A 144179-nucleotide genomic window follows, 5' to 3' on the forward strand; every position below is an offset into this window, starting at 1 on the left:
AATATTTCACAATTCAATGTTCTGCTCATAGCAGAATATGTTCTATATATTGTTAAATAGATATTCCTATATTTGTTAACATGCGTGATTCGGCTTTTTGGGTGTATTGGGTTATCGTGTAAGTGAAAACGTTTTACTTTCAACTTATAATACAAGCACTACCGATGCACGCAAAAAGCTTATTTCTAGCGAGAGATGGACTGTTACCTACTCACATTCCTGTCTACAACACTTCTCAAGACTGGCCCCTATTTAGTAAAACTCTCGCCCCAAAATGACTTTCCCCTTGTTTTCAAACTTTCAAGCGCTCCTTACCATCATATAAAAAAAAATATTAATAAACTTTGGGTTTCAAAATAAATCTATTTAAACATAACTGCTGCAGTTACAAATGGTTGTAAAAATTTCTCTAGTTTACCTTTGCTCAGAAATGGCAGACATATGGTACATGCTAATTGCCGCTGTGCAGCACACATCTGAAATACGCGGCATTGAAGGGATTAATCAGTTACCTGTTAAGGGTAAAATGTATTGTAGTGCAGTGATTAATTTCACTGGACTCGGGTTTAGCTTGGTTCCCCAGCATGCTAGATGTAAGTATATAAGCTCATTTAAAGGAAGCAAAAATATACTAATGAATTTTGTTAGTAATTATTATTATTTTTTTTAATTATTGTATTCATTTGTATATTCATTTTGTGTCTAGTAAATATATACTATGGCCCCAATGTAACAAGGGTGGATAAGAAGGAAAAAAGTACTGGCGCTAAAAGCTAGGGATAAAGCAGTAAGAATAAAAAATGTCTATGACAGAAGCTAATAGAAGCTTATAGAAACTAGTATAATATGCACTGTGATTGTATTATCTTAATGGTTAAACTATAAACTAAGGATGAGCTCGAAAAAAAGCAGATTACAATAGTTACAAATTTAATACAGGCACGAGAACAAATGCAATAGATAATCCAGAAATGTTAGATCTGGATTATAATAGTAGTATTAATATTAAATGACAAGCCAAGAAAAAACAACAAATGCAATATTAATCCAGAAATGTTAAGATCTGGATATTAGTATAGAAATATACGTCTAGATTTAGAGTTTTGTCGGTAAAAACTTGCGGGGCTAATGCTCCTTTTTTTTTTTGCACCCTTAAGCCAACGCTGGTATTACGAGTTTTCTGAATGGCTGCGTTAGCCTCAGAAAAGTGAGCGTTGAGCCAAATTTAGCTCCACTTCTACCCTCAATACCAGCGTTGCTTACGGTAGCGGTAAGCTGGAAAAACGTGCTTGTGCACGATTTCCCCATAGGAAACAATGGGGCTGAGCTGGCTGAAAAGAAACCTAACACCTGCAAAAAAGCAGCGTTCAGCTCCTAACGCAGTCCCATTGTTTCCTATGGGAAAATACCTTCTAAGTCTACACCTAACACCCTAACATGAACCCCAAGTCTAAACACCCCTAACCTTACACTTATTAACCCCTAATCTGCCGCCCCCGCTATTTCTGACACCTGCATTATACTATTAACCCCTAATCTGCCACTCCGGACACTGCCGCCACCTACATTATCCCTATGAACCCCTAATCTGCTGTCCCTATATATAAATATCAATACATATCTACATAGTTCTAATTGTCTAGAAGGGAAGAGTGGAATAAAGTGCTTATAAATCTCATACGGGACTTATGAGTGTATCCCCATATATCTTAGTAATGTTTATTCAATCATAAAGGGAGTGACATCCAACTCTGAATTGAGTCCTAGTGGGTATATTGCTCCCATCCTATATATTAATTCAGCTTCTTTTTTAAATAGTTTTGTCTCAAATTTTCCTCCTCTCCAATCCTTCTTCACTTTCACTACCCCCCAAAATGTGAAGTCGTTAAACCTATTATTGTGTGTCTCCCTAAAATGTTTGTAGAGATGGGTATCCTTATTTCCTTTTTCAATTTGACATATGTGCTCTCTTATCCTTTCTCTAAGCGTTCTTATGGTTTCGCCTATGTACTGTTTATTGCAGCTGCATTGAATCAGATATACAACTCCCTTGTCTGTGCATCTTATTGTGTCTTTTATCAAAAAGTTGTCACCTGTTTGTTGAGAGGAGAATTTTTTGGTTTTGGAGCTATAGTGACACGATCTACAGCCAGGGCCGTCTTTAATACTGACTGGGCCCTGGGCAAACATTTCCTTGCCCCCCCCCCCCCCCCCCGCCCATGCAATTTCGCTCTCCACCCCAACACCCCAAAAAACAACTAAATCATTTTTTTTTTTTTTTTTTTTTTTAAATGATTAGCCCAGCAGTGGATCATCCACTGTTGGGCTAATCATTTTCAAAAAAATATGAAATAAATTGCAATATGTGAAACTGGACCTAAGCAGAAAATATTTACTAATTAATTAAATGTTGGTTTTTAATTTATTTATATATTTGTTTAAGTACATAAATATTTAATGCAATGCATGGCATTGCATAGTAAAAATCAGTGTCGGACCTAATGTCTACAGGATCCTGGTACAAGAATGTTGGGCCCCCCTAAAAGCATCTCACCAGTTTTGGGATATTCACTATATATTTATTGTTTAGACAGCCACTGTACAGCAAAATTACCACTTTCATGAATACCACGGGAATGCTACCAAACTCCCCTAACCCATATACACACACACACTCCAGAGCATACACATATACATGTACACACAAACACTCCAATATATAATCCAATATTAAAAATACAATGTATGTGTGCCTCAAGACGGAAGAGAGCAGTGTCTGCAGCTGCTCAGATGTTCAAATCCTTACGTGCCTGCCGCTCCAGCTTTCTGCTGCATGCGCCTACAGTATGCCCTACCCTGAATAATCCCCACCACCAGAGCAGTTACCTGGTAGCAGTGGTAACCCCAGAAGAACCTTTTCTTATACAGTATGATTGGTTGGATGCCGAGTTAGGGCTTAGCATTCAGTGCTGCACAGTGCACACCTAAAACAGCACATGGCACTAGCTTGGCATGTCACATGATCCCAGCTCAGTCTGGCACAGTTTCCCACAAATAAATATAAGCAGAGAACGTTTGCCTGTGACAGTATTAGGACTGACATCAGCAGTCTGGCATGAACAAAAAAAAATAAAAAATAAAAATTATTTTTTATTTTTTTAGGACTCTTGGGCCCCATAACAAAGACTGGGCCCTGGGCAGCTGCCCCTTTTGCCCTGTGTTAAAGATGGTCCTGTCTACAGCAATGGCATGGGTAGAAACCATTAACTTCATTGCCAAGCAGGTCTCTTTGTATAAGGTTTGGTCTTGTCCCTTTAAATTCGCTTCGTGCTAAAATACTCTTTAGATTTTTTTATTTCCTATATGCAAATTGTGGCCTTATGGACAGTTTGTCCCCTATAATGGGGTCTTCCCTTACTATATGCCAGTGTTTGTTAATTATTTTTTCTATTTTCTTATGGTCGCCATTGTAGTTAGTTATGAATGGTACTATGAAGTCCTTTTATTTGTTATTTATAGGATCTATAGTCTTTTGTTTATATTGTAACATGTTATTTCTTTCTATCTTCTTCACTTTTTCATAGTCATTCATAATAATCTTCTCATCATATCCCTTATCAGAAAATATTTTACTTAATATCCTAGCTTGTTCTTCATAGTCAACAAGGAATTAGGCTTTTGGTATATTTTCTTTCCACCTTGCCAGGTCGCAGCTGTTGGCATAAATGAAATTATTGGAATCAACTTTCTTAAAGAAGGTTTTAGTTTTATAGTTGTTAGATTCAATGTAGATATCTAGATCAAAAAAGGATATTTTCTCTTTACTTAATTCATATGTAAATTTCAGTCCTCTATCGTTCTTATTTATTAACTCAAACAATGCCAATAGTGTGGCCTCACTTCCTTTCCAGATAATCAATATATCATCAATATATCTTCTATAGGACACCAGATCTTGCACCAAGCTACATGAATCAAGGAAAGCTGTCTCCCAGTGGCCCATTAAAAGGTTGTTAGGTATAAAACATTTGCTATCTAATATAAACTCCTTTTGTTCTTTGTCTATATCTGGATCTTGTTCCAGGTATTTAGATAATGCTTCAATGCCTAGAGTATGTTTGCTATTTGTGTAGAGAGAGGTGATGTCGCATGTTGCAAGAATAATCTCCCCTTCTAATGTTATGTCTTCTAGATTCTGTAGGACTTTCCAGATAATCAATATATCATCAATATATCTTCTATAGGATACCAGATCTTGCACCAAGCTACATGAATCAAGGAAAGCTGTCTCCCAGTGGCCCATAAAAAGGTTGTTAAGTATAAAACATTTGCTATCTAATATAAACTCCTTTTGTTCTTTGTCTTTATCTGGATCTTGTTCCAGGTATTTAGATAATGCTTCAATGCCTAGAGTATGTTTGCTATTTGTGTAGAGAGAGGTGATGTCGCATGTTGCAAGAATAATTTCCCCTTCTAATGTTATGTCTTCTAGATTCTGTAGGACATGTGTTGAATATTTTAAAAAAGATGGGAGTTTTCTCACATATCTATCTATATATTGTGATAAATTTGATGTAACAGAATCAATACCCGATATGATTGGGCATCCAGGTGGGCTATTTAAATCTTTGTGTGTTTTGGGAAGGAATTAAAATACTGGTGTTCTCAGGAATTCTGGATTAATATAATTAAATTCCTTAGTGTTCAAAATACCTTTATTTTTAGCTTTCTTTTGATGACTACGCAATAAGATTACATCTGCTCTGGTTGGATCTCTTTTGAGTTCTTTATAAGTAGTCACATCACTGAGTAATCTATCAGCTTCTTTAATATAGTATTCCTTATTCATTACTACTACTCCTCCCACTTTATCGGCCAGCTTAATCACTATTTTTTCATTCTCTTTCAGTCTTTTTAATGCTTCATTTTCAGACTTGTTAAGATTGTTTGGGATTCTTTTTTTATGATCCTATTTTTCTATGGCCTAGATTTAGAGTTCTGCGTTAGCCGTCAAAAGCAGCGTTAAGTGGTCCTAATGCTGCTTTTTACCGCCCGCTGGTATTTAGAGTCAGCCAGGAAAGGGTCTACCGCTCACTTCCTTACCGCAACTCCAGGCTACCGCAGATCCCCTTACGTCAATTGCGTATCCTATCTTTTCTATGGGATTTGCCTAATGCTGGTATTTGGAGTCTTGGAAGAAGTGAGCGGTAGACCCTCTACCGACAAGACTCCTACCACCAAAAAAAGTCAGTAGTTAAGAGCTTTATGGGCTAAAACCGGAATATAAAGCTCCTAACTACTGTGCTATAAAGTACACTAACACCCATAAACTACCTATGTACCCCTAAACTGAGTCCCCCCCCACATCGCCAACCCTCTAATAAAAATTTTTAACCCCTAATCTGCCGACCGGACACCGCCGCCACCTACATTATTCCTATGAACCCTTAATCTGCTGCCCCTAACATCGCAGACACCTAAATTATATGTATTACCCCCTAATCTGCCCCCCCCAACATCGCTGCTACCTAACTACACTTATTAACCCCTAATCTGCCGAACGGACCTCGCCACCACTATAATAAATATATTAACCCCTAAACCGCCGCACTCCCGCCTCACAAACACTATAGTAAATTGTATTAACCCCTAATCTGCCCTCCCTAACATCGCCGCCACCTACCTTCAATTATTAACCCCTAATCTCCCGACCCCAACGTCGCCGCTACTATAATAAAGTTATTAACCCCTAAACCTAAGTCTAACCCTAACCCTAACACCCCCCTAACATAAATATAATTTAAATTAAACAAAATAATATTCCTATAATTAAATAAATTATTCCTATTTAAAACTAAATACTTACCTAGAAAATAAACCCTAATATAGCTACAATATAACTAATAGTTACATTGAAGCTATTTTAGGATTTATATTTATTTTACAGGCAACTTTGTATTTATTTTAACTAGGTACAATAGCTAATAAATAGTTAATAACTATTTAATAGCTACCTAGTTAAAATAAAGACAAAATTACCTGTAAAATAAATCCTAACCTAAGTTACAAATACACCTAACACTACACTATCATTAAATTAATTAAATAAATTAACTGCAATTAGCAAAACTAAAATACAATTAAATAAACTATTCTATAATACAAAAAAACCCAGTAAATTACAAAAAATAAAAAAAAAATTACAAGAAGTTTAAACTAATTACACCTAATCTAAGCCCCCTAATAAAATAAAAAGCCCCCCAAAATAAAAAAATGCCCTACCTTATTCTAAATTACAAAAGTAATCAGCTCTTTTACCAGCCCTTAAAAGGGCTTTTTGTGGGGCATTGCCCCAAAGTAATCAGCTCTTTTACCTATAAAAAAAAATTCAACCCCCCCCCCAACATTAAAACCCACCACCCACATACCCCTACTCTAACCCACCCAAACCCCCCTTAAAAAACCTATCGCTAACCCCTGAAGATCATCCTACCTTGAGTCGTCTTCACCCAGCCGAGCCGAATTCTTCATCCAAGGTGCACAGAGGAGGTCCTTCATCCGGTAGAAGTCTTCATCCAGGCGGCGTCTTCAATCTTCATCCATCTGGAGTGGAGCCATCTTCAAAGGAGCCGACGCGGAGCCATCCTCTTCAACCGACGACTTCCCGACAAATGAAGGTTCCTTTAAGGGACGTCATCCAAGAATTAAGGTAGGAAAATCCTGATTGGCTGATGCAATCAGCCATTCAGATTGAAGTTCAATCCGATTGGCTGATTGGAACAGCCAATAGAATGTGAGCTCAATCCGATTGGCTGATTGCATCAGCCAATCAGATTGAACACTAATCTGATTGGCTGATTGCATCAGCCAATCAGATTTTTCCTACCTTAATTCCGATTGGCTGATAGAATCCTATCAGCCAATCGGAATTGAAGGGACGCCATCTTGGATGACGTCCCTTAAAGGAACCTTCATTCGTCGGGAAGTCGTCGGTTGAAGAGGATGGCTCCGCGTCGGCTCCTTTGAAGATGGCTCCGCTCCGGATGGATGGATGAAGATTGAAGACGCCGCCTGGATGAAGACTTCTTCCAGATGAAGGACCTCCTCTGCGCACCTTGGATGAAGAATTAGGCTTGGCTGGGTGAAGACGACTCAAGGTAGGATGATCTTCAGGGGGTTAGCGATAGGTTTTTTTAAGGGGGGTTTGGGTGGGTTAGAGTAGGGGTATGTGGGTGGTGGGTTTTAATGTTGGGGGGGTTGTATTTTTTTTTTACAGGCAAAAGAGCTGATTACTTTGGGGCAATGCTGCGCAAAAAGCCCTTTTAAGGGCTGGTAAAAGAGCTGATTACTTTTGTAATTTAGAATAGGGTAGGGCATTTTTTTATTTTGGGGGACTTTTTTATTTTATTAGGGGGCTTAGATTAGGTGTAATTAGTTTAAACTTCTTGTAATTTCTTTCTATTTTTTGTAATTTAGTGTTTGTTTTTTGTATTATAGAATAGTTTATTAAATTGTATTTTAGTTTAGCTAATTGTAGTTAATTTATTTAATTAATATAATGATAGTGTAGTGTTAGGTGTATTTTTAACTTAGGTTAGGATTTATTTTACAAGTAATTTTGTATTTATTTTAACTAGGTAGCTATTAAATAGTTATTAACTATTTATTAGCTATTGTACCTAGTTAAAATAAATACAAAGTTGCCTGTAAAATAAATATAAATCCTAAAATAGCTACAATGTAACTATTAGTTATATTGTAGCTATATTAGATTTTATTTTCTAGGTAAGTATTTAGTTTTAAATAGGAATAATTATTTAATTATAGGAATATTATTTTGTTTAACCCCTTAATGACAACAGCACTTTTCCATTTTCTGTCCGTTTGTGACAAAGGCTATTTTTACATTTGTGAGGTGTTTGTGTTTAGCTGTAATTTTCCTCTTACTCATTTACTGTACCCACACATATTATATACCGTTTTTCTCGCCATTAAATGGACTTTCTAAAGATAGCATTATTTTCATCATATATTCTAATTTACTATAAAAAAAATATAAAATATGAGGAAAAAATTGAAAAAAACACTTTTTTTTACTTTTAGCCCCGAAATCTGTTACACATCTGCAACCACCAAAAAACACCCATGCTAAATAGTTTCTAAATTTTGTCCTGAGTTTAGAAATACCCAATGTTTACATGTTCTTTGTTTTTTTTTGCAAGTTATAGGGCCATAAATACAAGTAACACTTTGCTATTTCCAAACCACTTTTTTTCAAAATTAGTGCTAGTTACATTGGGACACTGATATCTTTCAGGAATCTCTGAATATCCCTTGACATGTATATATTTTTTTTTAGAAGACATCCCAAAGTATTGATCTAGGCCCATTTTGGTATATTTCATGCCACCATTTCACCGCCAAATGCGATCAAATACAAAAAATCGTTCACTTTTTCACAAATTTTTTCACAAACTTTCGTTTTCTCACTGAAATTGTTTACAAACAGCTTGTGCAATTATGGCAAAAATGGTTGTAAATGCTTCTCTGGCATCCCCTTTGTTCAGAAATAGCAGACATATATGGTTTTGGCGTTGCTTTTTGGTAATTAGAAGGCCGCTAAATGCCATTGCGCACATACGTTTATAATGCCCAGCAGTGAAGGGGTTAATTAGGGAGCATGTAGGGAGCTTTTTGGGGTAATTTTAGCTTTAGTGTAGTGTAGTGTAGTAAACAACCAAAGTATTGATCTAGGCACATTTTGGTATATTTCATGCCACCATATTACCGCCAAATACGTTCAAATAAAAAAAAACTTTAAATTTTTCTCAATTTTTGGTTTCTTACTGAAATTATTTACAAACAGCTTGTGCAATTATGGCACAAATGGTTGTAAATGCTTCTCTGGGATCCCCTTTGTTCAGAAATAGCAGACATATATGGCTTTGGTGTTGCTTTTTGGTAATTAGAAGGCCACTAAATTCCGCTGCGCATCACACGTGTATTATGGCTAGCAGTAAAGAGGTTAATTAGGTAGCTTGTAGGGAGCTTGCAGGGTTAATTTTAGCTTTAGTGTAGAGATCAGCCTCCCACCTGTAACATCAGACCCCCTGATCCCTCCCAAACAGCTCTCTTCCCTCCCCCACCCCACAATTGTTCCCGCCATCTTAAGTACTGGCAGAAAGTCTGCCAGTACTAAAATAAAAGGTATATTTGGGATTTTTTTGTTTTTTATAGCATATTTACATATGCTGCTGTATAGAATCCCCCCTTAGCCCCCAACCTCACAGATCCCCATCAAACAGTTCTCTAACCCTCCCCCTCTACCTTAATGGTAGAGGGGGAGTGCTTCCAGCACTCTGTTAGACAACTGACGTACCAGGTACGTCTATTGTCATTAACTGCTTGTTAATGCATGACGTACCTGGTACGTCAGTTGTCATTAAGTGGTTAATTTAAATTATATTTATGTTAGGGGGTGTTAGGGTTAGGGTTAGACTTAGGTTTAGGGGTTAATAACTTTATTATAGTAGCGGCGACGTTGGGGTCGGGAGATTAAGGGTTAATAATTGAAGGTAGGTAGCGGCGATGTTAGGGAGGGCAGATTAGGGGTTAATACAATTTATTATAGTGTTTGCGAGGCAGGAGTGCAGCGGTTTAGGGGTTAATACATTTATTATAGTGTCGGCGATGTCCGGTCAGCAGATTAGGGGTTAATAAGTGTAGTTAGGTAGCGGCGACGTTGGGGGGGCAGATTAGGGGTTAATAAATATAATATAGGTGTCTGCGATGTTAGGGGCAGCAGATTAGGGGTTCATAGCTATAATGTATGTTGAGGCGGTGTCCGGAGCGGCAGATTAGGGGTTAATAGTATAATGCTGGTGTCAGCGATAACGGGGGTGGCAAATTAGGGGTTAATAAGTGTAAGGTTAGGGGTGTTTAGACTCGGGGTTCATGTTAAGGTGTTAGGTGCAGACTTAGAGAGTGTTTCCCCATAGGAAATAATAGGGCTGCGCTAGGATCTGAACGCTGCTTTTTTGCAGGTGTTAGTTTTTTTTCAGGCAGCTCAGCCCCATTGTTTCCTATGGGGATATCATGCACGAGCACGTTTTTTTCCAGCTTACCGCTACCGTAAGCAACGCTGGTATTGAGGGTTGAACTGGAGCTAAATTATGCTCAACGCTCCCTTTTCTGAGCCTAACGCAGCCACTCAGACAACCCTAAATACCAGCGTTGTCTTAAGGGTGCGCTGGGAAAAAAAGCAGCGTTAGTTACGCAGGTCTTTACCAACAAAACTCTAAATCTTGGCATAAGTCTCTTAGAACTAGCTTCTCAAATAGTTCCACATTTTTCCCTTTCACTTTGGCTATAATTCGGTATGTACGAATCTTGATGTCTGTGTTCCATAAGTGCTATGTGCAGGTATACTATATTCAATGGGGTCTTTTAAAAAATATCTTTCAAGAGTCAATTTCCTCACGAACTGTTGAACATTAATAAGAGTCTCGAATTTATTCATTTTGGACGTGGGTGCGAATGATAATCCTAATCCCAGCACCCTTGTCTCTTCCTCATTAAGTGTGTGGCTGCTAAAATGGAAAACTCCATTGTGCGATGTTCCTACCACATTTCCCTCCACTCTCTCGGTTTCTTTGGGTTTTCTGCTCCTTCCTCCTCTCTTTCCTCTAAGGTTCTTTTTCTTAAATTCATTAGGGGTGCTAACAGTATTCTCTCTGTTATCTCCCTCTTAAAGGGACACTGAACCCAATTTTTTCTTTCATGATTCAGATAGAGCATGACATTTTAAGCAACTTTCTAATTTACTCCTATTATCAATTTTTCTTTGTTCTCTTGCTATCTTTATTTTAAAGCAGGAATGTAAATCTTAGCAGCCAGCCCATTTTAGGTTCAGCACCATGGATAGCGCTTGCTTATTGGAGGCTTACATTTAGCCACCAATAAGCAAGCATAACCTAGATTCTCAACCAAAAATGGGCCTGCTCCTATGCATCACATTCCTGCTTTTTAAATAAAGATAGCAAGAGAACAAATACAAATTGATAAAAGGAGTAAATTAGAAAGTTGCTTAAAAATGCATGCTCTGATACTGCTACTCGAACTTTTAGTGCCATAACATTGCACTAAAAAAAGCTGCTCCGGGGGGCGGAGTCATCTACAGAGCTGGTAGGACGTGTTTTTGTGCAGCTCCCGGGCCCAAGATCCTAATTTAGGGGTCTTTTCACACTCTGCAACAAACTATTTGTACCTAGCATCTATGTGGATAGAGCTACGAGCTGGTGTTATGTATTTATGAACTTTTGGGGGCCCGGAGAGTCTGCACCAGTTACCCGTCACTGTTTCACTCCGCAGAGCTGGAAGAGAGAGCCGCCATTTTGAGGATACTACACTCCGTTTGCAGGCTTCTGAGAAAACTGCATGCCTATTTCTCCTTGGGGTTTTAGACTCAGCCTGCACTATGGAGACTCCGCTTTATTTCTTGGAGGTAATGAGGCGCTTGCTGCAAAAACACCATGCCAGTTTGATCGACAAGCTGTACGCAGCTCCTAACAGAAATAGCGCCATTCAGTTCCAACAGCTGCCTGACCTCGCTGAGCCTATCTTACAGGGGGCTTTTCAGAATGCTATTACTGAGGCTGTCGACCCACCCCAAGAAGCTGCGGCAAACCCAGACTCTCCCGACACAGATCTAAGACCGGAGAAGACACTGGTTCTTCGGAGATGGTCAGTGGAAGGTAAATACCGGGTGCTACAGGGGAATCTTATATCGCTTTATAGCAGCACACTACTAACTATTGATATCAGCACCATAAGCATGCAGGTGCGTTTGCCCGTGGCTTTCCAGCTTATCAGCGAAGATATGCCTCTCAACATAAAGCACCAGCTTTCCCCTCTCTTCAGTAACCCGCTGGTTCCCACTGCTAATCAAAAGGGAATAGGTTAAACATTGGAAATGCAAGGGACTCTCTGTTTTTTCTACCTCCCTCATACCGGACTTTGTGTTTATCATGGGATGGGTTGAACATGGACCCCTGCTGAATTTTCAATAAACTTGGCAGCTCTATTAGGCACCTTTCTCTCTCTCTGACTGCCTGATAAGTTTGGACTCCCACTGAGATCTGCCCCAGGATATGGACACGCTACTTTCTTTAACAATGAATGGTTATGGTTGGCACAGCAGGTTTATATGCCAGCTCTCCTATGATATAAATGGTTTTCAAGAGTTAATGTTTGTCTATATATATTACAGTAGCTCTGTTGACTGCCCTATTAGGTTAATTGCTATGCCTAGACCCCCTGCCGCCACATTTTGCCCATACCTTGGTTATAACAAGGTCTCTTTTATTTGTGGTGATCATTATGGCTGTTTTTGGGCGCTTAACCTACCCACTTGTATGATTGTTTATTATTTTAAGTCCTTTATCATGTTTTAGACAGGTTTATACTATAAATATGCACCAATCTAGCTAAATGTTGTGTGGTGATGAGGGACGGGCTGTGAGCACAGATGTGAATGGGGTACTTAAGGTCTTGCAATATATCATTTGAAAAGATAATATGTGTGCAATGTTATTGATAAATGAGCTTTACTAGGGCAAGAGTGATTAAGCTGCATTACCATAATCATAACTTTTAGATGTGGTCTTGTTATTGATGTGTTAAATATTAGTTTTTATCATGCCCCGTCTACAACACATAGGTATCATATGACGGCGGTTAGTTAGGATCCAGCTGACCGCCTATTGATTCTACAAACATATTTATGCTTACACTTCGCACACCATATAAAGCTGGTTGGCCCTGAGGAGTGAAACAAAACGTGCTATGTTGTCCTCTTCCATTGTGTATGCCCCTAAGGCTTGGGTGTCGGCGGCCGAGACCCCTAAGCCCCTTCATTTATATTCTCATGGATAACATAGACAGTATATATGGAAAATGGCGATTCTAAACGTTATCTTAAGGAATAGCCACCCTGATAAACATAACTCACCATTTGTTTTGTTTGAACCTTTATGCCAAACTCTACCTTACTAGCCTTAATAACTAACCTGACGGACCCCTATGTTTATACATTTGTTTGTGTATGTTGACCCTGATCATTTATAGTTTCATGACTGTTATACGGGGTTCTTATGTATGAGATCTGCCTTATCTCCCTTAAGCCAGCTCACCATGTTCTGAAAGTTTCACATGCATTATACTCTGTTTATTGTATTCAATTTAATATCTCCCCCCACATAATATAATATACCTCCTACTTTTGGAGGGTTAGCTATGCGGCTCCTCTTGTCTATGCCGCAATCAAATTGTTGTTCCCACATATTTCACCATATTATTTACATATTTTTTCTATCAAATACTATGTCAATTGCTAATTTACTTTACGCTTATGAATCCAGAAGTGACCATTCAAGCTATTCATCTTAATGTATAAAAAGAGGTTCCAGTCTTTTCTATAAGATTATGCACATTCAAAACTGTTTCTTTCTACTTATATAGAAATCGTCAAACTGAAATGTACTTTTTCTACTTGTTTTACGCTATGTTGTTTTATATATGTTGTAACACTTTTGCACAACCTCAATAAAAAACATAAATAAAAAAAAAAAAAAAAAAAAAAAGCTGCTCCGGCAGCTTGTATTGGGACCTGATTTTTTCTGGCAAATATCCACAAAAAAAGCAAATAATGACTCACAACATTGTCCTTTGTATATGAGAAACTTCTACGAACTGAGGCTATGATGTGAGGTTTAGCTGGGGAGCGGTACACTGCTGTTTGAGGACCGAGGCTAATTAACTTTGCTGAGGCATCTTTGCCGCTCCTGTTCCCGCAATATCTATCTAAGTCAAGTGCTCCGGCCGGCTGTAAGCTGTGATGAGCTGCCTGGAGCCTATTTATACTGCCGCATACCTGGATTGAATACCCGCTTCTTATCTGATCTCCCGCATTGATGCTGCAAGACTTACCCTGTTTGGAATGGTGTCGGTGCTTGGTTGTCGGATGAGGCCCTTGGGGTGACTCTGCTTGTCCTGCCCGGAGTCGCTGGGAATCCTCAAGCTTCCCCGCTTGTCGGCCCCTCCCACCGGTGCTGCGCGAGGGGTGCGGGTCGATGCGCCCTGGTGCGCTCCTGAGGTTCTCTGCTGCTTCACTGCTCTGCCGCACGCTCGGCTCTCCTTGTGCATCGACTGGAGGTGAGGATCTCTGTAGTGCCCTGGTGCGCTCCTGTGGCTTCTTGACTGCTCTGCCTCATAGCTCCACGCTTGGGCCCCTTTCCATATTGAACAAGGGGAAAGATTACTCCTACGCTTCCTCCGCTCCTGTGGTTTCCAGGCGGATTTTCTTCACGGCTCCATGATCAGCTCTTCCTCTGCAGCAATATAGCTGTACCTCTGTGCTCTCCCTCTTGAAAAGCGCCCCTCTCCCACCGGTGTTGCGTGAGGGGGGACTGCCCTGGGCCAAGGTGATTGTTGGAACACCTGGGACAAGTCAGGTAACTTTTCTGCATGTTTTCCTACAATATATGATCGGATCTTTACTGACTTGCTGCCCAGTACTCTGAGGAGGGAAAAGAAGAAAATATATATACTACAGGATATAGACTGCCTCATTTTTGTCATAGTTTTCATGTAGTACTATTAATGTCTGCACTATTATAAGAGTTTTATAAGGCTATAAGATTATCCCAAAATGATGAATGCTGACCTTAATCGCTAGGTGTTACTAAATCTAGAATCAACCTCATATTGTGTCTAAATAAAAACAAGTGGTCTGCGGGGCTAACATTTAACCCTCTTTAATAGCAGTCCTATTCTTCCTCCTATTTATTTCTCTCAGAAACAACTTTTTGGATATGTTATTGAGGTTATAAAAACCCTATCTTTTTAGCCTCCCTTTTATGTATTTTTCAGAAATATCTATGCTGATATAGAGGTCTATACCCTTAGGATAGTGCAACTAACACCTCTGGAATTTGTAGGTTTAGAATCGGATATTTATTTACTTTTTTGTACACTAACAACTGGGCATAACTCAAGGGAGTCTTTGCTAATGATGTGTTTTAGATCTTAATAAACCTACACAAACTAAGTAGCTAGAGTACAATAATATTGTCATAACCTACTAATTGGTTCTAGGTTCAAGGTAAATCTACCTGTTAACTATATATTCTCTCTTCTCTTCTGAAGCAGGAGGGGAAAAGGGAAAGGGAAGAGAAAGGGCTGAGAGGAAAAATCCTTCTTGGACTTCAATATTAAAGTAAACATTAACCCTCCTTAGAAGGTTTCGGTAACATTGACTCTCTATATCAAATCTACTCTTCTAAATTTTTCAAAGATTTATCTGGGCACAGGGATAGGCTAATTCAAACTCCCTGTACACAAATAAATATTTGTTAAAGCATAACTCTTTATGAATATCCACTGGTAATATAATTCAATAAAGTGTACATAAAGAGAATTAAAGACGCAAAACTAATTAGAGGATTTTGATACTCTGTAGCGAGGATCTAAAAATGTACCCTTCCTCCTAGGTGTAAACAAGTGGGGTAAAACTCACATATTTTCAATAAAGATTCACTTTTTTCTACCTGTATGGCTGGACCTCTCACATAAATAACTAAGCACCCCCATATAGGCACTTTTTATTTTCCTTTCCACCTTCACGTCACTTTCACCAGTTCACTTTATCCTCACCTCCTAGCTGGAGGATTAATTACCTCCTTAAAACTTCACATCCACCCTTTACTTTTTTGTATTTTTACTTTTTATTCATCTTTTTTTCTTTCTTTCTTTCACGGCAATAACTCTCACTATTGTTTTTTTTTCCAACCCATGGATAAATTTTTACACACTACACACAAGACCCCCTCTCCAGCCATGGCAGCTAGACAAAAGGATAGGAAACCTAGGAACACGCAAGAAACTGTCACTGATATACAACCAAGTATAGCTAATGTATCAGAATTACAAGAAGTAACAAGCATTCAAAATCTTGTTACTAGTATTTCAAATGCTCTGGCCCCTAAATTTGACGCTCTCAAAACTGAACTTAGACAAGATATTTTCCTGTTAACACAGGAAGTTCGGCAGTTTTCTACCAGACTGCAGGAAGCGGAACAAAGGGTATCTGATCTGGAGGACCTAACAATTCTACATGGTTCCAATCTTGAAAATGCAAATACTAATATACAAAAAATTCAAAACAAATTAGAGGATCTAGAGAATAGATCCAGAAGGAACAATGTGAGAATTGTGGGTCTTCCAGAGGAACAACAAAATGAGAACCTTATTCCCTTTATTTCAGAGTTATTACCCAAACTTTTGAAAATACCATCCACACATCAACCTATTTTGGTTGAGAGAGCGCATAGACTTGGCCCCCTTCGTACAGATAATAAAAGCAGAAATAAACCTAGACCGGTTATAGCAAAATTACTGAATTACCAGGACAAAGTAACTTTATTTCAGTATTATCGTAGACAGCAACCAATTACTTTTGAAGGGGCAAAAATCTTATTGTTCCAAGATTTTTCTGTGGATACAGCAACTAAAAGACGGGAGCTTGCTCCCATCTGCTCCAAATTTATAGAAAAAGGCTATCGGGCGATGATAATATACCCCCACAAACTTAAGGTCATAGCACTTGAGAGAACGCACTGGTTTGATGAAGCCAGTCAGGCTGAAAAGTTCTATAAAACACTTGAACCTTTAACTTAATAAATAGAGTACAGGAGTATAACAAACACTGGAAGTTAATAAAAAAAAATGGCTGAAATTCAGGTTCTTACTAGGGTAGACCCGTGCTGTCCAACAGACATGGGTCCTGGGACTCTTTTCCCCCACGTGCGGGGTAAACTAATTTTTTTTTTTTTTTTCCTTCTCTCTCCCTCCCTTGGTCTCTTCTCCCCTTCTCCTTCTCTCTTCCTCTCCTCTTTCTATGTATTAAATGGATCCAATAGAAAAATGTAAAATAGTGTCTTGGAACGTAGGAGGGATTTCTACACCCATTAAACGAAAGGCAATTCTTACACAATTACGTAAATCCCAAACTGATATTGGTTTCATACAAGAAACCCATCTATCTGCTGAAGAATCTTTAAAATTAAAGACTTCCTGGGTTAAAGAAATATACTTTGCTGCTGGTATTAAGAGAAAGAGGGGGGGTAGCAATATTAATAGGTAAAAGGATTGGGGCAGAAGTTGTCAGCTTTGTTGCCGATCCGGGGGGGAGATATGTTCTAATAAAAATAAAAATTGCAAAGAGGCTGTATACGCTTTGTAATGTCTACGGCCCAAATGTGTTCGATGCAGAATTCTGGAATATTCTCCAGTCGAAGCTCCTATCTTATGCAGAAGGCCTTTTGATTGTTGGGGGCGATTTCAACATGGCACCACAATGCCAAAAAAGAGATAACTTAGAATCTAAAATGTATAGAAAAATCAAGACCAACTTAGCTCTATGTGACATTTGGAGGATTCAGAACCCATCTGCTCAGATGTTTACATGCCTTTCGAAGGCTCACAAGACTATGTCTAGAATCGATGTATTCTTGATTGATGAGCGCCTTATATCAACAAGGGTCAAGGCTGAGATAATGCCTATACTCATATCGGATCATGCACCTATCTCTCTCGTGTTACAATTAGCTCATATATTCCCTAACCCAGCTCGTTTCTTTTTTCCATATTATCTTGCATCTGACTCAAAATTTAAAAGTCGGCTTTTAAATACATATAAAGAATATGTACAGTTTAATAGAGAGCATTTGGAAAAACCTGAATTATTCTGGGAGACTGCGAAAGCAGTAATGAGGGGTGAAATCATTGCATACAATGCTGCTCTACTTAAGAAAACTAGATTAAAAGAAAAAGAAGCATGTAAGTTTTTGCTTAATTCCTATAATCAATATTTGCTTAACAAAACTCCCCTTAATTGGGCAAAATATATGAGAGCTAAAAGCGAGAGAGACTCCTTCATCTTATCCCAAGAAACTCAAAAAGAACTGAAAATCCAGGCCAGAATGTATAGATATGGCAACAAATCTGGTAAAATGCTGGATAAATTAATCAAAAATGAAAAAAAACAACCAAGTATAGACAAACTCCAGCATAAAGGGGATTACCTTACTAAACCTGACGATATTCTTGGTGTATTTCATCAATATTATAAGGAGCTCTACACGCTCAAAAGCAATGACACAAAGAAATCTGCTGATTTCTGGAGTGGAATTAAATATCCTACACTAAATCCAGAAGATACTAACAGTCTCAACGCCCCCATCACGGCAGAAGAGATCGGGAAAATAATATCTAACCTATCTTTCAATAAAGCAGCCGGTCCCGATGGTCTCCCTAGCGAGTTCTATAAAATTATGTCTACTGAAGTTACTCCGCATCTCTGTATTCTTTTTAACAGTTTCTATATTGACGGCAAACCCATCCCCCCCTCCTTTTCACATTCCTATACAACATTGATACTCAAAGGAGGTAAAGATCCTTCTTATAAGGAGTCATATAGACCAATTGCTTTACTTAACGGCGATTATAAAATCTTAGCTGCAATTTTGGCATCCAGACTACAAGGGGCTCTCACAAAAATCATTCATACAGATCAATCAGGGTTCCTAAATAATAGGAACTCTGCTGCAAAAATTAGGGAGGTCTTGGTTGTGACAGAGTATTACGAGACAGTATCTGAGAGGGACAGTGGGGGAGAGGGTACACAGGATCTTGCTATCATATCCATTGATGCTGAAAAGGCATTTGATTCTATCACTCATGAGCATATCTATTCTTCTTTAAATCATTTCGGTATCAGGGGTAATTTTTCTGATTTTGTTGCGAATCTTTATACCCAACCTTCCACAAAATTGATAGTAAATAGGAACATCTCCTCTCCTATTTTTTTAGGCAGAGGAACGCGTCAGGGTTGCCCTCTCTCCCCGCTCCTTTTCGATATTGCCATTGAGCCGTTAGCAATTAAAATAAGACAATCTTTGGATGGTATTAAAATTCACAACCATGAAATAAAAACTGGGCTCTATGCAGATGATTTGCTTGTCTATATGACAAATACCAAATTAAACATGCCTAAGCTTTTTCATATAATGGATCACTTTGGTTCCTTTTCAGGTTACAAAGTAAATATGACGAAATCTGAAATATTTTGGCTTAGGAACAATATAAATTCAGTAACAAATATCCCCTTCAGACAGGTTACGGAATCCTTTAAATACTTAGGGATTCATATCCCGGTTAAAAGCACCGATCTCTACAATCTTAACATTCTTCCAGTTCTCAAAACGATTAAAGAAAAACTTAAAGATTGGCAAAATCTGCCATTATCACTATCTGGCCGGATTGCTCTATTTAAAATGGCCCTCTTACCGAAACTACTTTATATTCTTCAGAATACATCATTATTATTACTTGGAAAAGACATCCGCTCATTTAATAGTGCACTTAAAAAATTTCTCTGGCAAGGGAAAAGATCAAAAATTTCTTTCGGAAAACTTTCAGTACCAAAAGAATATGGAGGACTGGCCTTACCTGATATAAGGCTTTACAACCTCTGCTTTCTTGCACGTATAGTCACAGACTGGATTGCATGTAATAACTATGTTTTAAATAACGAACTGGAATCCAGTGTCTCTTATCCTTACTGGCCCTCCGCATTGACTCATCTAGACATTAAAGAAATCCCGACAGAAATTAAAAAGCTTAAAACATTTTACAACCCGCTTAAAGCCTGGCAAAAAATAACCAAGCTCCTTCTAATTAACAGTAAAGCTTCTATCTATCTCTCGATACTAGGAAATCCTAAATTCCAAGCAGGAATTCATTCTGCGGTCTTCAGAAGATGGGACTCTGCTGGTCTAAAGAATGTTTACCAAATAATAGACAAAGAGAGACAATGCATTAAATCATTTCAGGAAATAAACACAGAGTTTAACTTGTCAAACCGAGACTTCTTTGCCTATCTGCAACTTCGACACTTTGCGTTGGAATTAGTCAAAGAAAAAGGCTGGAACTGGAGCATGGGCAAACTTGATGACTGGTTAGTATTAACTAGAAATGCTCATATGTCCATTGCACCATGTTATTATTTCCTGGGTTCAAATAAGGGTCTCCCCGTTTTAACACATCTGGTACTATTCTGGAACACATTAATGGTTCAGTGTAACATAGATCAAAAAACTCTGCAACTTTCAATTAAAAAGGTGGCTCAGAACACACTCTCAGCTACATGGCGAGAGGCTCATGTTAAATTCCTCCATAGGGCATATTTTACCCCCGAGAGAGGCTATAGATCTGGCAACTTAGGATTTAATAAATGCCCCAAATGCTCATACTTCGCAGCGGATTTCCCACACATGATATGGTATTGTCCAAAAATTAAAATTTTCTGGCTTAAAGTGGAATACTGGCTAAGAAATGTACTAAAAATAGCTCCTCTTTCCCTAACTTTCTATCAGACAGTACTCTGTTTAAAGAAAGAACCTGGTAAACAAAATAATGAAAAAATTGTAATCTCCACTATCCTTGCTACCAGATATCTAATCTGCAAAAAATGGAAGAGTCGCTCAATTCCTAGTATCTCTGAAGTGAAAAATTGCATGAAAAAACAATGTATGTTAGAACAAAGAGATATAAACCTAGAAAATGATCAGGACATCAATAGGTTTTTCAATAACTGGGCAAATTTCTTAAAAATATTCTCCCCTACTGAAATAAATCATATAATTTTCCCTTTCAAAAATACAGAAATAGGTTTATTAGGGAACTGGTAGCTATTGGGAGTTGGGCGAGTGAGGGAGACGGGAGGGAAGGATCCTTTACTGTTTCTTTTTCCCCCTTTTTTTTTTTTTTTTTTCTCCTCGCACGTGGGGGAGAAGGTAAAGGGCAGGGGAAAAAAAAAAAAAGCAAATAAAAACCCAAGACATTTTCAGAGATAAATGTATAAGATGTTAAGATGTAACATTATTATGAACTGTATGAAATATAATCTCAAAGTTATATGTTAAGAGGAATTAACATAACAATGCTTAAGTTAAACAAGGTAATAAGATTATATAACGCTGTAATAGCATGCTAGTCTTTAAATGTTTATTTGTCTTATTGTATGTTTTTCTATGTACATGATAACAGATATCTTGTTCCTGTTTTCTGAATTATGTTTTGGTTCATAAATAAAAGATTTAAAAAAAAAAAAAAAAAAAAAAAAAATGCATGCTCTATCTGAATCATGAAAGAAAAAATTCGGGTTTAGTGTCCCTTTAAGGTCTCTGCTGTTGGGGTGTCTCCTAAAAAATGTGCTGAGTGGGTTGCATGATTCTACGGAATACACAGTGTCCATTACGGTACTGCCTGCCCCTAGTTTTGGTGCAAGCCTACGTTGTATGCGAGAACACAGCTGATCCACAGCCAACATATGCATCACGTGTTCTACAAAAGCAAGACCTAACACGGAAGCAAGGAGCGTTCAGTGGCGCGCTTTCCAGGTTGAGGTATCAGCTGCTGGAGAGGACCGACGAGGGAAATCAAAGCCGATGGAGTGGACGGTCGCTTGATTAAACCACAGATCTGAAGCCGACCAGTCTAACCTGGTATTAAGTACATTTGAGCCGCTGCAGCGGACAATTACCCAGATCAGTCTTAGATCTGCTACGAAGCTGCAGCCAATACATCTGATCTGGTGTAAAACATCAGCCTTCCACAAGCGAGATGTTACTACTCTAGACGTAGAGTTAGTAACACACAGGTACATTTGTTATTCTAGCTGAAAACCTTTTGTAGCCTAACCGCTAACAGTTATCTCTGTGAGTGATTCTTTATTTGAGGCACAGTCCTCCTTTCTGGGATATATTATATAAGTTGGCCATTTTATATAGACTGGTAACTGGACGTCCAGGAATTTTAGTAAGGTTGGTATACTCTAATGCTACAAGCATTATATTTTAAGTGAGATATTTAAATGTGATATCCTATGAGATTTACTTTTTAACCTGCTCTTTTAAGATTGACATACAAGATTTGATTTGATTTTCTAACTGCTTATTTATTATATTTCTATACTAATATAGAGATCTTAACATTTCTGGATTAATATTGCATTTGTTGTTTTTTCTTGGCTTGTCATTTAATATTAATACTAATATTATAATCCAGATCTAACATTTCTGGATTATCTATTGCATTTGTTGTTTTTCTCGTGCCTGTATTAAACTTGTAACTATTGTAATCTGCTTTTTTTCGAGCTCATCCTTAGTTTATAGTTTAACCATTAAGATAATACAATCACAGTGCATATTATACTAGTTTCTATAAGCTTCTATTAGCTTCTGTCATAGACATTTTTTATTCTTCCTGCTTTATCCCTAGCTTTTAGCGCCAGTACTTTTTTCCTTCTTCTCCACATTTGTTCTCCGGGGGCCTGTTTGAGGGAGCCCTTTTGTACTAGGCATTAGGGTGGCTCTATAGCACTAGCTCTTCCCACATTCAAAACTTCTAATGTACCAAATATAACAAGGCCCAAGTGGACAAGTTTTTCAGACAATGAACCTGTCCACATGCTGCTGTCAGAATTTAACATTGCATGAACAAACGCTAATGTGGTCATCCTCTGTTTGCACAAGTACACGGCTTGTCCGTCATCCCAGAAGAACAAGTCCAGAAAGTTTGACATTTGCAACCTCTGAGATTATGGACTGGTTAAGAAACAGCGGTTGTAAGACAGTTGCTTCTTAACGTTCAGTTGCAGACTCACATGAGCAAAACTGCACCAAAAAAGACCTGAAACTGCATACACAGCTTGCTAAATAGGAGCCTATAAATATAAAAAAAAAAAATCCCTTTAATTGATCATGATATCCACGTGACTTCCTTCACTCTGCCTTTGTAGCTCATTGCAATATATATATATATATATATATATATATATATATATATATATATATATGTGTGTGTGTGTGTGTGTTTATGTGTTTGTTTGTGCTTGTTGCGTCCTAATTAGTTAATAAATTGCATAATTTTGGTGCATTTGTTAAATAAGCACTACATTTTTCTGATTAACATTCTCAATGTATTATTATTATTATCGGTTATTTGTAGAGCGCCAACAGATTCCCCAGCGCTATTGTATTTTTTCAAAATTAGTGCTAGTTACATTGGGACACTGATATCTTTCAGGAATCTCTGAATATCCCTTGACATGTATATATTTTTTTTTAGAAGACATCCCAAAGTATTGATCTAGGCCCATTTTGGTATATTTCATGCCACCATTTCACCGCCAAATGCGATCAAATACAAAAAATCGTTCACTTTTTCACAAATTTTTTCACAAACTTTCGTTCTCTCACTGAAATTGTTTACAAACAGCTTGTGCAATTATGGCAAAAATGGTTGTAAATGCTTCTCTGGCATCCCCTTTGTTCAGAAATAGCAGACATATATGGTTTTGGCGTTGCTTTTTGGTAATTAGAAGGCCGCTAAATGCCATTGCGCACATACGTTTATAATGCCCAGCAGTGAAGGGGTTAATTAGGGAGCATGTAGGGAGCTTTTTGGGGTAATTTTAGCTTTAGTGTAGTGTAGTAAACAACCAAAGTATTGATCTAGGCACATTTTGGTATATTTCATGCCACCATATTACCGCCAAATACGTTCAAATAAAAAAAAACTTTAAATTTTTCTCAATTTTTGGTTTCTTACTGAAATTATTTACAAACAGCTTGTGCAATTATGGCACAAATGGTTGTAAATGCTTCTCTGGGATCCCCTTTGTTCAGAAATAGCATACATATATGGCTTTGGTGTTGCTTTTTGGTAATTAGAAGGCCACTAAATTCCGCTGCGCATCACACGTGTATTATGGCTAGCAGTAAAGAGGTTAATTAGGTAGCTTGTAGGGAGCTTGCAGGGTTAATTTTAGCTTTAGTGTAGAGATCAGCCTCCCACCTGAAACATCAGACCCCCTGATCCCTCCCAAACAGCTCTCTTCCCTCCCCCACCCCACAATTGTTCCCGCCATCTTAAGTACTGGCAGAAAGTCTGCCAGTACTAAAATAAAAGGTATATTTGAGTTTTATTTTGTTTTTTTTATAGCATATTTACATATGCTGCTGTATAGAATCCCCCCTTAGCCCCCAACCTCACAGATCCCCATCAAACAGTTCTCTAACCCTCCCCCTCTACCTTAATGGGCGCCATCTTGGGTACTGGCAGCTGTCTGCCAGTACCCAGTTTATTAAAAAAATATGCTTTTATTATTTTTTGGCCTTTTTTGCCATTTTCTGTAGTGTAGCTCCCCCCCCCCCCCTCCCAGAACTCTTCGATTGTTTATTACATTAAAATCCCCCCCTTTTCTCCCAATTTTGAATGACATTTTTCTGTAGTGTAGCAGTTCCCACCCGCTCCCGCCCCGTGCACGCGCCCGCCGCATCCGTGCACGTGCACGCGTCCGTGCGCGCCCCCGGACACTGCCGCCTCCGATCCAGCCTCCGATCCCGCCCCCCTCCACATCACAGGCCCTTGGCAGGCCGCCCACCCACCTCCCTGCCTTGCTCCCACCCACCAACGACGCTCCGATGCAGAGAGGGCCACAGAGTAGCTCTCTCTGCATCGGAGGCTTGTAAAGGGGTATTGCAGGATGCCTCCATATCGAAGCATCACTGCAATACCCTTAGAGCTGCTGGAAGCGATCGCAATCGCTTCCAGCACTCTGTTAGACAACTGACGTACCAGGTACGTCTATTGTCATTAACTGCTTGTTAATGCATGACGTACCTGGTACGTCAGTTGTCATTAAGTGGTTAATTTAAATTATATTTATGTTAGGGGGTGTTAGGGTTAGGGTTAGACTTAGGTTTAGGGGTTAATAACTTTATTATAGTAGCGGCGACGTTGGGGTCGGGAGATTAAGGGTTAATCTTGTTGTGTTTTTAATCTGGTCAGTTTGTGCTGTTGTACTGACGGACTGAACCGTATGCTGTTTTTACATAACTCAAATAAAGTTTGGATATATTTTACGCTTGCCGGCTCCTGGGACATTATTTTGCTCTTTTTAATAATTGAAGGTAGGTAGCGGCGATGTTAGGGAGGGCAGATTAGGGGTTAATACAATTTATTATAGTGTTTGCGAGGCAGGAGTGCAGCGGTTTAGGGGTTAATACATTTATTATAGTGTCGGCGATGTCCGGTCAGCAGATTAGGGGTTAATAAGTGTAGTTAGGTAGCGGCAACGTTGGGGGGGGCAGATTAGGGGTTAATAAATATAATATAGGTGTCTGCGATGTTAGGGGCAGCAGATTAGGGGTTCATAGCTATAATGTATGTTGAGGCGGTGTCCGGAGCGGCAGATTAGGGGTTAATAGTATAATGCTGGTGTCAGCGATAACGGGGGTGGCAAATTAGGGGTTAATAAGTGTAAGGTTAGGGGTGTTTAGACTCGGGGTTCATGTTAAGGTGTTAGGTGCAGACTTAGAGAGTGTTTCCCCATAGGAAATAATAGGGCTGCGCTAGGATCTGAACGCTGCTTTTTTGCAGGTGTTAGTTTTTTTTTCAGACAGCTCAGCCCCATTGTTTCCTATGGGGATATCATGCACAAGCACGTTTTTTTCCAGCTTACCGCTACCGTAAGCAACGCTGGTATTGAGGGTTGAACTGGAGCTAAATTATGCTCAACGCTCCCTTTTCTGAGCCTAACGCAGCCACTCAGACAACCCTAAATACCAGCGTTGTCTTAAGGGTGCGCTGGGAAAAAAAGCAGCGTTAGCTACGCAGGTCTTTACCAACAAAACTCTAAATCTAGGCATAAGTCTCTTAGAACTAGCTTCTCAAATAGTTCCACATTTTTCCCTTTCACTTTGGCTATAATTCGGTATGTACGAATCTTGATGTCTGTGTTCCATAAGTGCTATGTGCAGGTATACTATATTCAATGGGGTCTTTTAAAAAATATCTTTCAAGAGTCAATTTCCTCACGAACTGTTGAACATTAATAAGAGTCTCGAATTTATTCATTTTGGACGTGGGTGCGAATGATAATCCTAATCCCAGCACCCTTGTCTCTTCCTCATTAAGTGTGTGGCTGCTAAAATGGAAAACTCCATTGTGCGATGTTCCTACCATATTTCCCTCCACTCTCTCGGTTTCTTTGGGTTTTCTGCTCCTTCCTCCTCTCTTTCCTCTAAGGTTCTTTTTCTTAAATTCATTAGGGGTGCTAACAGTATTCTCTCTGTTATCTCCCTCTTAAAGGGACACTGAACCCAATTTTTTCTTTCATGATTCAGATAGAGCATGACATTTTAAGCAACTTTCTAATTTACTCCTAGTATCAATTTTTCTTTGTTCTCTTGCTATCTTTATTTTAAAGCAGGAATGTAAATCTTAGCAGCCAGCCCATTTTAGGTTCAGCACCATGGATAGCGCTTGCTTATTGGAGGCTTACATTTAGCCACCAATAAGCAAGCATAACCTAGATTCTCAACCAAAAATGGGCCTGCTCCTATGCATCACATTCCTGCTTTTTAAATAAAGATAGCAAGAGAACAAATACAAATTGATAATAGGAGTAAATTAGAAAGTTGCTTAAAAATGCATGCTCTATCTGAATCATGAAAGAAAAAATTCGGGTTTAGTGTCCCTTTAAGGTCTCTGCTGTTGGGGTGTCTCCTAAAAAATGTGCTGAGTGGGTTGCATGATTCTACGGAATACACAGTGTCCATTACGGTACTGCCTGCCCCTAGTTTTGGTGCAAGCCTACGTTGTATGCGAGAACACAGCTGATCCACAGCCAACATATGCATCACGTGTTCTACAAAAGCAAGACCTAACACGGAAGCAAGGAGCGTTCAGTGGCGCGCTTTCCAGGTTGAGGTATCAGCTGCTGGAGAGGACCGACGAGGGAAATCAAAGCCAATGGAGTGGACGGTCGCTTGATTAAACCACAGATCTGAAGCCGACCAGTCTAACCTGGTATTAAGTACATTTGAGCCGCTGCAGCGGACAATTACCCAGATCAGTCTTAGATCTGCTACGAAGCTGCAGCCAATACATCTGATCTGGTGTAAAACATCAGCCTTCCACAAGCGAGATGTTACTACTCTAGACGTAGAGTTAGTAACACACAGGTACATTTGTTATTCTAGCTGAAAACCTTTTGTAGCCTAACCGCTAACAGTTATCTCTGTGAGTGATTCTTTATTTGAGGCACAGTCCTCCTTTCTGGGATATATTATATAAGTTGGCCATTTTATATAGACTGGTAACTGGACGTCCAGGAATTTTAGTAAGGTTGGTATACTCTAATGCTACAACCATTATATTTTAAGTGAGATATTTAAATGTGATATCCTATGAGATTTACTTTTTAACCTGCTCTTTTAAGATTGACATACAAGATTTGATTTGATTTTCTAACTGCTTATTTATTATATTTCTATACTAATATAGAGATCTTAACATTTCTGGATTAATATTGCATTTGTTGTTTTTTCTTGGCTTGTCATTTAATATTAATACTACTATTATAATCCAGATCTAACATTTCTGGATTATCTATTGCATTTGTTGTTTTTCTCGTGCCTGTATTAAACTTGTAACTATTGTAATCTGCTTTTTTTCGAGCTCATCCTTAGTTTATAGTTTAACCATTAAGATAATACAATCACAGTGCATATTATACTAGTTTCTATAAGCTTCTATTAGCTTCTGTCATAGACATTTTTTATTCTTCCTGCTTTATCCCTAGCTTTTAGCGCCAGTACTTTTTTCCTTCTTCTCCACATTTGTTCTCCGGGGGCCTGTTTGAGGGAGCCCTTTTGTACTAGGCATTAGGGTGGCTCTATAGCACTAGCTCTTCCCACATTCAAAACTTCTAATGTACCAAATATAACAAGGCCCAAGTGGACAAGTTTTTCAGACAATGAACCTGTCCACATGCTGCTGTGAGAATTTAACATTGCATGAACAAACGCTAATGTGGTCATCCTCTGTTTGCACAAGTACACGGCTTGTCCGTCATCCCAGAAGAACGAGTCCAGAAAGTTTGACATTTGCAACCTCTGAGATTATGGACTGGTTAAGAAACAGCGGTTGTAAGACAGTTGCTTCTTAACGTTCAGTTGCAGACTCACATGAGCAAAACTGCACCAAAAAAGACCTGAAACTGCATACGCAGCTTGCTAAATAGGAGCCTATACATATTAAAAAAAAAAAAAAAATCCCTTTAATTGATCATGATATCCACGTGACTTCCTTCACTCTGCCTTTGTAGCTCATTGCAATATATATATATATATATATATATATATATATATGTGTGTGTGTGTGTGTTTATGTGTTTGTTTGTGCTTGTTGCGTCCTAATTAGTTAATAAATTGCATAATTTTGGTGCATTTGTTAAATAAGCACTACATTTTTCTGATTAACATTCTCAATGTATTATTATTATTATCGGTTATTTGTAGAGCGCCAACAGATTCCCCAGCGCTATTGTATTTGTAGGTTATTTCTGTCTTTAATCATCTCATTAATCATACAAATAAAAAAGCAAACCTACATTGTCATGTTCAATCCTTCGAATTGTCATTCAAGAAAAGAATATAAAATACATTGCAATATTAATAAAAACAAGTGTCCTGCAGCATTCGGCAGTATGTGAGTCAACTGATTTATGCAATTCTGGTTCTCTGCTAGTTAAATACTGACTGTATTGTTTTCTCAGGCAAAGATAAGAGATTATATTCTTTTCACATGTAGATAGATGCATGGTTTAGGTGAATCACTTTTCCATGTTCATGTCGTACTATTAAGATTTTTTTTTTTTTTTCATGGGACATTATTCAAATGGTTGCCTGAAGCTATAATTTTGTAGCATTTTTAGATTGACAAGAAAATGTGTCTGTCAGATAACACACATATTCCAGCTGTCCTTTAAAAATACACCCAGATCTGCTTCATAGAATTTTATTCATTTATACATTTAAGGAAAACACGTGACTTGATTATTTACTGTTATAATTACATTCAGTTCTAACTATGCATAAATATACTTATTTGGGTAATTTGTGTTATATATAATACCTCTTTGTTGTATTGAAGGCTAGACCATCACATATGATTGCTATTGTATTTTGTATATATATTTTTTTTAATAAAGTATTTTGTTTAGCTGTTAAATTGTAGGGTTTGCAATTCTGCTTGTGGTCACCATTCAGAATGTAAGAAAATGTTTTCTGTTCCGCTCCAAATGGGCTATTCTCTTTGAATTCATACAAAAAATATTATGTTTATTAAATAAAGAGACAGAACATGAATAGTTAAGAAATGTTTTAATTAAATGTAAAAACCATAGACAACATTCAAATTAAATAAAAAAAAGTTATACTTGCATTTAAAAAATCATAAAGGTTGATTTTTTGCAATGGTTGTCTGTCTAGCAAACAGTGATTGCTGCTTGGCCAGACAGACAACTGATGGGTGAAATCATCCTTTATGGATTTTGTGTTAGAATGGTTTTTAGTTTTTTATATTTAATTAAAATATTTATAAACTCTTTAAGCACTATCTTTTTAATTCATAAACTCTTTATATGTGTTGTAAGATACTGCATTTTTAGCTGTAATTATTTTACTATTATTTTTTCCTAATTATCTTCTCTGACAACAATTTTTTATGATAGTGTGCTGGAATGCAACACTTTACTTACCAATGAGTGCATTAATCCCTTGCGCCAAATAGATGCAGGCACTACATTACACAATACTTTACCCAGCATAGTGTGTTGACATAGTACCTACATCCAATAGAGGTCCATGTTGAGGTACCAACTGTCAGCTTAGGCAGCAGAATTTGGAGATTGTGGCAGATTTCGATATGAGGCGAGATCTCTGATTATTACAGAGAATGACACTGCCTGTGTCACTCTCAGTAACGATCTTCCATTGGTGCCGAGTGGGATTGGTTTGAGGTTTGAGGGAAGGAGTGAGGCGGGTGTCTCAGCAAAGGAAAGTGGGGAGCGGAGATCCCTACAATATGGAAAAAATATTAGGCAGGGAGAGGGAGGGATGGGACCCTAGGCTTCAGAAAATTGTTTGGAGGGGTAGGTGGGACCCTACACTACAGAAAAAAGTAATCACTTGGAGGTGGGGAGGGTGAAGTGGATCCCTACACTACAGAAAAAATGTATAAATTGACAGTGACAGTGGCAGTGGGAAGAGGGAGGGTAGAATACCTGTGGGGGATTATGGAGGTGGGAGGGTGAGGAATGATCTCTACACTACAGAAATAAAAAATAATTAAATATATAAACAATAAAGCCAAAAACTTCATTCTGGCCAACTGTCTGGTGACCAGTGGTGGTGGGGAGGAGGGAAGAAAGTTGTTTGTGGTGGAAGGTAATCCCTACACTAGGGATGTACCTGAGGGGAAGGTAATTCCTTCACTACAGCAAAAAATAATTTTACAATCCAATTGATTAAAACCTTTGCTGTTTAAACTAAGTAATAGCAAAAATGCTAACATTTCGGTAGTTCTTTGGGTAAGTTTTTCCCTGAAATTTCCTGTATCAATGGGGTTAATCGCGCTCCCTGCATTATTTATTAAGAGTGGGCATATAGCTCACAAAGCCTTTCATCTTATTCAATGTCTCACATTGGCATATAGCGGATATTTTAGCATTGTAGAAGAAATTAATCATATATGTAGTCTTGTTTAGTTGTACAGGTGGCATCATGGGGCTGGATGACCTAAGTATCTGATTTTTCATTTAATTTGGGTTCATGGTTGGTATAATAGAACTGCAGTAACATGCATCTAGTTTGTAGGCAGTTGACAGTGATTAAAAGGGCTGCAAGGAAATGCACCTGTATCTGAGGTCTCATCTGGGCATATATCTAGTTATATCGTCGCCATTTCTCTTTAATACAAGTATATTCATATTTCTGCCTCTCCATTAAAAAGCTGATACAGTTGGTTCAGATCCTTATGAGAATGTAGGACAATAAAAAACAAAAAAACAAGCAAACAAATGAGTTACACAACATAAGCATACATTAATTAAACAATAAAAACACTTTGATAATTTAAATAATTATTCTAAATATATTTTAATGTGGTGCCACGAAAATAAATCTCATAGTCAACTATAAGCAGCATGTAAAGGGTGAACAAATGAACCTCAATAGTTTCTACAAAACTAAGATCACAACTCGCCATCAATCTAATTTTAGTTAAAAAACAAAACAAAGCAAAAAAACATTTGTTTTGGCCTTCTCATTTGTCACAGAAAATGTATTTAATTTAAACTGATATTTATTTAAGAGCATTATTTGAAAATGGTTTGTTAATGAAAATTCATGAGCCTGTTATTTCCTATAATGAACTTTTTCAGTGCAGCAGAGGAGCAGATGGACAAAAATTCAAATTTAAATAAAGTTAAAGTAGTAGTAAGGGCTACTGCTACAATCCAGCTATGCCACAAAATAAATATTTTTTATTACTTTTTTTTAAAGAGGTCAGGACTGGCCAAAAGCAAAATTGAAGCTTGCATACATATTGGCCTCTATTTATCAAGCCGTCATCTGCAAATATGCTGGAATTCCGCAGCGTATTTGTGGCGAGGCTGATTCACCATAGTTATCAAGCCATACAGGCCGGCAAAAGTAGAATCTAGTGGCGTAACATACGATCCGCCGGACTCAGTCCGACACAGATCGATGGTTACGTCACTCGCATTCTATTGGCTGATCGGAACAATAGAGGTCAATCCTATTGGCTGATTGGATCAGAAAATCGGATTGAACTTAAATCGGATTTTTCCTACCTTAATTCCGATTGGCTGATAGAATCCTATCAGCCAATCAGAATTCAAGGGACGCCATCTTGGATGACGTCATTTAAAGGAACCGTCATTCGTCATTTAGTCGTCGGGATCGATGGATGCTCCGCGTCGGATGTCTTCAAGATGGTGCCGCTCCTCATCAGATGGAAGAAGATAGAAGATGCCGCTTGGCTGAAGACTTCTGCCGCTTGGAGGACCTCTTCTGCTCGGATTCGATGAAGACTTCTGGCCGGATCGGATGAAGACTTCTGCCCGGCTGGGTGAAGACGGCTCAAGGTAGGGTGATCTTCAAGGGGGTAGTTTTAGTTTTTTTTAAGGGGGGTTTGGGTGGGTTTTAGAGTAGGGTTGGGTGTGTGGGTGGTGGGTTTTAATGTTGGTGGGGTTGTATTTCTTTTTTTTTCAGGTAAAAGAGCTGATTACTTTGGGGCAATGCCCCGCAAAAGGCCCTTTAAAGGGCTATTTGTAATTTAGTTTAGGGTAGGGAATTTTATTATTTTTAGGGGGCTTTTTTATTTTATTAGGGGGCTTAGATTAGGTGTAATTAGTTTAAAATTCTTGTAATTTTTTATTTTCTGTAATTTAGTGGGGTTTTTGTACTTTAGTTAATTTTAGTTAATTTTATTTAATTGTAGGTAATTGTATTTAATTAATTTAATTAATTTAATTATAGTATAGTGTTAGGTGTAATTGTAACTTAGGTTAGGATTTATTTTACAGGTAATTTTGTATTTATTTTAGCTAGGTAGCTATTAAATAGTTAATAACTATTTAATAGCTATTGTACCTAGTTATAATAAATACAAAGTTGCCTGTAAAATAAAAATAAACCCTAAGATAGATACAAATGTAACTATTAATTATATTGTAGCTATCTTAGGTTTTATTTTATAGGTAAGTATTTAGTTTTAAATAGGAATAATTTATTTAATAATATTAAATTTATTTAGATGTATTTAAATTATATTTAAGTTAGGGGGGTGTTAGGGTTAGACTTAGGTTTAGGGGTTAATTCATTTAATATAGTGGCGGCGGTGTAGGGGGGGCAGATTAGGGGTTAATAAATGTAATGTAGGTGGCGGTGGTGTAGGGGGGGGGCAGGATAGGGGTTAATAAGTGTAATGTAGGTGGCAGAGGGCTCCGGGTGCAGCGGTAGGGTTTAGGGGTTAAACAATTTATTTAGTTGCGGCGGGGTCTGGGATCGGCAGGATAGGGGTTAATAACTTTATGTAGGTGGCGGCAGATTAGGGGTTAATAAGTATAATGTAGGTGGCGGCGGGGTCCGGGAGTGGCGATTTAGGGTTAATATATTTATTAGAGCTGTGGCGGGGTCCAGGAGCGGCGGTTTAGGGGTTAATATATTTATTAGAGTTGCGGCGGGGTCCGGGGAGCGGCGGTTTAGGGGTTAATATATTTATTAGAGTTGCAGCGGGGTCCGGGAGCGGCGGTTTAGGGGGTAAAACAGTATAGTATAGTGTGGGTGCTTAGTGACAGGCTAGCAAGAAAGCTACTAATAAGCCGATGAGCAGCGAGATCGATGACTGTCAGTTAACAACAGTCCGCTGCTGATCGCACCGTACTTGGTGCGCAGCTTTTTGACAGCTTTCTTGATAAATTTGGTGAACTTATTCAGGTCCGCAGCTGCGATGTTAGGCGAGCTTAAGCGAGCGTATTGGTGCCGGCGGATTCTAGAAAGTAGACAGCTTGATAAATAGAGGCCATTGTCTGATACAGGAATCATTCAACCAACAATAACATTGCTATATCTTATTGAATGGTGTAAATTTGACCTGTTCAAGCCTGTCTAGTTTTGTCTAAATAAAGTATACATTATCTGTGTGACTAGTGCTGCTGATTGGGTCCAATTGGTACTTTAACTATGTGTTTAACCCATGTGCAGGGGTTAAACACATAGAGGTGCACAGTAGCTAGGCTTACTATTTCGTTATCTAATGAATTAGAGCATGTCATTTTTTGATCATAATAGTCATTCAAATACATCTTTTATCAATATTAATATTTGTGAGCATATTCAATTCTGATGTTGAATAAATAAAGATGTTGGATATTTCTGTTCCAGTGATGCTTTTGTGCATGCATAATTCAGTTAGAGAGAAATGGTTATTTCCTGTTCTTTACATGATGCATTTATGAATGCTTAGAAAACATTTATATAAATCAGTGGTTCCCAAACTTTTTCAGCCATTGCCCCCTTGGTTTGATAAATTCCTCAATGCTCCGAACTTTCCCTGATAAAAATATTATTCAGAATAGCAGTACCCAACCTTAAAGATAATGGCTAAATACAATTTAAAAGGGTTACTATTAAACATTTGTTGAAATTGTAAAATAAACTTTTTTTTAATTTAAAATGTATAATTTTGATATTGTGATACTAACTTTTTAAAGTCAGTAGTCATGGTGCAAGAGTCCTATATACCAAATTTAGTAATTACTTCACTATCAAGCCTATCCATTACTTTAACATTATTTTTAAGGGATAACAGTTTCTCATTGTCTGCTTTTATGTCACTTAGCCGTGACCATATTGGAAGATCTGAATTTGATTGCTTTGCTTAGACCAATGAACAGACTGTATTTTACTTACCAAAGTGTTTTGTAGTGCACACCGCATAAGTTTTTTCAGCAGAGAGAATACTGTTATCATCATGGAAAGATGACTGTGTGCAAAACTACTTATACAAATAGACCTTTGCTGTGTTTCCTGCTACTACACAGTAAATTAGAACTCTGCAGTTAATCATAACAACATTTGCCAATGTACAATGCTGGCAAAACAATGCAAACCTTCCATACAAGTGTCTTGTAATTTATCACAGTTAGAAAGAGTGTAAGTTGTTTATAAACCAACTATCATTAAAGGAAAAGCCTTTAAAGCAAAGCGCAGTTGCATTTATTTAGTAAATAACGATAAAGTTTGGAGGGGCCCCACTAGCATCCTCTTTTACTATTTACACACTAGTGCCCCCTAAAATAATCCAAGAACCCCCTTTTTTATCTGTTTCCACTCTCCTTTGTTATCTCACCACCCCCCAGGAGGCAGTACAGACCACTTTTGAAACCACTGATATAAACAAAGACACTTCATGAGTGTCACTCAAACTGTGAAACATATATAAGAAAGGATTTTTTAACACATCGAAAAGTCTGTATATTAGCTAGTATAGACATTGAAAATGTATATTACTGTATATAAAAAATGCAATTTAATATGTCAAGGCAAATTATGAAATGGAATGGGTTAAGTGCATGCCTGTCAGCAATACTTTTCTAGAAAACGTGAGGGTCACAGAATGTAATGGCAGATAAAGCTGACAGAGGAAATTTAAATGGTCAGATGATATGCCAGTGGGAGGGAGATTAATTGACGCCCAGATTGTAAAAAAGGATGCGCTAGATTAATCAAGATGTTTAAGAGAGGCACAGCTTGTGAGAGGGCCAGTACATCTTGATTAGAAAGTTGTAGATCAGTGCTTTCCAAACTGTGTGTCGTGACACATTAGTGTGTTGGCAGCAGTGTGTTGGTGTGTCCCTGCTTCAACACAAATTATTTTGAATTTAAAATATTTTATGGATTCCGACTTTCTGTCTGGCTGCTACGCATATCACGTGGTTGGCACCTAGTGGATCACAGATCATCTTAACATATTGGCGCAGCTGAGTGGGAACTGAAACTATTCCCATTGGCGGCTTTGGCAGCACATTGGCTCCTGACTGCATGTGTAGTCAGTGAGTGGTACAGCAGTGTGTTTGCAGCGCGGGCAGTAGTCAGTCGGACTCACAGATCTCTGAGCGTGGCAACTTATACGCTGAGCTGAAGTTAAAAGTCAAAGTGATTTATTTTTTGCAGCTAGCTCCCAGTAGTTCATTGCTGCTCCTGCTATTGATATATGGATAGGAAGTGGAAGCTTAAGAAATGCTTGATGATGAAATGCGAGTGTCTTTCTCTAATAGTCCACCAAATATTCAGAAACTGTGTTCATCCCATCAACCTCATTCATCCCATTAAAATAGTAAGTAGCTATTGGTGATATTAAACTTTTTTTCTTAATTCTTGCACATACATACTGTGACTTGTAAATACATTTTGTTGTTATATCATTTATGTATGTGTCCGTATCTAAAACAAGTTAGTTTAACCTCCTGTTTGCTAGTACAACTGAATTACTGTGTCGCGAAATGATGTAGGTCTGAAAAGTGTGTCACCAACATGAAAAGTTTGAAAAGCTCTGTTGTAGATGATCAAGAAAGGACAATCTATACTAGGAAGAACCCAGACCTCTAGCAATTGATGATATATATCATCCTTTCTACTGTGACATGTTCACAGTAGGGAAATCCCAATAAGGTTTAAAATGGAATTGCAAAGGTTAGGGCATTAAGGGAGATGAAGTCCACAACATCTGGAGGGTCGATAGTTGCCTACCGCTGGGTTAGGGTGTTGTGACCATGAATCTGTGAAATGACACCACAACTATGCATCTGTGTGCTTAGCAGACACTGATTTAAATGAAGGGCCTCATTGTTAAAGGGACAGTAAACACCTTGTATTTACAATATATTTCTCTTGTGTTACTATAGAATAACATATCAGCCATCTTAACATTTTTAAAACAATTTAATAACCTTTTTCTGCAATTATATATCAATAGCCAAAATCCACCTACCATTTGCCTAATTTAGAGGGGCCAATCTTGACTTTTGTCCACAGACAACAAGGCTAGTCACGGTCATAAAGTTAGTATAGAGTGTATTGTTTTGCCGTTATAAAGAGATCAAGACAATTAGGGAAAGATATATAGCAGATTTAGCCATGAGACATCAGCAGGGTGCAGTTTTTAAGTTCTGTGAATATTAAATTTCTCAATTTTCAAGGCTAAATTACATGAAAAAAGGGGAAAAATAAATAATAAAAGTATACTGCAAAATTGTTTTATTATGTATAACTAAATATTTTATACTAGTTCTAAAGCCCGTGTACACAGGCCATTTTCTGCAGTGCAATGGTCCCACCCACCCGCGCACCCATCCAGTCACGCCCAGCCATGCCCGCTACCCCCGGCCAAGCTTCCACCATGCACTCTCCAGTCCGGTTACGCCCTATCTCACCCGCTTCCGTCCACCCTCTCTTCTGTCTGATCCTCACTGACTGATCCTTCATTGCAGCCAGCTATGTTTGTCCTTGCGCAGTATCTACTGCACATGACAGCTTCGGACAAACATACCTAGCCTTTTATTATATAGGATACAAATCTCAAGGTGTTTACTGTCCCTTTAAGGCAACATCATGTTCGAAATTTATTGAGGTTCACTTAACCTATCTTTTGTAGCTGATCTCCAGTGCCATTTACATCTATAATTGCGTTAAATTGCCCAATGCATAATATATTGTACATCAAACATGAACTCCTAGCAACACAGAAAGCAATAATTACAACCACAGAACTTTTGAAAACGGGTCTGTTAATTTTGTAATTGTTTAATGTTCATGTCACATGAAACCCAAAAATGTTCTTTCATTATTCATATAGAGAACACAATTTTAACATTCCAATTTACTTCTATTATCTAATTTGTTTTACTCTTTAGGTATCCTTTGTTGAAGAATAGCAATATACATGTGAGCCAATAACACAAGGCATATATGTGCAACCACCAAACAACAGCTACTGAGCCTATTTAGATAGGCTTTATAACATTGTTTCTCAACCGCGATCCTCAAGAACCCCCAACAAGCTAGGTTTTCATTATAGTTGAACAATGGCACAGGTGAAATAATCAACTTATGGGTGAGTTCAGGTTAGTAACCATGGTGTTACTGATCAGCTGATTACTTCACCTGTAATCTAGTTCAGCTATAATGAAAACCTGGCCTGTTGGGGGTACTTGAGGACCGCGGTTGAGAAACACTGCTTTACAACAAAGGATAGCAAGAGAATTAAACAAATTAGATAATAGAAGTACATTGAAAAGCTGTTAAAAACTGCATGCTCTGAATCATGAAAGAAAAAAATTGGGTTTCATGTCCCTTTAAAATAATGTCACAGGACAGAATTTGTCTTGGCAATCTCACAGATGAAAGCGTGGCCTGACTGTGAGTGTTTAGGGGTGATATGAAGTGCTGTTGAGCCAGGATCTTTAACGGCACCATAAATATGTAATCATAAATAAAAATGAATTCACCTACTGGAGAACTAACTATACATAGAAACATAGATATTGACGGCAGATAAGAGCCATAGGCCCAGCAAGTCTGCCCGACCTTACCTAACAGTATAAACTTATCTAGTTCGTAGGATAGCCTTATGCTTGTCCCATGCATTTTTAAAGTCCCCCACAGTGTTTGTTGCTACTACCTCTTGAGGAAGTTTATTCCATAAATCAATCACTTTTCCTCAAATTACTCCTGAATCTACTACCCTTTAGCTTGAGCTCATGACCCCTTGTTCTTGAATTTTCCATTTTATGTAAAATACCCACAGCCTCAGTTTTACTAAACCCTTTAATGTACTTGAAAGTTGCTATCATATCACCTCTTTCCCTTCTCTCCTCTAAGCTATACATATTAAGATCATTGAGCCTATCCTGGTAAGTTTTTTTTTTTAGACCATGTACCATTTTGGTAGGCCTCCTTTGCACAGATTCAAGTTTATTAATATCCTTCTGAAGATATGGCCTCCAGAACTGCACACAATACTCAAGATGAGGCCTAACTAATGATCTATAAAGTGGCATAAGAACCTCACTATTTCTGCTGCAAATACCTCTACCAATACATCCAAGCATTCTGCTAGCCTTACTCGCTGCATTACTACATTGATTACTAAGTTTTAAATCATCTGATCTGTTATTAACATTTGGATTTTTCTTCCCTAAATGCATTATTTTACACTTTGCTGTGTTAAACTTTAGATCCCAGTTGTTTGTCCAATCCTCCAATTGTTGTATATCACTTCTCATTTTGTCTACCCCCCCCCCCCCCCCCGGAACATCCACTTTGTTACAAATGTTTGTATCATCTGCAAAGAGACATACTTTCCCCTGTAGCCCTTTGCTGATATCGCAGACAAATATGTTAAACAAAACAGGCCCCAGAACTGACCCCTGAGGAACACCACTAGTAACAGCCCCCTCTGCTGAATGAACTCCATTTACTAAGACACTTTGTTTTCTGTCCTTAAGCCAGCATTCCACCCAGTTCACAATTTTTGAATCTAGACCAAGGAGATACAGTTTGTGAATTAGTTTATTGTGTGGGACGGTGTCAAATGCTTTGCTGAAATCTAGATATGCTACATCAACTGCTCCACCCTTGTCTAATACTTTTGTTACATAATCAAAGAAGTCAATTAGATTAGTCTGACATGATCGCCCTGAAGTAAAACCATGCTAATTTTGGTCCTCTAAATTGTTTGTCTTTATGTAAGTCATAATTCTTTCTTTTAAGAGGCTTTCCATTAATTTCCCTACTACTGAAGTTAAACTAACTGGCCTGTAGTTGCCAGATTCTTCTCTACTGCCCTTTTTATGAAGATGTATTACATTTGCTATTCTCCAATCATCTGGGACAGCTCCTGTTAATAGTGACTGATTAAACAGATCAGTTAATGGGACAGTTAGCACTGAACAAAGTTCTTTTAAAACCCTTGGATGAATATTATCAGGACCCACTGCCTTTTTAACATTTATTTTTGATAATGCTAACAAAACCTCATCCTCTGTAAAAAGATTACTGTTAAGCTTGTTTCTATTTTTCGTAGCATCCCTTAATGTAGACATTGTATCTTCACTAGTGATGTCACGAACCTAAAAATTTGGGTTTGCGAACTGCGAACACGAACTCCCGCAAAAGTTCGCGAACCGGCGAACCGGGCCAACCCCCATTGACTTCAATGGGCAGACGAATTTTAAAACCCACAGGGACTCTTTCTGGCCACAATAGTGATGGGAAAGTTGTTTCAAGGGGACTAACACCTGGACTGTGGCGTGCCGAAGGGGGATCCATGGCAAAACTCCCATGGAAAATTACATAGTTAATGCAGAGTCTGGTTTTAATCCATAATGGGCATAAATCACCTAACATTCCTAAATTGTTTGGAATAACGTGCTTTAAAACATCAGGTATCGATCAGGTAGTGTAAGGGTTACTCCCACTTCACAGTGACAGACCAAACTCCTGCAGCGGGTACAAAATTATCATCATCACACCGTACGTCCATGTGTGTAATGCTACCTGACTGAGACATATCCCTGTTATCTACATCCTCTGGCAATAATGGTTGCGCATCACTCATTTTTTCCAACAGATGTGTAAATAACTTCTCTGACAGATCAAGTGAAGCGGCTGTGGTGCTAGTGTTGGTGGTGGCGGCAGGCGGGCGAGTGGTAACTTGAGAGGAGCTGTCCGAAGATAAGCTGGAGGAGGATGGTGCATCAAGGTTCGGAGCGGAAGCTATAGAAGATTGGGTGTCCTGTGTTAAAAAGTCAACTATGTCCTCAGAACTTTTCGAGTTCATGGTACGTGGCCTCTGAACACTGGGCATTATTCTAGGGCCAAAGGGAATCACAGCACCACGACCACGACGGCCCCTGCGGGGTGGCCTGCCTCTGCCTGTCATTTTTTTATAACTTTAAAACATCAGGTATGACAAGATATGAGTGGTGGCACTGGGCAAGTGGGCACAGTATACACTGTGAGCCTGACACAAAAAAGCAGACGGATGTTTCACAGTCCAAAAAGTTTTTTTTTTTTTTAAATGTACACTTACACTACTATTAAACTGGGGTTAACTGCTTGTGGCTCTGGGGACAGCACAGCTTCCTGTGAGTGCCAGTGGCACCCAGGGCTGAGCATGTTGCAGGGTCATGGGATGTGTACCCGGTCCGGTATGAGAGTGCAGTTCCCTTCCGTGTTTTGTATATGTCTAGGGTGATTACATATTCCTGTGCACCCTTCCCTTGTTTTCAGTTTGTTTGGATTTGAAAGCTTGCATTGTGTGGCTGTTTTAGGGTCTCAGGTATTGGAAAGGACCTTGATGTGGTACCTGAGCTTGTCCCATTTGGCCAGATGCGGTGACTAACCTTTCCATTTTTGCTTTTAAATCTTAGCTGAGAGCTTGTAAGTGAGTGCTGGGTTTTCTCTGTGTTCTACTATTAAACAAGATATGAGTGGTGGCACTGGGCAAGTGGGCACAGTATACGCTGTGAGCCTGACACAAAAAAGCAGACTGATGTTTCACAGTCCAAAAAGTTTTTTTTTTTTTAAATGTACACTTACACTACTATTAAACAAGATATGAGTGGTGGTACTGGGCAAGTGGGCACAGTATACGCTGTGAGCCTGACACAAAAAAGCAGACTGATGTTTCACAGTCCAAAAAGTTTTTGTTTTTTTAATGTACACTTACACTACTATTAAACAAAATATGAGTGGTGCCACTGGGCAAGTGGGCACAGTATACTCTGTGAGCCTGACACAAAAAAGCAGACTGATGTTTCACAGTCCAAAAAGTTTTTTTTTAAATGTACACTTACACTACTATTAAACAAGATATGAGTGGTGGCACTGGGCAAGTGGGCACAGTATATGCTGTGAGCCTGGCACACATGCTGGCAGGCAGGCAACTGCAATTAGATTACACAAGCAGACTGATGTTTCACAGTCATAAAAGTTTTTTTTTTTTAATTTACACTACTGTTACACCAGATATGAGTGGTGGCACTGGGCAAGTGGGCACAGTATACGCTGTGAGCCTGGCACACACGCAGGCAGGCAACTGCAATTAGATTACAATAGCAGATTGATGTTTCACAGTCAAAAAAGTTTTTTTTAAAATTTACACTACTGTTACAACAGATATGAGTGGTGGCACTAGTTGGCAAGTGGGCCTGGCACACACGCTGGCAGGCAGGCAACTGCAATTAGATTACACAAGCAGACTGATGTTTCACAGTCAAAAAAGTTTTTTTTTTAAATTTACACTACTGTTACACCAGATATGAGTGGTGGCACTGGACAAGTGGGCCAAGCACACACGCTGGCAGGCAGGCAACTGCAATTAGATTACACTAGCAGACTGATGTTTCACAGTCAAAAAAGTTTTTTTTTTTTAAATTTACACTACTGTTACACCAGATATGAGTGATGACACTGGGCAAGTTTGCACAGTATACGCTGTGAGCCTGGCACACACGCTGGCAGGCAGGCAACTGCAATTAGATTACACAAGCAGACTGATTTTTCACAGTCAAAAAAGTTTTTTTTTTTTTTAAATTTACACTATTGTTACACCAGATATGAGTGGTGGCACTGGGCAAGTGGGCCTGGCACACACGCTGGCAGGCAGGCAACTGCAATTAGATTACACAAGCAGACTGATGTTTCAAAGTCAAAAAACTTTTTTTTTTTAATTTACACTACTGTTACACCAGATATGAGTGGTGGCACTGGGCAAGTGGGCCTGGCACACACGCTGGCAGGCAAGCAACTGCAATTAGATTACACTAGCAGACTGATGTTTCACAGTCAAAAAAGTTTTATTTTTTAAATTTACACTACTGTTACACCAGATATGAGTGGTGGCACTGGGCAAGTGGGCCAAGCACACACGCTGGCAGGCAGGCAGGCAACTTCAATTAGATTACACTAGCAGACTGATGTTTCACAGTCAAAAAAGTTTGGTTTTTTTAAATTTACATTACTGTTACACCAGATATGAGTGGTGGCACTGGGCAAGTGGGCCTGGCACACACGCAGGCAGGCAGGCAACTGCAATTAGATTACACTAGCAGACTGATGTTTCACAGTCAAAAAAGTTTTGTTTTTTTTAAATTTACACTGTTTGCACCAGATATGAGTGGTGGCACTGGGCAACTGGGCCTGGCACACACGCTGGCAGGCAGGCAACTGCAATTAGATTACACTAGCAGACTGATGTTTCACAGTCAAAAAAGTTTTTTTTTATAATTTACACTACTGTTACACCAGATATGAGTGGTGGCACTGGGCAAGTGGCTTGGCAGGCAGGCAACTGCAATTAGATTACACAGGAAAAAGAAAAAAAAACAGACTGATGTTTCTACACTGTCCCTCCTCTCACTCACTAAGAATGCAGTTTCCAAATGAATCTAAAATGGATGCTCTCCAGGAGGTGGGAGGGTCTGGGAGGGAGTGTCTGCCGCTGATTGGCTGTAATGTGTCTGCTGACTGTGAGGTAAAGGGTCAAAGTTTACTCAATGATGAAGAATAGGGGGCGGATCGATCATCGTATATGTTTGCCCGCCGCGGTGAACGCGAACATGCTCTGTTCGCCGGCGAACTATTCGCGACATCACTAATCTTCACAATCTTTTGTGGAAACAGAACAGAAGTAATCATTGAGACAGTCTGCAATCTGCTTATCGCCTTCTATTATTCTACCATCAACTGATTTTAATTTTACTATTCCTACCTTATTTTTTCTTCTTTCACTGATATATCTAAAGAATGTTTTGTCCCCATGTTTTACTGACTGCGCTATCTTCTCTTCTGCATGAGCTTTAACCTTCCTAATTAACTGCTTAGTCTTTTTTTGTTGGAGTCTCCATATTTTCATATCATCATCTGCTTGTGTGTGTCTGTAATTTTTATAAGCTATCTTTTTTGTCTTTACAGCATGTGCTACTTCTTTGGAAAACCAAATTGGTTTCCGCTTTCTTTTACTTTTACAGACATGTCTAATACAGTGTGCGGTTGCATCTAAAATGGCACCTTTCACAAATTCCCAATGTTCTTGAACCCCTGTAATAAGAGTTTTCCCTTTTAAATAGTTTTTTAGGTATTCTCCCATTAATGAAAAATCTGCCGTCCTAAAGTCTAAAACTTTTGTTTTAGTCTGGGTGGACAGTTCCTGCACATGAATACTAAACCAAACTGATTGATGATCACTGGATCCTAAGTTCTCACCTACAGACACATCTTAAACTGTATCACTGTTTGTAAGTATTAGATCTAATATAGCTTCCTTATGAGTTGGTTCCTTGACTAATTGCTCAAGTGATTCTCCTAGCAGAGATTCAAGAATATACCTGCTTCTAGCTGATCTAGCAGAAGGAATCTTACAGTCTATATCTGGCAAATTAAAGTCCCCCAGTACTATAACCTTACCCTTCATGGTCATTTTGGTTATTTCTTCTTTATACATGGGTAATTGAACAATATGACTTGTATCACTTCCCTGTCTTAGCCCTATCATTTCATTAACATTGTATAAAACTAAACACTTTAATCTGTGGTTGATATTGCACCTAAATATTACTTTTCTGCTGCTTCAGCGTTATCTGTTACATCTTTATAAGGACAATGTTTTCCATCATTCAATTTTACCTTTAATCATCTCTTCATAGGGTTAAATGTAATCCTGAAAAGCCATGTAAGATGAGAGCACTCAAGTCAAATCAATGCAATGCGGGTAAATTGTGCAAAAAGAAAAAAAAAAGATTTTTTTTTGCGCGCTAGTTTGAAAAACAGCTATAAGAATTGAAACATTTCTTTGGAATTATTAAAGGGACACTGAACCCAAAAATTTTCTTTCGTGATTCAGATAGAGCATGGCATTTTAAGCAACTGTCTAATTTACTCCTATTATCAAATTTTCTTCATTCTCCTGGTATCTTTATTTGAAATTCAAGAATGTAAGTTTAGGTGCCGGCTCATTTTTGGTGAACAACCTGGGTTGTTCTTGCTGATTGGTGGATAAAATCATCCACCAATAAAAAAGTGCTGAACCCAAAAAAAGCTCAGATGCGTTCTTTTTCAAATAAAGATAGCAAGAGAATGAAGAAAAATTGATAATAGAAGTAAATTTGAAAGTTGCTTCAAATTACATGTTCTATGTGAATCACGAAAGAAATTTTTTTGGGTTCAATGTCCCTTTAATGTAATGCAAAACTAGCCTCTGTTGCACTGACTTTTCACTGTATTGTGTTCATCGATTCATTGACGTTTAATGACACAAAGTAGTCTTTAACATATAAAATGTTTTTATATAAAGAGCTGTAAGATAAAACATTAAAAATAGTATTTAAATTAACTAAAGGGATATGAAACCCAAAAAAATTATTTTGGTATCTTTTGTTGAAAAGCTGGGATATATGCTTAGGAGCCGGCCCATTTTTGGAGCAGCAGTTTTTCCAAGTATGATATGCATTTGCAAGAGCACTAGAAGACAGGGCTATTTCCTGACATATTGTGCTCCAGATGCCTACTTACTTCAACACAAAATATCAACGGAACAAAGCAAATTTGATTATATAAGTAAATTGCAAATGTTTTAAAAATAGCATGCTCTGTCTGAATCAAAAGAAAAAAAAATTGGGTTTCATATCCCTTTAAGTTAAAAATGTATTATACATTATCACATGCATACAATTTCATAATAATTCTGAATTTATTTTCTATACTTTAGTATAATTGCTTAAGGCCAGATATCAATGATGTGTAAATGCATTTTTAAGCATTTTTCCCATTATATACCGGTAATCAAAACCAATAACGTAAAGTGTCATATGACAATAGTCTTATATAGTTTATCTACTAATGTGTAACTGAATACAAGTCACTGCAATTAAATAATATATATGAAACATTTGTAAAACTTTTGAAGCATTGTAACTGTGTTAAAAATAGCGTTTGACATTCAAGCTTTAATAAATCTAACAGTGTTAATGGAGTGATTCCACTAAAGTATTGTCATACGACCTACACAGTGTTTGTTTTATTTATCTGATACGTGATTACTATGGAGCAATAATGCATTTTTGATGGATCTTAACTTAAAAATTAAAACATAAACATATTGTGATTTGAAAACAATTGTGTTGGCAGAGGTTACACAGCTTATTTAAATAATAAAATTGTAAATCAGCCAATGTATAAAATAAAGCCATTGTCATGTAGCATTTTGCATGGTGCTGCATTCTGTGATTAGTTTAAACCTTTCCTTCAAGTCTTAAAGGGACAGTACACTGTAAAATTGTTTTTATATGAATGTATTTTCAATGACTTGTTATACCAGCTGCAGAGTATAAAATTTGCGAGAGATTGCATTTTTCAGTTTATTTGTGTATATGAAGTAGCTGGTGTTGTGCTTTTAAACCACAGCCTATTACAATGGGTTGAGCTTCAGGTAATATCAGATCTCATAATGTTATCACTTTTATGTACACACACAAGCTTCATTATCTTATATTTGTCTAGAAAACTAAAGCTCAATACTTAGAGAGAACAATGGAAAATTATCATTTTATTACTTAACTATCATGCCCCCCACTGAGAGTGTAATCTCTTATGCTGTCTCCAGTATAGAAACTTTCAGTATAGGTGGGGATACCACAGGCTAAATCAGCTATTTCAAATGCCAAAATAAGGTTAAAGGAGCTACTTGTAAACAATTTAAAACACTCCAGCAGGTAAAATGAATAATTGGGAACAATTTAAAGGGGAGAAAATGTTTGGGTGAACTGTCCCTTTAAATGCAATGTACATTTGTTTTAAATTAAAAAATATATATTCAAAGGGTAGGATATAGCATAAATGGATAGTGTTAATATGACACAATGAATTGTAATGTTATAGTACAAGTAAGAGTATTCATGAGTTTGGTTATAAGGTTTGAACATCCAAGTGCATGAGAGGAGGAACTGAGGGGGAGAGCCATGCTGACACCAAATAATAAATGAGTTCTACCAAGGTAAAGTACCCTACAAAAATTTTTTTTAAGGTATATATTTACAGATATAAATATATTTATGAATGCTGCTTCTTAAAGGACAGTGTATTGTAAAATTGGTTAACCCTTAAAGGGACACTGAACCCCAATTTTTTCTTTTATGATTCACATAGCGCATGCAATTTTAAGCCACTTTCTAATTTTTTCCTATTATCAATTTTTCTTCATTCTCTTGCTATCTTTATTTTAAAAAGAAGACATCTAAGCTTTTTTTTTTTATTCAGAACTATGGACAGCACTTTTTTATTGGTGGATGAGTTTATCCACCAATCAGCAAGAACAACCCAGGTTGATCACCAAAAATGGGCCGGCATTTAAACTTACTTTCTTGCATTTCAAATAAAGATACCAAGAGAATGAAGAACATTTGATAATAGGAGTAAATTAGAAAGTTGCTTAAAATGTCATGCTCTATCTGAATCACGAAAGAAAAAAAATTGGTACAGTGTCCCTTTAATGTATTTTTCACCACTTGTTATAATAGCTGTATTGTGTACAGGAAAATTGTCATTTAGATTTAGTTTTCTATTTGAAATAGCTGTGTGTTTTTTGCTAGTTGAAACCACAACCAATTAAACAGACAAGGAGCTTGCAGGGAGAGTAGAAGTCCTAATTTTTATTTTCTCTATATCCATTTAAAATGGTCTCCTTATCCTATCTCTGTTTGATCACACAAAAACAAGTTTGAAAATTAACATTTTATTACAAATATCTCACAACCACCACTGGGAGAGTACATTATTCTGCCTCTTCATGTTTACATAGCTTTCATATAGCTAATACATAAGTACTGACATTTTCACTATATATGGGGATACAACAGGCAAAAGCAGCTATTTCAAATGGCAAGCTAAAGGTAAAGGAGCTATTTGTAAATAAAATAATATACTCCAACAGGTAACACTCCAACAGGCAGTTAACGCTCAAGCGAGAGTGTTAATTACCACTCCACGTGTAATCTGGCCCTATATCTATATTGTTGGCACTGCCATATTGCCTCATATGACTGCATAGTATAATTAGAGATTATTAAAGTAAAACAAATTATTACATTCCATAGTAAAGAAAGACTGAAGAAGAATAGTTATTTACATATATAAATGAGTACAAGTTTCAATAATGCATAAATGCCCATGTACCACATTATGTTCAGTATAAGCACATGCACCTAGATTACAAGTTGTGCAGTATGGCTATACCCCTGAAAAATTGTCCTTTGCAAGCAGAATAGTGAGCTCACCCGTATTACAATTCACACGGTATGGTTATACCGCTAGAGTTTTAGCCAAAACAAAACAAATCTAGTACAGGAGGAAGAGGGCCATGCTCCGGAGATCTCACAGTCTACAGTATATATATATATATATACAGGGCCGTCTTTAATACTGACTGGACCCTGGGCAAACATTTTCTAGGGCCCCCCCCCCCCCATGCAATTTCGCTCTCTACCCCAACATCCCAAAAAACAGCTAAATCAATTTATTTTATATATTTTTTTAAATTATAAGCCCAGCAGTGGATCATCCACTGCTGGTCTAATCATTCAAAAAAAAATTGCAATATGTGAAACTGGACCTAAGCAGTACTAATAAGTAAATAAATATATAAATTCCTCCACTCTGGATTAATTTAATATGCTTTTGAATGTGATTCTGGTGTGAGGTTAGCTGGTTAAAGAGATTTAGGGCAGCCAACAGGAGCAAAGCAAGGTAAAGACTGAGGCGGAAACATAGAGGTGCAGACAGATATAAGTTTACTGACTGGAACAGTAGAACTACTATGGGAAGCTGTAAAATCTTAAACAGAGAGAAATAAAAACTATAAAAATAAACCTTACCTTAATGTGTGAAGTATCAGCATGACACTATACATCAGCCACAGCAGCACATGTCACTACTTTGCTAGGAACAAGTTCCCTCTCATCCTGCACTAGACAATGCTGCATGGGGGAGGGGCATGTGTACACACTTATTCTTCCCACTGACACCTTTCTACAAAGCACTGTTTTCCTAACAAACTTCAGTTAGTTGATCTTAGAGCCACAGCAGAAAGAGCAGGGCTAAGGGGACCAGCAGACTGGATGCTGTCTGCCCAAGGCTGCATGGATACAGTGTGAGATGAGTCACACAGCCTCAAGACTGAAGAGAGCTGTGTGTGCAGCTACACAAATGCTGAAATCCTCACGTGCCTGCCACTCCAGCTTTCTGCTGCATGTGCCTATAGTGAGCGCTATCCAGAAACAATCCCCACCACCAGAGCAGTTACCTGGTAACAGTGGTAACCCCAGCAGAACCTTTTCTGATGCAGTTGGATTGACTGGATGCCTAGTTAGGGCTTAGCATTCAGTGCTGCACAGTGCACATCTAAAACAGCACATGGCACTAGCTTGGAATGTCACATGACATTGGCACGGTCTGGCACAGTTTCTCACAAATAAATATAAGCAGAGAACTTTTGACTGTGACAATATTAGGACTGACTGTGTGTGTGTGTCCCATGTCACATGACATCAGCAGTCTGGCATGAACTTTAAAAGGATTCTTGGGCCCCTCAACAAAGACTGGGCCCAGGGCAACTGCCCCTTTTGCCCTGTGTTAAAGACGGTCCTGTATATATATATATATATATATATATATATATATATATATATATATATATATATATATATATATATATATACATTTATTTATTTATAAATATATAGAAAATATTCTGCTGTGTGCAGAACATTGGAATGTGAAATACGGTATAACATTTGATTAAAAAAGAATATTGCATAAATATGATTTTACATGTTTTCATCTCCTTGACTCCCAATGGCTCCAATGCACTGCTATATATGTCTATATATTTATACATAGGTATTAATATGTTTATATGTGTATGTATTTAAATATATTTATACAGCCATAAATACATCTGTACACACATATAAACATATATATATATATATATATATATATATATATATATATATATAAAATCCAGAAAAAAGGCAGGCACTCTCCATTATAAATCCATAAAATTTTACTAAGTGACGTTTCGGGGTTTCACCCCGTCCTCAGACTTACATACATTGTGTTAATAAACATCTCATACTTATACCTTTACCGCACACCATTTGCATAAACAATTAATCAATAACATAATTATAATTTCTACTAAACCTCGTGTCCTCACGGCCATCAGCGGTGTATACCCGGCGCTCCAACTACATCATCCAGGAAGAGACGCCGAATGCTATTAGGTTACACCACCGGAAGCCGTCAACCATCTACCATTGCCAACCCCAGCGTGTTTGCATCATTATAGATGTCGCCTGTAACTAGGGTGTCTGTAACCAGTGATCGTGGAGCGCCGGGTATACACCGCTGATGGCCGTGAGGACACAAGGTTTAGTAGAAATGAAAATTATGTTATTTATTAATTGTTTATGCAAATGGTGTGGGGTAAAGGTATAAGTATGAGATGCTTATTAACACAATGTATGTAAGTCTGAGGACCCCGAAGCGTCACTTAGTAAAATTTTGTGGATTTATAACGGAGAGTACCTGCCTTTTTTCTGGATTATGTGAATTTATATGCTGTGCAACCCGGACATTAATTGAGAGTGCTATACCATATGACATTGTATATATATATATATATATATATATATATATATATATATATATATATATATACATACATATAAATATTTAGACATGTGTATGTATGTATTGCTAAGTTAAAGCCCTTTGCCTGCCATTTTTTTCTTCTAACACCTGAGACCTCATATTTTTTAACCCTTATAACATTTTTGTGCAATATTTTGTTTTCAATCATTTTTTCAGATAGTGTTATTATGAGTGTGAGTATACTTTGTAATGCATTTTTGTTGTGTTTTAAGACACTTTTTTGTTTCGCTAAACAGTTAACCAGAGCTCTGAGGTCATGCTATTCTGATAACTTAAATTGTGCTCAAGCAATTTTGTTTACTTTCAACTTGTAATACGAGTGCTACATCCAAAGCCTGCAAACATCCACGATAGACCCGATATTGCTTGCATGTAACTGCTAGTATACCACTTGTAATCTGGCCCATAGTATAGTATTAAAATTAAAGGGACAGTCTACAATATAATTTGTATTGTTTTAAGAGATAGATAATCCCTTTATTACCCATTCCCCAGTTTTGCACAACTGACACGGTTATATTAATATACTTTTTACCTTTGTGATAAACTTGTATCTAAGCATCTTCTGACAGCCCCCTGATCACATGACTGTGACTATTTAAAATCTATTGACTTGCATTTAGTATTGTGTTGTGCTAACTCTTAAATAACTTCCCGGGCATGAACTCATTGTTATCTATATGACTCACATGAACTATCAGTCTCCTGTTGTGAAAAGCAAATACAAAAGAGGCTGTCAATAGAGCCTTTGAAACAGGCAGAAATGTAGAGATCTAAATGTTATAAAGTATATTAATCTTACAATGTTGGTTGTGCAAAGCTGGGGAATGGGTAGTAAAGGCATTATCTATCTTTTTAAACAATAACAATTTTGTGTAGACTGTTCTTTAAAGAGTTACATCACACAAAACAGCTGAGAAGATATTGTGAATAAATAAAAATACACAAAATTCACATGCAAAGTTTTTTTATAAGTAAAACTAATGAGCCCTAGATATGATTTATTCTCTCAAATGGGTCACAAATATTTGTTTCTATTATAATATCTGTTTTAATATAAAAAGCACAATTTAGATTATTATAAATACATACAATATAATCTGAATATATTGTATTACTTATCATGGAATTGATACTTAGTAAAATCTACTATCTTGTGCACAAAATAACTTAATAATAGGGAAGTTCTTCACACGATAATCATACATAATAAATACTTTAATAAAAAAACGCAAGGATTAATCCTCAGTATTATTCTTGGTTATTTCACTGTCCAATATTTATTATACTCCATTTCTCTATTTATAATATAATTTATGCGGCATATACTAGAATATATTGCAAGATATACTCAATTGCTGCATTTATTAAAACGATTTTAAGTAGATGATAAATACTCTGTGTCTTTCCATGTATAGTGGAGTCCGCTGTACCCTCAAGCAAACTTTGTAACAAATCCTTTCCCTCTTTAAAAAGTAATAGAGTGAATTAGTTGTTTTCTCCTTTCTCTCGCTAGGTCATCTGTCAACTCTCTCTGAAGCTTCAACGTCAAATAGTTCCCGAGAGGGTTAGGAAGCCTGCATGTGACAAACAAAAACAGTTACTGTAAATATCACTGTAATGAACGGTTTACTTAATTGATACAAGCACACTCCAAAAACACATAAAGTTGGATAGCAGAAGCAAGACAAGCAATTTGATTATAAATACAAGAATAATGATTTCATGGAAATAAAGAACTGTTGTATTGCATGATCACCCTCGGGACCTATGTTATTGAAAAGTTCTTCTTCTTTTGCTTGTTTTTTAACTAACTTTCTAAAAAATGTTAAAAGATCAAAGTTATAAATTGTTTCAGAGCTGTCACAATATGGGTATGTCAAACTTAAAAAAATAGAAAACTATTCAAAACCGATTTTCTTACAGAGGGGACTGTTCTTGAATTTAAAAATCAAGAAGCTACCATATTGTATTTAAATGGTATGAAGACCATTAAACTTTTGATTGAACTATTTTTATTTCAAATTAGTTAGGCCCAAGTAGTTTCAATTTTCTCATGTTATTTAAGAAATTTATTGACAGAGCAAGATCTCACTCAAGCATTAAAAAGTCAAGAAGTTCTTGAGTTTTTGTTTTTTTGCCACATTTTCAAGACATCATGACACCATCATTGACATGATATCATATATATCATCAATTGACCCAACAAGCTACATGACATATGACATCATCAGTTACATAAGTAACTACATCTCACATCAATAGTTGAATTAAATTATTTACATTACTAAAATGTAATAAAACATAATATCTCTGATAGTAAAATGCTACTCCTACATACATTAAATGTTAGCTTATAAAATTTGTATTATTTGACAAAAATACATTTATTGCTAGATTACAAGTGGAGCTCTTAATTTTCGCCAATTTGCAGGTGCTCGATAATTAATCAGTTATTACAAGTGGCTGGTTTTGGCTACCACAAGCTTGCAGTAGCAATTAGTGCTTATAAAATAACCCCGAGATCAGATCTCTGGTTAATTTGATAAATGTGCCCCAAAAGCCCCAAAGTACAGTGTAGTATATTTTATTAAAAAATAAAGATAGCAGCATCTTTATTTTTTAATACAATAACTGTACTAGGTAGTATTTTGGGGCTAAATTTGGGGTGCTAGAAAAGTGCCTTTACATTGCGGTCTATGGGAATTGTGCCTATATACATATATATTTATGTGTTAATATGTGTATATACACATGTTAACACCTAAATATATATGTATATAATCTTGTACAAATATATTTAAATTTGCGCTACTTATCCCCTTCACTGCGCTTAGGTTCTGATTAGTGATGAGCGAATGTTTCTAAAAATTCAAAATTTAAAACGAATTTTGATAGATTCATTCATTCGATTAAAATTTTGAATGTTTATATAGCATTCTAACATTCCATTTTTGAATTTTCGTTTTCAAATTTTTCAATAAAATTTGAAAATATTCGTTCGAATAATAGAATGTTTAACTATGTTTTCATTCAATTTTGAAATGTAATATTCTAATTTGAATGTAAGATTCAAATTCGAAATAGTATTTCTAGTCTACAACTGTGTTTAATAAATGTAATATTCGAATTTGAATGCTACATTTGAATTCGAATGTCAAATTGGAATTCGAAATTGTACTTCTAGTCTAATACTGTGTTTTATAAATGTTGTATCCGAATTCGAATGTGACATTCGAATTTGAAAATAAGATTCAAATTCGAAATAGTATTTCTAGTCTACAACTGTGTTTAATAAATGTAATATTCAAATTCAAATGCTACATTTGAATTTGAATATCACATTTGAATTCAAAATAGTATTTCTAGTCTAATGCTATGTTTTATAAATGTAATATTCAAATGTGACATTCAAATTCGAATGCGACATTCGAATTCGAAATAGTATTTCTAGTCTAATACTGTGTTTTATAAATGTTATATCCGAATTCGAATGTGACATTCAAATTTGAATGTAAGATTCAAATTTGAAATAGTATTTCTAGTCTACAACTGTGTTTAATAAATGTAATATTCAAATTTGAATGTTACATTCGAATTTGAATATCACATTCAAATTCAAAATATAATTTCTAGTCTAATACTGTGTTTTTTAAATGTAATATTCAAATTCGAAATATTATTTCTAGTTTACAACTGTGTTTATTAAATGTAATATTCAAATTTGAATGCTACATTCGAATTCGAATGCCACATTCAAATTCGAAATAGTATTTCTAGTCTAATACTGTGTTTTATAAATATAATATTCAAATGTGACATTCAAATTCGAATGTGACATTCAAATTCGAATGTGACATTCAAATTCGAAATAGTATTTCAAGTCTAATATTGTGTTTTATAAATATAATATTCTAATTCGAATGTGACATTCAAATTCGAATGTGACATTCGAATTTGAAATAGTATTTCTAGTCTACAATTGTTTTATAAATGTATTATTCGAATTTGTATAGTATTTCTAGTCTAATACTGTGTTTTCAAATCTAATACTGTGTTTTATAAATGTAATATTCAAATTCAAATGTGACATTCGAATTTGAATGTGACATTCGAATCTGAAATAGTACTTCTAGTCTACAATTGTTTTATAAAAGTAATATTCAAACTTGTATAGTATTTCTAGTCTGATACTGTGTTTTATAAATGTAATATTCGAATTTGAATGTGGCATTCGAATTTGAATGTCACATTCAAATTCGAATGTCACATTCAAATTTGAAAGTGACATTTGAAAACTGTAAATAACATTCAATAATAGAATTTTTAAGAATATTCGTTCTTATCAACATATTATTATATAAATCGAATTTCTACAATATCATTTGTTCTAACATTCGAATTTCGAATATAAACACATTCACCTTTCCTTAGTTCTGATGCCGGATCTGATGGCATCAGAACGAGGCTCCCATTGAAGCCTAGGGAAGCGCACTCATGAGTGCAATGCTTCCCAGCAATGTGAATGCATTTTTTATTCAAAACTTAGGAGGTTATAATACAACGTTAACTGCCCCTTTTAATTTGTAATGCGAAAACACTGATATAATTGTGGACAGTGTACTTGTAGCTATAAATAACTATGGACCAGGTTACAGAGTTGAGCGCAAAACATTGCTTATGCTAAAGTGATATTTGCACTAAACTGAGTAATTCCAGCACATTCTAATATGCACTGGCAATACGAGTTAGGTGTAGTGATGTCGCGAACCTAAAAATTTGGGTTTGCGAACTGCGAACGCAAGCTTCCGCAAAAGTTTGCGAACCAGCGAACTGGGCGAACCCCCATAGACTTCAATGGGAAGGGGAATTTTAAAACCCACAGGGACTCTTTCTGGCTACAATAGTGATGGGAAAGTTGTTTCAAGGGGACTAACACCTGGAATGTGGCATGCCGGAGGGGGATCCATGGCAAAACTCCCACAGAAAATTACATAGTTGATGCAGAGTCTGGTTTTAATCCATAAAGGGCATAAATCACCTAACATTCCTAAATTGTTTGGAATAACGTGCTTTAAAACATCAGGTATGACAAGATATGAGTGGTGGCACTGGGCAAGTGGGCACAGTATACGCTGTGAGCCTGACACAAAAAAGCAGACTGATGATTCACAGTCCAAAAAGTTTTTATTTTTTTAAATGTACACTTACACTACTATTAAACAAGATATGAGTGGTGGCACTGGACAAGTGGGCACAGTATATGCTGTGAGCCTGACACAAAAAAGCAGACTGATGTTTCACAGTCCAAAAAGTTTTTTGTTTTTAAATTTACACTACTGTTACACCAGATATGAGTGGTGGCACTGGGCAAGTGGGCACAGTATACGCTGTGAGCCTGGCACACACGCTGGAAGGCAGGCAAATTTTTTTTTTTTTAATTTACACTACTGTTGCACCAGATATGAGTGGTGGCACTGGGCAAGTGGGCCTGGCACACATGCTGACAGGCAGGCAACTGCTTTAGATTACACTAGCAGACTGATGTTTCACAGTCCAATTTTTTTTTTTTTTTTAAATTTACACTACTGTTACACCAGATATGAGTGGTGGCACTGGGCAAGTGGGCCTGGCACACACGCTAGCAGGCAGGCAACTGCAATTAGATTACACTAGCAGACTTATGTTTCACAGTCAAAAAAGTTTTTTTTTTAAATTTACACTACTGTTACACCAGATATGAGTGGTGGCACTGGGCAAGTGGGCCAAGCACACATGCTGGCAGGCAACTGCAATTAGATTACACAAGCAGACTGATGTTTCACAGTCAAAACATTTTTTTTTTTTAAATTTACACTACTGTTACACCAGATATGAGTGGTGGCACTGGACAAGTGGGCACAGTATATGCTGTGAGCCTGACACAAAAAAGCAGACTGATGTTTCACAGTCCAACATTTTTTTTTTTTTAAATGTACACTTACACTACTATTAAACAAGATATGAGTGGTGCCACTGGGCAAGTGGGCACAGTATACTCTGTGAGCCTGACACAAAAAAGCAGACTGATGTTTCACAGTCCAAAAAGTTTTTTGTTTTTAAATTTACACTACTGTTACACCAGATATGAGTGGTGGCACTGGGCAAGTGGGCACAGTATATGCTGCGAGCCTGGCACACACGCTGGCAGGCAGGCAACTGCAATTAGATTACACAAGCAGACTGATGTTTCACAGTCAAATTTTTTATTTTTTTTTTAAATTTACACTACTGTTAAACTAGATATGAGTGGGGCCACTGGGCAATTGGGCACAGTATACGCTGTGAGCCTGGCACACATGCTGGCAGGCAGGCAACTGCAATTAGATTACACTAGCAGACTGATGTTTCACAGTCAAAATTTTTTTTTTTTTTTTAATTTACACTACTGTTGCACCAGTGGCACTGGGCAAGTGGGCCTGGCACACATGCTGACAGGCAGGCAACTGCATTAGATTACACTAGCAGACTGATGTTTCACAGTCCAATTTTTTATTTTATTTACACTACTGTTACACCAGATATGAGTGGTGGCACTGGGCAAGTGGGCCTGGCACACACGCTAGCAGGCAGGCAACTGCAATTAGATTACACTAGCAGACTTATGTTTCACAGTCAAAAAAGTTTTTTTTTTAAATTTACACTACTGTTACACCAGATATGAGTGGTGGCACTGGGCAAGCAACTGCAATTAGATTACACAAGCAGACTGATGTTTCACAGTCAAAACATTTTTTTTTTAAATTTACACTACTGTTACACCAGATATGAGTGGTGGCACCTGGCAAGTGGGCCTGGCACACACGCTGGCAGGCAGGCAACTGCAATTAGATTACACTAGCAGACTGATGTTTGACAGTCAAAAAAGTTTTTTTTTTTAAATTTACACTACTGTTACACCAGATATGAGTGGTGGCACTGGGCAAGTGGGCCTGGCACACACACTGGCAGGCAGGCAACTGCAATTAGATTACACTAGCAGACTGATGTTTCACATTCAAAAAAGTTTTTTTTTTTTAAATTTACACTACTGTTACACCAGATATGAGTGGTGGCACTGGGCATGTGGGCCTGGCACACACGCTGGCAGGCAGGCAACTGAAATTAGATTACACTAGCAGACTGGCACTGGGCAAGTGGCTTGGCAGGCAGTCAACTGCAATTAGATTACACAGGGAAAAAAAATGATGTTCTAGCCCTAAAAATACAGCAGAGATCAGATGAGTCCTTCAGGACTGTAGTGGACACTGAATTCACTAGCCTAGCTATCAATTTCCCTATTAAATCACCAGCAGCTACACTGTCCCTTCTCTGACTAACAATGCAGCTTCCGAATTAATCTAAAATGGCTCCTGTCCAGGAGCTGGGAGGGTCCGGGAGGGAGGGTCTGTTGCTGATTGGCTGGAATGTGTCTGCAGACTGTGAGATACAGGGTCAAAGTTTACTCAATGATGATGAATAGGGGGCGGATCGTACATCGCATATGTTCGCCCGCCGCGGCGAACGCGAACATGCTATGTTTGCCGGGAACTATTCGCCGGCGAACTATTCGCGACATCACTAGTTAGGTGCAATGCATGGAAGCATTGCACTCAAGACAGCGCGCTTCCATATGCTGCAAAGGGATCTGATGTCGTCATGCATGTAGGGTTACCACCTTGGCCCTGTTTTCCCGGACACTTATGAGTTATACATGCTGCAGGGTGTGCAGAGAGGAACATGAATAATGCTGTTCAGTTTCACTATTTGTGTGCTGTCCAGGGTTGAAATTCATGTTCCTACTTGCACACCTTGCAGCATGTATAACTCATAAGTATAAAGGAAAACATGGCGGAGGTGGCAACCCTACATACATGGCACAGAACCTAAGCACTGCGAAGGTGGTTAGTAACGCAGAAATTTTAAATTGTTTGCGTCCGCATGATAAAGTATCCCTCCACTTATAATCTAGCCCTATATCTTTAACTATAAGTAATGTACATATTTATGCAAAAGTGTGCATAGAATTCACATGAATCTTTCATTAGGTTTATATACAAACAATTCTTGCTTGTTATAATTTTTTATTTCTTGCTAGCCGAAACACGTCAGTGGGTCACTGGGATTTGACCTATATCCCGGGACCTTTGCTGTGCTGTGGCTATTGCAAATATCTATATATTTTTATCTAATTTTGGAAATAAAGATTCTTTTAACACTATTATCGGTGGAGGTGCTCCTTTTTTGCTTTGTTCATTTTTATAATTTTGACAACTGATTTGATGAATTGAAGAACTGATTAAAATAGCTTGATGTTATTTTCTATAGTGTAAATGGCAAAAAACAGTATATTAAACATATCATTTATGGTTCCCTATTTAGTATCAGTCTTCCTGTTCAAACAAGCAGAATGTAGAATCCTATAACTATGTTGTTGAATGAAAGAAAATGTAATTGATAGAAGATAACATTAAATTATTTTTGACACTTTGGGGCCTATTTATCAAGACCGCTTTTCCATAACCTGTCCGCCTGCTCTGAGGCGGCGGACAGAGATCGCTGGAAATCAACCCGATCCAATACGATCGGGTTGATTGACACCCCCTGCTAGCGGCCGCGAATCTGCAGGGGGTGGCGTTACACCAGCAGTTCACAAGAACTGCTGGTGCAATGATAAATGCTGACAGCATATGCTGTCTGCATTTATCGATGTGCAGTGGACATGATCCGCAATATCGGATCATGTCCGCTCGCACATTAGTAAATAGGCCCCTTTGTCTCATCTTAAAATTCAGGCAGAAAAGGAATAGGAATAAAATATATATCCCTGAATTGATCTTTTTGTCCCTTTAAGTGCAAACAATAATGCAAATTATGAATGGTATTCATATGTATTTTTCATTAGTTGCACATGAATATATTACTTGCTGTGTTGACTATTGTTCCAAATAAAGTGTTGTTTTTTTCTTTACTTTTTAACAATAAACTACTGCATTATTTGAACAACCATATTAAAGGGACATAAACCCCAAATGTTTTCTTTCATGATTTAGAAAGATCATGCAATTTTAAACAACTTTCCAATTTACTTATTTTATCTAATTTGCTTCATTCTCTTGTAGCTGCTGATTGGTGGCTGAACATAGATCCCTCGTGTGATTGTCTCGCCCATGTGCATTGGTATTTCTTCAACAAAGGATATCTAAAGAATGAAGCAAATTAAATAATAGAAGTAAATTGGAATGTCAGAGATCGCTGGAAATCAACCCGATCCAATACGATTGGGTTGATTGACACCCCCTGCTGGCGGCCAATTGGCCACGAATCTGCAGGGGGTGGCGTTACACCATCAGTTCACAAGAACTGCTGGTGCAATGATAAATGCTGACAGCGTATGCTGTCTGCATTTATCAATGTGCAGTGGACATGATCCGCAATATCGGATCATGTCCGCTCGCACATTAGTAAATAGGCCCCTTTGTCTCATCTTAAAATTCAGGCAGAAAAGGAATAGGAATAAAATATATATCCCTGAAAAAATATTATTTACATTTTAAGGGCTCCATGTACAAAGTAGAGTAAGCTGCTCCAAAGCCCTTGTGGGGCAGGTTCACACATGAGAGCTTGCTTCCTGAAATGTAAGAAGCAGCGGTCATTAGAAAAAAAATGCAGAAAACAAAATGTTTATATGTTTAAAAAGTTTTAGACTTACCTGATATGTTATTCTATAGCAAGACAACAGAAATATCTTGTAATTAGAAGATGTTTACTGTCCCTTGTAATGCTGAGAGACCAGTATACATACACTTGATGCAACAAGACAAATAGACATAGGTTTGAAGTTGAAATGTGTGATTTGTTTCGGATCGATTCGAATTTCCAAATTGAAATAGTGCCGAATCTACCGAATAAATCCGAATTAGTTTGGATTTATTCGGTAGATTCGGATGGCCATGGATTACACTAGTATTGTACAGTATATTAGGTTATATCACTCTGCTATGGGTTACACCTAATATACAGTACATAATACTAGTCTAATACACAGCACATCACACCTAACACTTACCGAAATTCCGAATTTCCGAACCAAATTTTTTCGACATGCACATGTCTAGTTTGAAGCTCCTTTACTATCATTTTGTAATTTCAAATAACTGCTTTTGCCTGTTGAAATACCACAATAGAAATGTTCAGTAAGCAAGAGGTAGCAGGAGAAATCATTCTCCTGTATGGGGTGGTGAGAGAGTCCTGACAAATTGAAAGGTTGTTCATTAAATTATGTACTTAAAATTTTCACTGAAATCCAGCAAGTGTAGTCATTATACACGCACACACACACATATATATATATATATATATATATATATATATATATGTGTGTGTGTGTGTGTGTGTGTGTGTGTGTGTGTGTGTGTTTGCACATATATATATGTGTGTGTATGTGTGTTTAAAATATATACAGTATATCTACTGTAAAGTTATATATCTATATGAATATATATATATATATATATATTTTACATATAGATATATACCAATTTGCATCCTATCAATAGCGCTTCACTTGTAATATTGCGCAACTGATTTTCTGAGGGAGGGGTGGGGGGGATTGCACAAGAGAACTCTTGAGCTATTTTACATTTTGCCAAGTGATGCTGCTCGTGACTATTTCTGTTTAATTTACCTGCAGCTTGATAAATTTGCCTTTTAATGGACAAAATGTTTCTTTCATGGTTAGACAGAGCATGCAAATTTAAATAACTTTCCAATTTACAGTTCACACTACTGGGAGCTAGCTAAATACACAGAGTGAGCCAATGACAAGAGGCAGCTCCAAGTAGTAGATTACTTCTCCTGAACCATCCTATGTATGTTTTTAAATAAAAGATCCCAAAAGAACAAAACAAATAAAATTTAAAAAAAAGTTTTTTAAATGCATGCTCTACTTCAAGCCTGAAAGAAAAAGATTGATCTTTTTGTCCCTTTAAGTGCAAACAATAATGCAAATTATGAATGGTATTCATATGTATTTTTCATTAGTTGCACATGAATATATTACTTGCTGTGTTGACTATTGTTCCAAATAAAGTGTTGTTTTTTTTTTTCTTTTTAACAATAAACTACTGCATTATTTGAACAACCATATTAAAGGGACATAAACCCCAAATGTTTTCTTTCATGATTTAGAAAGAGTATGCAATTTTAAACAACTTTCCAATTTACTTATTTTATCTAATTTGCTTCATTCTCTTGTAGCTGCTGATTGGTGGCTGAACATAGATCCCTCGTGTGATTGTCTCACCCATGTGCATTGGTATTTCTTCAACATAGGATATCTAAAAAATGAAGCAAATTAAATAATAGAAGTAAATTGGAATGTTGTTTAAAATTGTATTATGTATCTGAATCATGAAAGAAACATTTTGGGATTCATGTCTCTTTAAATTTATACTGTTATTTTTTTAATCATATATAAAAATATAAAGAATTATAAAAGTTAACCTGTATTAAAATAATTGACAGCAAAATCTTAAAGGGACAGCCTACACCAGAATTGTTATTGTTTTAAAAGATAGATAATCCCTTGTTTACCCAATCCCTAGTTTTGCATAACCAACACAGTTATATTTATATATTTTTTACCTCTGTGATTATCTTGTATCTAAGCCTCTGCAGACTGCCCCTTTATTTGTTCTTTTGACAGACTTACAGTTTAGCCAATCAGTGATGGCTCCCAGGTAACTTTGTGTGCACAAGCACAGTGTTATCTATATGAAAAACATGAACTAACACCCTCTAGTGGTGAAAAACCTGTTAAAATGCATTCTTAAGAGGCGGCCTTCAAGGTCTAAGAAATTAGCATATGAACCTCCTAAATTAAGCTTTCAACTAAGAATACCAAGAGAACAAAAAAAATTGGTGATAAAAGTAAATTGGAAATTGTTTAAAATTACATGCCCTATCTGAATCATGAAAGTTTTTTTTTTGACTAGACTGTCCCTTTAATAAAAATTATAGCATCCTGCTTCACTGAACAAATTTTAGGCAAATTAACTGATTTATATATATATATATATATATATATATATATATATATATATATATAAGTAGTTACATATTTTTTATATATACAACAGTTAGATAATCTAGACTGGTGGCGTTTAATACTTGTATTGAAAACAAGATATTGTTTGTTCTTTCAGGTTAACAATTAATATTATTTACAGATTTGTTTTATCTTCAAGGTAAAAACTTCTGTGAAGATATTATGCAAATTATACAAAACAAAATGCACACACCAGATGGGTAAATTTATCATATGATGGCAGAAAACAAAAACCAATTTTAATTAGCTGAGTGAATGCAGTTTGCTTAATACAAAAAGTACAAACTCACTCATAATAAAATGTCCATAGTTTTCTTTGAAAATTTCTATCCAAAAAGCCCTTCCACAGTCAATCATTCTAAAAGCCACTAATGGTTAATTTGATTTACCAATATAAAATGCAAATGAGATGGTTAAGTGGAGTGGCAGACAGTATAGGGACTATTTCAAGCCATCAAGTTAAATGCAGGCAGACAGAAAACTGGCTTTGCAAAGAAAATTTTAGCATTTTCGTTTGATTAGTGCTACAAAAATTTAATTATCCTGACTAATTACATGACAAATTGCTGTACACAAGAGAAAAGGCAGAGCAGTTTTATCTTTGCAATGCCTTGTGTGTATTTTAGCCCAAATGCTATCATCCAATTTGCAATAGCATTATTAAATGAAAAGAAGACGGTACAACAGCCTCAGGCAATTGGAAGTTGTATAATATATTTAATTAGGAAAGCTGTACAAATATATCCATATGGTGTGCATTTTGTTTTTTGGGAAAAATATACATTTAGGTATGTGTTGTTAGAAAATACAATATTATCCATTAAATTGTCAAACTATATCAATTAAATAAAACAAAAAAAAAAACAAAACTATAAACATCTAGAAAATATGCAGTGATATAAAAATATATAGATTTAAAACGTGGTTAAAAAATCAATTTTTTACTAATTATATATGCATTATGTATTTGTCAAATAGTTCAAAACAATCATCAATGAAATATCATTACTGATTATGTCAGACTGATTATCTGACATTTTCATCACAGTGTAATCATTACAAGTAGGTTAAAAAAATATATTTATAACGCTGTCAATAAGTAGAATTCCCTGGATGAGAACAGATACGTTTAGTGCAATCTAGTCCAAATTAAAAGAACACATAAACAAACAAGAAAATAAATAAAATACTGATATGAATGTTATTTAAGTTGAATGCAAAGTCCCGCAATCAAATGACATATCTGAAGTACAGGTATACCCCACTCATACAGCGGGTTAGGGACCGGAGCCCCGCTGTAAAGTGAAAACCGCCTTAAAGTGAAACAAAGCAATTTTAGCTTTCTTTTCAATATTTAAAATCTTGAAAACCTGTTTGAACTAATTTATATTATGGGTGCAATAGTTCTACGTTTAGTTTAACACTAGCACAGCAAGTATTCAATTAGTATTTAATAAATACTGTACCTGTAAAATAGTGACAATTACTGTAGTAAAATTTGCCAGACTATAGCACTGAGACACAGATTGCACTGTAATGCTATAAACAGAGTGAACTAAGCATAACAAAATGGTGCCAGTCACTTTTCTCGCAATCTCATGAAGATTACAGCACTGTTTCAAAATCCTTGGAGGTTGAACTTCAGCTCCACAAAGCGCTGTATTAGCGAATCGCTGTAAAGTGAAGCGCTGTAAAGTGAGGTATACCTGTACTATGATATGGTGGCATCATCTGCAACTTCCCAATTTACTTTTAGTTAATATTTGCTTGATTCTCTTGATATACATTGTTGAAAAGTATACCCAGGTAGGCTCAGACCAGAGGCGTAACTAGAAACCACAGGGCCCAGGTGCAAGAATCTAAGAAGGTGATAACTTTTTAAAAAAGGTGCATTCTAAAGCACACAATGCCACTCTTAAAAGAAAAGTAGCTTAAAGGGATTTGTTACAAATTATACAATTTGGCACCCGAATTTAGGGGTGACAAATAACTTTGAATTATTTATGTTTGTACTTTGAAGACATATGAAGCACAAATAATCATCAGGTTAACAGCTTGATGATTAGGGGCCATAGACTTATTTTTATACAAATGTATTTTAGTATAAACACAAATTTAACTTACCATAAATAAATAACATAAATGAATTGATATTTGAAATCTACAATAGACTTCACTACAGTAGTTCAATAATACAGCTATACAATAAAGATAAAATGTTTTTGGGAAATTTTATTTTAAAATGCTGTCCAATATTCACATAATTTAATTTCAATATTTGAAAATACATTTTGTTTTACACAAACCCCAGAAACTGTATAACATCGTATAGAACAAATTAAATCAGAGAACACATACTGTATATTGGTTAGTTTGTTTCAGTTTAAAATGACCTATAATTGCTAAAGCTATCTTAAAAAAACTAAAAATACAATCCAACAGCATTTAAGAACTAATGCGTTGTAAATCTATATGAGCACATACTGTATCTTGACACATTTTTATGCCATATTTTTTGGTATCTCTATACTATACAATACCGAACAAACACACACATAAACACATTTATTGGTAGTTAAAGGTTTAAGGCAAAATCATGGTGGAAACAAAAAAACACTTTGACCAATATAGCCAAAGTTGTGAAATTTGCTGTTTATTTTCAAGCATTTGCCCTCCCGTCCTTCGCTCTACTCATGACCTCCTTCTCTCCTTCTCTCTTTTTACCTACTCACATTCCTGTCTACAAGACTTCTCTAGACTGGCCCCTATTTTGTGGAACTCTCTGCCTCGCTATACACCACTTACCCCTAGTTTTCAAACATTCAAGCGCTCCTTAAAGACTCTACTGTTCAGCGATGCATATAATATACACTAACATATTCTTATCTTAGTCCCTCTCCTCCCTTAGCTGTCCCCTTGAACCCCCTTAGCATGTAAGCCTGCGAGCCTAGCTGCTTTGTAGATCACCTTCATAAGAGATGATTTACAACAATGAAATTCTTGGCAGGGCCCTGTATCCCTTTGTTTCCCATAATTGTTACCTTGCATATTAGACCCATATTTTTAACGCTGCAGAATCTGTTGGGGCTCTACAAATAACTAATAATAATAACAATAAAGCGTTGCAGTTTTATTCAGTGTTATTACTATTATATGAAGTATCACATAGATAGACCAATAACTTTTCACACAACACAAATTGCCAGATTGTCAGCCCTACACAAACATCTATACCTAGCACAATCTAAAAAGGTGTCAACATAATAATTCATTTTTCTTTGGATTTGTATATTTGCGAGATCAACAGCTAGTTTTGTAAACCATAAAAGCAATTTTTACACAGTTTGTACTTGTCTGCATGTGACCAATAGCATATATGCCAATTGCAATTATGGCAAACAAAGGAGTAACTATTTTCTTTCTCTCAGAATAAAATGAATGTAAGGTCATAATTAGATCTGTGGTGCCCCTAGGCATATGGTAATTAACTGAAGCTGTGACTTTACTCTCAATGTGTCGCCAGTGACATCATTGATAGCAAGGACGCTTATTGTTGCCAAGTAATTAAATATTTCTGTTTATGAGGGAAATTTACCAAAATATAAATGAATTGAAAAGAGAGTGGATTTTGTGAGTTGTGAAAATATACTTTATGAACGTAAATAGGTAAAAATAAAAATCTGCAGTTTGCAAATTTAACATTGTATATCCAGGTATGTACTGATATCTTCTGTATATGAGGGGACATGAGACACATTTTAGTATGTGAAAGGATATAAATTCATAATCATTATTCTATCACAGTAGGATTTATATAACTTTGATATATATTGTAATGATGCACTTCACTGTAAAAAATAAAAAAAAAATGGAGTTCTAATGGGATTTCAAATTATCTCTGTACACACATCCAGCATAACGTTTGTGATGCGCTAGCACTCTAATGGTATTCAAATGTGGTCAGTAATGTTTTAATGTTCAGAAATGCTTTTATTTTTATTACACTGTTCAGTGAAGTAAAATAGCATACTATTTATATTAAGCTGAATGTTATTAATGATTCAGAGTATTTAAATTCTTAGTGCAGACGGTGATTTTTTTCTTTGCTGTTTTCAGCAAAGTGGGCTTTAAATAGTTATTAAATATAGAATTAAATCACACATACAATTAGCACAGAAAATAGTTTATTGTAGACATGTGCATGGCGAAAAAATTCGGTTTGGTTCGGATCGATTCAGAATTTTTCAAAGTTCGGTTCGGATCGATTCGAATTCTGAAAATTTCGAATCGATTCGTTTTGGATTGTTTCGGATTCATTCGCATTCGAAGAAATTTGGCTGGATTCGGTGCGATTCGGTACGATTCGGTTCGTAAATTCGGCAATTCGGTAAGTGTTAGGTGGGATTAGACTAGTATTATACTGTATATTAGGTGTTAACCTAACATACTGTATAATACTAGTGTAATCCAATGGCCATCCGAATTTATGAATCGATTCGAATCGATTCAGTTTGATTCGGAAAATTCTGCAAAATTTTAATTCGGAAATTTGGTTCGATTCGAATCGACGAATTTTCAGAATTTTCAGAATTTCCGAATCGAACCGCACTGAATCGCACATGTCTAGTTTATTGTCCATTCCTCCCACACTCACAAATTGCTGGAGCGAGATACATGCTACACAGTGATAGGTTAGATCAGTGCAGGAGCATGTTACCATCTTGGCCTTATTGGCTACTGCAAAACAAACACAAGAAGCATACTAAAGTATCAAAACCATGTAAATTGTTCTGGTACAATGAAACCATTGAAATATAGTGTAAAACATTTAAACACTGCAGTGCTTAATTGCAGATATATTCTATGCATCTGTTTAGAAAAAAGAAAACAGTATATGGTATAAATATTTATTGCCTAGTTATGCCCCTTTTTTGTATAATTACTGAACATTTTTATAATGGAGAGCTCTTTTTTTTAATTAATACAAATTGTATTTAAAATGTGGGTACCCTGGCTCATATGACTTTGTTATGTCCTCTACTCTGATTGACAGTACTTGCCAATCAAGATTGCAAGCAGGAAAATAAATGTAAATATATGTCCTTTACCAAATGTTGTTTATGACAGATATATAGATAGATGATTGATAAATATATAGATAGATGATAGATATATAGAAAGATAAATAGAAAGACGATATAGATAGATAGAAGATAGATAGATAGATAAAAAAAAATGTAAATATATAGTAGTGGCTAAAATTGTGGAAACCATTTAGAAAAAGTGTATTTTTGAGGTTTGATGGATCATGACACCACTTTTTTGACTAATACTATAAAATGTGATATCAATGGAAAGATAATTTAATCAAGAATGTAATGCAATAACTTTTATGAATGATTTTTTTAATTAGAACAGCAGTTATAAAGAAGAAAAGTGAAACACAGAAAAAATGATAAATACAAAAATTCTCAACATGTCAGTTAATAGTTGGGTAACCATTAGCGTTAATTACGGCCTTACAACGCCTTCCCATGGAGATTTTTAGTTCTGCAGCTGTTATAATGTGAAACCAAGATTGAATTATTGCTTCTATTAATTGGGTTTTATTGTCGGGTTGCTTCTGACTAACAAGTTTCTTTAGTCGGCTCCATAGATTTTTCGATTGGGTTAAGGTCTGGGCTATTCCCAGGCCATTCCAGCAGTGGAATATGATTATCTTGAAACTACATTTTTGCACACAGCAGCAACATGACATGGAGCTGAATCCTGTTGAAATATAAATGCTTTATTATCTTGGAAAATATCATGTACGGAAGGCTTCAGTTTGGGCTCAAGTATTTAATTTATGTATTTTTGGGCATTAATCACGCAAATTCTGCCCACACCTTTAGATGTCATACAACCCCAGATCATAACACTAACTGGGTGTTTCATGGTACGTGTAATACAATCAGGATGCAAATCTTCTACGATTCTTCTCCTTATGTGTTTTACGCCATCACTACCAAACAGGGAGATTCTGGTCTCATCACTCCAAATAACACTGTCCCATTGTTTCGCTGTCCAGTTAACATGGGTTTTAGCCCAGTTTAATCTTTTCTACTTTTGTTTGAAAGATAAAAATTGTTTTTTTGTGGAATTCTAGCATTTAGACCAAATTCCTGCAGTCTGTGCAGAACAGTCCTTGCACTCAACTTCACATTGCATTGCGCCATTTCATCTTGTATACACCCAGATGATTTTCTTCTGTCACGTAAGAACAGTCTCTCAATTCTTCTATCATCACTTGCTTTTGTGCACATTTTCCTGCTTTTACCAGTCTGGTTTTGTAGTGACTGATTCTCCTTATACCGCTTCAATAATGTAGAAATGCCATCTTTGGTTAAGTTTCCACCAATATTTCTTCTAATTTCTTCATAACTATAGCCTTAATCACTTAATAGTACTATTTTACCTTGCTTTCTGGGTGACCAGTCAACTCTTTGTGCCATTTCTTTAATTTTATTATGTTTTACAAGCTCACTAAATGAAAGAACACAAAAAAAAAAAAAACAACCAGCTTGATAGCAATCACATTATACACTAATTAAATGTTCTCCTCTCAGCTCCAATACATAACATCAATAGCTGAATCCTCCTGTGATCTTATTGGCTCATTGCCAAAACAACATGACACCTGGTTTCCACAATTTCTAGATAGATAGATAGATGATAGATAGATGATAGATAGATAGATGATAGATAGATGATAGATAGATAGAGATAGATAGATAGATAGATTATAGATAGATAGAAATATAGATGATAGATAATTGATAAATAGATAGATAGATAGATAGATGATAGATAGATGATAGATAGAGATATATCATACATATTAAACGTTTAATTCCTTTAATGCTATAGGAGAAAATACCTGTTAATATGGAAATAAAAATAGTGAATGAGGTGCCTAATTTTGCTGACTAAGGCCTGCCTGGTTTACAATCTTTTGGGTGAAATATTTCAAATAATGCTTGGATTTTTTCTTATCTTCCTTTTCTATGTCATTCCAAATCATTAGAATTAGCTGAAAATCTGCTTTTTCCCACATATATAAATTACAGGCAACAGATCTCAAGGTTTATTGAGGAGGTTTCTGAAGTCCTAAAAATAGGGGAAATGCACTGAACCAGTAAAATAAAAGGATTATTGATGTATAACAATAATGACAATGTGATAGGATTAAATTCAGATTTTTAATTTAACTAAGAAAATCAATTTATGGTGTTTGTGAAATTTAAACTTTCATATCATTTTTATGTTTTTGTTTATTATGAACATTTTAAAATATTTAAACACATAAGAATTGGTCAAAATCCTACACTTGTTTTGCCATATAACAATTTCTGAACAGCCAGTATTGTCAGTATGGTTTATTTGGTGATCGCAATCACAAAATGTTTCTGCCATTAATAACAGTGAAGCTTGAAATCTTTAACTCCTAAAAATAGCAGAAATGTATTCACATTTTAATTTCATCATTTTGTAATAAAAATGAAATATAAATGATTAAGGAAAAAGAAAATGGCATTTTTGCAGATCTCATCACAGGTTAAAGTTCTTGTATGTTGATCGATAGCTTTTTAAAGTGTCTAGTGGAGTTAAAAGTTGATATGTGTGTGATTAACCTCCAAAACCATAAATGAATGTGTGCATGTCTCTTTAGGGGGTTGCACAGGGACAATATCAGTATAGAGGGCATGTTTGTGTCAGGGTTACTCACCCTTGCTTGTTTCTTGGAGTGCAGGCCTGTTTCTGGCTTCTCTTGCAGTGTTTCTGACATTGTGCATTCCTCCCACACACCCTCTTATGGGCAAACTTGTGAGCATCATCCCTCTGCAACTACTGGCAACTTGCTGTCTCTCAGTGATGATGTAACACCTGTTTACTATACAACCATAACCCTGTTAACTCCTTTCTTGCATGAGTCAAGATCTACCAATTGCACTTCTGGTTTTTGTTCTCATTCTTCATGTTGATCCTGGCTTTGGCTGATTAATTCCTTGGTGTTCTGACTCTCTGTGTTTTCTTACTCAGCTTACTACTCACTTTTGCATCTGACCCCTGACTTAGTACTGACTTCATTTTGGATTTCCCCTTTGTTGTTTCTCGTTTTGTTTATTGTTAATATCAATAAATATGATATTTTTTAAACCTGCACTTTCTGTTTCCATCTGGTTTTTTGGTTCCCTGACAGTTTGTTTGTTGGGTTATTGATTTCACTAATTCTTACTAGTGTAAAATGCTTATTATTATTTATTTTAACTTTAATTGGTCACAAAGGAAATGTTTATAGTTGTTTGGTGATGTTGCTTTCTAATGTCATCCAATATGACAAGGTAATTTTGTTGCCCAAACAAAAAAACTAAGTTATATTCAAAAGATTTTAATAACAAGTTCAAAAGTATTGTCCAGTGCTTATCAAGTCATTTTAGCTTTTGAATTTGATGAAAAATGTCCGTTAAATGTGTCTTTGAGTATCAATAATTTGGATTGTGATCAGAAAAACTGGCTTATCTGCAGCCATTAAGATGCAGATAATTATGAAACAATAGATGGAGATCATCATCTTTATTGATCAAATTAAAAATGTATGATGCTTAGACATTGAGAATTAGCAATTCAATAAATTACACTGTGACATGTTCTAGACTGCTGAAATAAAAAAGTTGAGAAATGATCAGAAAATAAGTGTTTTGGATAACTTTAAATACAACTTATATGGTCTTTAAATACAGTTGACTTTATACAAATTCCTGAGAAACATGTAATAACCAAATTTTCTTATTTATAGGAATGACAGCGAAATTGAAGACCCCACAAAAAAACATTTGAAGCCTCCTGCATGGCTCTTTTAATTCAATGGAACATGAAGGATAACAAGGCAAATCTCAAGAATATTAGACATTTTCATCAGCTGAAAGACCACAATGTTGCAGATTGATAATAACTCTAGATTAGATTACTGAAATTGATTTTATACTGGTTGGGTTATTGGTTGATAAAAACATTTCTGAGGACTCCCATGCATCCAAACATCATATATTAGGATTATTCATTAAAAGGGACATTTTATTTTAACATTATCTCCACTTTAATGTGTTCCCAATTATCCAACTTATCTGCTGGAATGTATTCAATTGTTTATAAATATATCCTTTACTTTTATTTTGGCATTTAAAATAGCTACTTTTGCACGTTGAAACCACCAACTATACTAAAAATGTAAATACTGCAGTACAGTCAAAATCAACCTTTCCGTGAAGGATGAGAGAGTCCATGTCATTTGAAAGGATGTTACGGCAGCAGATTTGAATAAAATGAACTCTTAGCAGCTAATTGTGCATTGTCCTGAAAATAATTGATCTTTCAAACATAGCAAGTAGGGCTATGAGTTTGACTTACATCTTTGACAAGAGACTAAACTGACGAATGAAGTAACAGCCAAATTGTAGAAAGCATGCATAGGAATATAAGGACTAACTGGTGATGTAAATGCTTCCAAATAGCTAAAAAAAAAATGGAATTTAGATTCATACGTGTAAATAAGTACCACACAACAGTTATACAGACTGGTGAATAAGAATATAATAATACATATTATATAAGATGCATGGTAAAGCTCTCCTAGTTGGTTTTACATAGATGTAGGTATAATCAATATATTTCCAGTAGCAAAAAGTTATTCCTTTTTTTTCAGTAGCATATGCTGTGAAGGTCGTGAAGTGTGCTCTCATGAGCTCTCATCCTATTGGCTGATTGGAACAGCCAATAGGATGAGAGCGGCTCAAATCCTATTGGCTGATTGGAACAGCCAATAGGATGAGAGCTGCTCAAATCCTATTGGTTGATTGGAACCTTTCAGCCAATAGGAATGCAAGGGATGCCATCTTGGATGACGTCACTTGCATTCAAGATCCAGTTTACGGCGGAGACCTATTGAAGAGGAGCTCTTCGTCGGATGTCTTCAGGATGGACCCGCTCCGTGCCGGATGTCTTCAGGATGGACCCGCTCCTCGCTGGATGGATGAAGATAGAAGAGGCCCAATGGATGAAGACTTCGCTGGCTGGATGAAAATGGAAGAGGCCGCCCAGATGAAGACTTCTTGCCGGCTGGATGGATCCTTCAAGCGGAACTTCAAAAACTGTAAGTGGATCGTCAGGGGTTAGTGTTAGTTTTTATTTAAGGTTTTTTTTTGGGTGGGTTTTATTTTTAGAGTAGGGTCTGAGCAGTAAAAGACCTAAATACCCTTTTATGGGCAATTCCCATACAAATGCCCTGTTCAGGGCAATGGGGAGCTTAGGTTTTTTAGATAGGGTTTTTATTTGGGGGGTTGGTTGTGTGGGTGGTGGGTTTTACTGTTGAGGGGGTGTTTGTATTTTTTTTAAAGGTAAATGACCCGCAAAAGGCCCTTTTAAGGGCCATTGGTAGTTTATTGTAGGCTAGGTTTTTTTTTATTTTTTATCAGCCAATCAGATTGAGCTCGCATTCTATTGGCTGATCGGAACAGCCAATAGAATACGAGCTCAATCTGATTGGCTGATTGGATCAGCCAATCGGATTGAACTTGATTCTGATTGGCTGATTCCTTCAGCCAATCAGAATATTCCTACCTTAATTCCGATTGGCTGATAGAATCCTATCAGCCAATCGGAATTCGAGGGACGCCATCTTGGATGACGTCATTTAAAGGAACCGTCATTCGGCGAGTAGGCGTTGGTTGAAGAGGATGGATCCGCGTCGGTTGGGAGGAAGATGGCTCCGCTCCGCTCTGGAAGAAAGAAGATTGAAGATGCCGCTTGATAGAAGACTTCATCCCGATGATGGACTTCCGACTTCAGCCCGATGATGGAGTTCTTCAGCCGCCGCTTGGATCAAGACTTCGGACCCTCTTCTGGATCGATCGGTGAACCTGGCATGGTGAAGATAAGGTAGGAAGATCTTCAGGGGCTTAGTGTTAGGTTTATTTAAGGGGGGTTTGGGTTAGATTAGGGGTATGTGGGTGGTGGGTTGTAATGTTGGGGGGGGGGTATTGTATGTTTTTTTTTACAGGCAAAAGAGCTGAATTATTTGGGGCATGCCCCGCAAAGGGCCCTTTTCAGGGCTGGTAAGGTAAAAGAGCTTTGAACTTTTTTAATTTAGAATAGGGTAGGGCATTTTTTTATTTTGGGGGTCTTTGTTATTTTATTAGGGGGCTTAGAGTAGGTGTAATTAGTTTAAAATTGTTGTAATATTTTTCTAATGTTTGTAAATATTTTTTTATTTTTTGTAACTTAGTTCTTTTTTATTTTTTGTACTTTAGTTAGTTTATTTAATTGTAGTTATTTGTAGGTATTGTATTTAATTAATTTATTGATAGTGTAGTGTTAGGTTTAATTGTAGATAATTGTAGGTATTGTATTTAATTAATTTATTGATAGTGTAGTGTTAGGTTTAATTGTAACTTAGGTTAGGATTTATTTTACAGGTAATTTTGTAATTATTTTAACTAGGTAACTATTAAATAGTTATTAACTATTTAATAGCTATTGTACCTGGTTAAAATAAATACAAAGTTGCCTGTAAAATAAATATTAATCCTAAAATAGCTACAATATAATTATAATTTATATTGCAGCTATATTAGGATTTATTTTACAGGTAAGTATTTAGCTTTAAATAGGAATAATTTATTTAATAAGAGTTAATTTATTTCGTTAGATTTAAATTATATTTAACTTAGGGGGGTGTTAGGGTTAGACTTAGCTTTAGGGGTTAATACATTTATTATAGTAGCGGTGAGCTCCGGTCGGCAGATTAGGGGTTAATTATTGTAGGTAGCTGGCGGCGACATTGTGGGGGGCAGATTAGGGGTTAATAAATATAATATAGGGGTTGGCGGTGTTAGGGGCAGCAGATTAGGGGTACATAACTATAATGTATGTTGCGGCGGTGTACGGAGCGGCAGATTAGGGGTTAATAATAATATGCAGGTGTCAGCGATAGCGGGGGCGGCAGATTAGGGGTTAATAAATATAACATAGTGGTCGGCGATGTTAGGGGCAGCAGATTAGGGGTACATAGGGATAACGTAGCTGGCGGCGGTGTATGGAGCGGCAGATTCGGGGTTAATAATAATATGCAGGGGTCAGCGATAGCGGGGGCGGCAGATTAGGGGTTAATAAGTGTAAGGTTAGGGGTGTTTAGACTCGGGGTTCATGTTAGGGTGTTAGGTGCAGACTTAGGAAGTGTTTCCCCATAGGAAACAATGTAGCTGCGTTAGGAGCTGAACGCTGCTTTTTTGCAGGTGTTAGGTTTTTTTTTAGCTCAAACAGCCCCATTGTTTCCTATGGGGGAATCGTGAACGAGCATGTTTTTGAAGCTGGCCACGTCCGTAAGCACCGCTGGTATCGAGAGTTGCAGTGGCGGTAAATATGCTCTACGCTCCCTTTTTGGAGCCTAACGCAGCCATTCTGTGAACTCTAAATACCAGCGGTATTTAAAAGGTGCGGGAGAAAAAAAGCATGCGTAGCTAATGCACCCCTTTGGCCGCAGAACTCTAAATCTAGCCGTGTGGTTTTTTATTTTTTGTAACTTAGTGATTTTATTTTTTGTAACTTAGTGTCTATTTTTTTGTAATTTAGTAATTTTTAATTGTAGATTTAAATAATTTGAGTAGGGTTAGGTTTTTAAATATGTAATATAGTTAATTTAATTGGTAGTTTAATGTAATTTTAGTATAATAGCTAGGGTAGGTTAATAAATAGTTTAATATAGTTTAATGTAATTTTAGTATAATAGTTAGGGTAGGTTAATTAATAGTTTAATATAGTTTATTTTAATTCTACAGGTAAGTTTAAATTTATTATAAGATAGGGATGTTGTAATTTTAATGTAAAGTTTAGCGGGTTGTTAGTTAAGGGGTTAATAGCTTAATTTCGTTTATGGTGATGTGTGGGGCTGGCAGTTTAGGGGTTAATAGGTTTAGTTAGTGGTAGTGATGTGGGAGGCCTGGGGTTTAAGGGTTAATGCATTTATTTAGTTGCAGTGGGGTCCGGGAGTGGCGGAATAGGGGTTAATACATTTATTTAGTTGAGGTGGGGTCCGGGAGCAGCGGGATAGGGGTTAATAACTTTATTTAGTGGCGGCAGCGTTGGGGCGGCAGATTAGGGGTGTTTAGACTCGGGGCTTTTGTTAGGGTGTTAGGTGTAAAGGTTACTGGTTTTCTACCAAAGAAATCAATGGGATATCTGGCAGCATCGAACATAAGCTTTTGCTTCTTTCAGACTCCCATTGATTCCTATGACAGAGTGGCGGATTGAAAACCAGGTACGCTGGGCTGGAATAGCCGCGAGCGTACCTGTTAACTATTTGATAACTTTTAAAAAGTGTCAAATAGTGCAGAATATGTATTCGGAACATCTGTAATGATGTAAGCATCGATCTGCGTCGGATTGAGACCGGCGGATCGTATGTTACGTCACAGATTTCAAATTTTGCAGGTCTGTAGGCTTTGATAACTAGATTGTATCAAGCTCGCCATAATTATGCTGCGAAATTCTAGCATATTTCAGGTTGACGGCTTGATAATTATCCCCTTAGGGCTACATAGGATCCTAAGAGTAGTTTCTGTTACTTGTTTTTTATACCTCTAAACATCCAAAGCATAATCAGAGTTATATTAACCACTAGATCACTTAGGTATTGGCACAGGAATTCAACATAATAGAGCCCTGTCTTAAAATTTAAAAACAAATATTATTGCATTGTTTTTGTGGAAGAAAATGGTTCAACATCACAAGTTGAAAATTACAAAATTCTGAAAGATGTTTACCTGCCCTTCATCATAGCGGAATTGTTACTCTCCAATATAATCAATATAGCAGCATCTGTCTTTAACTGCTCTCTAGTGATGTCGTGAACATAAAAATTCGGGTTCGCGAACGGCGAATGCGAACTTCTATAAAAGTTTGCGAACTGGCGAACCGGGCGAACCCCCATAGACTTCAATGGGCAGGTGAATTTTAAAACCCACAGGGACTCTTTCTGGCCACAATAGTGATGGGAAAGTTGTTTCAAGGGGACTAACACCTGGACTGTGGCATGCCGGAGGGGGATCCATGGCAAAACTCCCATGGAAAATTACATAGTTGATGCAGAGTCTGGTTTTAATCCATAAAGGGCATAAATCACCTAACATTCCTAAATTGTTTGGAATAACGTGCTTTAAAACATCAGGTATGATGTTGTATCGATCAGGTAGTGTAAGGGTTACGCCCGCTTCACAGTGACAGACCAAAATCCCGCAGCGGGTACAACATCATCATCATCACACCGTACGTCCATGTGTGTAATGCTGCCTGACTGAGACATATCCCTGTTATCTACATCCTCTGGCAATAATGGTTGCGCATCACTCATTTCTTCCAACTGATGTGTAAATAACTCCTTCGTACAGATCGAGTGAAGCGGCTGTGGTGCTAGTGTTGGTGGTGGCGGCAGGTGGGCGAGTGGTAACTTGAGAGGTGCCCGTAGCTAAGCTGGAGGAGGATGGTGCGTCAAGGTTCTGAGCGGAAGCTGTAGAAGAATGGGTGTCCTGTGTTAGCCAGTCAACTATGTCCTCAGAACTTTTCGAGTTCAGGGTACGTGGCCTCTGAACACTGGGCATTATTCTAGGGCCAAATGAAATCACAGCACCACGACCACGACGGCCCCTGTGGGGTGGCCTGCCTCTGCCTGTCATTTTTTTTTTCGATTAGTGGTACTATGCGTGCAAGCTACTGTGACAACAGATATGAGTGGCACTGTGCACTGGCAGAAGTTGGCAGAGTAGATGCTGTAGGCCTGACACACATGCTTGCAGACAACTAACTGCTATTCAATCTATTACAGTTAAAATTGTATTTTTTTTTAATGTACACCACTGTTACACCAGATATGAGTTGCACTGGTGTAACACTGTGCCCTGGCAGGCCCTGAAAAATCTGTTACACATCTACAACCACCAAAAAACAACCATGCTAAATAGTTTCTAAATGCTGTCCTGAGTTTAGAGATACCCAATGTTAACATGCTCTTTGCTTTTTTTGCAAGTTATAGGGAAATAAATACAAGAAGCACTTTGCTATTTCAAAACCACTTTTTTTCAAAATGAGCGCTAGTTACATTGGAACCTTGATATCTGTCAGGAATACCTGAATATCCCTTGACATGTATATATTTTTTTTTAGAAGACATCCCAAAGTATTGATCTACGCCCATTTTGGTATATTTCATGCCACCATTTCACCGCCAAATGCGATCAAATAAAAAAAAAATGTTCACTTTTTCACAAACTTTAGGTTTCTCACAGAAATTATTTACAAACAACTTATGCAATTATGGCATAAATGGTTGTAAATGCTTCTCTGGGATCCCCTTTGTTCAGAAATAGCAGACATATGACTTTGGCGTTGCTTTCTGGTAATTAGAAGGCCGCTAAATGCCATTGCACATCACACGTGTATTATGGCTAGCAGTGAAGGGGTTAATTAGGTAGTTTGTAGGGAGCTTGCAGGGTTAATTTTAGCTTTAGTGTAGAGATCAGCCTCCCACCTGACACATCAGACCCCCTGATCCCTCCCAAACAGCTCCCTTCCCTCCCCCACCCCACAATTGTCCCCGCCATCTTAAGTACTGGCAGAAAGTCTGCCAGTACTAAAATAAAAGGTTTTTAAATTTTTTAATTTTTAAGCATATTTACATATGCTGTGGTGTAGCATCCCCCCTTAGCCCCCAACCTCCCTGATCCCCCCCAAAACAGCTCTCTAACCCTCCCCATCTGCCTTATTGGCGGCCATCTTGGGTACTGGCAGCTGTCTGCCAGTACCCAGTTTGCAAAAAAAGTATTTTTTTCTGTTTTTATTTTTTTTTTCTGTAGTGTAGCTTCCCCCCCCACATACCAACCCCCACCACCTGCCTGATCTTTTTTTTTTAATTTTTATTCCTTTTTTAAAAAAAATTTTACACCAACTTTTTCTGTAGTGTAGCGGTTCCCACCCGCTCCCTCCCCGTGCACGTGCCCGCCCCCGCCCTCCCGTGCACGTGCGCGCATCCGTGCACGCCCCCGGACATCCCCACCCACAATCCCGCCCCCCTCCACTGACTGCTATTATTTCACAGTCAAATTTCTAGGTTTTTTTTTAACCCCTTAAGGACCAAGGCCATTTTTCAATTTCTTTCCCTTAAGGACCAGGGCTTTTTTTACATTTCTGCGGTGTTTGTGTTTAGCTGTAATTTTCCTCTTACTCATTTACTGTACCCACACATATTATATACCGTTTTTCTCACCTCTAAATGGAATTTCTAAAGATACCATTATTTTCATCATATCTTATAATTTATTATTAAAAATATTATAAAATATGAGAAAAAAATGGAAAAAAACACACTTTTTCTAACTTTGACCCCCAAAATCTGTTACACATCTACAACCACCAAAAAACAACCATGCTAAATAGTTTCTAAATTTTATCCTGAGTTTAGAAATACCCAATGTTAACATGTTCTTTGCTTTTTTTGCAAGTTATAGGGAAATAAATACAAGAAGCACTTAATGCTATTTCAAAACCACTTTTTTCAAAATGAGCGCTAGTTACATTGGAATTGGAACCCTGATATCTGTCAGGAATACCTGAATATCCCTTGACATGTATATATTTTTTTTAGAAGACATCCCAAAGTATTGATCTAGGCCCATTTTGGTATATTTCATGCCACCATTTCACCGCCAAATGGGATCAAATAAAAAAAAATTGTTCACTTTTTCACAAACTTTAGGTTTCTCACAGAAATTATTTACTAACAACTTATTCAATTATGGCATAAATGGTTGTAAATGCTTTTCTGGGATCCCCTTTGTTCAGAAATAGCAGACTTCTATGGCTTTGGCGTTGCTTTTTGGTAATTAGAAGGCTGCTAAATGCCATTGCGCACCACACGTGTTTTATACCCAGCATTGAAGGGGTTAATTAGGGAGCATGTAGGGAGCTTGTAGAGTTAATTTTAGCTTAAGTGTAGTGTAGTAGACAACCCAAAGTATTGATCTAGGCCCATTTTGGTATATTTCATGCCACCATTTCACCGCCAAATGCAATCAAATTAAAAAAAAAACGTTAAATTTTTCACAATTTTAGGTTTCTCACTGCAATCATTTACAAACAGCTTGTGCAATTATGGCACAAATGGTTGTAAATGCTTCTCTGGGATCCCCTTTGTTCAGAAATAGCAGACATATATGACTTTGGCGTTGCTTTCTGGTAATTAGAAGGCCGCTAAATGCTGCTGCGCATCACACGTGTATTATGGCTAGCAGTGAAGGGGTTAATTAGGTAGTTTGTAGGGAGCTTGCAGGGTTAATTTTAGCTTTAGTGTAGAGATCAGCCTCCCACCTGACACATCAAACCCCCTGATCCCTCCCAAACAGCTCCCTTCCCTCCCCCACCCCACAATTGTCCCCGCCATCTTAAGTACTGGCAGAAAGTCTGCCAGTACTAAAATAAAAGGTTTTTAAATTTTTTAATTTTTTAAGCATATTTACATATGCTGTGGTGTAGCATCCCCCCCTTAGCCCCCAACCTCCCTGATCCCCCCCCCAAAACAGCTCTCTAACCCTCCCCATCTGCCTTATTGGCGGCCACCTTGGGTACTGGAAGCTGTCTGCTATTATTTCACAGTCAAAAAAGTGTTGTTTTTTTAATTGTACACTACTGTTACACCAGATATGAGTGGTGGCACTGGGCAAGTGGGCACAGTATACGCTGTGAGCCTGACACACACGCTGGCAGGCAGGCAACTGCAATTAGATTACACATGAAAAAAAAAAAAAGCAGACTGATGTTCTAGCCCTAAAAAGGGCTTTTTGGGGTGCTGTCCTTACAGCAGAGATCAGATGAGTCCTTCAGGACTGTAGTGGACACTGAATACACTAGCCTAGCTATCAATTTCCCTATTAAATCAGCAGCAGCTACACTGTCCCTCCTCTCACTAAGAATGCAGCTTCCAAATGAATCTAAAATGGATGCTATGCAGGAGGTGGGAGGGTCTGGGAGGGAGTGTCTGCCGCTGATTGGCTGTAATGAGTCTACAGACTGTGAGGTAAAGGGTCAAAGTTTACTCAATGATGAAGAATAGGGGGCGAATCGATCATCGCATATGTTCGCCCGCCGCGGCGAACGCGAACATGCTATGTTCGCCGGGAACTATTCACTGGCAAACTATTCTCGACATCACTACAGTGCTCTCTTCTCAGTGTATAGAATGAGTTCCACTGTGAGGGATACTGACATCAGAAGAAAAAACTTTCAAAAAGTTATAGAATAGAACATATAAAATATTAAAACTAATAGAACCTCTCTCTATAATGCAGTGCATCCTAACATGCACAGAAGAAACATGAAACAATCAAGGTCCTATGATCTAAAGGTCTCTGGACTGGTGAGCATTCTTAGGGGCCGAATTATCAGGCTCGCCAAAAAAAGGAACTTGTCCGCTGCCTTTGAGGCTGTGGTCTTCAATCCGCCCGATCCTATACGATCGGGCTGATTGACACCTCCTGCTAGCAGCCGATTGGCCGAGAATCTGCAGGGGTGGCATTGCACAAGCAGTTCACCAGAACCAGAACGCTGTCGGCATTTATCGATGTGCAGCAGACATGATATGCTACATCGTATCAAGTCTGCTCGCACTTTGGTAAAATGACCCCTATATCTCCATTTCCCTGGTGGAATTATCTAAAGCCATTTTTTACCCTGAAAACAAATTGTCTCACTAAGGGGGCGTATACTGCATTTTTGTATGGGAAGGAGATGCATACATTATGAAAGTGTACAATGAAAATCATAATCATACAAAATAAATAATTGAAACATTCACACAAAAATACACAGGAAATAAATTATTTTGTTAGGGTACAAAATTGTTTAGAATAAACCATATTTTATCAAAAACATAAAATACTGTATGTAAATTACACAGGAATAAATCAAATTAAATATGCACAGCATAAATCTACTATAAACAGTGTAATTTGATTTATGTTAGGTCTGACATTAAAGTTTACATAACAGAAAGCACTCATTATTTCTATGGGAGCCATCTTGCCACTCTCAGGGACAGCCCATTTGCTTTACACCAAGACTGTCCCTGCAAGACTAAACATTGTTTTTCACCTTTTTGCGTGCAAACTTTTGATCATCGGACCTTTAAAGAAAAAAAGAAAGAAGATAGTGTCCTTTGAAATAGAGAGATGCTGCAAAGGAGACAAGAAACTTTACAAGGGCAATAGAGTCTTTATGAAGTCCTTTGGCTGGGCCAAGGTGTAGGTTAAAAATCCTGACCACGCTTCTAGAATGTTCCAGAATGCCCTTGGCCAGCCCCTGAAGACACATTTTGTCTTATTATTCATATTAACGTTACTTTTTTCCTTTGTAATGTTGCTGTTGTCATACTCATATCCTCGGATGCCATTTCCAGGTTCTAGGCTCCACCATGTTTGGCCAGATTATTCACCTTGTTTTAATGTGTCTATAGTTGATGCAACTGATGCTCTGCGCACTATTAATTGTTGATCATGTAACATTGCTCATGACATTTTTGTATATAATTTAGTTTAAATTCTTTTTATTGCATTTTTAACATAGAAAATATTCAAATAAGCATGGTAGTTTACAAATGTGTGTTACATTTTCTTGAATATATTGAATCTTTCATTAAGTGTATACCAGTTAGGAGTATCTAGATCTTGGTTACATCATATAGTAGGCACCTATATTAACTTGAAGTAGTAGGCATATTAAGTGGAGTTAAGAGTCTTGGTATGAGAACGATAATTTGGCTAGGTATTGATGGAGCTGGGGATACCTGTTAGAGTGGTAGTCCTTTAGTATAGTTTCCCAGATTAATTTAATATCTAAACAGGTGTCCAGATTTTGTGCTTTATAATATTCATATTCTTCTAGGGTTAGCATCTCAGTTGTATTGGAGATCCATTCTGCCATTGTTGGTGGAGAGAGTTTTTGCATGCTCTATCTGAATCATGAAAGTTTAATTTTGACTAGACTATTCCTTTAAATACAATTATCTTACATTTTTAAGTTCAGTTATTGCATTTATAAAACTTAGATATACAAAATGATTATATACGATATAAAAACAGTATTATCTCAGTGCATTCAAATTAAATGTATTTTTAAATATTAAAAGATTGTGACCTTTTTGCACTATGGGAATATATAATTATCAACATGTAGAATTGGGATATTTAAAGCTATCAACTAAAATTACCATAGGCAAAAAAACATTTTGTATTCTTTTTTTCCCTTTTTTTAACTGTTAGATATTCAACATTTTTAATTAAAAGTGAATTGATCAAATAACTTAACAATTAATATCTTTCGATAGTGTATGCATTCCCTCTGCTATTTACAGTAAGTAACACATCTTGGACTGTGTAATTCATTGAATTTCCCAACTGAGCAATGAGTGGAAACATTTGCAGATTGCTACATATGGACGTCTCGTACCCTTTTGAGATGCATTGCAAAACAAGGTCCTAATAGATATTCTTTTTTGTTCTCAGCTTTTCAAAACAGCAAAGCAGCTGGTATAGATCATACTAATGATATAGATGACCTGTATGTGAATTCTTTAGAGAATGACAGATGAATTAAAAGTAGTTCAAGTTAACACTTTCAATCTGCATAACAATGAAAAAAGTAAAACCTAATGTGGTATAACACACTAATGTAAATAGAGGTTCTAGGGTTGCAAATAAGGGTTCATTTGATTGACCATATAATTGTAATAACAAAGGACAGAAGGCCAATGAGAAATAAAAAGAAAATCTTCCTAAGTGCTACAACTAATAAAACAAGATCATCTGTTCATTTGTGAATGACGCTCAACAGACTATGTTTATGCCTGAAAAGATACGCGGCTTCTTTTATTTCTCAATATATTCCCTGCAGTATTAGTTACACAGCTGTATACAACATTCAGAGTTTTTCATGATAAAAGAGAGATACCGTTTCAAGACGTGAATATATTTTAGCTGCCTGAGTGAATATGTATATTGCCTGATGTAACCATTTGATCACCTTCTAATCACAAAGAATTCTGTTGTGTATGTGAACAAATGTGCACTATATTTTATCCACAAAACATTTTATTAGCTTGCTTCTAACACAATATAATCTTTTTTTTTTATAAATATAAGTAAATATGGAATTGTTTTTTCAAATATTAACCTTTTACTAATTAAACATTTTGTCTGCAGATAAGAACCACAGACTCAACAAGTCTGTCCATACTTTCCTATAAAATATAAGCTTTATACGTTTATATGGTAACCTTATCCAGGCATTATTAAAGTACCCCAAAGTGTTAGTCATCTCTAATATATTTTTATTTCATGAACCAGCCACCTGTGCAGCTATGAGTGTGCATTTGTTTGTTAATGTTTTTGTGTGTCTGTGTGTTTTTATGAATAGGTGTATATGTTTGGATCTACTGGTGTACATGTGAGTGTGGGCATTTATGTGTGTATAATGTTGTTTTAGTATATGTGTGGTTTATGTGTGTGTTTGTGTGGATTCACAAGTGTTTGTTTATGAGTGGTGTGTGTACCTGTGTATTTATGTGTGTTTGTCTGTGTATTTATGTGTGTATATGAGTTTTTGCCTGTGTGTGTCTGTGTATTTGTGTATATATGTGTGTATGTGTATATATATGGGTGTATGTCTGTGTATTTATGTGCGTGTGGGTGTATTTATTTATATGTGTCTGTGTATTTATGTTTGTGTGTCTGTGTATTTATTTATGTGTCTGTGTATTTATGTTTGTGTTTATGTCTATTTATATGTGTGAATGTGTGTGTGGCTATGAGTGTGTGTCTCTGTGTGAATGCACAAGTGTTTGTGTATATGTGGTGTGTGTACCTGTGTGTATGTGTATATGTCTGTGTATTTATGTGAGTGTGTCTGTGCGTGTGTATTTATGTGTATGTATGTGTGTCTACATTTGTGTGTATATGTGTGTGTGTGTGTATATATGTGAGTGTAGGTGTAAACTATAGAAAATAAAATCAATATACTATTATATGTTGTCCTCTTCATTTTTCATTTGTGTCTCTAAAATTATTAAAGCTTAATTTTAATTAAATTAATTAACAATATTTCATACTAATCAGATCTTTGATTAAAATATGACTATACTGACTATACTATCAAAAGTACTGGTGCTTTTCACCTGTCCCAACATTCTTTATGATTTATAATTAAAACAGAAGGGTGTACTGCTGCAGTTTGATAGATTTTTCATGTGTGTTTTTTATTCAACTAAACCTAAGGCAACTCGTTTCAAAACATAGGTGAATTAATCTGCTTGTCATCCATTATGTTGAATTTCAATTTTGGATCAGTGATTTTCAATTTTGAAAACTATATTTCATTTTGCAAAAAATAAATAAATAATCAAACTGTCCAGTTCTATACAATCACTACCAACCAAATATTATTTATACCCATGTGCTCATTAAGGCCTAGATTTGGAGTTCGGCGGTAAAAGGGCTGTTAACGCTCCGCAGGCTTTTTTCTGGCCGCACCATAAATTTAACTCTGGTATCGAGAGTTCAAACAAATGCTGTGTTAGGCTCCAAAAAAGGAGCGTAGAGCATTTTTACCGCAAATGCAACTCTCGATACCAGAGTTGCTTACGGACGCGGCCGGCCTCAAAAACGTGCTCGTGCACGATTCCCCCATAGGAAACAATGGGGCTGTTTGAGCTGAAAAAAAACCTAACACCTGCAAAAAAGCAGCGTTCAGCTCCTAACGCAGCCCCATTGTTTCCTATGGGGAAACACTTCCTACGTCTGCACCTAACACTCTAACATGTACCCCGAGTCTAAACACCCCTAACCTTACACTTATTAACCCCTAATCTGCCGCCCCCGCTATCGCTGACCCCTGCATATTTTTTTAACCCCTAATCTGCCGCTCCGTAAACCGCCGCTACCTACATTATCCCTATGTACCCCTAATCTGCTGCCCCTAACACCGCCGACCCCTATATTATATTTATTAACCCCTAATCTGCCCCCCTCAACGTCGCCGACACCTGCCTACACTTATTAACCCCTAATCTGCCGAGCGGACCTGAGCGCTACTATAATAAAGTTATTAACCCCTAATCCGCCTCACTAACCCTATCATAAATAGTATTAACCCCTAATCTGCCCTCCCTAACATCGCCGACACCTACCTTCAATTATTAACCCCTAATCTTCCGATCGGAGCTCACCGCTATTCTAATAAATGGATTAACCCCTAAAGCTAAGTCTAACCCTAACACTAACACCCCCCTAAGTTAAATATAATTTTTATCTAACGAAATAAATTAACTCTTATTAAATAAATGATTCCTATTTAAAGCTAAATACTTACCTGTAAAATAAATCCTAATATAGCTACAATATAAATTATAATTATATTATAGCTATTTTAGGATTAATATTTATTTTACAGGCAACTTTGTAATTATTTTAACCAGGTACAATAGCTATTAAATAGTTAAGAACTATTTAATAGTTACCTAGTTAAAATAATAACAAATTTACCTGTAAAATAAATCCTAACCTAAGATATAATTAAACCTAACACTACCCTATCAATAAAATAATTAAATAAACTACCTACAATTAACCTAACACTACACTATCAATAAATTAATTAAACACAATTCCTACAAATAAATACAATTAAATAAACTAGCTAAAGTACAAAAAATAAAAAAGAACTAAGTTACAGAAAATAAAAAAATATTTACAAACATAAGAAAAATATTACAACAATTTTAAACTAATTACACCTACTCTAAGCCCCCTAATAAAATAACAAAGCCCCCCAAAATAAAAAATTCCCTACCCTATTCTAAATTAAAAAAGTTACAAGCTCTTTTACCTTACCAGCCCTGAACAGGGCCCTTTGCGGGGCATGCCCCAAGAATTTCAGCTCTTTTGCCTGTAAAAAAAAACATACAATACCCCCCCCCCAACATTACAACCCACCACCCACATACCCCTAATCTAACCCAAACCCCCCTTAAATAAACCTAACACTAATCCCCTGAAGATCTTCCTACCTTGTCTTCACCATCCAGGTATCACCGATCCGTCCTGGCTCCAAGATCTTCATCCAACCCAAGCGGGGGTTGGCGATCCATAATCCGGTGCTGAAGAGGTCCAGAAGAGGCTCCAAAGTCTTCCTCCTATCCGGCAAGAAGAGGACATCCGGACCGGCAAATATCTTCTCCAAGCGGCATCTTCGATCTTCTTCCATCCGGAGCGAAGTGGCAGGATCCTGAAGACCTCCAGCGCGGAACATCCATCCGGACCGACGACTGAACGACGAATGACTGTTCCTTTAAGGGACGTCATCCAAGATGGCGTCCCTCGAATTCCGATTGGCTGATAGGATTCTATCAGCCAATCGGAATTAAGGTAGGAATTTTCTGATTGGCTGATGGAATCAGCCAATCAGAATCAAGTTCAATCCTATTGGCTGATCCAATCAGCCAATCAGATTGAGCTCGCATTCTATTGGCTGTTCCGATCAGCCATTAGAATGCAAGCTCAATCTGATTGGCTGATTGAATCGGCCAATCGGATTGAACTAGATTCTGATTGGCTGATTCCATCAGCCAATCAGAAAATTCCTACCTTAATTCCGATTGGCTGATAGAATCCTATCAGCCAATCGGAATTCGAGGGACGCCATCTTGGATGACGTCCCTTAAAGGAACAGTCATTCGTCGTTCAGTCGTCGGTCCGGATGGATGTTCCGCGCTGGAGGTCTTCAGGATCCTGCCACTTCGCTCGGGATGGAAGAAGATCGAAGATGCCGCTTGGAGAAGATGTTTGCCGGTCCGGATGTCCTCTTCTTGCCAGATAGGAGGAAGACTTTGGAGCCTCTTCTGGACCTCTTCAGCACCGGATTATGGATCGCCAACCCCCGCTTGGGTTGGATGAAGATCTTGGAGCCAGGACGGATCGGTGATACCTGGATGGTGAAGACAAGGTAGGAAGATCTTCAGGGTGTGTTAGGTTTATTTAAGGGGGGTTTGGGTTAGATTAGGGGTATGTGGGTGGTGGGTTGTAATGTTGGGGGGGGGGTATTGTATGTTTTTTTTTACAGGCAAAAGAGCTGAAATTCTTGGGGCATGCCCCGCAAAGGGCCCTGTTCAGGGCTGGTAAGGTAAAAGAGCTTGTAACTTTTTTAATTTAGAATAGGGTAGGGAATTTTTTATTTTGGGGGGCTTTGTTATTTTATTAGGGGGCTTAGAGTAGGTGTAATTAGTTTAAAATTGTTGTAATATTTTTCTTATGTTTGTAAATATTTTTTTATTTTCTGTAACTTAGTTCTTTTTTATTTTTTGTACTTTAGCTAGTTTATTTAATTGTATTTATTTGTAGGAATTGTGTTTAATTAATTTATTGATAGTGTAGTGTTAGGTTAATTGTAGGTAATTGTAGGTAGTTTATTTAATTATTTTATTGATAGGGTAGTGTTAGGTTTAATTATATCTTAGGTTAGGATTTATTTTACAGGTAAATTTGTTATTATTTTAACTAGGTAACTATTAAATAGTTCTTAACTATTTAATAGCTATTGTACCTGGTTAAAATAATTACAAAGTTGCCTGTAAAATAAATATTAATCCTAAAATAGCTATAATATAATTATAATTTATATTGTAGCTATATTAGGGTTTATTTTACAGGTAAGTATTTAGCTTTAAATAGGAATAAGTTATTTAATAAGAGTTAATTAATTTCGTTAGATGTAAATTATATTTAACTTAGGGGGGTGTTAGTGTTAGGGTTAGACTTAGCTTTAGGGGTTAATACATTTATTAGAATAGCGGTGAGCTCCGATCGGAAGATTAGGGGTTAATAATTGAAGGTAGGTGTCGGCGATGTTAGGGAGGGCAGATTAGGGGTTAATACTATTTATGATAGGGTTAGTGAGGCGGATTAGGGGTTAATAACTTTATTATAGTAGCGCTCAGGTCCGCTCGGCAGATTAGGAGTTAATAAGTGTAGGCAGGTGTCGGCGACGTTGTGGGGGGCAGATTAGGGGTTAATAAATATAATATAGGGGTCGGCGGTGTTAGGGGCAGCAGATTAGGGGTACATAGGGATAACGTAGGTGGCGGCGCTTTGCGGTCGGAAGATTAGGGGTTAATTATTTTAAGTAGCTGGCGGCGATGTTGTGGGGGGCAGGTTAGGGGTTAATAAATATAATACAGGGGTCGGCGGTGTTAGGGGTAGCAGATTAGGGGTACATAAGTATAACGTAGGTGGCGGTCGGCAGATTAGGGGTTAAAAATTTTAATTGAGTGGCGGCGATGTGGGGGGAGCTCGGTTTAGGGGTACATAGGTAGTTTATGGGTGTTAGTGTACTTTAGGGTACAGTAGTTAAGAGCTTTATGAACCGGCGTTAGCCAGAAAGCTCTTAACTCCTGCTATTTTCAGGCGGCTGGAATCTTGTCGTTAGAGCTCTAACGCTCACTTCAGAAACGACTCTAAATACCAGCGTTAGAAAGATCCCATTGAAAAGATAGGCTACGCAAATGGCGTAGGGGGATCTGCGGTATGGAAAAGTCGCGGCTGAAAAGTGAGCGTTAGACCCTTTAATCACTGACTCCAAATACCAGCGGGCGCCCAAAACCAGCGTTAGGAGCCTCTAACGCTGGTTTTGACGGCTACCGCCGAACTCCAAATCTAGGCCTTGATTATTTACATATCATGCTTAAGGAAAAGGCACTTTCGGGGACTTTATAGCTTAAGAAACTCTGCAACAAATTTATTCAGAAAGCATAATTTCAGTATAAAAAAAACATGTCATGGTTTTGGATTGAACATACAATGTATATTCATTAATGAATAAAGTTTTAATGATACAAATATCCAAAAGAATGCAGCGCAAAATTTAAAGAAAATTAAGAAATAATGCATAACTCGGCAGAATTCTTTAGCTTCCTTTAAATAGTTAAAAATACTTACCAGAGGCGTAACTAGAAATCACAGGGCCCAGGTGCAAGAATCTAAGAAGGCCCCCCCCCCCACTACCCCTCCCCCCCCAAAAAAGGTGAATTTAATACATATATATATATATATATATATATTTTTTTACATTTAACACAGAAAAAAATGTGAATCAGATCTGCAAAAGGAGGTACCCTGTGCCCACAGTCTGTGAGATGGTCTGACCCCCTATAACTGTATATATATATATATATATATAGTGACACTATTTAACCCCCTAGTACTGTATATAGTAAGTTAGTGACATAGGGCTCCATGTACTAAGCAGTCAGCGAGCTACCCGCAACAAATCTTGCGTCAAAACTCACAAACTGATATGTACAAAGCCGTCAATTATGTTAAAACTCGCATCTTTAAAATTGCGAGCGTACTTATCCGCCAAACCTCGCTACCTCTCCATTTTTCACTGTAATTAGACACATTTGACCACCAACTCGACAAAAACGAATGTACTAAAAAATCTATTTGTCCGCTCGCATCAATCTCCACCCCCACCTCGTTATTTTTGCCTCGCCAACTTTTAGGTGGTGGGCAAGGTACAAAACAATAGGAAAGTCACTCTAGACGCCAGTCTAGACATATATAAAAGGCAGTAATATCAGCATTGTACTTACATTGTTCATTTCAGCAGCTATGGAGAGAATTCTGTATTTGTTTATTCTCCGTGTGATGCAAATCCGGGCTAGAAGACAGAATACTGGAAATGTCGCTAATCGTATGGTTCGAAGAAGGAGAGTTTGTGTCCCCCGTGTATTCCTTCCACGGGTTGGTTTGCACGGCCTTTCTGACCGAGAGATCATACAAAGATTCCGGCTTGATCGTGAATCCATATTACACCTGTATCGAGAGATTGAAGATCATTTGGAGCCGATGACGGATCGTTCACAAGCTATTCCGGGACTTCTGAAACTATTAGCTGCATTGCATTTTTTTGCAACAGGCTCCTTTCAGGCAGTTTCTAGCGTCATTATTGGAATGAGTCAATCTGCTTTTTCACGCCACTTATCCAAAGTCATATGGGCTATGATGGTTATTTTTCATCGATATGTTTGTTTGCCATCTACCCCTGAAGAATGGCAATCTATCAAGTCAAATTTCTATAGGATGGCTGGGATGCCCAATGTCCTAGGTGCCATAGACTGTACCCATGTTGCTGTAAGACCACTTCAAGCTCGTGAGGAGATCTATAGGAATAGAAAGCATTTCCATTCCTTGAATGTCCAGATGGTCTGTGACCCCAACATGAGGATTATCAGTGTCCGTTCTAACTTTCCTGGCTCCTGTCATGATTTTTACATCTTAAGGCAGACTGGGTTATACTGGAAGTTCGAGGACGGAAATATGCCTGAAGGATGGCTTCTAGGTAAGCATAACTGGCGTCTAATTTGTCTCTCATTTCAATGTACAAAAATTGCGCCAAATTTGTCGACTGTAATCTGTATACTTTAAATTTGTATTGAATAGTTCTCAATCTTTATAATTATTCTTATATTAATATTTATATTTATTATATCTTCAATTAGGAGATGGAGGGTACTCATGTACAGAATGGCTGTTGACTCCCTATAACAACCCACAGACCAGAAGTCAAGTACGTTTCAATGAAGCTCACCGATCTACCAGGGGAGTTATTGAGAGTACTTTCGGTCTTTTGAAAATGCGGTTTCGATGTCTTGATCGTTCTGGTGGTGCTATGCAGTATGCACCAGAGAAAGTTGCAAAAATTATATTGGTTTGCTGCATACTGCACAATATAGCAATTAAAAGAGGCTGTCCATTAGAAGATGAAGATCTAATAGATTCTGATGATTTACCAGAAGAAATATGTGTAGACCAAGCTAATAGGCGTGGTATGGCAACAAGGGACATGGTTTCAGAACAATATTCTGAAACCAGCTGATCGACATTCTTTTTTCCTGGACCCTGGGCACTAACAGCATCGCTGATCCTTTGCCAGATCTGCTTCCTCCTAGAAAAATTTGTCTGTTTGACACGACATCCAAACAAATAATCATAAGAGTCAATAATCATGTCAATCAAAACGACGTTTTGCTGATGAGAAAAGTGAGGATTCTTGGATTTTGAAGCGGTTTCAGATCCAGATGAAGCCATATCGAATTTGTAAATAAAGATCACAAAAAATAACGCTCTGTAATCACTCTCCCAAAATTTTGGAACAATAATAAAGTTGTTTACAAAAGTTGTACTTTTATAGGAACAAAATTCTATTCCCGCGACTACTATGACGTTCGTGACACCTTGCATGTCACGTGTTAACAATTGGCCAGACAATTCAACTGAAAGTTAAGTACATCAGCTTAGTCGCGGCGAGCGAGGCGTCAAATTTATCAATATTCCGCCACTGCTCGCGGCGGGCTAGACGTGTCTATTTATTGTGGGATTATTAGTACATAGCAACAGCGGACACCATTTCGCCCGCGGCGAGTAATGGCGAGTTTAGCCGCATCTACAATGACGGATGAATTGACGGCTTAGTACATGGAGCCCATAGTCTGTAATCTGCCGGTGAGATGGCTGACCTGACCCTACCCGCCCAGTACTTTATAAAGTGACCACAGTAGTCTGTGACATGGTTCACCCCCCCATACTGTATATAGTGGTACTGTATAGTGACACTGTTTACCCCCTGCCCCCCCATGCTGTAGCAACAAGGTCTATAATTTGCTGGTTCCACAAACATACACAAACACACATACATGCATAATACACACACAGTCACATACATACACACACACACCATACACACACACATAAACACCAATGGGTAAAACAGAAACACTAACCCCTGTAGTCATGTCACACTCACATGATATCAGTGCAGGCAGTGGTAGGTTAATGGTTTTTATAAATAATTTTTTTTTTTTTTTTAAATATATATATTTTTTTTAAAGCTCGGCCCCCACCCTCAGGGGCCCAGTCGCACCTGCGACCTCTGCACCCCCTGTAGTTTCACCCCTGATACTTACCTAAGGGTGCTGGAGAGCTACGCTAAACTGCTTCTCTTATTCACAGAGCCACGATCGCACTAACAGGAGGCTTAGTATGGCGGCTGCCAGGGCCTGGACTAAAGGGCTTCTCCTTCAACAAAGAATACCAAGAGAAATAAGCAAATATTTGTTGTTTAAAATGACATGCTCTGGTTGAATCATGAAAGAAAAATATTGGGTTTCATGTCCTTTTAAATTAAGCCAACAACTATCTATAGCATACATGGTCATCACTAAATGTAAGATAAAAGCATCATATAACATATTAGAGATATCTGGTCTAATTTCAGGGTTCCCATCAATCGTGCCTTCAAAATAATTGTCTTATTGTTACTCTTCAAATTCAACTTGACAGAATTATACTTTAATTTTGTATATATTTAGCTAGATTGTGCTATTTGGATGATTTCAGATTCTACTGGAATTCTACTTGTTAACAACTTGATAAATGGACCCCAAAGATTCTAGTAATGTACAGACTGGTATTATAGATGGACAGATGTATCAAAGCAACAATGCGGTAAAGACCATTATACCATTGCTCTTTTTCTGTATAAAAATAATATATATTAATATAGATTGGAAATTCTTTTTAAATAAATCTACATATTTCATATTCAAAATGACTTAAATGGAAATAAAAATGCAAAATAAGATATTCTATTGTTATGGCATTTTATTATTGTGCTATTGCTCGTGTTTAACCGCAGCAAGAGGTTTTCTTGCCTGATTTAGGGTCAACAGTAGTAACAAGAATGTGTGAAATGATGAACTTGATAAACATGAGTCAACCTATATTACTAAGTAATATTCATTATTTATTTTGCTCAATTTTCATCTAATTTAATTCTGAAAAGGGTGAGATTTCTGATTGCAGTTAAAAGTGGAAGTTCAGACTCTAGGTTTAAAAAGGCATACAATGAACAAAAAGGAAATGCTGTAATGTTTTTTATTGCACTACTGCCTGCATATAACTGTGTTTAAACCCTGCAAATGGCATAAAGGGCGATGATACCCAAATGTTGACTTGAAAGTGATGCCGCATAGCTGTAAAAAGATGACTGGAGAATATCACCTGAATATCTCTATGTAAAAAAGTAAGATATTTTATCTCAAAATGTCCTAAGTATTCACACCCTACTGTAAAGGACTTTAAACAGCAAATCAGTAGGCCTGTCCCGGGACCTGCAAGGTAGTGTGCCTCATGCACACTTATGCTATTTTCCTATTCAGTTTATGGAAGTTTACTAGGAAATCTCATGAGAGTTAAGTGAAATCTCATGAGATCACAGTAAAAGAGTTCAATACCTCAGCACTGCTGCTGTTGACTTTTTTTTTACCTGCAGCTGGGCAGCAAATGAAAGATAACTTTTTACACAGCACTAACTCTGGTGAGCTAAGGAAATAGTGAGGTAAAATATCTTTCTATTTTACATAGAGACAGATATTTTCTTGTCAGCTCTTTACAGTTATGTTGCATCACTTTCAAGTAATTGAGCATATGAGTATTATTTGAGTATTATGTCCCTTTAACACATAATTAAAGTTATTTCCAGATCAGCAATGCACCATTTGAGCCAATGACAAGAGGCATATGTGTGTAGTCACCTATCGTTAGCTAGCTCCCAGCAGTGCATTGCTGCGCCTGAACCTTCCTAGGTATGTTTTTTAACAAAGGATATCAAGGGAACAAAGCAATTTTTATAGTAGAAGTAAATTTAAATAGTTTCTTAAAATTCTATGCTCTACCTGAACCATGAAAGTTTAATTTTCCATGTCCTTTTATGACTGCACTTCTCTTTGCTTTTTGTGGTGCAATTAGAAACATGAAAAATGTTCATTGTTGCAGAACTGTTATGCATCATTTATAATATATGATTTCATTTATTTGCCAAAACCGTGGACCACAGAATGGTTTTATTAGATTTGACAATGATGCTAATTTCTTTTAGCAACAGCATTGCCATTTTGTTCTTGTTTTTCTTCTGCCAATACAAATGAATATTGCATATTGTTATTTTGTTTTATATACAGAAGAAAGTAACTGAACATGTCACACAAATAAGCCTGGATTGTAGCACTGTCCCATCAATATGCCAGTTATGTTTTGTGACAAAGAAAACTATAGCTTAAAAAACTAGTTAAAGGGACAGTCTACTCCAGAATTGTTATTGTTTAAAAAGATAGATAATCCCTTTATTACTCATTCCCCAGTTTTGCATAACCAACACAGTTATATTAATATACTTTTATACCTCTGTGAGTACCTTGTATCTAAGCATCTGCAGGTTGTCCCCTTATCTCAGTTCTTTTGACCGACTTGCATTTTACCTAACACTATTCGAAAAACATTTTTTTGTGTTGTTTAATGCATTACAATACAAATTGACTATTATTTATTTTTAGCACAATATTCTTATGCTGCCTAACACACTTTGATATGCAGGAAAAAAATATATTTCTAACACATATATGGAATTTATTGTTAATTGTGTGCTCTTAAACTGAAAACTATACATTTGTGAGGAGCCACATTACATTTATTGATATTTGTCTTAAACGGACATGAAACTCAAATTTGTTCTTTCATTGTTCAGAGAGAGCATGCAATTTTTAAACAATTTTCCAGTTTGCTTCTATTATCGAATTTGTTTTGTTTTCTTTGTATCTTTTGTTGAAACGTATACCTAGGTAGGCTCAGGAGCTGCTAATCGGTGACTGAACATATATGCCTCATGTTATTCAAAGAGAATGAAGCAATTTAGATAAAAGAGGTAAATTGGAAAGTTGTTTAAAATGGTATTCTCTATCTAAATTGTGAAATAAATATTTTGGATTTCATGCCCCTTTGATAAGAACTTGTGATTTACAAAACCTTGAGTTAAAAGTGGAAGCAAATATTCTAGATTTAAAAGAACATAAAAGTGTTAAAAGGGAATGCTCTAATAGCTAAAGTAATTTCCAGAGCAATAATGCACTGCTGGGAGCTAGCTGAACACACCTGATTCCAAAAGCTTCTATAATCAGATTTTAAACTAACAATTGTATGTGCTTCTTTCAAGGAATTCAAAAGGGGTTGTTCCTTCAAGGAATTCAAAAGGGGCTGTTCCTTCAAGGAATTCAAAAGGGGCTGTTCCTGCGAGTTGCAAAATCTCTCCCATAAAATGTAATAGAGCTTGCTGGAAAGGGGAACTACACTGGGGGAGCAAAGCTAGCAAGGAGTATGGGTTGCAATTTTAAAATTAAATCCTGCAGCTAATACAAATCGTATTATTCGCTTTTAGTATATAATATCTTAATAAACTCTATTTTCTTATACATATGTTTTCAATTAGGCTAATAAGTGGTTTGCATACTTTTATTATTTGCCAGAACAAATAGCAGAGAGATCTGCAGGGGAAATGTTTGAATACGCCAGACCTGGAGGAGAAATTACAGCTACACTTATGAAATGCCCCTGCTCAGCCCACTGCCAGAGGTGGGAAACTTATTTTACAATAAGGAAAGTAATACTCTTTGAATTTTGTATTATAAATATGAATTTCACAGCGTTCTTTGTATGTGCAGTGTAGTTTTATTACAATTTCTACTTTGCACCTTAAATCGTTGCTTTCCTGCACAATTTCAATACCAATTTATTTTTTTTTAATTTCGTTATGATTTTAAATACAATTTAAATACAATTAAAACAATACAACTTTTCACTATGTATTTTTATTTCAGTATTTCTTTTATTCATTTAATACGATTTTTAAAAATCATATAAAACGAATAATTGTGAGCCTTATTGTAACGTAAGCATTGCCTTCACATACTTAAAGGTCCCTTTAAGGTACAAATTTGATTCCCTAATAGGTCACTTGTATACATCTGATCACGCACATACTGCACAATATAATATCCCCATTTCAGTTGCCAATTATTTTTTTTTTCGGGGTGGGAGAAGTGTATTTATTCTCACAGTTTACTGTATGGCTGATTTTCTGAAGAAGTGTATATATAATATAATATATATATATATATATATATATATATATATATATATATATATATATATACAAAACACGGAAGGGAACTAAACTCTCATACTGGACCGGGTACACATCCCATGACCCTGCAACATGCTCAGCCCTGGGTGCCACTGGCACTCACAGGAAGCTGTGCTGTCCCCAGAGCCACAAGCAGTTAACCCCAGACAGGTCTGGGTGCAAGAACCATAGGGGAAATTACAAAACAAATTAATACAACACACAGAGAAAACCCAGCACTCACTTACAAGCTCTCAGCTAAGATTTAAAAGCAAAAATGGAAAGGTTAGTCACCGCATCTGGCCAAATGGGACAAGCTCAGGTACTACGTCAAGGTCCTCTCCAATACCTGAGACCCTAAAACAGCCACACAATGCAAGCTTTCAAATCCAAACAAACTGAAAACAAGGGAAGGGTGCACAGGAATATGTAACCACCCTAGACATATACAAAACACGGAAGGGAACTGCACTCTCATACCGGACCGGGTACACATCCCATGACCCAGCAACATGTTTTGTATATGTCTAGGGTGGTTACATATTCCTGTGCACCCTTCCCTTGTTTTCAGCTTGTTTGGATTTGAAAGCTTGTATTGTGTGGCTGTTTTAGGGTCTCAGGTATTGGAGAGGACCTTGACATGGTACTTGAGCTTGTCCCATTGGCCAGATGCGGTGACTAACCTTTCCATTTTTGCTTTTAAATCTTAGCTGAGAGCTTGTAAGTGAGTGCTGGGTTTTCTCTGTGTGTTGTATTAATTTGTTTTGTAATTTTCCCTATGGTTCTTGCACCCAGACCTGTCTGGGGTTAACTGTTTGTGGCTCTGGGGGCAGCACAGCTTCCTGTGAGTGCCAGTGGCACCCAGGGCTGAGCATGTTGCAGGGTCATGGGATGTGTACCCGGTCCGGTATGAGAGTGCAGTTCCCTTCCGTGTTTTGTATATGTCTAGGGTGGTTACATATTCCTGTGCACCCTTCCCTTGTTTTCAGTTTGTTTGGATTTGAAAGCTTGCATTGTGTGGCTGTTTTAGGGTCTCAGGTATTGGAGAGGACCTTGACGTGGTACCTGAGCTTGTCCCATTTGGCCAGATGCGGTGACTAACCTTTCCATTTTTGCTTTTAAATCTTAGCTGAGAGCTTGTAAGTGAGTGCTGGGTTTTCTCTGTGTGTTGTATTAATTTGTTTTGTAATTTTCCCTATGGTTCTTGCACCCAGACCTGTCTGGGGTTAACTGCTTGTGGCTCTGGGGACAGCACAGCTTCCTGTGAGTGCCAGTGGCACCCAGCGCTGAGCATGTTGCAGGGTCATGGGATGTGTACCCAGTCCGGTATGAGAGTGCAGTTCCCTTCCGTGTTTTGTATATGTCTAGGGTGGTTACATATTCCTGTGCACCCTTCCCTTGTTTTCGGTTTGTTTGGATTTGAAAGCTTGCATTGTGTGGCTGTTTTTGGGTTTCAGGTATTGGAGAGGACCTTGACGTGGTACCTGAGCTTGTCCCATTTGGCCAGATGCGGTGACTAACCTTTCCATTTTTGCTTTTAAATCTTAGCTGAGAGCTTGTAAGTGAGTGCTGGGTTTTCTCTGTGTGTTATATATATATATATATATATATATATATATATATATATATATATATATAAGTGTGTATATATATATATATATATTTATTTTTTTTTAAATTAAATGAAGTTACAGCACTCTCACTATCCAACTGCTATAACCATATACCAGGGTCCAAACACATATGCATATGAATCTTGGAAATAAATGTACTCTAGGATTTGAAAAATCTATTTTTTTTACTCAGGGACGTTTCAGGGTGTTCACCCCTTCCTCAGACAAAGATACAGTTAAATGTGTACAATTTTATGCAAGATGCAAACCCCTCCAACTCAGTGCACAACTAATAGAACATTTGGTGATACATGTGGTGCAAAATCACATACTTATCCAAAAGTGACATCATATATAAACATTCATCCTATGTATAATACATACCTAAGTTCATTGTCAAGTGATTTTATATATTGATTTGTGATAATAAAGATCAAGTACATAGTACTGGCAGCAATATATCACTTCTCAGATATACCATCTTAGCAGCACTATTCATAAAACAATAATGGAACAAAATAACTAATACTGCGGTTTCTAATCTAACGAAGAATGAGATATACCTGTCATGGCACTGCAAACTTAGTATACTTCGCGGTCTGTAGAGGGGAGGGGACCAGACTCCACTCACAGGTATGCCCATTAATGATGATTAGCTCTGAACAGCCAAACAGATAACTATACGGGCTCGATTTATCAAGAACATGCTCGCTGTAATTTATCAAGCAGCGGTCACCAGACCTCTGCTTCCCTAAGCTCTTCGCAACCTCTAAGGTGGCGAAATTCAATCTCAGCGGTTGAGTCCGACCAAGGAGATTGACAGCTCCTGCCCGCGTGTGATTGGCTGTGTGCGGGCAGGGGGTGGGATTCCACATGAGCGCAAAATTGAGCTTGTGTCCAATGTTAATTACCTGCGGGTAATTTCGCCCCGCCACAGGCGAGCTGAGGCATACAGGGGCGCGTATACGTGCCCCTGTACGCCTCAGCTTTGATAAATCTAGCCCTTAACTATGACGTCCCTCAGATTTGTAAACAAGGGAATGCATGGCTATATACACTCTTAATAGACATATAGTACTATGACTATCTAGTGCATTGTATACAACTTATAATACTGTCTGACTCAATTACAACATTTCAGTGTTAGCGATGTAAGCTATGTGTGAGTACAATGTATATAGAGGATTAAGTTACTCCATCTGTCCTGAACCAAAAGCAGCATATATACTCTACAGTAGCAAAGCTCTATTGACCATACCGAGTCTAGACGCTCCAGATTTAAAAATAGAATATATAAATGATAACTAATGAAAATAAAAATATATAGTGATATACATATACACGTGTAAACACCTCTTAGATCTTCCATAAACCCTATCTAGTCTGTGTGCTTCCTATGTATCCTACACCAAACTTAAGTTTGCTCATACATGAGAAAAAAACTGAATCAATAATCAAGTAAGGAAAAGCTGTTAGATGTGTAAAATCTTAACTCAGTGGAAATAAATGGCTAATCCCTTTTTCCATCTATAACCTATTTATTATTATTATTATTATTATTATTATATATATTATTATTAAAAACAATCTATCTATGTCCCTCTATACTAAACAAAGTTTCAATATACAGTAGACAAAATCATGAATATTGGACCAGATTAGGATCTAACTAGAAAGTTAAAAATATATAGCCATTAATAGCAATCAAATTCAATCAGAGAAAACAGTGCCAGTCAACATTGACATTTAGTCCTTATGTGTGGGTGTAAAAAGTATCCAACCTAAAGATCCATCTTGCCTCTAATTGGAGCAATTTTTTCTTCCTATCACCCCCTCATTTAAAGGAGGGATGTGATCAATCAAGATGAATCTAAGGTCTTTCACAGTGTGCTGTGCATCCAGAAAGTGTCTTGCTACCGGTTGGTCTTTTTTTTTAGTATCTAATGCTGATCTAATAGCACTTCGGTGGTTAGCCATTCTTTTTCTGATGTCATCATCAGTTTTCCCAACGTAATACTTCCCACACACACAGCTTAGAAGATATAGCACACATTTTGTTGAACATATATATATATATGTATATATAGATGTATACAAATATATATCCTGTTTCATTTATTTATTTATGAACTGTCTGCAGACTTTGCACACTTAATTAACTTTATACAAACCATCATCTGCTGGCACTTTATATGAACTTTAAATAAATCATATAATGATTTTTTATCTGTACAGATACTTTACATATCTCTGGTATAGTTTTAATACTATGGATATTAGTGTTTTGTGACTTTAGTATGTGTTCTAATCAGTAAATAATTGTTTCAATTTCTCTATGATGTCATCTGTGATATATGATCACTAAATTGTTTACAAATTGTAGGATTAAGATTTTTGTGATGCTGTGATTTTGCGCCAGTCCTCAAACCCCGTTCTTTCTTACACACACACACACACACATACAGGGAGTGCAGAATTATTAGGCAAGTTGTATTTTTGAGGATTCATTTTATTATTGAACAACAACCATGTTCTCAATGAACCCAAAAAACTCATTAATATCAAAGCTGAATATTTTTGGAAGTAGTTTTTAGTTTGTTTTTAGTTTTAGCTATTTTAGGGGGATATCTGTGTATGCAGGTGACTATTACTGTGCATAATTATTAGGCAACTTAACAAAAAACAAATATATACCCATTTCAATTATTTATCTCAACATTCACAAATATACATTTCTGACATTCAAAAACAAAACAAAAACAAATCAGTGACCAATATAGCCACCTTTCTTTGCAAGGACACTCAAAAGCCTGCCATCCATGGATTCTGTCAGTGTTTTGATCTGTTCACCATCAACATTGCGTGCAGCAGCAACCACAGCCTCCCAGACACTGTTCAGAGAGGTGTACTGTTTTCCCTCCTTGTAAATCTCACATTTGATGATGGACCACAGGTTCTCAATGGGGTTCAGATCAGGTGAACAAGGAGGCCATGTCATTAGATTTTCTTCTTTTATACTCTTTCTTGCCAGCCACGCTGTGGAGTACTTGGACGCGTGTGATGGAGCATTGTCCTGCATGAAAATCATGTTTTTCTTGAAGGATGCAGACTTCTTCCTGTACCACTGCTTGAAGAAGGTGTCTTCCAGAAACTGGCAGTAGGACTGGGAGTTGAGCTTGACTCCATCCTCAACCCGAAAAGGCCCCACAAGCTCATCTTTGATGATACCAGCCCAAACCAGTACTCCACCTCCACCTTGCTGGCGTCTGAGTCGGACTGGAGCTCTCTGCCCTTTACCAATCCAGCCATGGGCCCATCCATCTGGCCCATCAAGACTCACTCTCATTTCATCAGTCCATAAAACCTTAGAAAAATCAGTCTTGAGATATTTCTTGGCCCAGTCTTGACGTTTCAGCTTGTGTGTCTTGTTCAGTGGTGGTCGTCTTTCAGCCTTTCTTACCTTGGCCATGTCTCTGAGTATTGCACACCTTGTGCTTTTGGGCACTCCAGTGATGTTGCAGCTCTGAAATATGGCCAAACTGGTGGCAAGTGGCATCTTGGCAGCTGCACGCTTGACTTTTCTCAGTTCATGGGCAGGTATTTTGCGCCTTGGTTTTTCCATACGCTTCTTGCGACCCTGTTGACTATTTTGAATGAAACGCTTGATTGTTCGATGATCACGCTTCAGAAGCTTTGCAATTTTAAGAGTGCTGCATCCTTCTGCAAGATATCTCACTATTTTTTACTTTTCTGAGCCTGTCAAGTCCTTCTTTTGACCCATTTTGCCAAAGGAAAGGAAGTTGCCTAATAATTATGCACACCTGATATAGGGTGTTGATGTCATTAGACCACACCCCTTCTCATGACAGAGATGCACATCACCTAATATGCTTAATTGGTAGTAGGCTTTCAAGCCTATACAGCTTGGAGTAAGACAACATGCATAAAGAGGATGATGTGGTCAAAATACTAATTTGCCTAATAATTCTGCGCTCCCTGTATATATATATATATATATATATATATATATATATATATATATATATATATATATATATATATATATATCTATCTTATCCCACTTTGGAAAAAAAAAAGAAGTGTCTGAAGACGGTAATTAGAGTGCATTTTATTACATAGCTTATTAACTGTTCTTGGGCTATACATATTTAGGGCCCAGTTCATCAATAGGCATACAGATGTTCATCCGCAGCCCACATTAATTATTGTACAAGCTATTTCTTGTGCATTGCCGCCCCCTCCGGTTGCACAAGAACAGGACTTGTCAACCACAAAAGAATGGGTGGTACAAACACCACTTCTTAACTTGTAGCCTTTACAGGCTCTATCTGCTTCCTTCAAAGCATTAATGTTTTACAATGGAATATCCTTTTAATTGTAGCTATTTATTATGCATTATAGAACGTTTGCTTTCCAAGTCCCTTCACAATTCTGAGCTTTTTCTTTATCATTCTTTATTATTAATCCATGAAAAAGAACTCCTTTCTTCATTATTGCCAAAGTCAGTCAGACCTTTTCTTTCCCCAGTTGTTGCCCTCTACTTAAATAAATATATTTATAGGTGTAAGAAGGAATATTGCCTTGTTAAACAAAGTCTATCAAAAGACAAGTTTGTGTTAAGTGTGAGTAAATATTAAAATACATTAGTTATCAGTAAGTTAATGAGAGAAAATATTAAGATTTTTAGGGATGATTTTCTTTAATATTTGTTTTTGATTCAGCATTTAAGTTTAAAACTGCTTTGTGCAGCTAGTATTTAAAACAAAATGCTAATATGTTTTATTTTAATAAAGGCACTACACACTTTACTTTGGGGGCAATTAGGGGACATTTTTAAAATTAACCAGAGGTCTGACCTCTGGTTAATTTTCAGAGCACTAATTGCTACCGTGAGCTCGTGGTAGCAATAACCAGCTACTTGTAATGGCTGGTTATATATCCTGCGCTGGTAAACGGGCAAATTTGCCCGTTTACAGGTGTGCAATAAATTAGGGCTCCGCTTGTAATCTAGTTTAAAGTTATTAATCTTCCTTTAAAACTGTATTAAAATAGGGGAACCCTTGTGGTGCAGGCTTGTCAGATGTAAGTTAAAAGGACATGAAACCCCAAATTGTTCTTTCATTATTCAGAAAATACAGCTTTAAACAGCTTTCCAATTTACTTCTGTTATCAGTTTTGGTGCATTCTCTTGGTATCCTCTGTTGAAGGAGCAGCAATTGGCAGCTATTCAAATTCATTATATGAGCCAATAACAAGAAGGATATGTGTGCAACTACCAATCAACAGCGAGCTTCCAACAGTGCACTACTACTCCTGAGCTTTCCTTGGTTTTCTTTTTTCAACAAACGTATTCCAAGAGAATAAAGCAGATAATAGATGTAAATTGGAATGTTGTTTTATTTTGTATGCTCTATCTGTATCACAAAACTTTAACTTTAGACTTACTGTCCTTTTAAAGTGAGATGGCAGAGTTCAATCACCCCAAACTGATCTCCCCAGAATGTTTGACAACTGCCTTGCTCCCTGCAATCTCGGATAGACTGGTTCCCTGTTGGGGAGCATTGTACATTTGCATATTCATAAATGGGAGTCAAGCTGTCTTGAAATGTTATTCTACATAGTTGTGCAGCTCAAATAGCAAAACACATTAAATATACATTAAACACCTCTTCTTCTTATTTTTTAATGTGCTTTGTCCCACTTTCACTAGAGAAGTCAAAAAGCATCATCTATAACCTTGAATTATCTAAATGCTGCAAATATTTTATATAAAATAGTTGATTTTCAGCATTTGGAGGTTACTGAATTTACTTTTTGGCTCCACTAGGGAGCATAGCACAACCACAATTTAAAAAAAAGAAATCACGAGGTGTATAAATAAAAATATATATAAGAACATTATTCAAATAATTTTACTAAAAGACATGGTTTTAAAGGAACCTCTTGCTATTGCGTTTTGTCCCATGCATCCTGGAGAAGTCAAAAAGCGAAGTATGTAACTTAAATTCTCAATATGCTGTCTATATTTTACAGCATTTATCGTGACATAATTTGCTTGTTGGTCTTCTAGGGAGTGTGAAAAAAGCAAATTTTCATACAAAAGCATCAGATATTTAATGTCCTTCTAAGAAATATTACTGGCTAGTTGTTGTTTTAACAAGTCCCTGTAACCTAAAGTAATGAAAAGGCTTTAGAAACTTGTTTGTTTAGACCACACCTGAAATCACCTTGAGTCAGTATTTATTATTGACACTGATACAGAATGGTATTGTTGGTGTTACCTACATAGTCATTAATGATGATAGGATACACTGAAAAACATTGGAAAAGCTAAATGTTTGATGACAAAGACGGTTTATACACTTATAAATGCACCTGTTATGTTTTAAAGCTAACTGAGATTTGTTGTTGTTTTAAATAATTTAAAAGGACATAATAAAAAGTGATTTAGTAACATAGTAGATGGGATTGAAAGAAGACAGAAGTCCCTCAAGTTTAACCTATACGGATCCAACTGGATTTACAGTTTTCAAGCTGCAAATTGAACTTTAATACTAATAGAAGGCAATGGACTTTATTCACATCAGCAATCATATCCCTGAATTCTGTTTAAATGTATCTAAGGTACTGGCATTCACTACCTCCTTACACTATGAGTTCCACAATTTGATTGCACTGACAGATAAAAAATGTTACGTTGCTGGAGAGTAGAATATACCTACATAAATAGTCTGTGGTCTTTCTGCATAGTGTTTGAATCAGGGTGCAGTGGGCATGTGTAGCACATATGTTGGACTAGGGATAGCTTTAACTATAAGTAATTTTTGCAAAAATGCATGTTTCAGTTTTAGACTATTTTCTTCCTTTAACCTCTAGAATTGGGTGAGTCATCAGCACCAAGCCCACAGTGTGAAGGAGGAAAACATATCATCATCCTGCGGTCTCCCTTTTGATCTGGATCCTGCCCTTACTGCAGACTATAGACTATATTTAAAGGGACAGTCAACCCAAAAATTACTGTTACTTATTTAGATTAGTTAATTAACAATCTTTACATCAAACTCTAGCCCAGTTTTCATCTAAATAAACTTTGGCAGAAAATACACTTACTAGATCTCATCTGGCTGTTTTGAAATGGCCACCTGACTCCTCCTTCTCTGACGTCTCCCAAAAGCTTGAGCTGCAGCACTAGTACAGGAACTTCTCGTCCCTGCTCGCTCCTTTCATTCAGCTCCTTTCATCAATCTCATGGCTGACTGATATGACAAAGATCCCACAATCTATTACTTTATAGAGGAGAGGGAGAAAAAGAGCTATATCTACAAGATGCTTCTTAATAAATTAAAAACTATCAATAAGGGGCAAATGTATGTTGCAGTAATAATAATTGTAGACACTGTTGTATCACAAAACTAAGTGCATAGAGTTGCACACACTGCAGAGCTTTATAAAAACAATCTGACAGTTAATTTCACTTTGTTCCGATTGCTGCAGGCTTATGGATAGATCTATGGATACTCTACCACTGTGGGCTGCATATTTGTTACCGACTTGTTTGGAAGATATTTACTATAGTAATACGTATCATTATACAATAGGCTCACTTGATGGTATGCTGTATTGTATTATAATTATAAAGAGAAAATTAGTATTTTTATTAGTGCTGTTATGGTTAAAATACCCCGCGTTTATTCATATTGTGTAGTCTGGTATACAAATGGCAAGTGGTCATTGTTAACCGTATTAACCCGTTTTTTTTGTTAATTAGCAAGCAAGTATTTAATGTATACACAAATTAACATTGTGCATTATTTGGCAATTAACAAGAATGAGAAATACATATTTATCTTATGACCCCTGCTCAAGCATTGGAACAAATTTGTTACGGGGTTAGGGTATAGGGAGGGGGTAGAGGAGCTCTCTGTCATCTTTATACCCGGGCATCAGTCAGAACAGAGTGACTGTCAGACCGGGTCACTGGGAGCCATGATGGTGCCAGTGCACAGCCCGGAGTCAACAAGCAGCAAACACCCCCCAAGAAAAAGACAGCGGCTCACACATCTCTCAGCCCAGAGGAGAAAGCGCGCTCAGGAGGTGCGGTTACAGTCTGAATATAATGTCATTTGTGAATTTGACTAAGGTGGGTAGTGTGTGTATATATCTGTCTCCAGCTTTCTATAATATACTGACGAGATGTCATTCCCTTTGACGTTATTCTGTAATATTCTGTAATAGTAACACACGGCCAATTAGATCACACAGAATAACGTCAAAGGGAATGACATCTCGTCTGTATATTATAGAAAGCTGGAGACAGATATATACACACACTACCCACCTTAGTCAAATTCACAAATGACATTATATTCAGACTGTAACCGCACCTCCTGAGCGCGCTTTCTCCTCTGGGCTGAGAGATGTGTGAGCCGCTGTTTTTTTCTGGGGGGGTGTTTGCTGCTTGTTGACTCCGGGCTGTGCACTGGCACCATCATGGCTCCCAGTGACCCGGTCTGACAGTCACTCTGTTCTGACTGATGCCCGGGTATAAAGATGACAGAGAGCTCCTCTACCCCCTACCTATACCCTAACCCCGTAACAAATTTGTTCCAATGCTTGAGCAGGGGTCATAAGATAAATATGTATTTCTCATTCTTGTTAATTGCCAAATAATGCACAATGTTAATTTGTGTATACATTAAATACTTGCTTGCTAATTAACAAAAAAACGGGTTTATACGGTTAACAATGACCACTTGCCATTTGTATACCAGACTACACAATATGAATAAACGCGGGGGTATTTTAACCATAACAGCACTAATAAAAATACTAATTTTCTCTTTATAATTATAATACAATACAGCATACCATCAAGTGAGCCTATTGTATAATGATGCGTATTACTATAGTAAATATCTTCCAAACAAGTCGGTAACACATATGCAGCCCACAGTGGTAGAGTATCCATAGATCTATCCATAAGCCTGCAGCAATCGGAACAAAGTGAAATTAACTGTCAGATTGTTTTTATAAAGCTCTGCAGTGTGTGCAACTCTATACACTTAGTTTTGTGATACAACAGTGTCTACAATTATTATTACTGCAACATACATTTGCCCCTTATTGATAGTTTTTAATTTATTAAGAAGCATCTTGTAGATATAGCTCTTTTTCTCCCTCTCCTCTATAAAGTATTAGATTGTGGGATCTTTGTCATATCAGTCAGCCATGAGATTGATGAAAGGAGCTGAATGAAAGGAGCGAGCAGGGACGAGAAGTTCCTGTACTAGTGCTGCAGCTCAAGCTTTTGGGAGACGCCAGAAGGAGGAGTCAGGTGGCCATTTCAAAACAGCCAGATGAGATCTAGTAAGTGTATTTTCTGCCAAAGTTTATTTAGATGAAAATTGGGCTAGAGTTTGATGTAAAGATTGTTAATTAACTAATCTAAATAAGTAACAGTAATTTTTGGGTTGACTGTCCCTTTAAAACCTAGTCACTTAATGGTTTCACGATTTACAGTGTGAGAAATGTTAAAATCCTTTTCTAGAAGAGGAGATCAGTTGAAGCTGGATTCCCAGTTTTGATTATGATTACATATTCATTGCTTGTTATGAGCCGAAAATGGCTGGCAAGCTCTGCCCACCTATTGTGTATATATTTTGGTATGTTAAGTTTCTTCAATCATGATCGACTCCTGAATACGTTTTCCTACTTGCACATGCTGATTTGTGCATGTGCAATTTTTTTTTTTTTTTTTTTTTTTAAATAAATTTTTATTGAGGTTTTGCGAAGACAGTACAACTGATATAAGACATCATATCTTTGCTTCAAACTTGAGCAGTACATTTCAAGTAAATAACTTTTACAAAATACAATGATGAAATTTTCCATATAGATAGTCCTATAAAGAGCTAAACAGAACAAGAATGGAACAGGAACCTCATTTTCTTTTCACAACCTAAAAGTTAGCTATTTGAACAGTCATGGCAAAAGCCATCGATTTAGAATAGGTTGATAAGGGGTAGTTAGAATAATATCAAAAATGGAGATATCTTTTCGCGGTGTGGATTATATGGTAAACTATAAATATATGTTTGGAGAAAGATACTAAGGTTAGGATACGGCATAGGCAAGACAAGCCGTGCAGTTAGTCCTCCAAGAGTAGGAGGTCCATTATAAGAAGGGGGGGGGGGGGTGGAGGTGATGGATAGGTGCAGCAAGAAGGATATAAAGTTTAATATCTAGTATAAAATAAAATATAAAATCCTAGAGGCTCATTGTGGGTTAAAGAGGAGATAATTAGATAAATACGACATACAGTATGATGTAAATATTCAGACTACTACATTGTAGGGTAGTATAGTCCTGTATGTAAGATCATTGACATATTGGATATCAGGTGAACATTGAGAGTAAAATGGTTACCCGTTAGGCTAATGGTATATCCGGCAAGATAAAATTACTCATGCCACATAGAATATAAATCTGGGGAGTTTAGACATGTGGAAATGAAAAATATATATAATGGAGTAGGATAGTAGTGAGAAACAGCTTCAACTTACAGGCATACTTGCTTGTCCAAAAAAATATAAGTGGCACTGAAGTAAAAAGGGCAGCAGTTAGCTAGGCATTGTAATGAAAATATGAAATAAGACAGCTTCAAACGTTTGTGTTTTCTGTTCCCCGCCGCCCAGACACGGGCCCTATGCCCAGGCGGCAAGACAAACAGGCAACTATAATTACAGTATACGAAAATATTTTCCAGATAGGAAATCATCCTGAAAACACTAATGCGTCATACATCAAGAATATTGTAGTCCCAGAAGCAGATTGTGGGATTTCAAAGAGCATTAAGCACAAAACATTTTAGTAAACAAACAGTGAATAAACCATCTAATAGTGCAAGTAGTTATTACAGGATTAAATTAGGGACATTAGTTTACAGCAAAAATTCGCGTGATTACCTATTATAGTATAGAAAGCGCAAATAATAAAGTTTTAAATGGTATGAATATGCTGAAAATATTAGCACCTAATGCCACATTATGTTTAGTAACATATAGATTATTGCTAGGGCTTAAAGGTTAACTAGTTAACTCACAACAAATAACGTATAGCATGAATAAAAAAACCATAGCTATATTAGAAAATCAATTTAGTGGTTAAATGTAAAATGACTTGAAGCATAATAGACCTAATAGGGCTTTTAATCCCGCTGCTAATACTGCAGTATAGATAAAGTAGCTTTCAGTGCTCTAGATTCCAGTGTATGAGAGTCATAATTCTGGCCAACAAATGGTTAATATGACAAAAACAATAGTTAGCAAGTCTAATAGATTTTTTACAGCAACTATCCCAGGGTAAGATGTCAGCTCAACATCCAGACTAGACAGGTCAGATCACCTGAGAGTAATAGAAGCAGGAGCGCTATCCTACCCCTGCTTTCAAGGTGGTGCTAGTGTCGATAATGCGGCACACAGGGTTCCCTGAGCGTGTCCGAATGTCAGGTGAGAGATCAATCTGTAAACTCAGCGGGGCACCAGGGTCTAACTCCTCACCTGCAGCGAAAGTCCCCAGGGCCAAATCCATCCTTTGTCGGCCAGCCAGTAGGTTTGAGAGCTTTAGGAGAGGCTTGTGCGCTGCGCGCTTCACTGTCCCTGCAGCTTGCTTTGTGCGATCCTGAGAGTCCTCCGCATCTGAATGACCAGCCGCAGCTCCCATGACTGCAGACCCCCTGCCAGCTGAGGGCCCGCAAAACAAAGTGGATTCGAAGCAGCTCTTCTTTGCTGGAAATGGGCCAGAGTAGCCCTGCGATTGGGGTTCTGTGAGTGGAGACGGAGGGACGCTGCAGGAGACCAATGCTGTGCCTCCGGGGGTAGGCAAAAGATCGTTGGTGCTGCCGAGGACCTTGTTCAAGGGGTTAGGTATGATGGCGCCACAAACAGAATCTAGGGAAACTGTAAAGGCCTCCCGGTACTGCCGCAATAGGAGGCCAATGTCCCGCAGGAGGGCATGTGGATCCATGGTAGGTGGCGGTCACTGGTAGTGTCCTAGCGATATGTTGAGCTGCTGGCCAAGAGATAGGATTCTGATATTTGTGTCCCAATATCGGGAAAGACAGTAGCAGGATAGTTTCGGCAGCGGGTATGCAGGCCAAAGGTACTGACGGCCTCGTGGTAGCGTAGAGAAGCGAATCAAGAGCCGTTGTTTATCTGTTTCTTTAAATCTTTATGTTGCTCTTCCATAAGTATAGTCTTGTCAGGGTGATAGGTGGTTTTTGGAGAAAAGATTGCAGGTATATGTGGTAAAAAAGAACCAAAATTGAGCAATAAATGCAGGAGCTCTTGCTATGTATGTCCTATCCGTGCATGTGCAATTTTAAATAGCTAACTGAAAAATATTAAACGTGCACTACTAGACTGTCATACAAGAAAATAGCTAACTGGACAAAAAAGAAAGCTATGGGTATAATTTAATTTAATTGTACATGTAAGTTTTTATTTATTTTAAGGTAGTATTTTTAATTAATTTATGGGTATATTAATTGGGGTTAGGTTAGGGGGTTTCGATTTTAATTACTTTGCGATGTGGGGGGATGGCGGTTTCGGGTTTAATAATGTATTTAGGTTCTTTGTGATGTGGGGGGATGGCGGTTTAGGGTTTAATTGTGTAGTTTATGGGTGTTAGTTTACTTTGTAATGTATTTTTGTTGTGTTTTGTGAAATGTTTTAATTTCTGAAAATACTTTACGAGTCCTGTTAGATCGCAGTGTGGATTGATGTGGAAAGGACTATTGTGGTAGCGCAATGGTAATTAGAGGAAGAAAAATGGATCACAAAATCACTGTTGCTCTTGCGGAAAGTCTGTTGTGCATCACTTGTAATCTTGCCCAAAGTGTGTTAACTCTAAGAACTGTAATAGAGGAATTAAGCTTGAATGAATTAAGCTGTTTTCTGGAGTACAAATAAATTTTAGTGAGCTAGTAGAGAGTTAATACTACTATGTAGCTTTAGCATGAACTTGCTGAATTAGGTTGAAATATATATGATCGATATTAAGTAGCTACTATTCATCTGGGTAGTTCATCTGTTGATAAACATTAAACGGTTATAAAGATCGCTACTAAGTAGCTATTTGTGATCAGTTCCTCCAAAGATAAATAACAGGCTTGTTATACTGGAGTCAGAGAGATTTCTATTACTTCCGAATTAACTATGGTTTAGTTTGTGATAATCCTGGGAACTCTTAAAGGGGCGTGTCTGTCATGGACTCGAGTTGTCGGTAAGATAAACTAAGTCTCTGTCCCTGTAGTGAGATGAGCATGTCAGGAACCATAGTTAATGGCCAATTTCTACAGTCTCTGCAGTTGGTGAAGATCTTGATTGTCACAGAAGACAGTTGCGTGATAGTCACGGAAAACTATAGAGCAGGTGAAAGGCATGACTGTGACAACAGCAGGGTCTGTTTAAATGTGCTAAAACTAGCTTCTGAAGCAGAGCTGCTTCTTGATTGAAAGTGTTGAATGTAGATCATGGGTAAAAGGAAAATGGTTAGCAGTTAGTGATGATGGATGAAATTCATGATCATGTGAATTACACAGGAAGGAACCTTAACAGATTGAACAGCAATCCTCAGTGGAGACACGGAATAGAATACCTAATAGATTGCGGTCATAGAATCCGAAGAAGGTCAATTTGTAAATCCCAGGTAAGTTGAGAAACAACAATCCAGATTCAGAAGTATAGGAACAAGTTGTTCGTAGACACAGATTCAAGACAAAGAGTATAAATTACTCTTACTCTGACAAAATACCAAGCACTGATTGAAGGAAAGGCTGATTATTTATGGAAAAAAAGGCAATTAGAATACCTCCCTTATTTAAAGGAAAAGATTAAAATGCATGAGTTATGCAAAATACATGACAGTTGGCAGGAGGGTTATTGCAGGTAAGGGTGTCCAGCAGTGTGGAAGGTCATGGGGATGAGTTAGGTGCTGTGGGTCTGCAGAATGTAAGGCTCAATTGCAGTTATGGGATCTGGAGCAAAATTAGTACATATAATAAATAGGTAATGTTTCTTATTTCTTGAACAAGGGGTTTCATTTTTTTTTATGATGTTTTTTGAATTTTAGAGGAGATCATTTTGCACATCAGGGAGGAGCATTTTTTACTGAAAGAAACACCATTAGTACCACTAACCATTATTAGGTGTCAACATAGGTAAATCCCATGACTCCTGTTTAGTGTCTTCTAGTGCAATTTTATGGGCTCTGATGAGTTATTACTCATGGTGGGTTGTTAATTTAACATAAATACTTATGCTCAATATTAGTTTCTCACAGTCATATATAGGGCCAGATTACAAGTGGTGCGCTAAAGATGTTTGTGTGTGTCGTGTTTTACACTCATTTTACAAGTTAAAAGTAAACGCGATTGCTTGAGTGCAATTGAAGTTAATGCTGTTTTGCAAAAAAAAAAGTGTCACAAACAAATGACAGTTACACTTATAACACTAAAAAAATTATTAAAAAACATTATTGCACAAAAAAGTTATAAGGGCTCAAAGATATGAGGTCTTAGGTGTTAGAAATAAAAGGCAGGTAAAGGGCATCAATATTGAGATACATGCATATACTGTTAATGTCTAAAGATATATATATATATATATATATATATATATATATAAAAATGTATGTGTGTGTTTTTGTGCATATATATTTATATGTTTATGTGTATTTAAAGACATAAATACACATATAAACACATAAATATATATGTACATACATATATATATATATATATATATATATAAAAATCATTAAAATTAACGGGGGAGATAAATAAAAAACTGAAATTAAAATCCTCCATGTCTCAAAATTAAATCAATGTAAATATTTGCATAGAAAATTAGCACATCTAGGCATGAATCCCTGCTCGCTTTTTCCCCAGAAAGAACTCATATACAATGTTACCAATGCACAAGAGAATTCTGGGTAAGCTATGCAAATTAGATATGCAAATTCTCAGTTTTTTTGCTTCAGAAATACTGTTTTAACACAGCTATCTTTTTAACAGGATTATAGCAACAAATCAGAAATCACTCCTAGACAGCCTGTTTCATTCTATTTGGAATAGCTGTGTTAAAACCGTGTTTCTGAAGCAAAAAAACTGAGAATTTGCATATCTAATTTGCATAGCTTACCCAGTATTCTCTTGTGCATTGGTAACATTGTATATGAGTTCTTTCTGGGGAAAAAGCGAGCGGGGATTCTTGCCTAGATGTGATAATTTTCTATGCAAATATTTACATTGATATATATATATAAGTGTATTGGAGCCCTTTGCAGTTAAAGGGACATAAAACAAGTTGGGATAGAGACAAAATATAATAATATCTACTTTAATTACTTTACCTGCAAATTTATACTGCAGTGTCACGCCATTAACCCTTTCTTTTTAGTTTCTAAATTGTAAAGCTCTAACTCCCCCAACACATTTCCTTCTATGGCTGTTTTGGTAGAATGCAAAAATGCATAGGGATTATCTGCTTGTGCCCAGAAGCTGTAAACTCAGCTGAAATACAATGCCTGTGTCTAAACTCTAATAAGGGGGTAGAGATGGCTTCTCTAGGCAGCTTAGCTATGTAATTCATTTTGCTTTTTTTATTTTATTATTATTTTAAAATACTTGCCAGCAATGTTTAAACAACTTTTATGCAAACTATTTTCACAGATCTCAACAAGTTTTACGTCCCTTTAAGTATATCAAAAACATGTAAAACATGTGAAAAATATTTATGCAATCTTCATAGTTAATAAGTGTACTGTAACTGTATATTTACTATAAATATTTCACATAGCAGAAAATATTATATGTATTTTTAAATACATATTATATTAATATATATATATAGTTTTAGATAAGATAAGCACTCACTGGACTTCAGCCGTCTGTGTTATAAACAATTTTATTTGTGACGTTGCGCGCTTATATCTACATTTTCCAGCCTATGAGTGGCCTTGACGGGGTCTTAATGTGGGCAAGGTGTCATATAAATATTAAGAGCATTTTTTCTCTGTGGATGTACATTGAAAGTTGGTAGGCCCCTTGTGTGTATATATTTTTTTGCTCATGCTCCTTTTTTTGCTCATTATGGGTTAATCACAGCGGGTTTCTATTTATTTACACAGCGAGACAGCGCTATGTGTGGGATGCACAGTATTTGCAAGTACATGGACGTACATGGTGATTCCAACGTCACAAATAGACAGCAGAGCGTATGATTGGTGCTTCAGTGGTGTGTGGCTCCACACTGATGCGCAATTGGCTGGAGACGCATGATTTCAGTACTAAGACAACAAAGCATATGATTGGAGCTTTAGTGGTGTGTGGTTCCACACTGACATATTATTGGCTGGAGACGCGCGCTGCACTGAATAGAACTGTCGGGCACTGACTTGTGATCAAAGAGGACAGCGGCTATTTATGCTCGGCGTATAGGGGCATTAGGGTTGACTTTATGTGGAAATACGGCAATGTTATGGTATTACTATTTTGATATGATGGTTTTAGATTGCCGCCTGCATATTATCAATGTATCCAGAATCGGGACTCCCCCTTGGGTTGTGATTAGTCTGAACATAGCTGGGATACATATGAGTCCCAGGTAGACATTTTTCTAGTGTAATAAATGAGATCTGATTAATAGGTATGTGTTTGACAGAGTGACACTGTGAATCACGGACAGGTTTGAGGGTGGGGCTGGATGAGCTGTGACTCATCTGACCACTGGATAGATGGATTGTTTGATTGGCTGAGCTGACCATGATTTTTGTGTTGATTAAAGCTATTGGTTATTTTTGCTGTGTAAATTTATGCCACACGAGCCCCACTCTATATTATGATTTACACCCATGGATGTCTCTATAAGGTTATTAATCATTTGCTGACCTTGGACGTTGTTTTTAAACACACGGGCATACACTTTTTTTTCACTTTCAGATGCTCATAGGAATAGACACTTTGTTTGACACTCTTTTCATCCTATCATCTTGTTTGATTTTTGATCTTTAGCCTATCAGGAGACTTGTTTCTCCAGTCCTAACACGCAGATTGCACTGATTGGTTCTGAACACAGGGGAGGGTTTTATTCACCTTTATAAGTTTGTCATTTTGTATTGTTGTTTGTCAGAGGAAGGGACTGCTTTTTTGTCCCGAAACGTCACAAATAAAATTGTTCATAACACAGACGGCTGAAGTCCAGTGAGTGCTTATCTTATCTAAAACTATTGAAACATTTCTACAGCACCCTGGCGGTTGGCGAAAGATAGTGAGAGTGCACACACCTACAACAAAATCCTATATATATATATATATATATATATATATATATATATCTGTATTACAATAAACAGATTAGCGGAGGAATTTGAAGTAAATGGAACGAATAGCTTTCAGGATCCCTGTATAAGATATTTCAAAAGATACATTGATGATCTCCAGATTATCTGGAGAGGAACGGAAGAATCCTTCGAAGAATGGTTCAAGAAGTTAAACTGTCAACATCCGTCATTTAAATTCAAAATGAATTTCCATTTTTCTACTATAGAATTCCTGGAACAAAAATTTACAAAGAAGAAGGCAAACTACAGACAACCCTGTTTAAAAAGCCAACAGGCAGGAATTCATTGCTTATTGCTGATAGTTGCTATCCGCCAGCTTTAAAAAAAGCTCTCCCAAAGTCACAGTTTTTAAGGGTGAAAAGAAATAATATGGATCAGAATAAAGCAGAGATACAACAGCGAGAGATGCAGGAGTGGTTTAAAGTCAGAGGTTTTCAGAATAAGATCTTAAAGACCCAGATGGAAGAGGCTAAAAAGTAGAAAACTAAAGTTACAGAGAAACTAGGAGAGAAGAGGCTAACCTTCCTTACCTCCTTATGCTGCTGACAAGAACTATTTCAAAACTATTCTAAAGAACAATTGGGCGATCTTATGTTTGGATGAAGCCCTTCCCTTCAAGAATATGGCAGTTCCTAGGATAGGATTTCGTAGGGGGAGATTGTTAAAAGATAGCTTACAACAGACAGACCCTGCACATTGTTTTTAAAAAAACTGGCTAGATAACCATAAGCCAGGGTGCTTTCATTGTAGCGGATGTATGACATGCAATGGGATGGTTACAAGAAAATTCTTCAAACACCCAAGACATAAAAAGAGATACTTCTTGAAGCATAGAGTTATTTGTACTACTCCTTATATAGTGTACTTACTACATTGTCCTTGTAGTTTATTCTACATCGGTAAAATGAGTGATACCCTACAGACAAGAATGGCAAATCATCGGAGTGCCATCCATTAAGCCATAGAAAAAGGAGAATCCGATCAACCAGTGGCACACCATTTTCAGGAAAGTGGACACAGCGTATCAGACTTCAGATACTTCATTATTGATCACGTCCCTGTTCTTAAAAGGGGAGGAGACATAAACAAGTTGCTCCTGCAAAGAGAAACCAAATGGACATATGAGCTTGAAACATTGTCCCCCTAAAGGTTTAAATAAGACATTAGAATGGTATAGATTTCTGTAATTTTGTTCTTCTTTTTTCTTTAATTTTTCTTTTGCACAGACTTCAGTTGGTCTGTCTCCTATAGCTGCACTAAGTAAGGAGATCCCGCAATATATGCAATTGACTGTGCAGCTTATATCGTCAGCTCATATATACTAGCAAGTAATGGTAAAACGTATGAATAGTATTTAATAGATTTTCGGTAGTTATACATTTTGTAACAATATATGGATCGTAGCTGGTTTTCCTCTTTTAGATTCTATATTTCGTTTAAGTCAGGATGAATAGGAAAAATATATTTCTCAGTTTTCGTGTAATTTTTTGCGATATCTTTCAAATTGTTACTTTTTTGTAATTTTAGTATACACGGTCTGTTAGACGATGGGTGCCGCCTGATGACATCCACACCTAGCCACGCAACGGCTGTGCCGCACTGATATTTGGCGTGCACAGGGGATTGGTAAGGTATAAATTATTTGTTTTACACTGTATACGTTATTGGTCTGAGGAGGTGGTAAAACACCGAAACGTCCCATAAGTAAAGAAAATCTTTATTTAAGTCCAGAGAGTGCCTTCTTTGCTGTTAAAGGTTATATATATATATATATATATATATATATATATATATATATATGGGGAAAAACACAAGATATTTTATATATATATATATATATATATATATGTATATATATATATATATATATTTATATATATGTATATATATATATATATATATATATATATATATATATATATAGTAACATAGTAACATAGTAGATGTGGTTGAAAAAAGACCGAAGTCCATCGAGTTCAACCTTTACAAATCTAAAATACTTACAAAGCTCCAGTTAAGCTTAAATAACACCACTAAAAGATGAACCATTTAATACTAGCAATCATATCCATGAATTTTGTTTATATACAGAAATGTATCCAGACTATTTTTAAATGTATCTAGGGTATTGGCATTCACTACCACCTTTTATTATATATATATATATATATATATATATATATATATATATATATATATATATATATATATATATATTATAAATAAATAGAACATATTATTTTATGTGAAGAACATTGGAATTTGAACTTACTTATATACTTGTAATATGAACGCTACCTGACGTGCGCCAAAAGCTTACTTATAGTAGAGTAAGTAGAGCGGAAACCTTAAAGGACCAGTTAACACATTAGATTTGCATAATAAACAAATGCAAGATAACAAGACAATGCAATAGCACTTAGTCTGAACTTCAAATGAGTAGTAGATTTTTTTATAACAAATTTCAAAGTTATGTATATTTCCACTCCCCTTGTACCATGTGATAGCAATCAGCCAATCACAAATGCATATACGTATAGTCTGTGAATTCTTGCACATGCTCAGTAGGATCTAGTGACAAAAATTGTAAATATAAAAGACTGTGCACATTTTTTTTAATGGAAGTAAATTGGAAAGTTGTTTAAAATGACATGCTGTATCTGAATCATTAACATTTTATAAAACCTGAGTGTCCCTTTAAATACCGCTACACTCATGATCTAGATCTTAATGATTTTTTGGTGACAGATTTCCAAACCTAAAGGGAAATTGAAGACCTAGATTACAAGGGATGTGCTATCGATTTTGCATTCAAAATATCACACAGTCTGATATTACAAGTCCATGGTAAAACAGAATTAGCTTTCTTTATTGCACCCTATACTTTGAATGTTATATATAATACAATATTGAAGAACAATGCTATTTAAACTATTTCTTAATGGGACATTGGCTTTAGAGTACTTTGGCTTAGTGCACCTTCAGGGTAGCGTTTGAACGAAAACCAAATCTGGGTTTTGTAGAGCACCCCATAGAAGTCTATGAGGAAAGGCATTTAGAGTGGCCTTGCTATCCCTCCTCCTGATGTTACAGCGCCTGAGGCTTTTGCTTGAGCGATAACTTTTATTTTTAACTTGTAATTTGAGCACCAGAATAAGAGTGCAATAGATTTAATCTGAGAGGTGTTAGCGCTAGAATGTTTGCGTTCCACTTGTAATCTAGGCCAAAATGTTTAATAATGTATAATAAAAAATACATTTCCAGCCACATACCTCTGAAAATTGTGAGAATTTTTCACTGGCTAAAATGTATACCAAAGACAATTCCTACACCGTACTCGGTTATTGTTTGTCCCTAATTGGCTATAGCAAAGAAGATAAGATCATGCTGAAGCGGCTTTTCAATAGGTATGTCCCAGGAATTAAAACAATTTTGCTAACTGAATAACTATTTTAAATGCTTTAAAAATGCATGCAGTGATTTATTGCTATAGCATATTATGCACATATTAAAATGACTTTAATGCCACTTTAATATGTTAAAAACATTGAATAATTGTAGATGGTCATAAGATAACATCTACACTTTACAACTAGCAATATTGACATATTAAAAAGTAGAATAAAACCTACGATAACATTATTAATTAGCTAATTAGTTAATTAGGGCAATTATTCATTAATTCATATTATTAAATTTGTATACTTAATTATAAACCTGTGTGCCTCCATTTCTACAAAACAGATTAATCCTTGAGTTATATTTTGAGTTCTGATTTCTAATTCAACCTCCAATTCAGTATTAAAAAAAAAATGAGAATATAATACAATTTAGCCAGCAAAACTCTTTCAAGTGTTTTAAATGTTTAAAGCAGCTGAAGTTTAGAAGTGAATTCCAAGTGCTATTAAAAATGAAACTAACAATTTGAAATTGCTTTACACTGAGCAGACCTAGAAATTGACCACCCTCAAGCAGAGGCTTTTTATGAAACAGTGAAGCACTTCAGTATTTTAAATTGCTCAGCCTAATATGGAGTGATTTCAGATGATGAGAGATCTTTTTAGTATGTGCTTTCTTTTATTAAGTGAAGCAGCAGTTTAGTACTGCAGCTAAGAAGGTATTAAATATAGCCATCGAAATAACTGTGTAGCCACAAGCAGCCAGTATATATTTTCTTTTTAATTTCAGCTCATTTTTCATTTTTTGCCCTTCCTTTTATCCTTCCTTCCGTTTTTCTTTCTTTTTTTTTTGTACTCTTGAGGCATAAATAGCATTTTTCTCTAGATTCTAGATTCTAGATTCCTGCTATTAAGTATAACAATATATAAAAATAATATAAAAATATATAAAAATATGAAATACCCCAAACATGTTCAGAAAAGTACATTTTATATATTTGTATTATTCCTATATTTTTTTTTATTTATGTTCAATAATGTAACTATGTTTAAAGGATAATAATTTAATCTTTTGAATGTAGAGGTTAGCCGAGCTAATTCAGATTCCGGTGCCTGAACCATAAATAAAACAGGCTGCAAAAAATTAACGGACATCCAAGTTGTTGATAAGCTGTATTCATTTCATAATGAAAAGGTGATGTATTATATTTTTTAACACAATAAATATAGCAAATATTTATCTAAATATTTAATAACCATAATGTGACATGACTTTTAGAAATATAAAAGGGATCTGACATCATCTGCTTTAAATTTCACAAAATGTGTCACATATTTTTTATTAAAAGTTACTGGTTTCATAAAGGTAAACTCTGATGGTCAAATAAATTTAAAGAAACATAATTCATGATTCAGATATAGCATGCACATTTTAACAAATTTACAATTCATATATATCCTCAAATTTGCTTCTTTCTATTGGTATCCTTTGTTAAAGGATTAAAAATGCTCTACTGGCAGCTATCTGAAAACATTAGATGAGACAATGACAAAAGATAGGTACAGCTACCAATCAGCAGCTATACCCCAGTAGTGCATTGCTGCTCTTGAGCCTTTTCAACAAATGAGAGAATAAAGCAAATTAGATAATTTAAGTCAATTTGAAAGCTGTTTAAAATTGCATGCTCTATCTGACTAAAAAAAAAAAAAAAACTTTTAATAGTGGTTGGATTTGAGGCCTGCTCTCTATATGGAAGATGAGGGAATATAGATAATATTATCCTCAAAAAAGAGACGGCCTGGATGTATGAATTAAATACAGTTGCACCAAATGGACTCAATTAAAAATTTGAGTTTGCAGCATTTCTCTAACCCATTTAAAGGGACATTCTAGGCCAAAATAAACTTTCATGATTCAGATAGAGCATGTAATTTTAAACAATTTTCCAATTTACTTTTATCACCAATTTTGCTTTGTTCTCTTGGTATTCTTAGTTGAAAGCTTAACCTAGGAGGTTCATATGCTAATTTCTTAGACCTTGAAGCCCACCTCTTTCAGATTGCATTTTAACAGTTTTTCACCACTAGAGGGTGTTAGTTCACATATTTCATATAGATAACACTGTGCTCGTGCACGTGAATTAATCTGGGAGCAGACACTGATTGGCTAGACTGCAAGTCTGTCAAAAGAGCTGAAAAAAGGGGCAGTTTGCAGAGGCTTAGATACAAGATAATCACAGAGGTTAAAAGTATATTATTATAACTGTGTTGGTTATGCAAAACTGGGAAATGGGTAATAAAGGGATTATCTATCTTTGAAAACAATAAAAATTCTGGTGTACCCAGTATTATATAAAATCTAGGAATTGGTTTTGAATGAACCATGGCTAACTTATTGTTATACATACTTATTATTATTATTTTTCTAGTTTCTTATATGCCTGATTTAAAATAAGCAATATCACTACTTTGTCTTTATTTTATTGTATATTTTATGATTTTACTTTGGGCACTATGTTTAAGCATATTACGGAAGCAGTTGTCTGATTGCTTTTGGTATTCACTTATGTTTGGAAACACATACAAATAATATCACCTATTCAAAATCAGGGGTATGTATCAATCAACTATTGTAACCAGATGCTTGAAAATAGGATGAGCAAATCAGGCTCTGCATCGGCTTTTTTTATAACAACCCTGACGTTCCCCCAATGAACGTTTGCCCTGAGGAAGCCCCAATGACGCTGTAGTCACGTGCGTGGTGAAGCGCGCGTCTGAATTTGTTTATCTAACCTCTTGATGTGTATGTCTGATTAGTTAGGCACTGCAGTCATCACCTTTGAAAATTGTTGCTATAATAAATTTGTCTTCTTCTTATGAATAAAAACAGTGTGCTGAAATCCCTGTCTTGTAAGTAGTTACTTATTGCATTTCTACTTTCTCTCCCAAATTTTGGGTAAGTCTTTTCTAAAATATATATTTCAGGGTCTGCACACTATTCCCTTTAAAGGGTACATTTATACCCATCAGATACTTCTGTTTGGGGTTTATTGGATTAAATTATTAGTATATCTCCCTAGCAATTTAATAACGCGATAATGTGTGCTGATATTACAAATAAATCGCAATGCTAACGCAAGCTCGCGTTTGCATCCATAGGATATATATTTATGTGTTAACATATCAATAATACACCTATAAAAGCTGGGGGATTGCGGGTATATTGTACATATGTATACAATGTTTTATTTATACGTATTTTATTGTATAATGCTAGAATGTGCATTGTAATTATTGGCGTGTTTTAAAAATCGTGTATTTTGCTTTTTGTATTTTTTTTTTACTTTTTGGGGAGGAAGGTTTTTTGTTTGTGATATTAATATTTCATGGAAGACAGTATCTACGACTTTGTTGTTTTCGTTATTTATCACTGTTCTGAACGTGTTATACTTATAATATTGTGACTGTACTTTAACAAACATATTCTATATTAATAACACGTTTGTTAAAGTTCGGTTGCAATATTATAAGTATAAAAGTGAGAAGTTATAATATTGCAACCGCATTGTAACAGACATGTAATTAATACAGAACATGCTTTTTACAATATTATAAGTTTAACATGTTCAGAACAGTGAAAACGTGTATTGGTAATATTGTAAATATTGGTGAAATTAACGCTCCACTCTGTAATACTAGCGCACGATAATGTGCGCTGGTATTACAAGAAAATTACAATGCGAACGCAAGCTTGCATTCACATTGCTAGGAACTATTGCACTCACAAGAGTGCTCAGCTATAGGCTTCTATGGGAGCCTTGTTCAGATGCTGTAACAGATGGCATCAGAAACTTACGCAGCAAAAGGGGTAAGTAGCGCAGCAATGAGCAGCATTTTTAAATATATGTATATAAAATTATATACATATATACGTATGTGTTATTATGCGTATATACAGATATTAACACATAAATATATATGGATATAATCATATACATATATATTTACGTTGTAGTCTATGGGAACACACAGGTCCCATAGACCGCAATGTAAAGGCACTTTCAGTGCCATTTTTTTCTAACACCCCCCTCCCACCAACTTTGGACCCCAAAAACTGCCTAGTGCAGTTGTTTTTTATTAAAAAATTCTACTTTTTATTATTAAAAACTACAATGCCCTCTATTTTGAGGGCATTTTTGGGCACTTTTAGAACATTAACCAGAGATTGGGCAATAATTTTAGCGCTCCTCTTGTAATCTCGCCTTGTATATCCATGTATAATATCCCCATATCCCCGCTGCTCCTACATTTGGAAGTTGTTTTTTTGGTCTTTATTAACAATGAAGATTGCAGACATAACAAACAAACAGGTGTTCCATGGGAGTTTGATGGGCGTTCCATGAGAGTAAACTGTATTTTAATGGGGGAAACATTGCAATGATTTTGTAATATTTAAAGCACTGCCCTTAATAGATGCACCTTTTCAGCCATATCACTCTCGCCAGCTTTTCAGTGGCAAGAGTTTCCAGTGTGTGAAATCTATAGCATGTACACTGAAACTAAGTTTACATATGTATTCTTTTAAGTTTTCCTACACAGAAACAGTTTCTTTGTTTCAGCAAACGCACAGTCTATGTTGTGTAAGAACACTTCAAATACAGCCCCTACCCCCGCTAAGATAGCAGAAGAGTGGCAAACTGGTGATGTGGGTGGACTTTTGCTGAAGCTGTGATCCCTATTGTTTCCTAAGGTAGATACATCATCACTCGTTGGAACAAAGAGGGTCAGCCCACTTTTTTGGAATATTGGCAAGAACCACGGATTGTGAGACTGACAAGGTCAAAAAGAAAATTTATTGTGGATCTAAGATGAATGTATTTATTTCTAGAGCTTTACACAGGCATAAAAAATTGTTTTGTCTGAAAGAATAATTTCAGATTTTCACAATGTTCAATTTTGGCAAATTTCCATTGGGAACAGCAAATATATACAAATAATTTAAACAAAAATCTTACTTTACAGGATTTGAACAATTAAAAAACGTATCTTTCTATGCTAACAGAACATACAATTGGCTAATTGAATTTAAAACCAATTACTACTAACCTCACAAAGATACAGAAGTCACACAACTACACGTTCCAATAACTTCAAAGTAACTGGAAATGCCTGAGCTTCCCTTAGTCTCCCATCTCTCAATGGCAGGTTAAGGCTTGAATGGAAAAGCCTCAATGACTAAAATCCAACATTTAATGCCTGATTGGCTGTCCCTAATGTTAGTCATTAGTATACAATGGCAGGAGTGAACAGGGGACGATAGGTACATGAATGGTCGACACCCCTGTACATCATAACAAGCAAATGAGCTAGTAAGTCAGCAATACATCTCCTTCCAATATTTTCTTGCCCCCTACCTGCCTTTATTTTGGCACCAAACAAAACAAATAAATGAACAAATCCAATAGTGTATTCCGCTCTTTGGGTATCAGTCAACTCACCAAAGCCAAAGTGCAAATGGGGAGAATTCACATCTCTATTTATTTCCTTGGGATTCTCTCAACGCATCTCTGCAAGAATTGACTGTCACTCCTGAGGAAGGCAAGAACAACATAAATGGTTTAAAACCTTCTACATATGTCAGGAAAATGGTTATTTCACACACAACAAATACATACATTGGAAAAATGTTGCTGTCTACTTTTAAATATACATACGGCTAGATTTAGAGTTTGGCGGCCAAAGGGGTGCGTTAGCTACGCTTGCTTTTTTTCTCCCGCACCTTTTAAATACCGCTGGTATTTAGAGTTCACAGAATGGCTCGGTTTTCAGTGCGTTAGGCTCCAAAAAGGGAGCGTAGAGCATAATTTAACGCCACTGCAACTCTAGATACCAGCGGTGCTTACGGACGCGGCCAGCTTCAAAAACGTGCTCGTGCATGATATCCCCATAGAAAACAATGGAGCAGTTTGAGCTGGAAAAAAACCTAACACCTGCAAAAAAGTAGCGTTCAGCTCCTAACGCAGCCCCATTGTTTTCTATGGGGAAACACTTCCTACGTCTGCACCTAACACTCTAACATGTACCCCGAGTCTAAACACCCCTAACCTTACACTTATTAACCCCTATTCTTCCGCCCCCGCTATCGCTGACCCCTGCATATTATTTTTAACCCCTAATCTGCCGCTCCGTAAACCGCCGCTACCTACATTATCCCTATGTACCCCTAATCTGCTGCCCCTAACACCGCTGACCCCTATATTATATTTATTAAACCCTAATATGCCCCCCACAACGTTGCCTCCACCTGCCTACACTTATTAACCCCTAATCTGCCGAGCGGACCGCACCGCTACTATAATAAAGTTATTAACCCCTAATCCGCCTCACTCCCGCCTCAATAACCCTATAATAAATAGTATTAACCCCTAATCTGCCCTCCCTAACATCGCCGACACCTAACTTCAATTATTAACCCCTAATCTGCCGACCGAATCTCGCCGCTACTGTAATAAATGGATTAACCCCTAAAGCTAAGTCTAACCCTAACACTAACACCCCCCTAAGTTAAATATAATTTTTATCTAACAAAATAAATTAACTCTTATTAAATAAATTATTCCTATTTAAAGCTAAATACTTACCTGTAAAATAAACCCTAATATAGCTACAATATAAATTATAATTATATTATAGCTATTTTAGGATTAATATTTATTTTACAGCCAACTTTGTATTTATTTTAACCAGGTACAATAGCTATTAAATAGTTAAGAACTATTCAATAGTTAAAATAGTTAAAATAATTACAAAATTACCTGTAAAATAAATCCTAACCTAAGTTACAATTAAACCTAACACTACACTATCAATAAATTAATTAAATACAATACCTACAATTATCTACAATTAAACCTAAGACTTCACTATCAATAAATTAATTAAATAAAATACCTACAAATAAATACAATTAAATAAACTAACTAAAGTACAAAAATAAAAAAGAACGTAGTTACAAAAAATAAAAAAATAATTACAAACATTAGAAAAATATTACGACAATTTTAAACTAATTACACCTACTCTAAGCCCCCTAATAAAATAACAAAGCCCCCCAAAATAAAAAAATGCCCTACCCTATTCTAAATTAAAAAAGTTCAAAGCTCTTTTACCTTACCAGCCCTGAAAAGGGCCCTTTGCGGGGCATGCCCCAAAGAATTCAGCTCTTTTGCCTGTAAAAAAAACACATACAATACCCCCCCAACATTACAACCCACCACCCACATACCCCTAATCTAACCCAAACCCCCCTTAAATAAACCTAACACTAAGCCCCTGAAGATCTCCCTACCTTGTCTTCACCTCACCGGGTCCCGATCTGTCCAGAAGAGGGTCCGAAGTCTTGATCCAAGCCCAAGCGGGGGGCTGAAGAGTGATGTCCATCCTCGGGCTGAAGTCTGGATCCAAGCGGCGGCTGAAGAAATCCATCATCGGGCTGAAGTCGGAAGTCCATCATCGGGATGAAGTCTTCTCTCAAGCCGCATCTTCAATCTTCTTTCTTCCGGAGCGGAGCCATCTTCTTCCCAGCCGACACGGATCCAACCTCTTCAAGCGACGCCTACTAGCCGAATGACGGTTCCTTTAAATGACGTCATCCAAGATGGCGTCCCTCGAATTCCGATTGGCTGATAGGATTCTATCAGCCAATCGGAAATAAGGTAGGAAAATTCTGATTGGATGATGGAATCAGCCAATCAGAATCAAGTTCAATCCGATTGGCTGATCCAATCAGCCAATCAGATTGAGCTTGCATTCTACAAGGTAGGGAGATCTTCAGGGGCTTAGTGTTAGGTTTATTTAAGGGGGGTTTGGGTTAGATTAGGGGTATGTGGGTGGTGGGTTGTAATGTTGGGGGGGTATTGTATGTTTTTTTTTTACAGGCAAAAGAGCTGAATTCTTTGGGGCATGCCCCGCAAATGGCCCTTTTCAGGGCTGGTAAGGTAAAAGAGCTTTGAACTTTTTTAATTTAGAATAGGGTAGGGCATTTTTTTATTTTGGGGGCTTTGTTATTTTATTAGGGGGCTTAGAGTAGGTGTAATTAGTTTAAAATTGTTGTAATATTTTTCTAATGTTTGTAAATATTTTTTTATTTTTTGTAACTTAGTTCTTTTTTATTTTTTGTACTTTAGTTAGTTTATTTAATTGTATTTATTTGTAGGCATTTTATTTAATTAATTTATTGATAGTGTAGTGTTAGGTTTAATTGTAGATAATTGTAGGTATTGTATTTAATTAATTTATTGATAGTGTAGTGTTAGGTTTAATTGTAACTTAGGTTAGGATTTATTTTACAGGTAATTTTGTAATTATTTTAACTATTTTAGCTATTAAATAGTTCTTAACTATTTAATAGCTATTGTACCTGGTTAAAATAAATACAAAGTTGCCTGTAAAATAAATATTAATCCTAAAATAGCTATAATATAATTATAATTTATATTGTAGCTATATTAGGGTTTATTTTACAGATAAGTATTTAGCTTTAAATAGGAATAATTTATTTAATAAGAGTTAATTTATTTCGTTAGATAAAAATTATATTTAACTTAGGGGGGTGTTAGGGTTAGGGTTAGAATTAGCTTTAGGGGTTAATACATTTATTAGAATAGCGGTGAGCTCCAGTTGGCAGATTAGGGGTTAATGTTTGAAGTTAGGTGTCGGCGATGTTAGGGAGGGCAGATTAGGGGTTAATACTATTTATTATAGGGTTATTGAGGCGGAAGTGAGGCGGATTAGGGGTTAATAACTTTATTATAATAGCGGCGCGGTCCGGTCGGCAGATTAGGGGTTAATAAGTGTAGGCAGGTGGAGGCGACATTGAGGGGGGCAGATTAGGTGTTAATAAATATAATATAGGGGTCGGCGGTATTAGGGGCAGCAGATTAGGGGTACATAGGGATAATTTAGCTGGCGGCGGTGTACGGAGCGGCAGATTAGGGGTTAAAAAATTTAATAGAGTGGCGGCGATTTGGGGGGACCTCGGTTTAGGGGTACATAGGTAGTTTATGGGTGTTAGTGTACTTTAGAGCACAGTAGTTAAGAGCTTTATAAACCGGCGTTAGCCCAGAAAGCTCTTAACTACTGACTTTTTTCTGCGGCTGGAGTTTTGTCGTTAGATTTCTAACGCTCACTTCAGCCACGACTCTAAATACCAGCGTTAGAAAGATCCCATTGAAAAGATAGGATACGCAAATGGCATAGGGGGATCAGCGATATGGAAAAGTCGCGGCTGGAAAGTGAGCGTTAGACCCTTTAATGACTGGCTCCAAATACCAGAGGGCAGTAAAAACCAGCGTTAGGAGCCTCTAACGCTGGTTTTGACGGCTACCGCCCAACTCTAAATCTAGGCCATGGTGTGCTTGCACACCATAACTAATATTATTTTCTGAAAAGGTGTATAAAATGATTGGACCAAAATATCCTTTATAAATACTTTTTTGTTCTTTAAGAGGACATGAAAGTCAAAATTAAACACATGTAATTTAAACTTACTTTATTATCTTGGTATCCTTTGTTGAAAAAGCATATATACACAACCTCAGCAGCAGAAATGCAGTATGAGAAATGTTACTATTTTAGAAGATTATATAAGTTGCAACCACTTTCTTAATATTTTTAATTTCTCACACTGTTCATAAGAGGTTCTTTCAAATCAATGATTACAAAATAAAGATTTTTTTTTTAAATATTAAAAGTCGAAAAACATCATTCATACTTATAAGTAGATATGTTTATTTGGCTTTGTCACAAATGCAAATTCATGACAAAACAGGGATGTTTGATTAATTTACACTGAATAAATAAACAAACGAATGCACCCCGAAATATAAAAATAAATACTGACAAAATGTATTAGTATTCATTTGTTGCCTTTAAATTGTTAAAAAAACTTACCTTTGGCACTCTGGAGAGCGAAGTGAAACCCAGTCCTCTTCTTCACAGAGTCCTGGCCATTTTACCTGCTGGAGTGTATTTAAATTATGTTTTAAAAAGCTCCTTTGTCTTTATATCGGCAAATGAAATAGCTGATTTTGACTGTTTTTACCCTGCCCATACTGAAAGTTTTTATACTTAAGTTAAGGCTCTTGAAAAGCTATGTAAACACAGCCAGCAGTAGAAATTGCACCCCAAGGGGGATGTGAGAGAGATAATGTTGTAAAATGTTAATTTTCTGTTTTTTCTAAGTATTGTATAGAGACAGATATAGGAAAGGGAGGTATTTGAGTGATAAGTTCAGGCCGTCTGATCTTTCTACAAGCTTAGTCTATTTTTTATGGGATGTGGTTTCTAAGAGCAAATCCAGCTATTTCATACATTTTATACCCTGCAGCTGGTATAACAAGTCATTGGGAACACATTAAGGGGAAACCAGTTTTACAGTACACTGTCCCTTTAACCATTTTATTATATATTATTCTTTTTACTGCAACTGTTTTTGGAAAGCAATACTCCTCCCACCATTTGCCTTATTTAGAGGATCAAATCTGGGCTTAAAGGGCCATGATACCCACATTTTTTCTTTCATGATTTAGAAAGAGAATGCATTTTTTAACATCTTTCTAATTTACTTCTATTATCTAATTTGTTTTATTCTCTTGATATTCTTTGCTGAAAAGCATATCTAGATATGCTCAGTAGCTGCTGATTGGTTGCTGCACATAGAAGCCTCATGTGATTGGCTCACCCATGTGCATTGCTTTTTCTTCAAATAAGGATATCTAAAAAATGAAGCAAAATAAATAATAGAAGTAAATTGTAATGTTGTTTAAATTTGTATGTTCTATCTGAATCATGAAAGAAAGATTTTGGGTTTAGTGGCCCTTTAAGTCTAAAGAAAGCAAGGCTCGCCACTGTCATAAAGTTAGTATAAAGTACAATGTTTTGCAGCTGTTATCAGTTAAAGCCAATTAGTGAAATATATGTAGCAGGGTTAGCCTTGAAAAGTCTGTAGGGTGCATTTCTAGCTCTGAGATTCTCAATTGTCAGATTTGAATTAAAAGGAGGAACACTAAGTTATGTAAGAATATAGCAAAGTTGTTCCATTGTGTATAAATAAACATTTTGTATACAAATCTCAAGGTGTTTATTTCCAATTAAAGGGACACTGAACCCAATTTTTTTCTTTCATGATTCAGATAGAGTATGAAATTTTAAGCAACTTTCTAATTTACTCCTATTATCAATTTTTCTTCGTTCTCTTGCTATCTTTATTTTAAAAGCAGGAATGTAAATCTTAGCAGCCAGTCCATTTTAGGTTCAGCACCATAGATAGCACTTGCTTATTAGAGGCTTACATTTACCCACCAATAAGCAAGCATAACCCAGATTCTCAACCAAAAATGGTCCGGCTCCTATGCATCACACTCCTAATTTTTAAATAAAGATAGCAAGAGGTCGAAGAAAAATTGATAATAGGAGTAAATTAGAAAGTTGCTTAAAAGTGCATCTGAATCATGAAAGGAAAAAAAAAAATGGGTTTAGTGTCCCTTTAAGTCAGCATCTAAAAAGAAAGTACCTGCTCTTGTACAGCTGAGTAAGAAACTACACTTTTGATATTGATAGTAAAATTTAAGTTTATACATAAAAAAATGATTATTTGGAATTTTAAATGTAACCCTGCTCTCAAGACACTCTGGGCCAGATTACAAGTTGTGCACTATATAGCGATTTAACAACGCGCATTCACTGCTAGAAGTAAACTTTTACCTCACGCCAGTTTGCACACGTATTACAAGTTGAAGATAAATTGTTTTCATGCGAGCGAAACCAATGTGTGCTAATTTTAGGACTTAATTACTTCAATAGGGCGTGCTATGAAATAAAAAATAACACTTATTACTTGAGCACTAACCCGACAGGAATTAAACCTACAGCGTTAAACACAAAGGTAATGCTGCATATTTTATATTCTAATGTTCTTCACATAGAACAAAATGTTATTTTAATCTTAAAAAAAATATATATATATATATATATATATATACACAGAGAGAAGCGCACCCACAGGTACGAACAACCAGTTCAATAACATTGTTCGCCTGTTCTATGGCGATTTACCACCTGGGTGCAGCTTTTTTTTAGCACAGTAATGCTTTTCACAGAGTAGAACTTTCCTGTAGTATATCAGTCTGATCCTGCCTATTACGATCAGTCCAGTGCCCAAATACCAGGCAATTCGTCTCTCAACAAGGAACACAGCAACTCCATCAATCATTTTGCTAAAAAAAAATTATATATGTATACAGGTATAGATATATACATATATATATATATATATATATATATATATATATATATATATATATATATATATATATATATATATATATATATATATAGAGAGAGAGAGAGAGAGAGAGAGAGAGAGAGATAGGTAGATAGATAGATAGATAGATAGATAGATATACAGGAAGCCCTCAGTTTATGCCGGGGTTAGGTTCCAGAAGGAATGGTTGTAAATCGAAACCGTTGTAAATTGAAACCCAGTTTATAATGTAAGTCAATGGGAAGTGAGGGTGAGGGAGATAGGTTCCAGGCCCCTCTCAAAATTGTCATAAATAACACCTAATAGATTATTTTTAAAGCTTTGAAATGAAGACTTTAAATGCTAAACAGCATTATAAACAGTATCAAATAATCAAACAACACAGAATATATAATTAAACTAAGTTAAATGAACAAAAACATTTGCTAAACAGCATTATAAACCTAATAAAATAATCACACAACACAGACTTCACTTGCATTTTTCTGCAAACAGTTCTTTCTATGAATTCCAGTCTGGACTGATTTATAGACAGGAAGATCTTGTTCCTTTGAAATCTGCTTGATCGCTCAGGTCTGGTTAAACTGATACATTTCAGCTTACTTGGCTTTGCTGCAACACAAGCGGACAGCTCCACCTACTGGCTATTTTAATAAATGCACTGCTTCTCAATGCTTTTCAATAGCAGTCACATGACTGGAAAAAAAGGTTGTTATTCTGAAACGGTGTAAATTGAACCGTTGTAAAACGAGGGCCACCTGTAAATACATGTATAAAAATAAAAAGAACATTTGTTTACTATGTGAAGAACATTGTAATGTAAAACATTTACAGTAAAAACACAGTAAAACATTTACTTCATGTTTTAAGGTATTTGAGTGGAAAGGGCCCCAAAGTATATTTGTTTTTTTTAAAATATATATCTTTCTATATATACCTATATATCTATAGGAATATATAAAGTTATAGATATATAAAGATTTATTATATATATAATTTTATATATATAAACAGTAGATAGATAGATAGATAGATAGATAGATAGATAGATGGATAGATAGATAGAAAAAGAAGAAGATGATACCCTGCGCTATACCTCTAGGGAAAAAAAAACTTTAAAATTAGAGTATGTAATTAAGAGATAATGTGAACCTATAATCACACAGTATATACAAAAATAATAATAAAAAATAATAATATTATATATGTGCAAAATCAAATATGAGATAAAAAATCATTAACAAAGACAAATTATTATTAATAATAATAAAAATAATATCTAAGCCTAGTAAGGAAGGCATTTATAATAAAATACAATGAAATGATAAAAAGTCCCGCTATAAACAGGCAGCCGAAAAGTAAAAGAAGAGGATTTCAAGGTCCTCACAATAAAGGATGGTAGGTAAAGGAGGTCAAATCACCGCCGTTATAGGACTTAATCCAAAGATGAATGTAACCAGAGAGTGACAACAGAAGTTGGGGTAAATCTAACCCCCAACACTGGGTACTTACTTTTAATTACCTTAATCCATATGAGGTAAGTAGCCGCTATTCAAGGATAGAGCAGCGCTCCCTTGGCAGGTTTGTATTGAGATTTATATGATCCCAAGATGCAGAGAGGGCAGTCTGATATCTGTGTAACTCCTGTAGTATGGTAGAAAGTCACTCCCAAGAGGTTTTCACCCAAACCAGTAATCCAAATATATCGATTTAGCCGTATCACAAAGGAAAAGAAGAAGTTTATACAGAGAAGTACAGTTTATTCAGATTTAGATACACAATAAGGTAATATATACACTCACAGGTATGTTGTTAGTCTATATATTACCTTATTGTGTGTATAAGTCTGAATAAACTGTACTTCATTATATACACTTCTTCTTTAGATTACTGGTTTAGCTGAAAACCTTTTCGGAGTGACTTTCTACCATACTACAGGAGTTACACGGATATCAGACTGCCCTCTCTGCATTGAGGCATCATATAAATCTCAATACAGACCTGCTAAGGGACTGCTGCTCTATCCTTGAATAGCGGCTACTTACCTCATATGAATTGAAGTAATTAAAAGGGAGTACCCAGTGTTAGGGGTTAGATTTACCCCCACTTCTGTTGTCACTATCTGGTTACATTCATCTTTGGAAAGTCCTCTACTAACAGCGCTAATTTGACCTCCTTTACCTATTATATATATTAATTAAAAAAAAAGACCCAGCAGGTTGGCACTCCAGTAAACAGTATTGGCCGCCCAGGGTGCAATAAATATTCAGATCAACTTAAAGGGACATAATACTCATATGCTAAATCACTTGAAACTGATGCAGTATAACTGTAAAAAGCTGACAGGAAAATATCACCTGAGCATATCTATGTAAAAAAGGAAGATATTTTACCTCACAATCTCCTCAGCTCAGCAGAGTTAGTTCTGTGTAAAAAGTTATACTTCACCTGCTCCCAGCTGCAGGTAAATATAAAAAAAAAATGAAGAAATTAACAGCAGCCAATCAGCATCAGCAGTGCTGAGGTCATGAACTCTTACTGTGATCTCATGAGATTTGACTTAACTCTCATGAGATTTTATAGTAAGCTTCCTTTACCTGATTGGTGAAATAATATGAGAGTGCACGATGCTCATCCCTTCAGCTGTCCTAGGACAGACACACTAAAATGCTGCTTAGAAATCCTTTACAATGGGAGGTGGCTACTGAGGAACTTTTGAGGTAAAATATCTTTGTTTTTTACGTAGAGATGTTCAGGTGATATTTTCTAGTCAGCTTTTTACAGCTATGCTGCATCACTTTCAAGTGTTTAAACATTTGGGTATTATGGCCCTTTAAAGCAATGTGCACTCACTGGGACTTAAGCAACTGAACCATTTATTTGTGAATATTTTCAGGGTTTTAACCCCATTCTTCAGACAAATATATGTGGAAAACGTACCCAAACATTAACAAGAGTTATATACAACCACGCCGATAACCTCCGTTCACCACCCCGTGAATGATGTCACCATCCCAGACCACACAGAATTTGGGCTAATAAAAACAAAGTACATTTCATGCGATCAGAGTCATATGTTACATTATTGCAAACCTTATGTCACATATAATGACTATTTTCAGTATTTAATAAAGCCAAAAATCAGGTAGGGTGAGATTCAACAAAATAATCACTTTGTCGGCACTGAACCTGGTTGCCATAGTAACTTATTCAACCTAAGACGCCCTCTAACAGTTGGTCCCCAGTACCATATGAGAAAACACCGTTTTAAAGACAAAGTGGCAAAATACAAAACATCATTGCCTACAAAGTCATCATGTTGGATCATAGCATAACATATTATATTTATATTTATAACAGTTCTGGTTACACAAAAAAAAACAACATATTTTAGTAGTTCTGGTTCCATACAGAAAAATAAGCAGATAAATGTGAAAATCTCCAGATACATGTTCTCAACTGGTAACCTCTTATATTTAATATTTACATCAACCATCACAAACCTATTCTTCATTGAACATATTCTATTAATCAGTTACATCCTGTTACAAAATATCAGGAACATAAATATTAACATATTACTGGGGGGACTACTTCCTTCAGTGATACTAAACCGGATCAATTTAATCCATACCTTGGTGGATAAGCCTGCTCTGCACTATTTTTATACACCAATCCCCTTATATGCCAATTTTCTATAGCACTATATCTTATCCTAGATAGTATAGCCAAAATGAGTACGTAGGAAATATACTAATATAGAAATATCTTAATGTAGGCACCTATTCCAATAAGAAATTAAATGTGTATGGCTAAGGGTCCTAGCTAAAATATAATTTCCTATCTATGATAACCATGGTAGCCTATTATCATCATTTCTTATCCGAAGACTACAAGCAATTCAACAGGACCTGAAAGAGAAAAAGAAAATTACCTGAAAGAGAAAAACAATTAATTTAGAAATGTGTGTCAATGCAAATGAGTATTAAACCCTTTGGCACCAAGGTGTCTAAAGTAAAGGTCCATCTTGCTTCTCTTTGGAGGATAATTTTGTTTTGATAACCTCCCCGAAAAATGTACTAAGCAGTCAGCGAGCTACCCGCAACAAATCTCGCGTCAAAACTCGCAAACTGATATGTACAAAGTCGTCAACTATGTTCAAACTCGCATCTTTAAAATTGCGAGCGTACTTATCCGCCAAACCTCGCTACCTCTCCATTTTTCACTGTAATTAGACACATTTGACCACCAACTCGCCAAAAACGAATGTACTAAAAAATCTATTTGTCCGCTCGCTACAATTTCCGCTCCCACCTCGTTATTTTTGCCTCGCCACCTTTTAGGTGGCGGGCAAGGTACAAAACAATAGGAAAGTCAATCTAGACGCCAGTCTAGACATATATAAAAAGCAGTAATATCAGCATTGTACAGCATAACTGGCGTCTAATTTGTCTCTCATTTCCATGTACATAAATTGCGCCAAATTTGTCGACTGTAATTAAAGAGTAATCTATATTTTAAATTTGTATTGTATAGTTGTCAATCTTTATAATTATTTTTATATTAATATTTATATATTATCAGATCCAGATGAAGCCATATCCAAATTGTAAATAAATATTACAAAAATAACGCTCTGTTATCACTCTTCAAAAATTTTTGAACAATAATAAAGTTGTTTAGATAAGTTGAACTTTTATAGGAGCAAAATTCTATTCCCGCGACTACTATGATGTTCGTGACACCTTGCATGTCACGTGTTAATAATTGGCCAGACAATTCAACTGAAAGTTAAGTACATCAGCTTAGTCGCGGCGAGCGAGGCGTCAAATTTATCAATAATCCGCCACTGCTCGCGGCGGGCTAGACTTGTCTATTTATTGGGGGATTATTAGTACATAGTGACAGCGGACACCATTTCGCCTGCGGCGAGTAACGGCGAGTTTATCCGCGTCTAAAATGACGGATGAATTGACGGCTTAGTACATGGAGCCCTTAGAGAGGGAACATGGTCAATGATGGTTTATTTTAAGTCCTTGACTGTATGCCCTGTAAACATGTCGGCTGTTCAGACTCTTCCCTCTTCAATGCCAAATGAATTGCAGACCTATGGTTTGCAAATGTGTTTGTAAGTCGTCAGTTGTCTTGCACACATAGAATAATCCACAAATACAGTGTAATAAATAACTATATGAGTTGTGGTACAGGTTTATACATACATAAATATATATATATATATATATATATATATATATATATATATAAATCCATTATAGCCCTTTCCATTCAAATACATTGTCATATACCATATATCTTTTAACTTTATATAACATTTTTATTAATATTTCTATGAATATTTTTAATCACATGCTGTATATATAAGTGTAACATTTAGGGTTCGATGATATAATCTTCGCCAGCTCAAACTTACTTTTTCTCGCTGACTCTCGCAGGGCTGCCCCAGTGCAATGATCGTAAAAAAGGGGCAGTCCCTGTGAGTGTTGAGATGGCTCTTATTATAAGTAATGAAGCTCACTGGTTAGGGAAACTTTGCTCCATTTGCCTATATTTTAGTATGCATTTATTTTTCTTTTGGGGTTATAAGTGTTCGTATTGTTTTGAGAAAAGCTTGCCACCTTTTAGTTGGCGAGAAAAAACTGTGAGATCTGGAATGCAAAAATCTTTTTTTACGCTGGGATTAGAGAGACATTTTCATATACGCCCATGGAACGCCCATGTTCAGCCCATTTTACGAAAAAACAACAATTATGCATTTTGTATTTATAAGTTCAAATTTCTGTGTGATTTTTGCACATCCAGTGTACTACAATTTATGCTGTACATGTTTAATTTTAATTATTCCTGTGTAAATTACATATAAATTTTACTTTTTTTTTTAACATACGATTTTTGGTGAAGAATTTTGTTACGATCTTTGATGCACCTTAACAATATAATTTTTCCCTGCTTATTTTTGTGTGAATGGTTCAAATATTTGTTTTGTATGATGTTTAAATTACAAATTTTGTTGTGCACATTTCACATGAAAATGCAGTATACGCCCCTTAGCGAGACACCCTGGTAAAAAGTGGCTTTAGATCATTCCACCAGGGAGCATTCTTTAATAATCTCGCTAGCCCAAAGAGCGCTCAATCATCGAGCCCTTACACTTTACGCTGGGTCTCCACTGGCGCAAACTCAACGCACGCTAAATATTTTTATGCTCTAGCAAACACGTTTAATTTCAACTTGCAATATGCGCGCAAATTAACACAGTGGCGATAACAATAGTGCACCTCTTGTAATCTGGCCCTCTATATCAGCGCTTCTCAACCTTTCTAGTGCCACGACCCTTTGATAAAATTTCCAAAGTTGTGACGACCCCTTACAATATCGAATCAATATCATATCAAATACAATACACAACTTTCGTTTATAAACGTTATTTATTTTTTTAATTCATTGTGTATTGAACTGTATTCACTTTGTATAATCATGTGAAAATATTAAAACAAAGCGTAACAACGGTAACATAATAGTCTTAAAGGGACATTATACACTCATTTTTTCTTTGCATAAATGTTTTGTAGATGATCTATTTATATAGCCCATAAAGTTTTTTTTTTAAATAAATGTATAGTTTTGCTTATTTTTAAATAACATTGCTCTGATTTTCAGTCTCCTAACCAAGCCCCAAAGTTTTATGTGAATACCGTCAGCTACCTTCTCCAGCTTGCTCCTGCTTGTGTAAAGGGTCTTTTCATATGCAAAAGAAGGGGGAGGGGGGGAGTGTCTTATTTGCCACTTGCAGTGGGCTTTCCAGCTACCTTTTCAACAGAGCCAAACTGACAGCTTCTAAATAAGTTTTCAAACAGTTTTATACTGGATTTTTATATCAGTATCTGTGCATCTTATTCTTTATAGTAGTGTCTATTACATGCAGTTATATGAAAATGAGTGTATACTGTCCCTTTAACTAGACACCACGAATCAAAAAACATACTTAAGCATCAGTGCGAAGGCTGGGGTTTGCTTCTTTCTCACCAGATCAGAAATTCTCAGGGCAGTCTTTGCAAGAGAACAACTAAGATCATTACCTGCTTCAAGTCTACTTCTGTATTTAGACTTGATAACCAACAGGCTTTAAAAGCCTGTTTCACAAAGATAAGTTGTTGGAAATGGAAGAAGCAGGTGCAACACAATCTCAGACAGAACAGGATATAACTGCAAACACTTGATCCAGAACTCATTAACTGTCATTAAAGATAAATCATTTTTTGCTTCATCACTGGTAATGAGTTTAATGAACTCCTCTTGTGCATTCTCAGGAACATCTTCAACTTTGACTGTGAATGGACTTCTAGCAAGTGCAAACGGGGTGTCAGGTAAGTTTGGAAAGTATGAAGAAATTTTGTATGCAAGCATTTGCAAGTGTTCTTTGACAGAAATTATCATTGTGATCCTTTTGTGAAGTTCAATGACATTTTCCTTAAAGAAAGCAGATAAGTTGTGCAACATGTAAATTCTATTTAAGTGCTTTGAACTGAGGTTTTGCTTTCTGATTAAAAAACATATTTAATTCATCACGAAGATCAAAAACACGTTTCATAACTTTTCCTCTTGATAATCATCTCACATCAGTGTGAAATAACAAAACATTATTGGATGCATTCAATTAATTACAAATTTTAGAAAACAATTGACTGTTTAAAGCACTTGCTTTTACAAAATTCACGGCACTTAAAATGCTTTTCATTACTTCTTGTAACTCTTGTGGCAGCGTCTTTGTTGCAAACATTTGTCGATGAATCATACAGTGAGTTCCGATGGCTTTTGGTCACTCATTCAATACCAAACGTTGAAATCCAGACCAACATCCTAGCATAGCTGGAGCACCATCTGTGCAAACACCACAAACCTTTTTCCCAAGAGATCTCATGCTTTTCCAGAAATTAACCAAGTGTGTCAAATATATCACGTGCAGTAATTGTCGTTTCAAGAGGTTTGCAAGAAAGAAACTCATCTTTAAAGTAGCCATCATTAATATAACTCACACAAAACCAGTAATTGAGAACAGTTTGCAACATTTGTAGATTCATCCAACTGGATGCTAAATATTCCAAGTGGAGCAGCTTTAATTTCCTGGATTACCTGATGAATAATATCAGCAGACATGTCATCTATTCTTCTGTTGACAGTGTCGTTAGATAAGGAAATTGCACTTAATTTCGTAACAAATTTGTCTACAATCATAACTCGAACAATGTCTTTGACTGCTGCAAAAGCAATTCTTCAGCAATGGTGTGAGGTTTCTTAGTTTTGGCGATTCTGACAGCCATCAAATATGAAGCTTCAACGGCTGCTAGGATTTGCTGGTTGTGCTTTCCGCCAGTATCAAGTCTGCTTTTCTTAACACCATCAGCCTTGTTTTTAAAATACTGGGTATCCTTGCTAGCAAAGCTTGGATGCTTGCTATCAAAATGAAGTTTCAGTTTGTTGGGCTTCATAGATTCGGCCGATAGAACTTCATTAATAACACATTGCGGTTTCTCAAATCCTGCTGCAATTATTGAAGTAAAACCATAATTTAAAAAATATTCACTATATTTTCTTTTTTTAACCATCTTCTCTCCATGATCCATTATCATTGGCTCACTAATAAAACGTTTCTTCATGGCAGCCATAAAGCAAAATGTTTATGCTTTAATAATTAGGATCTTGATCTTTATGCTTTAAAAATTTACTTCATATCATAAGTCCCTGTAACGGCGTATGTTACATAAGGCATGTGGTTCGATATACCGTAATCATCAAACGGAGCCATAATCTTAACTTTCCTATTTTTATCCGTTTAGAATACATTATTATGGTGTAATGTATTGTAAATGTAAATGTTAAAAATAGGAAAGTTATCAGAATTTAAACATTTGATTAAATTGTCTGCCAACATATGACAATTATAGTAAGAATCAGATCATGAAGATGATAGACACATTAAAAAGCAGACATTTAAATTAAGGAATATAACCCATTTGAAATATTTTTCTTTGGTTTAAAAATATAATAAAAAACATATTTCTCATTTTTATAGCACAATATCTTCTATGCAATAAGAAAAATAACTCATTGATTCTCGTTCATTTTAATCAACAGATACAGTATATTGTGCATTTAATGGTTAAATAATTATTATTATTAATTATAATTTTTTCATAAACAGTTCTTTTTAATACCATGGGGGGTAGTTATCAAGCCGTCTACTTTTCTGGCTTCGCCGGCCCAATACGCCCGCCTAAGCTCCCCTCACATCGCCGCCGCGGACCTGAAAAAATACGCCTAAGTTATCAAATAAAGCTGTCAAAAAGCCGCGGGGCAATGAGCAGCGGACTGTGACAGTTATCACTCATCCGATCTCGCTGCCCTTCGGCTTTTTCCCAGCTTTATTGCTAGCCTGTCACTAAGCACACTAAACTACACTGTTCTATCCCTATACCGGCGCCCCCGGAGCCTCCCGCAACTCAATAAAGTTACTAACCCCTAAACCGCCGCTCCTAGAGCCCGCTGCAACTCTTATAAATGTATTAACCCCTAAACCGCCGCTCCCGGACACCGCTGCCACCTACAATATACCTAGTAACCCCTATCCTGCCCCCCCTACACCGTCGCCCTCTATTATAAAGTTATTAACCCCTATCCTGCTGATCCCGCACCTCTCCGCAACTAAATAAATAGTTTAAACCCTAAACCGCCGCTCCCTGAACCCGCCGCAACCTATATTAAACCTATTAACCCCTATCCTGCCCCCCCTACACCGTCGTCACCTATAATAAATTTATTAACCCCTAATCTGCCTCCCCTACACCGTCGCCTCCTATAATAAATTTATTAACCCCTATCCTGCCCCCCACTACGCCGCCGCCACTGTAATAAAATTATTAACCCCTAAACCTAAGTCTAACCCTAACCCTAACGCCCCCCTAACTTAAATATTAATTAAATAAATCTAAATAATATTTTTATTATTAACTAAATGAATCCTATTTAAAACTAAATACTTACCTATAATATAAACCCTAATATAGCTACAATATAAATAATAATTATATTCTAGCTATTTTAGGATTTATTTTTATTTTACAGGTACCTTTCAATTTATTTTAACTAGGTACAATAGCTATTAAATAGTTATTAACTATTTAATAGCTTACCTATCTAAAATAAACTGAAATTTACCTGTAAAATAAATCCTAACCTAAGTTACAATTACACCTAACACTACACTATACTTTAATAAATTATTCCTATTTAAAACTAAATACTTACCTGTAAAATAAACCCTAATATAGCTACAATATAAATAATAATTATATTTTAGCTATCTTAGGATTTATATTTATTTTACAGGTAACTTTGTATTTATTTTAGCTAGTTAGAATAGTTATTAAATAGTTATTAACTATTTAATAACTACCTAGCTAAAAGAAATACAAAATTACCTGTAAAATAAATCCTAACCTAAGTTACAATTAAACCTAATACTACACTATCATTAAATTAATTAAATAAACTACCTACAAATAACTACAATTAAATACAATTACATAAACTAACTAAAGTACAAAAAATAAAAAAAGCTAAGTTACAAAAAATAAAAAAATAAGTTACAAACATGTTAAAAATATTACAACAATTTTAAGCTACTTACACCTAATCTAAGCCCCCTAATAAAATAACAAACCCCCCCAAAATAAAAAAATGCCCTACCCTATTCTAAATGAAATAAACTTCAAAGCTCTTTTACCTTACCAGCCCTTAAAAGGGCCATTTGTGGGGGCATGCCCCAAAGAAAACAGCTCTTTTGCCTGTAAAAGAAAAATTCAACCCCCCCCAACATTAAAACCCACCACCCACATACCCCTAATCTAACCCAAACCCCCCTTACAAAAACCTAACACTAATCCCCTGAAGATCATCCTACCTTGTCTTCACTCAGCCGAGCAGCGATGGAACCGAAGTGGACATCCGGAGCGGAAGAAGTTAATCCTCCAAGCGGCGCTGAAGAAATCTTCCATCCGATGAAGTCATCATCCAGGCGGCGCTGAAGAAAAGTCTTCGATCCGGCCAATGTCATCTTCAAAGAGGCGCTGAAGAGGTCTTCTATCCGGGTGAAGTCATCTTCCAAGCCGGGTCTTGAATCTTCCTTCCGCCGACGCGGAACCTCCTTCTTCACCGACGAACTACGACGAATGAAGGCTCCTTTAAGAGACGTCATCCAAGTGTTTCAAAAAGAATAAATTGGGAGGAACCCAAGAGCTACCTGAAAAAGGGATTAACTCCGGTGAGGTTAAGCGGGATGGAGCTGTGGCTCGTACTCTACGCTAATCAGAAGGGCTTTGGTGAAAAAGCCTTGTTATTGCTGCATGGTTTCGAGTTTGGTTTTAGAATCCCATCTTCAGGGGGTGTTGTTCATTACAGGGGTAACCCTAAGTCTGCTAGGGAATGGCCAGAGGTTGTTAGGAGTAAGCTTGAGAAGGAGGTTTCTTTGGGTCGAATGGCAGGTCCTTTTAAAGTTTCTCCTATCCCTCATTTGCCTATTTCACCTTTGGGAGTGGTTCCTAAGAAGGAACCTGGTAAATTTCGTCTTATTCACCACTTATCTTTTCCAAAGGGTAAAGTGATGATATTCCGGATGAATTATCGTCTGTGTCTTATACATCATTTGATATGGCAGTTAATTTGGTTAGAGAGGCTGGTCAATTTGCTTTAATGGCTAAAGTGGATATTGAGGCAGCCTTTCGGTTACTTCAGGTTCATCCTTCTTCCCAATATCTATTGGGTTGTTGTTTTAATGGTTTTTTCTACATTGACCTTTGCCTCCCAATGGGTTGTTCTATTTCTTGTTCTTTGTTTGAGTGTTTTAGTTCCTTTTTAGAATGGGTTGTTAAATTTAAGTCAGGATTCTCTTCTCTAGTTCATTATTTGGATGATTTTCTTTTTGTTGGTCCTCCTGATTCGGATGTTTGTTTGAAGTTAAGGGATTGTTTTTATTCGATGGCATCTGAATTTGGGGTTCCTATTGCAATTGAAAAATCTGAGGGTCCAGTTACGGCCCTTAAATTCTTGGGTATTACAATTGATTCCAAAAAAATGGAATGTAGTTTACCTTTGGAAAAAATTGTGGACTTGTCAGAAATGATTCAGCATTTTTTGGGGGTCCGTAAGGTGACTCTGAGGGAAATGCAATCTTTGCTGGGAAAATTGAATTTTGCTTGCAGAATCATTCCCATTAGTAGAGTTTTTTCCAGAAGAATGTCATTGGCTACGTCTGGTGTTAGTAAGCCTCATCATTTTGTAAGGATTAAAAAAGGCCACAAGGATGATTTGAAAGTTTGGTTGGAGTTCCTTAAAATTTTTAATGGAGTTGCAATATTTATGGAAGCTAGGATCTCTAATGTTGATTTGGATTTGATAACAGATGCAGCTGGTGGTGTTGGTTTCGGGGCTTATTTTCAGGGTCATTGGTGTGCAGAGGTGTGGCCTCAAGAATGGGTGGAGTTGGGTTTAACGCGGAACCTAGTCTTCCTTGAATTATTTCCGATTCTGGTGGCTTTGTTTGTGTGGGAAGTTAATTTGGTGAATAAATCCATATTGTTCCACATGGATATGGGCGTGGTTTCTGCTATTAATTCATTATCTGCATCATCATTGCCAGTTTTGCGTTTATTGAGGGTACTGGTTTTGAAATGTTTAAGTATGAATGTTTTTGTCAGGGCA

General features: G+C 36.6%; 1 pseudogene; it reads right to left on the minus strand.

Annotated features, from left to right (window-relative positions):
• Positions 1–138395: 138395 nt before the first annotated feature.
• LOC128646878 (protein ZBED8-like) lies at positions 138396–140080 on the minus strand (annotated as a pseudogene).
• Positions 140081–144179: the final 4099 nt, after the last annotated feature.

Source organism: Bombina bombina, chromosome 2, assembly GCF_027579735.1.
Source record: "Bombina bombina isolate aBomBom1 chromosome 2, aBomBom1.pri, whole genome shotgun sequence".
In the NCBI taxonomy this organism is placed as follows: domain Eukaryota; kingdom Metazoa; phylum Chordata; class Amphibia; order Anura; family Bombinatoridae; genus Bombina; species Bombina bombina.